Source organism: Schistocerca piceifrons, chromosome 6 (genome assembly GCF_021461385.2).
Source record: "Schistocerca piceifrons isolate TAMUIC-IGC-003096 chromosome 6, iqSchPice1.1, whole genome shotgun sequence".
In the NCBI taxonomy this organism is placed as follows: domain Eukaryota; kingdom Metazoa; phylum Arthropoda; class Insecta; order Orthoptera; family Acrididae; genus Schistocerca; species Schistocerca piceifrons.
This window is the reverse complement of record NC_060143.1, coordinates 596,051,545-596,195,723: the sequence shown is the minus strand read 5'-3', so window position 1 is coordinate 596,195,723 and position 144,179 is coordinate 596,051,545.

Sequence of the window (144,179 nt, the reverse complement as noted above, 5' to 3'; positions counted from 1 at the left end):
TCCATTGGTGCATCACAATCTAATACTGGTCTCCCAGGAAACGCTCAAAGCAAACCACAAACAATGGGAAGAGTCAGTCGTCTTGTACTTGAGACGCCATTGTGCCATTTGAATTACATCCCGACGCAATATCTGTGTTTCATCATCAATGTGAAGGTTCATCAGACACAGTAAAGCTGCATTGGTGAATCTGAATCTAAAACTGGTCTCCCAGGAAACGCTCAAAGCAAACCACAAACAATGACAAGAGTCAGCCTTCTTGTACATAAGTCGGCATTGTGCCATTTGAATTAAAAGCCGACGTAATTTCTGTGATTCATCGTCAATGTGCAGGGCCATCGGATACAGTAAAGCTGCATTGGTGCATCGGAATCTAATACTGGTCTCTCAGGAAACGCTCAATGCAAACCACAAACAGTAAGAAGAGTCAGTCTACTTGTACCTTGTCGGCATTGTGCCATTTGAATTAAATCCAGACGCAAAATCTATGTTTCTTCGTGAATGTGAATGTCCATCGGATACAGTAAATCTGCTTTGGTGCGTCGAATCTAATACTGGTCTCCCAGGAAACGCTCAAAGCAAAAAACAAACAATGAGAAGAGTCAGTCTTCTTGTACCTTGTCGGCATTGTGCCATTTGAAGTAAATCCCGACGCAATTTCTGTGTATCACCGTCAATGTGGAGGGCCATCGGTTACAGTAAAGCTGCATTGGTGCATCGGAATCTAATACTGGTCTCTCAGGAAACGCTCGTTGCAAACCACAAACAGTAAGAAGAGTCAGTCTTCTTGTACCTTGTCGGGATTGTGCCATATGAATTAAATCCCAGCGCAATTTCTGTGTTTCGTCGTCAATGTGAAAGTCCATCAGATACAGTAAAGCTCCATTGGTGCATCGGAATCTAATACTGGTCACCGCGAAACGCTCAAAGCAAACCACAGACAATGAGAAGAGTCAGTCGTCTTCTACTTAAGACGGCAATGTGCCATTTGATTTACTTCCCGATGAATTTCGGTGTTTCATCGTCATTGTGAAGGTCCATCGGACACAGTACGGCTGCATTGGTGCGTCGAAATCTAATACTGGTCTCCCAGGAACCGACCAAAGCAAACCACAAACAGTGAGGAGTGTCAGTCTACTTGTACTTGAGACGCCATTGTGCCATTTGAATTACATCCCGTTGCAATCTCTGTGTTTCAACGTCAATGTGAAGGTTCATCGGATACAGTAAAGCTGCATTGGTACATCGGAATCAAATACTGGTCTCCCAGGGAACGCTCTAAGCAAACCACAAACAATGAGAAGAGTCAGTCTTCTTGTACTTAAGTCGGCATTATGCCATTTGAATTAAATCCCGATGCAATTTCTGTGTTTCATCGTCAATGTGAAGGTCTATCGGATACAGTAAAGCTGCATTGGTGCAACGGAATCTAATCATGGTCTCCCTGGAAACGGTCAAAGCAAACCACAAACAAATAGATGAGTCCGTCATCTTGTACTTAAGTTTGCATTGTGCCATCTGACTTAAATCCCGACGCAATTTCTGTGTTTCATCGTTAACGTGAAGGTCCATCGTATACAGTAGCGCTGCATTGGTGCATGGGAATCTAATACTGGTCTCCCAGGAAACGCTCAAAGCAAACCACAAGCAAAGAGAAAAGTCACTCTTCTTGTACTTAAGTCGGCATTGTGCCATTTGAACTAAATCCCGACGCAATTTCAGTGTATCATCATTATTGTGAATGTCCATCGGATATAGTAAAGCTGCATTGGAGCATCGGAATCCAATACTGGTCTCCCAGGAGACGCTCAAAGCAAACCTAATACAATAATATGAGTCAGTCTTCTTGTACTTAAGTCTTCAATTTGCCATTTGAATTAAATCCCGACGCATTCTCCGTGTTTCATCGCCAATGAGAAGGCCCAACGAATTCAGTAAAGCTGCATTGGTGCACTGGAATCTAATACTCGTCTCAAAGGAAACGCTTAAAGCAACCCACAAACAACGAGAAGAGTCAGTCTTCTGGTATCTTGTCGTCATTGTGCCATTTGAATTAAATCACGACCCAATTTCTGTGTTTTATCGTTAATGTGAAAGTCCATCGGATACAGTAATGCTGCATTGGAGCATCGGTATCGAATACTGGTCTCCCAGAAAAAGCTCAAAGCAAACCACAAGCAATGAGGAGAGTCAGTCTTCTTGTACTTAAGTCGGCATTGTGACATTTGATTTAATTCCCGACGCAGTTTCTGTGTTTCATCGTCAATGTGAATGTCCATCGGATATAGTAAAGCTGCATTGGAGTATCAGAATCCAATACTGGTCTCCCAGGAAACGCTCAAAGCAAACCTAAAACAATAATAAGAGTCAGCCTTCCTGTACCTTGTCGGCATTGTGCAATTTGAATTAAACACCGACGCAATTTCTGTGTTTCATCGTTAATGTGAAAGTCCATCGGATACAGTGTAGCGGCATTGGTGATTCTGAATCTAATACTGGTCTCCCAGGAAACGTTCAAAGCAAACCGCAAACAAAGAGAAGAGTCAGTCTTCTTGTACCTTGTCGGCATTGTGCCACTTGTGTTAAATCACGACGCAATTTCTGTGTTTCATTGACAATGGGTAGGTCCATCGGATTCAGTAAAGCTGCATTGGTGCATCGGAATCTAATACTGGCCTCCCAGGAAACGCTCAAAGCAAACCACAAACAATGAGAAGAGTCAGTCTTCTTGTACATAAGTCGGCATTGTGCTATTTGAATGAAATCCCGACGCAATTGCTGTGTTTCATCGTCAATGTGAAGGTCCATCGGATACAGTAAAGCTGCATTGGTGCATCGGGATCTAATATTGGTCTCCCAGGAAACGCTCAAAGCAAACCTCAAGCAATGACTAGAGTCAGTCTTATTGTACTTATGACGGCATAGTGCCATTTGAATTAATTCCCGACGCTAATTCTGTGTTTCAACGTCAATGTGAAGGTCCATCGGTTACAGTAAGGCTGCATTGGTGCCATGGAATCTAATACTGGTCTCCCAGGAAACGCTCAAAGCAAACCACAAACTATGAGATGAGTCAGTCTTCTTGTACTTAACTCGGCATTGTGCAATTTTAATTAAATCCTGACTCAATTTCTGTGTATCAACGTCAATGTGAGGGTCCATCGGATACTGTAAAGCTGAATTGGTGCATTCGTATCAAATACTGGTCTCCCAGGAAACGCCCAAAGCAAACCACAAACAGTGAGAAGTGTCAGTCTTCTTGTACTTAAGTCGGTATTGTGCCATTTGAATTAAATCCGGACGCAATTTCTGTGTTTCATGGTCAATGTGAAGGGCCATCGGATACAGTAAAGCTGCATTGGTGCATCGGAATCTAATACTGGTCTCCGAGGAAACGCTCAAAGCAAACCACAAACAATGAGAAGAGTCAGTCTTCTCGTACTGAAGTCAGCATTGAGCCATTTAAAATAAATCCCGACGCAATTTCTGAGTTTCATCGTCAATGTGAAGGTCCATCGGGTAGAGTATAGCTGCATTGGTGCATCGGAATCGAATACTGGTCTCGCAGGAAACGCTCAAAGCAAACTACAAACAATCAGAAGAGTCAGTCTTCTTGTACCTTGTCGGCATTGTGCCATTTGAAGTAAATCCGGACGCAATTTCTGTGTTTCATCGTCAATGTGAAAGTCCATCAGATCCAGTAAAGCTCCGTTGGTGCATCGGAATCTAATACTGGTCAGCGAAGAAACGCTCAAAGCAAACCACAAACAATGAGAAGAGTCAGTCGTCTTCCACTTAAGACGGCAATGTGCCATTTGATTTACTTCCCGAAGCAATTTCGGTGTTTCATCGTCATTGTGAAGGTCCATCGGACACAGTACGGCTGCATTGGTGTGTCGATATCTAATACTGGTCTCCCAGGAAACGATCAAAGCAAACCACAAACAATGAGGGGAGTCAGTCTACTTGTACTTGAGACGCCATTGTGCCATTTGAATTACATCCCGTTGCAATCTCTGTGTTTCAACGTCAATGTGCAGGGCCATCGGATACAGTAAAGCTGCATTGGTAGATCGGAATCAAATACTGGACTCCCAGGGAACGCTCTAAGCAAACCACAAACAATGAGAAGAGTCAGTCTTCTTGTACTTAAGTCGGCATTATGCCATTGGAATTAAATCCCGATGCAATTTCTGTGTTTCATCGTCAATGTGAAGGTCTATCGGATACAGTAAAGCTGCATTGGTGCAACGGAATCTAATCATGGTCTCCCTGGAAACGGTCAAAGCAAACCACAAACAATTAGATGAGTCCGTCATCTTGTACTTAAGTTTGCATTGTGCCATCTGAATTAAATCCCGACGCAATTTCTGTGTTTCATCGTTAACGTGAAGGTCCATCGTATACAGTAGCGCTGCATTGGTGCATGGGAATCTAATACTGGTCTCCCAGGAAACGCTCAAAGCAAACCACAAGCAAAGAGAAAAGTCACTCTTCTTGTACTTAAGTCGGCATTGTGCCATTTGAACTAAATCCCGACGTAATTTCAGTGTATCATCATTATTGTGAATGTCCATCGGATGTAGTAAAGCTGCATTGGAGCATCGTAATCCAATACTGGTCTCCCAGGAGACGCTCAAAGCAAACCTAATACAATAATATGAGTCAGTCTTCTTGTACTTAAGTCTTCAATTTGCCATTTGAATTAAATCCCGACGCATTCTCCGTGTTTCATCGTCAATGAGAAGTCCCATCGGATTCAGTAAAGCTGCATTGGTGCACTGGCATCTAATACTGGTCTCAAAGGAAACGCTTCAAGGAACCCACAAAAACGAGAAGAGTCAGTCTTCTGGTATCTTGTCGTCATTGTGCAATTTGAATTAAATCCCGCCGCAATTTCTGTGTTTCATCGTCAGTGTGAGGGTCCATCGGATACAGTAAAGCTGCATTGGTGCATCGAAATCTAATTTTGGTCTCCCAGGAAATGCTCAAAGCCAACAACAAACAATGAGAAGAGTCAGTCTTCTTGTTCTTAAGTCGGCATTGTGACATTTGATTTAATTCCCGACGCAATTTCTGTGTTTCATCGTCAATGTGAATGTACATCGGATATAGTAAAGCTGCATTGGAGCATCGGAATCCAATACTGGTCTCCCACGAAACGCTCAAAGCAAACCTAAAACAATAATAAGAGTCAGTCTTCTTGTACTTAAGTCGGCAATGTGCCATTTGAATTAAATCCCGACGCATTCTCCGTGTTTCATCGTCACTGAGAAGGCTCATCGGATACAGTAAAGCTGCATTGGTGCACTGGAATATAATACTGGTCTCCCAGGAAACGCTTAAAGCAACCAACAAACAATGAGAAGAGTCAGCCTTCCTGTACCTTGTCGGCATTGTGCAATTTGAATTAAACCCCGACGCAATTTCTGTGTTTCATCGTTAATGTGAAAGTCCATCGGATACAGTATAGCGGCATTGGTGATTCTGAATCTAATACTGGTCTCCCAGGAAACGCTCAAAGCAAACCGCAAACAAAGAGAAGAGTCAGTCTTCTTCTACCTTGTCGGCATTCTGCCACTTGAATTAAATCACGACGCAATTTCTGTGTTTCATTGACAATGGGTAGTTCCATCGGATACAGTAAAGCTGCATTGGTGCATCGGAATCTAATACTGGTCTCCGAGGAAACCCACAAAGCAAACCACAAACAATGAGAAGAGTCAGTCCTCTCGTACTGAAGTCAGCATTGAGCCATTTAAAATAAATCCCGACGCAATTTCTGAGTTTCATCATCAATGTGAAGGTCCATCGGATAGAGTATAGCTGCATTGGTGCATCGGAATCGAATACTGGTCTCGCAGGAAACGCTCAAAGCAAACTACAAACAATGAGAAGAGTCAGTCTTCTTGTACCTTGTCGGCATTGTGCCATTTGAAGTAAATCCGGACGCAATTTCTGTGTTTCATCGTCAATGTGAAAGTCCATCAGATCCAGTAAAGCTCCGTTGGTGCATCGGAATCTAATACTGGTCACCGAAGAAACGCTCAAAGCAAACCACAAACAATGAGAAGAGTCAGTCGTCTTCCACTTAAGACGGCAATGTGCCATTTGATTTACTTCCCGAAGCAATTTCGGTGTTTCATCGTCATTGTGAAGGTCCATCGGACACAGTACGGCTGCATTGGTGTGTCGATATCTAATACTGGTCTCCCAGGAAACGATCAAAGCAAACCACAAACAATGACTGGTGTCAGTCTACTTGTACTTGAGACGCCATTGTGCCATTTGAATTACATCCCGTTGCTATCTCTGTGTTTCAACGTCAATGTGCAGGGCCATCGGATACAGTAAAGCTGATTTGGTGCATCGGAATCTAATACTGGTCTCTCAGGAAACGCTCAATGCAAACCACAAACAATGAGAAGAGTCAGTCTTCTTGTACCTTGTCGGCATTGTGCCATTTGAATTAAATCCAGACGCAAATTCTATGTTTCTTCGTGAATGTGAATGTCCATCGGATACAGTAAATCTGCTTTGTTGCGTCGGATCTAATACTGGTCTCCCAGGAAACGCTCAAAGCAAAAAAAAAACAATGAGAAGAGTCAGTCTTCTTGTACCTTGTCGGCATTGTGCCATTTGAAGTAAATCCCGACGCAATTTCTGTGTCTCGTCGTCAATATGAAGGTGCATCGGACGTGGTAAAGCTGCATTAGTGCGGCGGAATCTGATACTGGCCTCCCAGGAAACGCTCAAAGGAATCCACAAACAATGAGAAGAGTCAGTCTTCTCGTACTGAAGTCAGCATTGAGCAATTTGAATTAAATCCCGGCGCAATTTCTGTGTTTCATCGTCAATGTGAAAGTCCTTCAGATACAGTAAAGCTACATTGGTGCATCGGAATTTAATACTGGTCACCGACGAAACGCTCAAAGCAAACCACAGACAATGAGAAGAGTCAGTCGTCTTCTACTTAAGACGCAATGTGCCATTTGATTTACTTCCCGATGAATTTCGGTGTTTCATCGTCATTGTGAAGGTCCATCGGACAGAGTACGGCTGCATTGGTGGGTCGAAATCTAATACTGGTCTCCCAGGAAACGATCAAAGCAAACCACAAACAATGAGGAGTGTAAGTCTACTTGTACTTGAGACGCCATTGTGCCGTTTGAATTACATCCCGTTGCAATCTCTGTGTTTCAACATCAATGTGAAGGTCCATCGTATACAGTAGCGCTGCATTGGTGCATGGGAATCTAATACTGGTCTCCCAGGAAACGCTCAAAGCAAACCACAAGCAAAGAGAAAAGTCACTCTTCTTGTACTTAAGTCGGCATTGCGCCATTTGATTTAAATCCCGACGCATTATCTGTGTTTCATCGTCAATGTGAAGGTCCATCGGATACAGTAAAACCGCATCGGTGCATCGGAATCTAATACTGGTCTCCCAGGAACGCTCTATGCCTACCACAAACAATGAGAAGAGTCAGTCTTCTTGTACTTAAGTCGGCATTGTGCTATTTGAATTAAATCCCGACGCAACTTCTTTGTTTCTTCGTCAATGGGAAGGTATATCGGATTCAGTATAGCTGCGTTGGTGCATCGGAATCTAATACTGGTCTCCCAGGAAACGCTCAAAGCAAACCACAAACAATGAGAAGAGTCAGTCTTCTTGTACTTATGTCGGCATTGTGCTATATGAATTAAATCCCGACGCAACTGCTGGGTATCATCGTCAATGTGAAGGTCCATCAGATAAAGTAAACCTGCATTGGTGTATCGGAATCTAATATTGGTCTCCCAGGAAACGCTCAAAGCAAACCTCAAGCAATGACTAGAGTCAGTCGTCTTGTACTTAAGACGGCATAGTGTCATTTGAATTAAATCCCGACGCAAATTCTGTGTTTCAACCTCAATGTGAAGGTCCATCGGTTACAGTAATGCTGCATTGGTGCTTCGGAATCTAATACTGGTCTCCCAGGAAACCCTCAAAGCAAACCACAAACTATGAGAAGGGTCAGTCTTCTTGTACTTAATTCGGCATTCTGCCATTTGAATTAAATCCCGACGCAATTTCTGTGTTTCATCGTCAAACTGAAAGTCCATCGGATACAGTGAAGCTGCATTGGTGCATCGGAATGTAATACTGATCTCCCAGGAAACGCTCAAAGCAAACCACAAACAATGAGAAGTGTCAGTCTTCTTGTACGTAAGACGGCATTGTGCCATTTGAATTAAATCCCGACGCAAATTCTGTGTTTCATCGTCAACGTGAAGGTCCATCAGATACAGTGAAGCTGCATTGGTGTATCGGAATGTAATACTGGTGTCCCAGGAAACGCTCAAAGCAAACCACAAACTATGAGAAGGGTCAGTCTTCTTGTACTTAATTCGGCATTGTGCCATTTGAATTAAATCCCGGCGCAATTTCTATGTTTCGTCGTCAAACTGAAAGTCCATCGGATACAGTGAAGCTGCATTGGTGCATCGGAATGTAATACTGATCTCCCACGAAACGCTCAAAGCAAACCCCAAACAATGAGAAGAGTCAGTCTTCTCGTACTGAAGTCAGCATTGAGCCATTTGAATTAAATCCCGGCGCAATATCTGTGTTTCATCGTCAATGTGAAAGTCCATCAGGTACAGTAAAGCTCCATTGGAGCATCGGAATCTATTACTGGTCACCAACGAAACGCTCAAAGCAAACCATAAACAATGAGAAGAGTCAGTAGTCTTCTACTTCAGACGGCAATGCGCCATTTGATTTACTTCCCGATGCAATTTCTGTGTTTCATCGTCAATGTGAAGGTCCGTCGGATAAAGTAAAGCTGCATTGGTTTTTCGGAATCTAATACTGGTCTCCCAGGAAACGCTCAAAGCAAACCACAAACAATGAGAAGCGTCAGTCTTCTCGTACTTAAGTCGGCATTGTGCCATTTGAATTAAATCCCGACGCAATATCTGTGTTTCATCGTCAATGTGAAGGTCCATCGGATACAGTAAAGCTGCATTGGTTTTTCGGAATCTAATACTGGTCTCCCAGGAAACGCTCAAAGCAAACCACAAACTATGAGAAGAGTCACTCTTCTTGTACTTAAGTCGGCATTGTGCCATTTGATTTAAATCTTGACGCAATATCTGTGTTTCATCGTCAATGTGAAGGTCCATCGGACACAGTACGGCTGCATTGGTGCGTCGAAATCTAATACTGGTCTCCCAGGAAACGATCAAAGCAAACCACAAACAATGAGAACTGTCAATCTACTTGTACTTGAGACGCCATTGTGCCATTTGAATTACATCCCGACGCAATCTCTGTGTTTCATCGTCAATGAGAAGGTTCGTAGGATACAGTAAAGCTGCATTGGTGCATCGGAAACAAATACTGGTCTCCCAGGGAACGCTCTAAGCAAACCACACACAATGAGAAGAGTCAGTCTTCTTGTGCTTAAGTCGGCATTATGCCATTTGAATTAAATCCCGATGCAATTTCTGTGTTTCATCGTCAATGTGAAGGTTCATCGGATACAGTTAAGCTGCATTGGTGCATCGGAATCTAATCATGGTCTAACTGGAAACGGTCAAAACAAACCACAAACAATGAGCAGAGTCAGTCTTCTTGTACCTTGTCGGCATTGTGCCATCTGAATTAAATCCCGCCGCCATTTCTGTGTTTCATCGTCAATGTGAAGGTCCATCGGATACTGTAAACATGCATTGGTGCATCGGAATATAATACCGGTCTCCAGGAAACCCTCAAAGCAAACCACAAACAATGAGAAGAGTAAGTCTTCTAGTACTTATGTCGGCATTGTGTCACTTGGATTAAATCCCGACGCTATTTCTGTGTTTCGAAGTCAATGTGAAGGTGCATCGGACGCGATAACGCTGCATTGGTGCGTCGGAATCCAATACTGGTCTCCCAGGAGACAATCAAAGCAAACCACAAACAATGAGAGGAGTCAGTCATCTTGTACTTAAGTATGCATTGTGCCATTTGAATTACGTCCCGACGCAATTTCTTTGTTTCATCGTCAATGTGAAGGTCCATCGGATACAGTAATGCTGCATAGGTGCATCGGAATCTAATACTGGTCTCCCAGGAAACGCTCAAAGCAAACTACAAACATTGAGAAGAGTCACTCTTCTTGTACTTAAGTCGGCATTGTGCCATGTGAATTAAATCCCAAGGCAATCTCTGTGTTTCATCGTCAATGCGAAGGTCCATCGGATACAGTAATGCTGCATTGGTGCATCGGAATCAAATCCTGGGCTCCCAGGAAACGCTCAAAGCAAACCACAAACAATGAGAAGCGTGGGTCTTCTTGTACCTTGTCGACATTATGCCATTTGAATTAAATACCAACGCAACACAATTTCTGAGTTTCATCGTCAATGTGAAGGTCATTCGGATACAGTAATGCTGCATTTATGCATCGGAATCTAATACTGGTCTCCCAGGAAACGCTCAAAGCAAACCACAAACAATGAGAAGAGTCAGTCTTCTTGTACTTAAGTTGGCATTGTGCCATTTGAATTAAATCCCGACCCAATTTCTGTGTTTCATCGTTAATGTGAAGGTCCATCGGATACAGTAAAGCTGCATTGGAGCATCGGTATCAAATACTGGTCTCCCAGAAAAAGCTCAAAGGAAAACACAAGCATTGAGGAGAGTCAGTCTTCTTGTACTTAAGTCGCCATTGTGCCATTTGAATTAAATCCCGATGCAATTTCTGTGTTCCATCGTCAATGCAAAGCTCCATCGGATATAGTAAAGCTGCATTGGTGCATCGGAATCTAATACTGGTCTTCCAGGAAACGCTCAAAGCAAACCACAAACAATGAGAAGCGTCAGTCTTCTTGTAGCTTGTCGGCATTGTGCCACTTTAATTAAATCCCGACGCAATTTCTGTGTTTCATTGTCAATGTGAACGTCCATCGGATACAGTATAGCGACATTGGTGCATCGGAATCTAATACTGGTCTCCCAGTAAACGCTCAAAGCAAACCACAAACAATGAGATGAGTCAGTCCTCTTGTACTTAAGTCGGCATTGTGACCTTTGATTTAAACTCCGACGAAATCCTGTGTTTCATCGTCAATGTGAATGTCCATCGGATATAGTAAAGCTGTATTGGATCATCGGAATCCAATACTGGGCTCCCAGGAAACGCTCAAAGCAAACCTAAAACAATAATAAGGGTCAGTCATCTTGTACCTAAGTCGGCAATGTACCATTTGAATTAAATCCCGACGCATTCTCCGTGTTTCATCGTCACTGAGAAGGCCCATCGGATACAGTAAAGCTGCATTGGTGCACTGGAATCTAAAACTGGTCTCCCAGGAAACGTTTAAAGCAACCCACAAACAATGAAAAGATTCAGTCTTCTTGTACCTTGTCGGCATTGTGCCATTTGAATTAAATCCCGACGCAATTTCTGTGTCTCATCGTTAATGTGAAAGTCCATCGGATAGAGTATAGTGGCATAGGTGAATCTGAATCTAATACTGGTCTCCTAGGAAACGCTCAAAGCAAACCACAAACAATGAGAAGAGTCAGTCTTCTTGTACCTTGTCGGCATTGTGCCATTTGAATTAAATCCCGCCGCAATTTCAGTGTTTCATCGTCAATGTGAAGGTCCATCGGATACAGTTAAACTGCATTGGTGCATCGGAATGTAATACTGGTCTCCCAGGAAACGCTCAAAGCAAACCACAAACAATGGGAAGAGTCAGTCTTCTTGTACTGAAGTCGGCATAGTGCTTTTTGAATTAAATCCCGACGCAATATCTGTGTTTCATCGTCAATGTGAAGGTCCATCGGATACAGTAAAGCTGCACTGGTTTTTCGGAATCTAATACTGGTCTCCCAGGAAACGCTCAAAGCAAACCACAAACAATGAGAAGAGTCACTCTTCTTGTACTTAAGTCGGCATTGTGCCATTTGATTTAAATCCCGACGCAATATCTGTGTTTCATCGTCAATGTGAAGGTCCATCGGATACAGTAGAGCTGCATTGGTGCATCGGAATCTAATACTGGTCTCCCAGGAAACGCTCAAAGCAAACCACAAACAATGAGAAGAGTCAGTCTTCTTGTACTGAAGTCGGCATAGTGCTTTTTGAATTAAATCCCGACGCAATTTCTGTGTTTCATTGTCAATGGGGAGGTCCATCGGATTCAGTAAAGCTTCATTGGTGCATCGGAATCTAATACTGGTCTCCCAGGAAACGCTCAAAGCAAACCAAAAACAATGGGAAGAGGCAGTCTTCTTGTACTTAAGTCGGCATTGTGCTATTTGAATTAAATCCCGACGCAATTGCTGTGTTTCATCGTCAATGTGAAGGTCCATCGGATACAGTGAAGCTGCATTGGTGCATCGGAATCTAGTATTGGTCTCCCAGGAAACGCTCAAAGCAAACCTCAAGCAATGACTAGAGTCAGTCTTCTTGTACTTAAGACGGCATAGTGCCATTTGAATTAAAACCCGACGGAAATTCTGTGTGTCATCGTCAAACTGAAAGTCCATCGGATGCAGTGAAGCTGCATTGGTTGTAGCGTTGTTCTTGGGGGACGAAAATAAAAAGAACTGTTACTTTGTTTTTCAATGTCGAAAAAGTGAATAATTTTGGTGGGCCACTTGGCAACAGGATCAGGGATTTATTACGCTATTATAATAACATACGTTGACCATTAAATACCTGAATAAGAGCAGCATATTGATATATATATATATATATATATATATATATATATATATATATATATATATATATTTGAGATCGCTCGGAAGAAACATTATCATTTCCGTGCATTTTTATAGTCGCGATGTAGTCATACCCGGATCAACACTAAGGGACCAGAAGAATTATAGACTTTAAAAGAAATGCAACACTACACGAAAAAGTTGGTTCAGAAAAAATAGGAAAACGATAATGTTCCTTCTGCCTCGTGGTGCGTTCGGCCCATCAGCGTGATCGTCATTTCTGATGAAGTAACACAAAAATAATTATCATTCAGTTAAATCAGGAGATGGAATCATCAAGGTTAATTTGCGAAAATAAGCACACTTATCTTCAACACACGTTTTTTTTAATGCTACGTACCTTTGCATATTAAATTACAATAGATGACCATTGTGGTTAAATACTTTATACATAACAGTCAAAATGTCCTCTTGATGCTGTCTGTTCGATATCAGTTACAAGAAACTACATCTTTTCTGATTAAAAAAAAATAACAATTAGCATATTCACTCAATATTTTCACATCAAATATGAAATACATTTGTGGAACGCAGCAAGTCCGCGTCCGCCTCTCATGGAATACAAACAGTAAAAGGTGAGGCGCCAAAAGCCTCATTTGTCTTGAAACAACAGAATTCTTTTTTACACCATTAATCGATACATGTACATAGAGATTTACTGGCCCCACGCAAGAACGGTAAAGATAAAGAATAATAGTTTCTGTCGATGCTATGCGATGGTTCATTTCTTTTACTTTACAATTGTTCGATAACTTTAGGCCATCAGGCGTTTACTATTGAGCGTATATTAATGTTTGTGAGGCGAAAATTACTAATATTACACTGCCTCCCATGCGGAGGGAAGGAATACCGAAGGTATTACTTTCATCCTCATGTCTATTGAAATATTTGTAATTTTGGGGTGTAACACACAGGTTATTAAAAGTTTCATTTCATATTCATTCCATAATAAAAGAATTAACGTTTCAATTTGTAATTACTGACGGTGGATCATTGTGAATTTGTTCTGTGTTTCTATCAGTGTTTGTATGGATTCAGTCTATCTTGATGATTCTTAAAATTAAGGCTATAAGTACACATATTTACAAGATTTATAAGGAAATAGAGTCACACTTCATTTTTCATCGTTGCAAAAGTAATTTGACTATCACAACTGGTACACAACTTTCTGTTTTGACAGTATTCATTGTATCGTCATCGTCTTGTCGATTGACTGCCTTGTCCGTCGTCGCATTTAATTATACATTTATTTTCGTCGCACATACACTATTTATGATACACTTGGCTGTAGAGCGGCCACTGGTGATGGCTTCGACAAGGAAGTCCATATCTTTCACTGTCAGGGCTCGAGTGTGGCTCTCCGAATTATTTCACATATGAAACAGATAAAATATCTTATATTAGAATAGCTTACAAAACTAATTTTATATACATGTGGGATGGGATATAGGAAGGATCGGATCCTTTGACGTATTTTCGTGTGCTTATTTTCATTCGTATCGTGACCTCTCGTCAAAGTTTAGATTTCAACAGTATTCAGAGGTGACCTTGTGACTTGTCTCTGTGTACAATCAGTCATTATACTAATTACGTTAACTTCTCTATCTTAGAGTCTCTCGGAAGGTTTATGATACATACAAAATGTTTTCAGTACTGGGTGTGAATGTTTTTACTACAGAATGTAGCGCACAGCAACTGTGTTGGCGGTTGAACGTTTACATTATTTCGTCACGTGGTGGCTGTCCGCCTCCACTGTTGCGAGCAATCTTGAAATTCAGTCTGTGCGCGCGCACGTGACCGGAGGTTTCTTGCAGAGCGTTGATTTCGCGCTTGAGGTGCCGTGCGTCGCTTTTGTTCGGTGGATCGTGGCTTTGTGCTTTTTTAGATTGCTGGAGGGAGCTTCTGCCACCGAAACTGCCTCACATCACTTCCTGTCCACTATCCAGTTACGGATTCACAGGTAAGTGGTAGCTACCGCTGCAACTGCATGTGTGGAATGACACTGATTATTACACACTGCACACATCAACGAAATTTTCACACATATGGTGCAGTAGAATACTGCCACTGAAAATCGTCGAACTTTAAAACTTCACTTGCACTGTGGTGAGCGTCTGCGTGAACGGTGTATTAAAAGAAATTCTCGCGTCATAACATCACACGGTGTTTACAAGTTGATTTACATACTAATATTTACAAGAGTTCATTTAAATCGATAAATAATCTAACTGACCACTTTGAATCAAAACAATTGTTTCTTAATTAGTCTTTTTTTTTTTATTTATGCCTACGGTCACAGGTAGGCTGTTATAAGCACTTTTTCTTTGACCAAATCCATTCCAATCTCCTTTACAAATTAATTTCATTCATAGTAATCTTTATCACGCTTGCTTATTCATTTTGTAGGACCAATACCTTTTTTTTTTTTTTTTTTTTTTTTGTGCTCGTCTTATTTAGTGTCAAAAGTTTTTCTCGTATGTGCTTGTCTTTAAAGAAAGTTCGAGGACAGATTTGAAAATAGCAATTCCGCCTCTGAATTTCGTGTAGAAATACAAACAGTCGAAAAAAAAATGGGAAAAGCGGGTCTACTCGCTGATCGTCGACAGAATTTAAATTACTCCTCAACCAGGTCGAAAATTTAATTTACCTTGCGCATTACAAAAGCAATATGCGCGTCGCGAACCTACTCATTTTTATATGTAGTGCCTCACTTCCTAAGCACACGTGCATCTTTACAAGTTGATCCTGAGGAGTGGATAGGATCAAGGATCTTAAAGGATTTGCACTTAGGAAAGGGATTCAATAATCACATAATCACAGAGAAAACAATAAATATTGCAGTGCACACTTAAAATAAAATCTATCACTTCAAGCATGTATATCTAATATGTATCTTGCTGCAGCTTGCTTACTACTCTTTGCTCATTTCTTAGACTAAGTCAAATTTATGCATTACGCATTTAGGTATTAATTATCATTTGTATATATAAGCCTCTCACTAGAGTGTTGTTGTTTGCTGCTGCCGCTACCTGTGAAGCTTGGGCGAGATCCTTATTATATGTGCTGCTAGCTTGTGAATTTGCAGTATCGCTAATGCTCAATAGTACCGTGAAGTTGCCATAATAAACCATGTTACTCATATCTTATTTTATTCAGCTTGTTTATAGTCTGGACTCATCTTACTTTGCGTTATACAATAAACTTCCTTTTTATTCCATCACGCTTTTACTTAAGGTTAACGTCAGGCCTTTTTAGAACAATTGCACTGCGTCATCAATCTGTTCATGCTTAATCCTAGGTATCTGTTCACTTCAAAGAGATGTTATTTTATCGCTGGCACAGCACTGTGCTGGAATTTACAAGTTAAATCTACCGACTGTTTTACGCTAACAGGTGGTGCCTTATTTACGTCACCTTTGAAAATAGAAAATAACCTCATGGAATCGAATCTTTCACACAACTTTCCTCTTTTGTCTGGACGTTTAAGTATTTCCTTTTAAAACAGGTCATTAATTTGTCCTCGATTAAATTTCACTTACTAGTACTAAGCACATATAATCATAATTTTCATATTACTATTTAGTGAGAGAAGTGCATTATTCGCTCCTTCCTGCTCACCCTCAAATTACTATTTAGCGAGAGAAGTGCATTATAAGCTCCTTCCTCTTTCCTCATTTTAGTACCTCAGGGCTAATTAATACCTCTCGAGTACATCATTTTCCTTACATACTAACTTATAACTAAAATTGAAAATCGCCTCTAGGACATGTCCTCCTGTTTACATAAAGATTATTCATGTAAATACTTGTCTACAACTTATTCTGTATTTTATTTTCCAGACACGTTGTTTTGATACATTAGGTTTCCTTTTAGCACCGGCTAACGTCCGTAGTCAGTTCAGTTCCGTTCTTGTTACTCATTGGTTAATCCTGATCTCCAATACCTTAGAATTTTCTTACAGCTTAAATTAACTTAATTCCTGGCGTTATAAAATTTTCTTAAATCTTGATGGTGGAACAATCCTTTGATTTTATTCGTGGCAGGGTCAGATAACAAATAGCTACCAATGTGTGGTTTCCTCATTATCACAAAGGGACCTTCATAAATGTGTTGCCACTTACGATTCTTCTTTAACATCAGGGATGGTTTAAAGTGAGTCCTGACTAATAACTAACTCCAAGAAACTTCTGCAGATGCTCTTCAAGAGCCTCTGGTCTCGTTCGGGGGGTACTATAATTTTATTGATTAATCTTGCCTTACGCTACCATCTGATTTTAGCACAGACAATAAAGGACTCGAATAAGGTGAATGAGATACCTCTATCACATTCCAGCGTAACATTTTCTTGATCTCGCTCTTGACAGCTTCGCGTCTCGCATATGGAATGGAATAGCTTGTTCTACAGTAGGTTGAATGGGGCAGGACATCCATTCGATATTCAAAGCCTTTTATTAGTCCAGGTTTCTTAGAAAATACTTGAACGTAATCTCTTAACAAATTGTAAAGCTCATTCTTCTGTTGTTTGGATAATTCAATGGACTCACTAGCTTTACCGTATAATTCATTCTGACCGGGAATTAGGTCTTTATACTCATCGTCATTAACACTTTCAAGATCTGTCATGTCTTCTGTCTGACTGTACTGTTCTCTTTTAGTCCATGGCCGTACTGCTGTTTGAAGCACCCCAAAGTTTGTCTTCACCTTACTTCTTAACAAATTTACAGTTACTTGTTGCTGGCTCGCTACTAGAGTACAGATTCCACACTCGATGTCAATTTTAGCTTTCGTCTGCCTCAAGAATTCCATACTCAGGATACATGGCACTGATAGGTTTTTAACAATAAGAAAAATGCACGTTACTGAAATAGACTCTATCTGGATTTGAAGCTGAGTCTGAAGATTTACACGTTGTGTTAGTGGACCAATTGCTCCCGATACGGTGCAACCTTGAATTGGAAGTGATAAAACTTTGCATACAGAGGATATTTGCTTAAATAAACATAAAGATAAGACATTTATATTAGCTCCTGTATCTATAATGGCTGTTACTGGTATGTTGGCAATTGATACCCTTATGGAAGCTTGAACTTGTTCGTCCCATACGTCATCATTGTCTTTCGTCTCAGTGTCTGCTACTAGATCATCCCGTAAGTTTGTCTCTTTGTCATACCTAAGTGCTTTAATTTCGTGTGGACTAAGGGACAGGGTGCCCCCATCCAAACTTGCAGCATCGTCTAGGAGGCTCAAAGGTGCTGCTTTTAATTTTCCGCTCGACCCTTACTTTCCTGCTGATTTATATTTCTTAATGATTCTTCCGTCTGGAACTGGTGTTGGTTTTGTGGTACGAACTCGGTTGGAAACGGATCTTGTTGTCCTGGCGTATTCGCTTGCGCATAATAGATTTGCGTATTATGCGGGCGTTTAGGCTTCAGAGTTCCCGAAGGTCCGTTCGCTTGTGGCTGAAAAGTATTTTGCTGTGGCTTGTGTTGATTGTAACCGTTAGTGAAATGTGTACATTGGTCTCCACCTTGATTATGCCATTTATTTCTTTTCCACTGTCGATTTGAATCGTAAGACTGATCGTTTTGATAATTCCCGTTGATCGGTTGCGTGTTTCCATATTGCTGGGGCTGTGTGTTATAATGTGCATTTTCGTACTGAGGTGGTGACGAATTATATATTGGATTGTATCTCTGGCCGTTATTGTACTTATTTTTGTATTTGCTGTTGGAGTACGTAGTGTGTTTATTTTTGAAACCGTTGTGGGGTTGGTACTGGTTGTCGCTGTGACGCGTTTTCGCTCGGCCACCATTGTTGCCTACGTATTCTGTATTGTGCTGGCCGCCTGCACTGAAGTGGGCGTTGCCAACATCAACTCTAGCGTCCTCGTAAATCAGATCTAACGAGTCTAACACTGATAGGAAAGTGTCCGTATCGTCCTCAGACACGTTTACTAACTTTTCTCTGATCGCAATCGGTAGCTTAGTTTTTAGAATCATAATAACGTCTTTGGCGGTGATCGGCGAATCCCAGAACTTGATTTTCGCTAAATACTTTTCAAAATATCTTCTCAAACTACCGCGCTTACTGTTAAACACTTCGGCGTTGTAAACCTCTTTTCTCAGGTGCTGCTGCACACCAGAACTCCAGAATTTAGCTAAAAACATCTGTTCAAACTCTTTGTAACTTTTACAAGAGTCGACCATTTCGGTTCCCCATAAGGCAGCATCGCCTACGATAAATCCACTAACGAATTGAATTCGCTGGCGGTCACTCCAGCTATTCGGGAAAATTCCTGAAAAATTTCGGAGGAACACTATAGGATGAATTTCTCTTTTCTGTGGGTGAAAGGTCGGAAAAATACGATGTTTGATCACGCTTTCCTCCTGCATCAAACTGACAAAAGTGGCTGGGCTGGTAGTCTGGTTAACTTGTGCTTCTATAGAACTATGAATTTGAGCGTTATCAAATTGTGAACGGTAATGTACCTGCTGTTGTTCATTACTTCGTGGTGAATTATTCCAGTTTCCTGACACGAGAGGTGGGGAATTTTCAACTTGACATTTTAGTGTACGAACTTCATCAACTATCTGTTGACGCCATTCAGGTAAATCTTGAGCTAACGTTCGTCTTATCTGGCCTAATTCTGACATCACCGTGTCTCCTGTTTTTCCAGGGGCTGCCAATATTTCAAAGGTCACGTTTTTGACAGTTTCCCTGAGTTCGTTCTTGACTTTGTTTTCTATGAATCCGTCTTTGTTTTTAATCCACTCTTGGTAGTGATCAGACAATGCTTCAGCATGTGCCTTAACAGTATTCTTTATTTGATCCTCTACATTAAGAGTCTCAATCTGTTTCGAAAGATCATCAACAACATTCTCGATCGTGTCTACTGCGGTTTTAACTCCTTTGACCTCATCAGAGATTGCAGTATAATCTTCTTTTAAGGTCGCAGCTTGTTTTTGATATTCTATCACTTTTGAATTTATCTCTCCCTTGGCTGCTTCGATTTTTTCATCTAACCGTTTGAAATATCCTCTATTTTTGACTCTACTTGTGTGTCAATTTCTAGCCTCATGATCGTGATCTGACTGCTGATTTGGCTTTGGACATTACCCAACAGGGTATTTAAATCAGCTGTTATGTCTGCCTTTAGTTCGGCCTTTACCGAATTTAACCGTATATTTAGGTCATTTATCTCCGTTTGCAGATCTGTTTTTACTGAACTTATGTCTGTTTTTACTGAATTTATGTCTCTTTTTACCGAATTTATTTCTGTTTTTACTGAATTTATTTCTGTTTTTACTGAATTTATGTCTTCTTTTACTGAGTTGCACAGATTTGTAAGGACCTGATTTTTATTATGCCGTCTTTCGGCCTTCTCATTTTCTTCGCGGACCTTTTCATCTAATCTTTCCCGTTTTTGGCTTTCGAACTTGTGTTCCATTATTGCTTCGATCATTGCAGCCAAGTCATTTTTTTCAAAAGCGAGAATAGTTTGCACACTAGGACCAGCTTCTAAAACTTCGGTCGAGGCTGCTTCTGCCTCCGTTCGTGTACCTATCGCGCGTGATCGTAATGGATAGTGAGGTCCATTCGCATCACCGCTGTCGTCTGGTTTTGTTTGTGTCTGCTGTTTACCGTCAGCCATGTTCATGAATTATTTGTCAAACGTCAAAATGCTACAGATATTGTTTGTCACTGCCGTCAGTCGTTTGTCTGTGACGTAGTGCTATGGCTTACTGGGACCTAAGATAAAATTTTAACTCTGGGTAACAACTGACGTTCATTTACGCCAAGAAGACAAGATGGTTCCTACTAATTACAAACAAATGAAATATCACACGTTTTACCAGTTTTGAGCGTAGTTATCCGCCATATCGTAATTTTTTTATGCACTGACAACAATGGTACACTTTCACTTAGTTTAACTACATTTGAATGGACTATGGACAAATTGAAATAAAGCTGTTTCAAGGCAAGGAAAGACAGGTTTACGTTCTGATCAACTCGAAAGATGCTACGTCACTACGAAAGCTTGGCTACTGCGTATAAAAATTTGACTTATTATGGCTGTCTTGATAATGATACAGCTGGATACTCGCGTTTTTTGGTAATTTCATCAATTGTTCTTCTGAATTAATTAAAAGGTTTTCCCACTTCTCTTTCTCGGTTGAATTGCATCCACACGAAAAAATGAAACAGTTATTAGAACAAGCAAAGAAAATTATTTAAACACATACATGAAATGATTTTTTGATCAAGTCCCTGTTCGGGCGCCAAGTGTAGCGTTGTTCTTGGGCGACGACAATAAAAAGAACTGTTACTTTGTTTTTCAATGTCGAAACAGTGAATAATTTTGGTGGGCCACTTGGCAACAGGATCAGGGATTTATTACGCTATTATAATAACATACGTTGACCATTAAATACCTGAATAAGAGCAGCATATTGATATATATATATATATATATATATTTGAGATTGCTCGGAAGAAACATTATCATTTCTGTGCATTTTTATAGTCGCGATGTAGTCATACCCGGATCAACACTAAGGGACCAGAAGATTTATAGACATTAAAAGAAATGCAACACTACACGAAAAAGTTGGTTCAGAAATAATAGGAAAACGATAATGTACCTTCTGCCTCATGCTGCGTTCGGCCAATCAGCGTGATCGTAATTACTGATGAAGTAACACAAAAATAATTATCGTTCAGTTAAATCAGGAGATGGAATCATCAAGGTTAAATTACGAAAATAAGCACAATTATCTTTAACACACGTTTTTTTTTATGCTGCGTACCTTTTCATATTAAATTACAATAGATGACCATTGTGGTTAAATACTTTATACATAACAGTCAAAATGTCCTCTTGATGCTGTCTGTTCGATATCAGTTACAAGAAACTACATATTTTCTGATTAAAAAAAAATAACAATTAGCATATTCACTCAATATTTTCACATCAAATATAAAATACATTTGTGGAACGCAGCAAGTCCGCGTCCACCTCATATGGAATACAAACAGTAAAAGGTGAGGCGCCAAAAGCCTCATTTGTCTTGAAACAACAGAATTCTTTTTTACACCATTAATCGATACATGTACATAGAGATTTACTGGCACCGCGCAAGAACGGTAAAGATAAAGAATAATAGTTTCTGTCGATGCTATGCGATGGTTCATTTCCTTTACTTACCAATTATTCGATAACTTTAGGCCATCAGGCGTTTACTATTGAGCGTCTATCAATGTTTGTGAGGCGAAAATTACTAATATTACATGGTGCATCGGAATGTAATACTGATCTCCCAGGAAACGCTCAAAGAAAACCACAAACAATGAGAAGTGTCAGTCTTCTTGTACTTAAGACGGCATTGTGCCACTTGAATTAAAACCCGACGCAAATTCTGTGTTTCATCGTCAATGTGAAGGTCCATCAGATACAGTAAGGCTGCATTGGTGCATCGGAATCTAATACTGGTCTCCCAGGAAACGATCAAAGCAAACCACAAACATTGAGAAGAGTCAGTCTACTTGTACTTTAGTCGGCATTGTGCCATTTGAATTAAAGCCTGACGTAATATCTGTAATTCATCGTCAATGTGAAGCTCCATCGGATAGAGTAAAGCTGCATTGGTGCATCGGAATCTAATACTGGTCTCCCAGGAAACGCTCAAAGCAAACCACAAACAATGAGAAGAGTCAGTCTTCTTGTACATAAGTCGGCATTGTGACATTTGAATTAAATCCCGACGCAATTTCTGTGTTTCATCGGCAGTGTAAAGGTCCATCGGATACAGTAAAGCTGCATTGGTGCAGCGGAATCTAAAACTGGTCTCTCAGTAAACGCTCAATGCAAACCACAAACAATGAGAAGAGTCAGTCTTCTTGTACCTTGTCGGCATTGTGCCACTTTAATTCACTCCCGACGCAATTTCTGTGTTTCATCGTCAATGTGAACGTCCATCGTATACAGTAAAGCTGCAGTGGTGCATCGGAATCTAACACTGGTCTCCCAGTAAACGCTCAAAGCAAACAACAAACAATGAGAAGAGTCAGTCTTCTTGTACGTAAGTCGGCATTGTGCCATTTGATTTAAATCGCGACGCATTCTCCGTGTTTCATCGTCAATGAGAAGGCCCAATGGATACAGTAAAGCTGCATTGCTGCATTGGAATCTAATACTGGTCTCCCAGGAACCGCTCAAAGCAAACCACAAACAATGAGAAGAGTCAGTCCTCTTGTACTTAAGTCGGCATTGTGCCATTTGAATTAATTCCCGACGCAATTTCTGTGTTTCATCGTCAATGTCAAGCTCCATCGGATATAGTAAAGCTGCATTGGCGCATTGAAATCTAATACTGGTCTCTCAGGAAACGCTCAATGCAAACCACAAGCAATGAGAAGGGTCAGTCGTCTTGAACCTTGTTGGCATTGTGCCATTTGATTTAATTCCCCCCCGCAACTTCTGTGTTTCATCGTGAATGTGAAGGTCCATGGGATACAGTAAAGCTGGTTTGGTGCGTCGGAAACTAATACTGGTCTCCCAGGAATTGCTCAAAGCAAACCACTAACAATGAGGAGAGACAGTCTTCTTGTACTTAAGTAGGCATTGTGCCATTTGAATTAAAACCGGACGCAATTTCTGTGTTTCATCGACAATGTGAAGGCCCATCGGATACAGTAAAGCTGTATTGGTGCATCGGTATCAAATACTGTCACCCAGGAATCGCTCAAAGGAAACCACAAACATTGAGAAGAGTCAGGCTTCTTGTACCTAAGTCGGCATTGTGCCATTTTAATTAAATCCCGACGCAATTTCTGTGTTTCATCGTCAATGTGAACGTCCATCGGATACAGTATAGCGGCATTGGTGCTTCGGAATCTAATACTGGTCTCCCAGTAAACACACAAAGCAAACCACAAACAATGATAAGAGTCAGTCTTCTTGTACTTAAGTCGGTATTGTGCCATTTGATTTTATTCCCGACGCAATTTCTGTGTTTCATCGTCAATGTGAATGTCCATCGGATACAGTAAAGCTGCATTGGTGCATCGGAATCTCATACTGGTCTCCCAGGAAACGCTCAAAGCAAACCACAAACAATGAGAAGAGTCAGTCTTCTTGTACCTTGTCGGCATTGTGCCATTTGAAGTAAATCCCGACGCAATTACTGTGTATCATCGTCAATGTAAAGGTCCATCAGATACAGTAAGGCTGCATTGGTGCATCGGAATCTAATACTGGTCTCCCTGGAAACGCTCAAAGCAAACCACAAACAATGAGAAGAGTCAGTCGTCTTGTACTTAAGACGGCATTGTGCCATTTGAATTAAATCCCGACGCAAATTCAGTGTTTCATCGTCAATTGAAGGTCCATCAGATACAGTAAGGCTGCATTGGTGCATCGGTATCTAATACTGGTCTCAAAGGAAACGCTCAAAGCAAACCACGAACAAAGGGGAAAGTCAGTCTTCTTGTACTTAAGTCGGCATTGTGCCATTTGAATTAAATCCCGACGCAATTTCTGTGAATCATCGCGAATGTGAAGTTCCATTGGATACAGTAAAGCAGCATTGGCGCAGCGGAATCTAATACTGGTCTCCCAGGAAACGCTCAAAGCAAACCACAAACAATGTGAAGAGTCAGTCTTCTTGTTCCATGTCGGCATTGTGCCATTTGAATTAAATCCCGACGCAATTTCTGTGTTTCGTCGTCAATGTGAAGGTGCATCGGACGCGGTAAATCTGCATTAGTGCGGTGGAATCATATACTGGTCTCCCATGAAACGCTCAAAGCAAACCACAAACAACGAGAAGAGTCAGTCTTCTTGTACTTAAGTCGGCATTGTGCTATTTGAATTAAATCCCGACGCAATCTCTGTGTTTCATCGTCAATGTGAAGGTCCATCGGACACAGTAAAGCTGCATTGGTGCATCGGAATCTAATACTGGTCTCCCAGCAAACGCTCAAAGCAAACCTCAAGCAATTACTAGGGTCAGTCTGCTTGTACTTAAGACGGCATTGTGCCATTTGAATTACAAGCCGACGCAAATTCTGTCTTTCATCGTCAAAGTGAAGGTCCATCGGTTACAGTAAGGCTGCATTGGTGCAACGGAATGTTATACTGGTCTCCCAGGAAACGGTCAAAGCAACCCAAAAACAATGGGAAGAGTCACTCTTCTTGAACCTTGTCGGCTATGTAGCATTTGAATTAAATCCCGACGCATTTTCTGTGTTTCATCGTCAAAGTGAAAGTCCATCAGATACAGTGAAGCTGCATTGGTGCATCGGAATGTAATACTGATCTCCCAGGAAATGCTCAAAGCAAACCACAAACAATGGGAAGTGTCAGTCTTCTTGTACTTAAAACGGCATGGTGCCATTTGAATTAAATCCCGACGCAAATTCTGTGTTTCATCGTCAATGTGAAGTTCCATTAGATACAGTAATTCTGCATTGGTGCATCGGAAACTAATACTGGTCTCAAAGGAAACGCTCAAAGCAAACCACAAACAATGAGAAGAGTCAGTCTTCTAGTACTTAAGTCGGCATTGTGCCATTTGAATTGAAGCCTGACGTAATTCCTGTCTTTCCTCGTCAATGTGAAGCTCCATCGGATAGAGTAAAGCTGCATTGGTGCATCGGAAACTAATACTGGTCTCCCAGGCAACGTTCACAGCAAACCACAAACAATGAGAAGGGTCAGTCTTCTCGTACTGAAGTCAGCATTGAGCCATTTGAATTAAATCCCGGCGAATTGTCTGTGTTTCATCGTCAATGTGAAAGTCCAACAGATACAGTAAAGCTCCATTAGTGCATCGGAATTTAATACTGGTTCCCGACGAAACGCTCAAAGCAAACCACAAACAATGAGGAGAGTCAGTCTTCTTCTACTTAAGACGGCAATGTGCTATTTGATTTACTTCCCGATGCAATTTCGGTGTTTCATCGTCATTGTGAAGGTCAATCGGACACAGTACGGCCTCATTGGTGCGTCGAAATCTAATACTGGTCTCCCAGGAAACGAACAAAGCAAAAGACAAACAATGTGGAGTGTCAGTCTCCTTGTACATATGTCGGCATTGTGCCATTTGAATTAAAGGCCGACGTAATTTCTGTGATTCATCGTCATTCTGATGGGCCATCGGATACAGTAAAGCTGCTTTGGTGCATCGGAATCTAATACTGGTCTCTCAGGAAACGCTCAATGCAAACCACAAACAAAGAGTAGAGTCAGTCTTTTTGAACCTTGTCGGCATTGTGCCATTTGAATTAAAGCCTGACGTAATTTCTGTGTTTCATCCTCAATGTGAATATCCCACGGATAGAGGGAAGCTGCATTGGTGCATCGGAATCTAATACTAGGCTCCCAGGAAACGCTCAAAGCAAACCACAAACAATGAGAAGAGTCAGTCTTCTTGTACCTTGTCGGCATTGTGCCATTTGAAGTAAATCCCGACGCAATATCTGTGTATCATCGTCAATGTGAAGATCCATCGGATACAGTAAAGCTGCATTGGTGCATCGATATCTAATACTGGTCTAACAGGAAACGCTCAAAGCAAACCTAAAACAATGATAAGAGTCAATCTTCTTGTACTTAAGTCGACAATGTGCCATTTGAATTAAATCCCGACGCATTCTCCGTGTTTCATCGTCAATGAGAAGGCCCATCGGATACAATAAAGCTGCATTGGAGCATTGGAATCTAATGCTGGTCTCCCAGGAAAAGGTCAAAGCAACCCACAAACAATGAGAAGTGTCAGTCTTCTAGTACCTTGTCGGCATTGTGCCATTTGAATTGAATCCCGACGCAATTTCTGTGTTTCATCTTTAATGTGAAAGTCCATCGGATACAGTATAGCGGCACTGGTGAATCTCAATTTAATAGTGGTCTCCCAGGAAAAGCTCATTGCATACCAAAAACAATTAGAAGAGGCAGTTTTCTTGAACCTTGTCGGCATTGCGCCATTTGAATTAAATCCCGCCGCATTTTCTGTGTTCCATCGGTAATGTGAAGGTCCATCGGATACAATAAAGCTGCATTGGCACACCGGAATCTAATACTGGTCTCCCAAGAAACGCTCAAAGCAAAAAACAAACAATGAGGAGAGTCACTCTTCTTGTCCTGAAGTCGGAATTGTGCCTTTTGAATTAAATTCCGACGCAATCTCTGTGTTTCATCCTCAATGTGAACGTCCACCGGATACAGTAAAGCTGCATTGATGCATCAGAATCTAATACTGGTCTCCCAGGAAACGCTCAAAGCAAACCACAAACAATGATAAGAGTCAGTCCTCTTGTACTTAAGTCGGCTTTGTGCCATTAGAATTAAATCCCGACGCAATCTCTGTGTTTCATCGTCATTGCGAGGGTCTATCGGATACAGTAAAGCAGCATTGGTGCATCTGAATCTAATACTGGTCTCCCAGGAAACGCTCAAAGCAAACCACAAACAATGTGAAGAGTCAGTCTTCTTGTACCATGTCGGCATTGTGCCATTTGAATTAAATCCCGACGCAATTTCTGTGTTTCGTCGTCAATGTGAAGGTGCATCGGACGCGGTAAAGCTGCATTAGTGCGGCGGAATCTTATACTGCTCTCCCAGGAAACGCTCAAAGCAAACCACAAACAACGAGAAGAGTCAGTCTTCTTGTACCTAAGTCGGCATTTTGCTATTTGAATTAAATCCCGACGCAATTTCTGTGTTTCATCGTCAATGTGAAGGTCCATCTTATACAGTAAAGCTGCAGTGGTGCATCGGAATCTAATACTGGTCTCCCAGGAAACGCTCAAAGCAAACATCAAGCAATGACTAGGGTCAGTCTTCTCGTACTTAAGACGGCATTGTGCCATTTGAATTACATCCCGACGCAAATTCTATGTTTCATCGTCAATGTGAAGGTCCATCGGTTACAGTAAGGCTGCATTGGTGCATCGGAATCTTATACTGGTCTCCCAGGAAACGGTCAATGCAACCCAAAAACAATGGGTAGAGTCAGTCTTCTTGTACCTTATCGACATTGTGCAATTTCAATTAAAACCCGACGCAATTTCTGTGTTTCATCGTCAAAGTGAAAGTCCATCGGATACAGTGAAGCTGCATTGGTGCATCGGAATGTAATACTGATCTCCCAGGAAACGCTCAATGCAAACCTCAAACAATGAGAAGAGTCAGTCTTCTCGTACTTAAGTCAGCATTGAGCCATTTGAATTAAATCCCGGCGCAATTTCTATGTTTCATCGTCAATGTGAAGATCCATCGGACACAGTAAGGCTGCATTTTTGCGTCGAAATCTAATACTGGTCTCCCAGGAAACGATCAAAGCAAACCACAAACAATGAGGAGTGTCAGTCTACTTGTACTTAAAACGGCATTGTGCCATTTGCATTAAATCCCGACGCAATTTCTGTGTGTCATCGTCAATGTGAAGGTCCATCGGATAGAGTAAAGCCCCATTGGCGCATCGTAATCTAATACTGGTCTTCCAGGAAACACTCAAAGCAAACCACAAACACTGAGAAGTGTCGGTCTTCTTGTACTTAAGTTGGCATTCTGCCATTTTAATTAAATCCCGACACAATATCTGTGTTTCATCAGCAAAGAGAAACTCCATCAGATACAGTGAAGCTGCATTGGTGCATCGGAATCTAATACATGTCATCCAGGGAACGCTCAATGCAAACCAGAAACAATTAGAAAAGTCCGTCTTCTTGTACTTAAGTCTGCATTGTGCCATTTGAATTAAATCCCGACGCAATTTCTGTGTTTTATCGTCAATGTGAAGGTCCATCAGATACAGTGAAGCTGCATTGGGGCATGCGAATCTGATACTGATCTCCAAGGAAACGCTCAAAACAAACCACAAACAATGAGAGGAGTCAGTCTTCTTGTACTTAAGTCCGCAATGTGCCATTTGAATTATTTCCCGACGCAATTTCGGTGTTTCATCTTCTATGTGAAGGTCCATCAAACACAGTAAGGCTGCATTGGTGCTTCGGATACTAATACTGGTCTCCCAGGAGCCGCTCAAAGCAAACCACAAACAATGTGATGAGTCAATCTTCTTGTACCTTGTCGGCATTGTGCCATTTGAAATAAATCTCGCCGCACCATCTGTGTTTCATCGTCAATATGAAGGTCCATCGGATATAGTAAAGCTGCATTGGTGAATCGGAATCAAATACTTGTTTCCAGGGAAACCCTCAAAGCGAACCACAAACAATGAGAAGAGTCAGTCTACTTGCGGCTAAGTCGGCATTGTGCCATATGTATTAAATCCCGACGCAATTTTTGCGTTTCATCGTCAACGTGAAGGTCCATAGGATACAGCAAAGCTACATTGGTGCGTCGGAATCTAATACTGGTCTCCCAGGAAACGATCAAAGCAAACCACAAACAATGGGAAGTGTCAGTCCTCTTATACTTAAGTCGGCATTGTGCCATTTGAATTAAATCCCGACGCAATCTCTGTGTTTCACCGTCAATGTGAAGGTCCATCGGATACATAAAGCTGCATTGGTTTACCGGAATCTAATACTGGTCTCCCAGGAAACTCTCAAAGCAAACCACAGACAATGAGAGGGGTCAGGCTCCTCGTACATATGTCGTCATTATGCCATATGAATTAAATCCCGACGCAATTTCTGTGATTTATCGTCAACGTGAAAGTCCGTCGGATACAGTAAAGCTGCATTGGTGCATCGGAATCAAATACTGGTCTCCCAGAAACGCTCAAAGCAAACCACAAACAATTAGAAGAGTCAGTCCTATTATACTTAAGTCGGCATTGTGCCATTTGAAATAAATCCCGACTCAATTTCTGTGTTTCATCGTTACTGTGAAGGACCATCGGATACAGTAAAGCTGCATTGGTGCATCGGAATCTAATACTGGTCTCCCAGGAAACGCTGAAAGCACACCACAAACAATGCGAAGGGTCAGTCTTCTTATACGTAAGATGGCATTGTGCCATTTGAATTAAATCCCGACGCAAATTCTGTGTTTCATCGTTAATGTGAAGGTCCATCAGATACAGTAAGGCTGCATTGGTGCATCGGAATATAATACTGGTCTCCCAGGAAACGCTCAAAGCAAATCACAAACAATGAGGAAAGTCAGTCTTTCTTTACTTAAGTCGGCATTGTGCCATTTGAATTAAAGCCCGACGTAATATCTGTGTTTCATCGGCAATGTGAAGTTCCATCGGATACAGTAAAGCTGCATTGGTGCATCGGAATCTAATACTGGTCTCCCAGGAAACGCTGAAAGCAAACCACAAACAATGCGAGGGGTCCGTCTTCTTGTACTTTAGACGGCATTGTGTCATTTGAATTAAATCCCGACTTAAATTCTGTGTTTCATCGTCAATGTAAAGGTCCATCAGAAGCAGTAAGGCTGCATTGGTGCATCGGAATCGAATACTGGTCTCCCAGGAAGCGGTCAAAGCAAACCACAAACAATGAGAAAAGTCAGTCTTCCTGTACGTAAGTCGGCATTGTGCCATTTGAATTAAATGCTGAAGCAATTTCTGTGATTCATCGTCAATGTGAAGGTCCATCAGATACGGTAGAGCTGCATTGGTGCTTCGGATTCTAATACTTTTCTCTTAGGAAACGCTCAATGCAAACCACAGACAATGAGAAGAGTCAGTCTTCTTGTACCTTGTCGACATTGTGTCATTTGAATTAAATCCCGACGAAATTTCTGTGTTTCATAGTCAATGTGAAGGTCCATCGGATACAGTAAAGCTGCATTGGTGAATCGGAATCAAATACTGGTCTCCCAGGAAACGCTCAAAGGAAACCACAAACAATGAGAAGAGTCAATCTTCTTGTACCTAAGACGGTATTGTGCCATTTGAATAAAATCCCTACGCAATTTCTGTGGTACATCGTCAATGTGAAGGTCCATCGGATACAGTAAAGCTGCATTGGTGCATCGGAATCTAATACTTGTCTCCCAGGAAACGCTCAAAGCAAACCACAAACAATGGGAAGAGTCAGTCTTCTTATACTTAAGTCGGCATTGTGCCATTTGAATTAAAGCCCGACGTAATATCTGTGTTTCATCGTCAAGGCGAAGTTCCATCAGATACAGTAAAGCCGCAATGGTGCATCGGTATCTAATACTGATCTCCCAGGAGATGCTCGAAGCAAAACACAAACAATAGGTAGAGTCAGTCTTCTTGTACTTAAGTCGGCATTGTGCAATTTGAATTAACTGCCGGCGCAATTTCTGTGATTCATCGTCAATGTGAAGGTCCATCGGATACAGTAAAGCTGCATTGGTGCATCGGAATCTAATACTGGTCACTCAGGAAACTCTCAATGCAAACCACAAACAATGAGAAGAGTCGGTCTTCCTGTACATAAGTCGGCATTGTGCCATTTGAATTAAATCCCGACGCAGTTTCTGTGTTTCATCCTCAAAGTGAAAGTCCATCGGATACAGTGAAGCTGCATGGGTGCAGCTGAATCTAATACTGGTCTCCCAGGAAACGTTAAATCAAACCAAAGCAATGAGAAGAGTCGGTCTTCTTGCACCTTGTCGGCAATGGGCCATTTGAATTAAAACGTCAATGTGAAGGTTCATGGGATACAGTAAAGCAGCATTGGTGCATCGGAATCTAATACTGGTCTCCCAGAAAACGCTCAAACAAACCACAAACAGTGAGAAGATTCACTCCTCTTGTACTTAAGTCGGCTCTGCGCCATTCGAATTAAATCCCGACGCAATCTCTGTGTTTCATCTTCAATGTGAAGGTCCATCGGATACAGTAAAGCTGCATTGGTGCATAGGAATCTATTACTGGTCTCACAGGAATCGCTCGAAGCAAACCACAAACAATGAGAAGAGTCAGTGTTCTTGTACTTGAGTCGGCATTGTGCCATTTGAATTAAATGACGACCCAATTTCTGTGATTCATCGTCAATGTGAAGGCCCATCGGATACAGTAAAGCTGCATTGGTGCATCGGAATCTCAAACTGGTCTCTCAGGAAACGCTCAATGCAAACCACAAACAATGAGAAGAGTCAGTCGTCTTGTACCTTGTCGGCAATGTGCCATTTGAATTAAATCCCTCCGCAACATCTGTGTTTCTTCGTCAATATGATGGTCCATCGGTTAAAGTAAAGCTGCATTGGTGCATCGGAACATAATACTGGTCTCCCAGGAAACGCTCAAAGCAAACCACAAACAGTGAGAAGAGACAGTCTTCTTGTACCTTGTCGGCATTGTGCCATTTGAATTAAATCCCGACGCAATATCTGTGTGTCATCATCTATGCGAAGGTCCATCGGATAGAGTAAATTTGCATTGGTGAATCTGAATCAAATACTGGTCTCCCAGGAAACGCTCAAAGGAAACCACAAACAATGAGAGGAGTCAGTCTTCTTGTACCTAAGTCGGTATTGTGCCTTTTGAATAAAATCTCGACGCAATTTCTGTGTTTCATCGTCAATGTGAAGGTCCATCAGAAACAGTAAGGCTGCATTGGTGCATCGGAATCTAATACTGGTCTCCCAGGAAACGGCCTAAGCAAACCATAAACAATGAGAAAAGTCAGTCTTCTTGTACTTAAGTCGCCATTGTGCCATTTGAATTAAAGCCCGACGTAATATCTGTGTTTCATCGTCAATGCGAAGGTCCATCGGATACAGTGGAGCTGCAGTGGGGAATCGGAATCTAATACTGGTCTCCCAGGATACGCTCAGAGCAAACCAAAAACAATGAGAAGAGTCAGTAATATTGTACTTAAGTCGGCTTTGCGCCATTTGAATTAAATCCCGACGCAATCTCTGTGTTTCATCTTCAATGTGAAGGTCCATCGGATACAGTAAAGCTGCATTGGTGCATAGGAATCTAATACTGGTCTCTCAGGAATCGCTCAAAGCAAGCCAGAAACAAAGAGAAGAGTCAGTCTTTTTGTACCTTGTCGGCATTGTGCCATTTGAATTAAATCCCGACGCAATTTCTGTGTTTCATCGTTAATTTGAAGGTCCATCGGATTCAGGGAAGTTGCATTGGTGCATCGGAATCTAATACTTGTCTCCCAGGAACGCTCAGTGCAAACCACAAACAATGAGAAGAGTCAGTTTTCTTGTACTTAAGTCTGCATTGTGCCATTTGTGATAAATCCCACCGCAATATCTGTGTTTCATCGTCAATGTGGAGGTCCATCGGATACAGTAATGCTGCACTGGTGCATCGGAATCAAATACTAGTCTCTCAGGAAACGCTCAAAGCAAACCACAAACAATGAGAGGAGTCAATCTTCTTGTACTTATGTCACCATTGTGCCATTTGAATTTAATCCCGACGCAATTTCTGTGTTTCATCGTTAATGTGAAGGTCCATCGGATAGAGTAAAGCTGCAATGGTGCATGGGAATTTGATACTGATCTCCCAGGATACGCTCAAAGCAATCCACAAACAGTGATAAGAGTCAGTCATCTTGTACTTAAGTCGGCATTGTGCCATTTGAGTTTAATCCCGACGCAATTTCTGTGATTCATCGTCAATGTGAAGGTCCATCAGATACAGTAAAGCTGCATTGGTGCATCGGAATCTAATTGTGGTCTCTCAGGGAACGCTCAAAGCAAACCACAAACAATGAGAAGAGTCAGTCTTATTTTACTTAAGTCGGCATCGTGCCATTTGTATTAAATCCCGACGTAATTTCTGTGTTTCATCGTCAATGTGAACGTCCATCGGATACAGTAAAGCTGCATTGGTGCATCGGAATTGTGGTGTTACCGCCGGACACCACACTTGCTAGGTGGTAGCTTTAAATCGGCCGCGGTCCATTTAATACATGTCGGACCCTCGTGTCGCCACTGTGTGATTGCAGACCGAGCGCCACCACAAGGCAGGTCTCGAGATACGGAATAGCACTCGCCCCAGTTGTACGGACGACATTGCTAGCGACTACACGGACGAAGCATCGCTCATCAGCCGAGCAGGTAGTTAGAATAGCCCAGCTGTTCGACGACTTTGCTAGCGACTACACTGACGAAGCCTTTCTCTCATTTGCCGAGAGACAGTTGGAATAGCCTTTAGCTAAGTCAATGGCTACGACATAGCAAGGCGCCATTAACAATTTTAAGATAAGAGTCTCACTTGTTACATCAAGGAGTGCTGTCTACAAATGATGGATTAAAAGTTAAGTATTATGGCAGCTACGTACTTTTCTTGCTACCATTCATTACGTATCCTGTGTCAGACCTCTCTCTAGCCTACATAAGATTAACGCGGGCCCTTCGGCTACTTCAGTGTGGCGTAGCTGTCTTGTTATGCCACAACAGTTGGCGACGAGTCAACGGAAAGGTCTTGTTCTTCCTAATTGCAAGAGACATGGACTGGGTGGTCACGCCAGTTTGGATTGCATCTCGCGGCCTACAGAATTCCAGGTAACGAGAGGCAGCCTCATTTATTGTCGTGTGTAGGGGTGCAAACGTACCGTGTGATAGTGACATTATTTCCCCAACGCGACGTAGCAACTCTGTCCTACGAGGAAATTTTGTCTGCTTTAGATGCCTATTTCAAGGAAACAGTTAATGTAGTTGCAAAACGGTATACTTCCTTTCGTACTAAACGTACGGCCGGTCAGACTAATAGGGAGTGGGTTGCAACATTGCAAGGCCTTACAAGGGATTGTGCTTTTGAGTGTGAATGTGGACTCCCTTATTCAGATACTATGGTACGTGATGCAATTGCACAGAACGTTTCTGATGTTCGTATACGGGAGCAAATTTTGAAACTAGTTAATCCCTCCCTTCAGCAAGTGATAGACATATTGGATAGACAGTACACGCTTGACTTTGCTCAGGACTCATTTGCAACTTCGCCAGCCGTGTGTAACATTACCTGGCCAGCCAGGCGCGCTGCACGGCCCGGTAAACTGCCCTCGCACACGTCCGCGCAGCTGCCGCCACGCTCTAAACCAGGTGTGCCGCGCCAGCATACAAATGCAGTGAAATCATGCCCGCGGTGTGCTACTAGACATTCGCGTGAAAATTGCCCGTCACGCCAAGCTATTTGTTTTTTCTGTAAGAAGAAAGGACATGTTCAAAGTGTTTGCCAGAGAAAGCTCAGATCAGACACTCTTAATCATTCCAGGCCCTTTGCTTCGCGCCGGAATCGAACCAAGGATACTCAGGCTCGTGAACCTTCGCCCATGGACATTCGTGTAGTTAATTCCACCCCGCCCAGTGCCACTTTCTCCAACAGTGACGGTGTTCGTCCCACACAAAGAGTGCGTCGACGTCGCCGGAAATCACGTCTATTAGCAAGTGATGCTGTACCTGTATCAGTTCAAATTGCACGAGACAGTCGCTCTTGTCGTCAGCAGGACAATAAACTTTTTGTAGATTTGGACTTTAATGGCAAGGTCATACCATTCCAGCTCGATACCGGAGCTGCAGTTTCATTGCTCAATCACGACACGTACAAACAACTGGGCAAACCTCCATTGCGTGCCACAACTGTTAAGCTCACTACATATTCACGACAGCAGATCCCTGTGTTAGGACAGTGCACTCTTCTTGCAACATACAAGGGACAAACAAAACTTGTGTCATTTTACATTCTTCGTTCTTCTACAGCAGTGAACTTGTTTGGTTTAGATTTATTTCAATTGTTTAACATGTCTATAGTAAATCAGGTCCTATCAGTGAATCAGACTGTGCCTTCCGACAGTGTTTCTCGGCTATGTGAAGAATTTGCAGACATTTTTGCACCGGGCCTTGGTTGCGCTAAGAACTATGAAGCACATTTGGAACTGAAAGTCAACGCGCAACCGAAATTTTTCAGAGCGCGCAATGTTCCTCACGCATTGCGTGATGAAGTCGCATGAACATTACATGATTTGGAATCACAAGGTGTGAGTGAATGTGCGCAATGCCTCTTCCATTTCAGCTCCGCTTCATAGCTTACGCCGTAAGGATGTTCCGTTCGTCTGGACGACGGAATGCGAACGCGCCTTTCGCCAGTTGAAATCGGCGTTGCTTTCTAATACTTGCCTTACGCCATTCGATCCCCAGAAACCCCTTTTGTTGATGGTACATGCATCGGATTTCGGGATCGGTGCTGTGCTTGCGCACAAAGATGGATCGCATGATCGCCCTATTGCCTTTGCGTCAAAATTGCTCTCGTCTGCGCAAATAAATTATTCACAGATAGAGAAAGAAGCTTTGGCTCTCGTGTTTGGTGTTACTAAGTTCCACGATTTCTTGTATGGTCGTCACTTTACCGTCATCACAGTCCACAAACCTTTGACGTCGCTTTTTCATCCGAACAAGCCTGTACCTCCGCGTACAGCGCAGAAATTCATTCGCTGGTCTGTATTCCTCTCGCAGTACCGCTACGATATCTTGTATCGGTCCACTACTAAGCACGGAAACGCCGATGCGTTGTCCCGTTTGCCTGTTGCTGAGGATAGAGCATTCGAATCTTCCGAACTTGCGTGCATGTTCATTGATTCGGAGACCGATGAAGTGGTCGAATCGTTTCCGATTGATTTTCGTCGTGTAGCTACAGCCACAGCTGCTGACCCTGTCCTTGCTACCGTTTTGCGTTTTGTTGCTACGCAATGGCCTTTGTCAAAGTCTCGGATCGAGGATCCGTTGGTTCGCCGATTTTTTGCTCATAAGGAGAGACTTTTCGTTCGACGTGGTGTTTTGTTGTTGCGTTCTGATAATGATCAGTCCAGAGTCGTGGTCCCACGTGCGTTACAGTCCTCTGTTTTACGGCTTCTTCACCAAGGACATTGGGGTATAGTGCGACCGAAACAACTTGCTCGTCAGCACTGTACTTGGTTCGGAATCGATGCTGCGATTACGAATATGTGTTCTTCATGCTTGGCGTGTGCCGAACAACAATCCGCACCGCTGCGGAAAGTCTTTGCATGGCCAAAAGCCACTTCCCCTTGGCAGCGCTTGCACATCGATTTTGCTGGTCCATTCTGGAATGCTCGATGGTTGGTTCTGGTAGATGCCTTCAGTAATTTTCCTTTTGTTGTCCGGATGTCTTCCACGACGTCAACTGCTACCATTCAAGCGTTGTCTGCTATCTTTTGCATTGAAGGTCTTCCGCAGACTATTGTTTCCGACAATTGCCCACAATTCATGTCCGCAGAATTTCAGTCATTCTGCCAGGCCAATGGTATTCAACATCTGACATCCGCGCCGTTTTCGCCTCAGTCAAACGGTGCCGCTGAACGATTGGTCCAGACATTCAAGTCACAGATGTTGAAGTTGAAAGAGTCGCATTCTCGGGAGGACGCGTTGTTGCTCTTTTTGTCATCGTATCGCTCTCAGCCCCGAGATGGTCGCTCGGCGGCTGAGTTGCTCCACGGTCATCCTCATCGAACCTTGATGTCTTTTCTGCACCCGCCGCATCAGGTTCCTGTGCAGCGGCAGACTCCTGCTTTTCCTCCCGGCGACGTTGTATTCTACCGCAACTATCGAGGTTCAAGGCGTTGGCTCGCAGGGCGCATTCTTCGCTGCCTCGGCCGCGTGATGTATTTGGTTTTTGGGGCCTCTGGTGAGGTGCGTCGGCATCTCAATCAGCTGCGCCTCTGTCGTCGCACGGGTTCTGCCGCTCCCCGCTGCTTTCAGCGACGGTGTCAACCAGTCAGCGCCCTGGGGACCCATCTACTGGCTCGCCTCATCCCCAGGTGTTACCGACGATGCCTTCCATTTTGCCCCATGGCGACGGGCCGCCGCAGCCGCCGCAGCCGCCGCCGCCGCCTGTTCTCCCGCCGGCGCCGCCCGTATTTGACGCTTCGCTGCAGCCGCCAAGCGCCTCCCTGGGTCACGCGCCGCCGATCGCTTCCCGTGACCAGCTGTCCTCCGCCATGGACCTCTTGCCCGCTCCAGACCACATGGCGTCTTCTCGCGTCGGGTACCCCGACGCAATGGAGGTCGACCCTTCGGCCTCTTCTGTCTCTTTACGGGCGCATACACCGCATGTTGACGCGCACCCTGGACTAGGTTTTCAGGCGTTTCCTAGCTCCCCTCGGACCGAATGGCCGGGTGCGGGTGGCACAGCCTCGCCTGTTGTTAGGCTCCCCACCTCATCGCATACGTCAACATGGGGTCCTCCTCACGGCGGGCGGAAGCCTTATCACACGACAGTTCGCCTATTTGCGGGGGAGGAATGTGGTGTCACCGCCGGACACCACACTTGCTAGGTGGTAGCTTTAAATCGGCCGCGGTCCATTTAGTACATGTCTGACCCGCGTGTCGCCACTGTGTGATCGCAGACCGAGCGCCACCACAAGGCAGGTCTCGAGATACGGAATAGCACTCGCCCCAGTTGTACGGACGACATTGCTAGCGACTACACATACAAAGCATCGCTCATTAGCCAAGCAGATAGTTAGAATAGCCCAGTTGTACGACGACTTTGCTAGCGACTACACTGACGAAGCCTTTCTCTCATTTGCCGAGAGACAGTTAGAATAGCCTTAAGGTAAGTCAATGGCTACGACCTAGCAAGGCGCCATTAACCATTTTTAGATAGAGTCTCACTTGTATCATCAAGGAATGCTGTCTACAAATGATGGATTAAAAGTTAAGTATCATGGCAGCTACGTACTTTTCATGCTACCATTCATTACATATTCTGTTTCAGACCTCTCTCTAGCCTAAGTGAGATTAACGCGTGCCCTTCGGCTCCATCAGTGTGGCGTAGCTGTCTTGTTACGCCACAATAGGAATCTAGTACCGGTCTCCCAGGAAACGCTCAAATCAAACCACAAACAATGAGAAGAGTCAGTCTTCTTGTACTTAAGTCGGCATTGTGCCATTTGAATTAAAACCCGACGCAATCTCTGTGTTACATCGTCAATGTGAAGGTCCGTCGGATACACTAAAGCTGCATCGGTGCATCGGAATCTAATACTGGTCTCCCAAGAATCGCTCAACGCAAACCACAAACAATGAGAAGAGGCAGTCTTCTTCTACCTTGTCGGCAATGTGCCATTTGAATTAAATCCCGACGCAATTTCTGTATTTCATCGTCAATGTGAAGGTCTATCAGATACAGTAAAGCTGCGTTGGTGCATCGGAATCTAATACTGGTCTCCCAGGAAACGCTCAACGCAAACCACAAATGAAGAGAAAAGTCAGTCTTCTTGTACTTCAGTCGGCATTGTGCCATTTGAATTAAATCCCGACTCAATTTCTGTGTTTCATCGTCAATGTAAAGGTCCATCGGATACACTAAAGTTGCATTGGTGCACCGGAATCCAATACTGATCTCCCAGGAAACGCTCAAAGCAAACCACAAACAATGAGAAGAGTCAGTCTTCTTGTACTTAAGTCGACATTGTGCCATTTGAATTTAATCCCGACGCAGTTTCTGTGTTTCATTGTCAGGTGAAGTTCTATCGGATACAGTAAAGATGCGTTGGTGCGTCGGAATCTAATACTGGTCTCCCAGGAAACGCTCAATGTAAACCACAAACAATGAGAGGAGTCAGTCTCCTTGTTCTGAAGTCGGCATTGTGCCATTTGAATTAAATCACGCCGAAATTTCTGTGTTTCATCGTCAATGTGAAGGTCCATCGGATACATTAAAACTGCATTGGTGCATCACAATCAAATACTGGTCTCCCAGGAAACACTCAAAACAAACCACAAACTATGAGAAGAGTCAGTCTTCTGGTACTTAAGTTGGCATTGTCCAATTTTAATTAAATCCCGACGCAATTTCTGTGTTTAATCGTCAATGTGAAGGTCCATCGGATGCAGTAAAGCTGAATTGGTGCATCGGAATCAAATACTGGTTTCCCAGGAAACGCTCAAAGCAAACCACAAACCATGAGAAGAGTCAGTCTTATGGTACTTAAGTCGGCATTGTGCCATTTGATTTAAATCCCGACGCATTTTCTGCGTATCATCGTCAATGTGAAAGTCCATCGGATACAGTAAAGCTGCATTGGTGCATCGGAATCTAATACTGGTCTCCCAGGAAACGGTCAAAGCAAACCACAAGCAATGAGAAGAGTCAGCCTTCTTGTACTTTAGTCGGTTATGTGCCACTTGAATTAAATCCCGACGCATTTTCAGTGTATCATCGTCAATGTGAAGGTCCATCGGATACAGTAAAGCTGCATTGGTGCATCACAATCAAATACTGGTCTCCCAGGAAACACTCTAAACAAACCACAAACTATGAGAAGAGTCAGTCTTCTGGTACTTAAGTTGGCATTGTCCCATTTGAACTAAATCACAACTCAATATCTGTGTTTCATCGTCAATGTGAAGCTCCATCGGATACAGTAAAGCTGCATTGGTGCATCGGAATCTAATACTGGTCTCCCAGGAAACGCTCAAAGCAAAACACAAACAATAAGAAGAGTCAGTCTTCTTGTACTTAAGTCGGCATTGTGCCATTTGAATTAAATCCCGACGCAATTTCTGTGTTTCATTGTCAATGTGCAGGTCCATCGGATACAGTAAAGCTTCATTGGAGCGTCGGAGTCTAATACTGGTCTCCCAGGACACGCTCAAAGCAAACCACATACAATGACAAGAGTCAGTCCTCTGGTACCTTGTCGGCATTGTGCCATTTGAATTAAATCCCGACGCTGTTTCTGAGTTTCATCGTCAATGTGAAGGTCCATCGGATACAGTAAAGCTGCAATGGTACATCGGAATCAAATACTGGCCTGTCAGGAAACGCTCAAAGCAAAGCACAAACAATGAGGAGAGTCAGTCTTCTTGTACTTAAGACGGCATTGTGCCATTTGAATTAAATCCCGACGAAAATTCTGTGTATCATCGTCAAATGTGAAAGTCCATCGGATACAGTAATGCTGCATTGGTGCACCTGAATCTAATACTGGTCTCCCAGGAAATGCTCAAAGCAAACCACAAACAATGAGATGAGTCAGTCTACCTGTACCCTGCCGGCATTGTGCCATTTGAATTAAATCCCGACGCAATTTCTGTGTTTCATCGTCCATGTGAAGGTCCATCTGATACAGTAAAGCTGCATTGGTGCAATGGAATCTAATACAGGTCTCCCATGATACGCCCAAAGGAAACCACAAACAATGAGATGTGTGAGTCTGCCTGTACCCTGTCGACATTGTGCCATTTGAATTCAATCCCGACGCTATTTCTGTGTTTCATCGCCAATGTGAAGGTCAATCGGACACAGTAAAGCTGATTTGGTGCATCTGAATCTAATACTGGTCTCCCAGGAAACGCTCAAAGCAAACCACAAACAATGAGAAGAGTGACTGTTCTTGTACTTAAGTCGGCATCGTGCCATTTGAATTAAATCTGGACGCAATTTCTATGTTTCATCGTCAATGTGAAGGTCCATCGGAAACAGTAAAGCTGCATTGGTGCATCGGGATCTAATACTGGTCTCCCAGGAAATGCTCCAAGCAAACCACAAACAATGAGAAGAGTTAGTCTTCTTGTACTTAAGTCGGCATTGTGCCATTTGAGTTAAATCCCCACGCAATTTCTGTGTTTCATCGTCCATGTGAAGGTCCATCTGATACAGTAAAGCTGCATTGGTGCATCGAAATCTAATACTGGTCTCCCAGGAAACACTCAAAGTAACTCACAAACAATGAGATGAGTCAGTCTTCTCGTACTTAAGTCGGCATTATGCGATTTGAATTACATCTCGTCGCAATCTCTGTGTTTCATCGTCAATGTGTAGGTCAATCGGATACAGTAAAGCTGCATTGTTGCATCGGAATCCAATACTGGTCTCCCAGGAAACACTCAAAGCAAACCACAAACAATGAGAAGTGTTAGTCTTCTTGTACTTAAGTCGGCATTGTGGCACTTGAATTAAATCCCGACGCAATTTCTGTGTATCATCGTCAATGTGAAGGTCCATCGAATAAAGTAATGCTGCATTGGTGCATCTGAATCTAATACTGGTCTGCCAGGAAACGCTCAAAGCAAACCACAAACAATGAGATGAGTCAGTGTACCTGTACCCTGTCGGCATTGTGCCATTTGAATTAAATCCCGCCGCTATTTCTGTGATTCATCGTCAATGTGAAAGTCCATCGGAAACAGTAAAGCTGTATTGGTGCACCGGAATCTAATACTGGTCTCCCAGGAAACGCTCAAAGCAAACCACAAACAATGAGAAGAGTTAGTCTTCTTGTACTTAAGTCGGCATTGTGCCATTTCAGATAAATCGCGACGCAATTACTGTGTTTCATCATCAATGTGAAAGTCCACTGGATACAGTAAAGCTGCATTGGTGCATCTGAATCTAATACTGGTCTCCCAGGAAACGCTCAAAACAAACAACAAACAATGAGATGAGTCAGTCTTCCTGTACCCTGTCGGCATTGTGCATTTTGAATTAAATCCCGACGCTATTTATGTGTTTCATCGTCAATGTGAAGGTCAATCGGACACAGGAAAGCTGATTTCGTGCATCGGAATCTAATACTGGTCTCCCAGGAAACACTCAAAGCAAACCACAATCTATTAGAAGGGTCAGTCTTCTCCAACTAAAGTCGGCATTGTGCCATTTGGATTAAATCCCGACGCTATTTCTGTGTTTCATCGTCAATGTGAAGGTCAATCAAACACAGTAAAGCTGAATTGGTGCATCGGAATCTAATATTGGTCTCCCAAGAAACGCTCAAAGCAAACCACAATCCATGAGAAGGGTCAGTCTTCTCGAACTTAAGTCGGCATTGTGCCATGTGAATTACATCCCGACGCAATTTCTGTGTTTCATCGTCAATGTGAAAGTCCTTCGGCAACAGAAAAGCTTCATTGGTGCACCGGACACTAATACTGGTCTCCCAGGAAACACTCAAAGAAACTCACAAACAATGAGATGAGTCAGTCTTCTCGTACTTAAGTCGGCATTGTGCGATTTGAATTACATCACGTCGCAATCTCTGTGTTTCATCGTCAATGTGTAGGTCCATCGGATACAGTTAAGCTGCATTGTTGCATCGGAATCTAATACTGGTCTCCCAGGAAACACTCAAAGCAAACCACAAACAATGAGAAGAGTCAGTCTTCTTGTACTTAAGTCGGCATTGTGCCATTTGAATTAAATCCCGACGCAATTTCTGTGTTTCATCGTCCATGTGAATGTCCATCTGATACAGTAAAGCTGCATTGGTGCATCGGAATCTAATACAGGTCTCCCGGGATACGCCCAAAGCAAACCACAATCTATGAGAAGGGTAGTCTTCTCGACGTTAAGTCGGCATTGTACCATGTGATTTACATCCCGACGCAGTTTCTGTGTTTTATCGTTATTGTGAAAGTCCGTCGGAAACAGAAAAGCTGCATTGGTGCACCGGAATCTAATACCGGTCTCCCAGGAAACGCTCAAAGCAGACCACAAACAATGAGATGAGTCAGTCATCCCGTACTTAAGTCGGCATTGTGCCATTTGAATTAACTCCCGACGCAATCTCTGTGTTTCATCGTTAATGTGAAGGTCCATCGGATAAAGTAAAGCTGTATTGGTGCTTCGGAATCTATACTGGTCTGCCAGCAAACGCTCAAAGCAATCCACAAACAATGAGAAGTGTCAGTCTTCTTGTACTTAAGTCGGCATTGTGCCATTTGAGATAAATCCCGACGCAATTTCTGTGTATCTTCGTCAATATGAAGGTGCATCTGACACAGTAAAGATGCATTGGTTAGTCGGAATCTTACACTGGTCTCCCAGGAAACGCTCAAAGCAAACCACAAAGAATGAGAAGAGTCAGTCTTCTTGTACTTAAGTCGGCATTGTGCCATTTGATTTAATTCCCGACGCAATTTCTGTGTTTCATTGTTAACGTTAAGGTCCATCGGATACAGTAAAGCTGTATTGGTGCATCGGAATCTAATACTGGTCACCCAGGAAACGCTCAAAGCAAACCACGAACGATGAGAAGAGTCAGTCTTTTTGTACTTAAGTCGGCATTGTGCCATTTGAGATAAATCCCGACGCAATTACTGTGTTTCATCATCAATGTGAAGTGCACTGGATACAGTAAAGCTGCATTGGTGCATCGGAATCTAATACTCGTCTCCCAGGAAACGCTCAAAGCAAACCACAAACAATGAGAAGAGTGGGTCTTCTTGTACTTAAATTGGCATTGTTCCATTTGAATTAAATCTCAACGCAATTTCTGTGTTTCCTCGTCATTGTGCAGGTCCATCGGATACAGTTATGCTGCGTTGGTGTATCGGTATCTAATACTGTTCTCCCAGGAAACATTCGAAGCAAACCACAAACAATGAGAAGAGTCAGTCTTCTTGTACTTAAGTCGGCATTGTGCCATTTGAATTATATCCCGACGCAATTTCTGTGTTAAATCGTCTATGTGTAGGTCCATCTGATACAGTAAAGCTGCATTGGTGCATCGGAGTCTAATACTGTATAAAGGCACATTTGCATGCCGTGCGTGAGTTTCCTCGGAAACGCGAAATCTTAATTAAATAATTAATCTGTGAGAAATAAATAAAGCCTATGGCACAGAACTGCAGCGCTGTGTCGCTGATAAAACAAAAACACAATTACGATACTCTTATGTTTGATTAAGGAGAGGGAGGTCTTGGATAAGTGGTGCGGGAAGCACGTATATTTCATTGACTGGCACACCGCCATATTTAATGTTATATAAGATCACTGCGAGTTTAATCTTACTAGGCACTCGAATCTGTAAAGAATTTATATTTATGAAAGTAAGTAGAATTACTTAACTGTAGGCTTATTCGTTGAATATATCTGATTTAACTAACTGTGTAAACTTTTTATGTTTAGCAGACAGTCACCTCTGTACGACGTATTGACATGGCTGGCAAATTATTCTAATATTGAGATTTAGATTTGAGTCCGCACCTACCGCAGCAGTCTTTGGAAACGATTTAAATACGAAGTCCGATTATATGAGTCTTATATCACGGTCAACTACGAATAACATTACATTTACGAAAAAGCCATTGTCAAGCGTCTGATACCGAATAATTAAACGTCACGGAAATATTAAGTACAACCAATCACTATCATACAATAATACATAATTAATATTTTATTTTATTTTATTTTATTTATTTTAGATTGGCGACTGCGTGTCGGACCTGTTATTTTGTCATTTGTTACATTGTTCTCTTTGTTTCATGTGAAAAATCAACTTTCTGGACCTGGACGTGAATGTATGAGAAATAACAAAGATCTGAAGATATTTTCCAATTCTAAAATTTTGCGGGAAGACGCAATGAAGCTTCCAGCAAAATAAGGTAAGACGCAGCATCTTTGCATTGGCAGGCTTGACCAGACGCATAATTCAGTGTATTAGCTTTTCAGTAGATTCTGTAGTATTTCTTTCGCGCACAGTAGTTTTCAGTGATAAATTTCATTCTCAGTACTTTTCCTTAAACAATAACTTCTGCAACAATACCAATACACGAGTGTACAATATGGCCGACTTCTGTACGATACGTTGTAACATGGACAGCAGCCATTAACAATAATCCCATATTCAGTTTACATTTTTAAATTAACGAACAGCCATTGTTGCTACGAGCGATTCATGCTCAACTGCATTTTATTTTAAAACCAGTGTCAAACATTAATTTCTTGAAATATATATCACGTGTGGCATGGTTATAACTAGAAAACAATACGCAAAGATGGAACAGCAAAGACATACTATTCAGACGCAATCCGACTCGGACGAGAGACAAGTGTTAGAAAATGACTTTACGACAGCAACCGGTAGTGCCGATTCATCAAATATTGACGCAAGTGTTAACGGAAGTTTTGACAATAGGCCGTCCACCACAAAAATTTCAAAGTCTCAGTCAGAGCCCATGTTAATACATGACGTCACGTCTAATGACGCGGCGGGGGCAGAGACCTTGCAAACAGTAAACATTGCCAACATGTTACAAGTGCTAATGAAACAGAACGCGGAAAACATGGCAACCTTAAAGACACAAAATGACGAAATTAAATCTGACCTCATAGCAATCAAGGCATGTAATGACACTTTGTGTAAACGTGTGGAACTTATAGACGCCACACTGACCAAACAGATGACTGAACTCAGTACGAAATTTTCCAAGCTTAATACGAGACAAGAAAAGACTACAAATGACGTAGCACTTTTACAGACACAATTAAAAAACCTTAATGTCACGTGTGAAGCTCTTACTGAACAAATTCAAACATATCTTTCAGTACACGACAACCTTGAAAAACGAATTACTGACGTGCAGTATAAATTCGACGATCTTGAACAACACCTGACTGACATCTTACAATCTGATGCCACAGCTCATTTTCAAAATATTAATAAAGAATTTCATGACTGGGTAGAGAACAAAGACAAACATTTTGATAGATGCATACGTGAAAATTTACCAACAATTGTGCACGACTCCGTAGCGGAATACATCACTAATAACAAACAGCTGATTAGTGATGCAGTACAATCCGTCACTGCACCCATGAGACATTTCACCGATCAACCACAGTCTGAATGTAACGAAAATATCAGTCAAAATGTACAGTTCAGAAACCAATATACATACGAGTGTGACGCACACATACCGCACACAACATACACACAAGAACAAAACACACCACGACAACAACACATACCACAACGTGCAAACACAAACACAAGCTATTATCATGGTAAACTACAGCAACATTATCGTAATTACTCGCCAGCTGAGCATTGCAGTAATTACAGTGGAACAAATCCATAATGCAAAGGAAGAAGAAAGCTTAATAAAACACAGGCGATTTCAGGCTTTTATCCCAGAAAAACGAACCATTCATCCGGTGATTTTTCTTAAATCTTTTAGTAACGCATTTCCACGCACTTGGAGTGACCGGAAAAAGATTTCATATATTGTCGGTTACATCCAAGGCGATGCAGCTGTCTGGGCATACAGTCAAGCTGACGTATGTACCACGTACAGTGAGTTTGAGCGTGCTTTTCTGAACAAATTCTGGTCGCAATCCGTCCAGGAGCGACTCAGAAGACAAATTTTAGAACCTGAAACTTTTAACAGTAAAAATGGTAACTTACGCAGATATTTTGAAAAATACTTGAACATGGGACATTTTTTAGACGAACCAGTCGCAACGCGTGATATACTCCGAGCATTGAAGGCCAAATTGCCATTCAACATTAAGGAAAAACTTCTACATATCCCGGATGACGATTCAGATTATTTTTTAACAGCTTTAGATTCGGTTGACATGTTACTTGAAGATCAGCGCTTCGCGCGGCAAAACAGCAGCCACAATGTTTACACTAGTGGTATGCAAAACATGCAGGCTTGCCAACACAATTCTGGCGCGCCCACAGTTGGATACGCGGTACAGCAAAAACAGCAAACTCACATGCCGTCTCAATACGGAAATCAAAATCAACACGCGTATTCCAATACAAACAACAATTACAACAGTAATAACACTTCATGCGGCAATCCATACAAAAGGCACCGCGGTAATAACAACAACGGTAACAACGGATACAAATGTAACAACAAAAACACAAACAGAAATAGAGATCATAATAACTACGAGCCAAGACAGCATCAAGGCTGGACTCGTAGCGATCAATACTATCATTCAAATACTGCTTTACCACAGCAGCCACCAGGACAAAATTGGAGCATACCTTACGACCGACAGGTAAGTTATAATGCGCAACAGCAACAACAACCGCAAAAGTTTGGAGATCATAATAGGCAATATCCGAATGTGAATATAATAGAAATGACACCTGATGCACAACCCCAATCTGTGTCAGTACCTAGTACAAATGATAATCCAACAAACTAGAAACAGTCACTACTTTGCCCCAGGTCGTGGCTGAAGAATTCTTGGGGGGCGACTTCAATGTTAATCAGTTATTTGACACCACAATTGAACAACAAAATATTGATGTGCCTAATAATTCTAAACAAAAGCTACCTGTTTTATTTATAGGATACAACCACAATGACAATATATCAGATGAACTTTTACAAGACAGTACACAATGTCGTTTAAACACAAATGAAATTGTTTTAGCATCTACTACTGGTGTAGTAGGTGGGATTCCAACTACTATTATCTTAGATACAGGTGCAGCTGTGAGCGTTTTGTCTTTTAATTTCTATAAAAAGATGTGTGAATTGGAGCCTGTGCCTGAGTTTCCTGCCCAAAACTGTAAAATAACTACCGCTCTAGGTAATAAGTCATGTAGGGTTACAAAGCAAGTTTTTGTAAACGTTAAAATAGGTAATGGAACCGTACAATGGCCATTCCTGGTTGTACAAAACCTTGTGACAAATTGCATATTAGGAATAGATATTATGAGCGAGAAGGACTGCATTATAGACTTCTCCAAAGGTAAATGTATTTTAAATGATAAAGGCAGTGTAATTATTATTGATTTGGACAGGAGAACTCTAAAGCATGACAAACACTGTACAGGGTACAAGGTTCAGTTAGTACTTGACAAAGACATTCAAGACATGCAAACACACTCATCTGACACAGAGCTAATGGACTTGAAAACATTGCTTGATCATAAGATAAGTGAAGCTACAGCTCTCAGTGTACATGAACGTATAAAACTACAGGAAGTGTTATCCAAATATTTACAAGTTTTTACCAAACGTTTAGGTGTTATCAACACGTATGTGTACAAGATTGAAGTTAAGCCTCACAAGATCTTCTACCATAAGACATATAACGTACCGTTATCTCAACGACCTGCTGTGTGGCAAGAATTAAAACAAATGTTAGACTGGAAGGTCATTGAACCATCCACCTCACCTTATTGTAGTCCTCTACTTGTTGTCAAAAAATCAAATGGAAGCATTAGGTTAGTGTTAGATGCACGAGCTATTAATGAAATAATTTTACCGGTTCACACAAAACCTGAAAATTTAGAAGAGCAATTACAGAAATTTCTAGATGCAAAATATTTTTCCACAATAGATCTCGCTAATTCGTTTTGGCAGGTGGGTATCACTCCTGATTCTCGGAAATATACTGCATTTATGTTCGGGGGGCGAACCTATCAGTTTTGTGTTCTACCCTTCGGACTGAATGTCAGCTCTGGGGTATTCATTACAGCCCTGGATACCGTGCTTGGCGACGATTTAGTTGAGACAGTCACACACTATGTAGATGATATACTGATAGCTACACAATCTTGGAATGAACACGTTGACACTCTTCAAAGAATTTTAAAAAAAATTTGCACAAGCTGGAGTCACAGCCAACCTAAGAAAATCAAAATTTGGTTGCAGTGAGATAAAGTATTTAGGACATATCATTAATTCACAGGGCATACGTCCGGATCCCAGTAAATTAGATGCTATCAGAAACTTTCCTAGCCCTCGAACTAAAAAGCAGTTAAAATCATTCCTTGGGCTATGTTCATTTTTCAGACGTTTTTTGCCACAACCACTTTTGAACAGTAAACATCTGCTAAATCTACTCAGAAAGAATCAAGTTTGGATCTGGTTGGAACAGTGCCAGAATGACTTTAATACAATTAAACATGCTTTAGTGAATGCTAACATATTGAGCCATCCTGATTTCAATTTAGATTTTTGTATGACTTGTGACGCTTCACGTACTGGCTTGGGCTGTTGCTTATTTCAAGTTGTAAAGAATAAAGAGGAGGAACAGATAAGAATTATTGGGTTTGCGAGTCGCACTCTAACTGAATGTGAGCGTACATACTCCACTACTGAGTTAGAAACACTTTCCATAGTATGGGCATTCAAGAAATTCAATTATTATTTATTTGGAAAACATACGGTAATTTACACCGATCACCAGGCCCTGACATTTTTGTTAACTTGTAAACTTGTACATCCTAGACTATCACGATGGGCAGTTACACTTCAGAACTACTGTTTTGAAATTAAGTACATAAGAGGTAAGGACAACACCATTGCAGACACTTTGTCTAGACTTCCACAAGGTATGAATGACACCAACAGTGACTTAGAAAATATAAATGACTACAGGATTCTCTTAATGCAAGACAAGCAGTATCACCAATATTATATTGATATGTGCAGAAACATGGCTGAATTACAAAAATCTGATCCTCACTGGTATAAGATAATAACATTACTGGTAGAAAAACACAACCATCCTTTGACTAAGTATTACAAGTTACACAATGATGTGTTATTTTACCGCCGACATCCAAATGCTACTAACTGGTGTGTATGCATTCCCAAACAGTCTGAACGTAATCTAATTTGGCACACACAGTTTGGGGTCATTATGGGACGAAAAAGTGTTTGGCAAAGCTCAGTACATACTGTTATTTTAGCAATATGAGAAGAAAAATTTATAGGGAACTAAAAACATGTGTCATATGTCAAAAATCAAAACCTCAGAATTTATCCACAAAAACAGATTTACATTCTATTTTACCTAGTAAACCCCTGGAAATTCTGTGTACTGACATCAATGGACCGCATCCAGCAAGCTCTGGAGGCGTCAAATATATCTTAGCTTTTTACGATATATTTTCTAAACATGTAAAACTTTATGCTTTAAAATCCGCCTCTGCAAATGCTATAATACGAAGATTCTCAAGTGATTACCTGACGCACGTGGGAAAACCTAAAGCAATTCTGTCAGATAATGCAGCATACTACTCTGGGTACAAATGGAGAAATTTCTTGAAGGACAATAACATTAAAAGTATATTTATTTCAAAGTTTAGTCCACAATGTAACGCGACTGAGAGACTTTTCCGAGAACTAAATCGATTCATGAGGACCTATATTTCATCAAAACATACTAATTCGGTGTCCTACCTAAGTCTTTTCGAAGACGTACACAATAACTTAAATATTTACGATACGAATTACACACCTAACGAGATCATGTTCAATTGTAAACAGAACGATCAGTGGATAGAACCATTACCTAAGTTGTCAGACAAGGAAACCACACCTGAACAGAAAATAAAAGAAGTATTGACTACATTGACACATCACGCACAGATACGAAACAAACATCACACAAACATAATAAAAAGAAAACAGAAATTAAAGGTAGGAATGCTTGTACTACTTCGTACTCATCATAAATCTGTAGCACTCAAACGACGCAACGCTAAGTGGCGTCTGCTATATGAAGGACCTTATATAATTGTTAACATACCGCATCCTGGTGCGTATCTGTTACAACATCCTAGAACTAACAAAATTATTGGGCTATACGCACACCGAGATCTTAGAGCATTTCATGCCAAATAATGTCAAAGTCATACCCATGAAAACATTGCTAAGCAACTCGCAAAACTCTGTTTGCTACAACAAAGAAATTTTCATTTCAGCGGTTCCAGTGACGCAGTTGAAGACAGAAGAACTTTTCTTTCAACGCCGCGGCACCACCGAGAAGACTGAATATTAAAGTAAAATTTATGATTACGTAGCAGTGAATGATATATAAATTTTTCACGGAACATTTGTGACTGTAGGTACCACTGACTTGATATGACACCTGACGAACCGACAGACGTCATCTGTGAAGCGATCTTTTACTTCGAGAAATAGATTAGACCCACATCTCTCAGCAAGAAAAGCATCTACCAGTAGCCAAGACCACACAGACACTATACACACACGCACAAAACGCGAGGAATCTAACAGCTTTCCGTCTCTTATTATTTTGAATATTTATTGAGTAGTGAAAACGCCTGGTCTTGCCTACTGATGTAATGAATGTCGTGTCTAACCTATCTTAATTTCAGATGACATCACAAAAAACATCGATAAAATCCCAGCAAAACCGTTAAAGAGGACGTAAATATCTGCAATCCATGTAATCAAATGTGACACAATGTAATAATTTATAGCTATGTAATAATGTTGAAAACATGTTTATGTGTAACTGTATTATGTTTATGCTAAGAAAATATGTGACGTGTATATGTATGATTACTTATGTTTTTTTTTAACTGATGTATAATGTAACTGTTACTGTGTGAAAATTTGAACGATAACGAGTGCCAAAATGTGAAAAACTTTTTAAAAAAAAAAATGCGTAGTGAACCACTGTTCACGGACATTAACGTACATTACTAAGTCTGCAACTACGCAGAAACCTATGTGAATGAAACTGTTAATGACATTCATGATGCATCGTACATTTGTAAACGCGAAAACGATTTCTTCGATGAGTAACTACGAACATTTAGGTGAGCTATATTTAAAAAAAAAAAAAAAAAAAAACTGAATATGTGAAGTGCATAATTCGTGCATCGTCTAGTGACATTACTACAGTACCCAACTTCAAGATGTTAACTGGATTAAATGGACACAAAGTGCCTGTCCAGAAAACAACACGACGGGTGGAAGAATTCTGGTTGGAACTTCAGGGAACGAAATGTTCTCGAAATGTGACGGACACTCTTACCTGGACTGTCCAAGGATCGACGCCAGCTATGTGCCGTCCGAGGTTCTGCAACCAAGCTTCCACGGAATATCGAAAACGAACTGCATATGGACTAATTACTCGACGGGTCACGTCTGATCTGTAATAAACAATGCTTTTTGTCACAACGAACTGCATCACAACGACTATAATGGAAATAGGAAATGGACATGCTTATGTATCAATCACGTTGTTATACAGCGATGTTACTGTGATCAAAAAACTTTACCACGACGACACTAACCTGTGAAACAGTACTGTGCAGTAGATGAATATAAACTGTAATAACGACACGATGTGTATAGGTCAACGCACCTGAAACAACAGAACATTTTTCGTTGAATCATTTCATTGCAATGCTATGTAACTAAGAACATTCAACAATCTAAAGTTGTATTGTATTATAACAAATATTGTAATTTTAAAACTAAGTTACCTGTCATAGAATGTAGTCTTCATATGTAATCTTGGTGGAATATTTTCTTTGTGCAACGACTAAGAAATGCGCGCGCACACGAACAATATGAACTGCAATACTGTGCCGCGTGACCTAAATTTACGAAATAACGGCAGTGCCGTAGTTACACAGACGCTTCTGCGCATGCGCGCACTCTGTTTTGCCAACATAAGAACTTTTTCGGCGAAAGCGCGTCATTCAAATTTTGTATATAATATACAGTATAATGTAAGTCATGTAAATAGTTGTAGATAACTTAGATTTTCTTGTGCTTTTAGGTGAATTGCTCGCCTGCAGGTGTGTCCTTTCGCCTCGCAATTCAGGGGGCAATATAAAGGCACATTTGCATGCCGTGCGTGAGTTTCCTCGGAAACGCGAAATCTTAATTAAATAATTAATCTGTGAGAAATAAATAAAGCCTATGGCACAGAACTGCAGCGCTGTGTCGCTGATAAAACAAAAACACAATTACGATACTCTTATGTTTGATTAAGGAGAGGGAGGTCTTGGATAAGTGGTGCGGGAAGCACGTATATTTCATTGACTGGCACACCGCCATATTTAATGTTATATAAGATCACTGCGAGTTGCAATCTTACTAGGCACTCGAATCTGTAAAGAATTTATATTTATGAAAGTAAGTAGAATTATTTAACTGTAGGCTTATTCGTTGAGTATATCTGATTTAACTAACTGTGTAAACTTTTTATGTTTAGTAGACAGTCACCTCTGTACGACGTATTGACATGGCTGGCAAATTATTCTAATATTGAGATTTAGATTTGAGTCCGCACCTACCGCAGCAGTCTTTGGAAACGATTTAAATACGAAGTCCGATTATATGAGTCTTATTTCACGGTCAACTACGAATAACATTACATTTACGAAAAAGCCATTGTCAAGCGTCTGATACCGAATAATTAAACGTCACGGAAATATTAAGTACAACCAATCACTATCATACAATAATACATAATTAATATTTTATTTTATTTTATTTTATTTATTTTATAACTGGTCTCCGAGGATACGGCCAAGGGAATACACAGACAAAAGGAAGAGTCAGTCTTCTTGTACCTTGTGGGCATTATGCCATTTGAATTAATTCATGACGCAATTTCCGTGTTTCATCGTCAATGTGAAGGTCCATCGGATACAGTAAAGCTGCATTGGAGCATCGCAATCCAATACTGGTCTCCCAGGAAATGCTCAAAGCAAACCACAAACAATGAGAAGAGTCAGTCCTCTTGTACCTTGTCGACATTGTGCCATTTGAATTAGAATCCCGACGCAATTACTGTGTATCATCGTCAATGTGAAGGTCCTTCGGACACAGTAAAGCTGCATTGGTGCATCGGAATCTCATACTGGTCTCCCAGGAAATGCTCAAAGTAAACCACAAACAATGAGATGAGTCAGTCTTCCTCTACCCTGTCGGCATTCTGCCATTTGAATTAAATCCCGACGCTATTTCTGTGTTTCATCGTCAATGTGAAGGTCAATCGGACACAGTACAGCTGAATTGGTGCATCGGAATCTAATACTGGTCTCCCAGGAAACGCTCAAGGCAAACCACAATCTAAGAGAAAGGTCAGTCTTCTAGAAATGAAGCCATCATTGTGCCATTTGAATTAAATCCCGACGCAATTTCTGTGTATCATCGTCAATGTGAAAGTCAAACGGAAACAGTAAAGCTGCATTGGTGCACCGGAATTTAATCCAATACTGGTCTTCCATGAAACGCTCAAATCAAACCACAAACAAAGAGATGAGTCAGTCTTCTCGTTTTTAAGTCGGCATAGTGCCATTTGAATTACATCACGACGCAATCCCTGTGTTATATCGTCAATGTGTAGGTCCATCGGATACAGTAAAGCTGCTTTGGTGCATCGGAATCTAATACTCGTCTCCCAGGATACGCCCAAAGCCAACCCCAAACAATTATATGAGTCAGTTTTCCTGTACCCTGTCCGCAATGTGCCATTTGAATTAATTCCCGACGCCATTTCTGTGTTTCATCGTCAATGTGAAGGTCCATCGGAAACAGTAAAGCTGCATTGGTGCACCGGAATCTAATACTGGTCTGTCAGGAAACTCTCAAAGCAAACCTCAAACAATGAGGTAAGCCAGTCTTCTCGTACTTAAGCCGGCATTGTGCCATATGAATTACATCACAACGCAATGTCTGTGTTTCTTCGTCAATGTGAAGGTCTATCGGATACAGTAAAGCTGCGTAGGTGCTTCGGAATCTAATACTGGTCTCCCAGGAAACGCTCAAAGCAAACCACAAACAATGAGAAGAGTCAGTCTTCTTGTACTTAAGTCTTCATTGTCCCATTTGAATTAAATCCCGACGCAATTTCTGTGTCTCATCGTCAATCTGAAGGTCAATTGGATACTGTTAAGCTGCATTAGTGCATCGGAATCTAATACAGATCTCCCAGGAAACTCTCAAAGCAATCCACAAACAATGAGAATAGTCAGTCTTATTTTACTTAAGTCGGCATCGTGCCATTCGAATTAATTGCCGACCCAATTTCTTTGTTTCATCATCAATGTGAAGGTCCATCTTATACTGTACAGCTGCTTTGGTTTTTCGGAATCTAATACTGGTCTCCCAGGAAAAGCTCAAAGCAAACCACAAACACGGTAAAGAGTCAGTCTTCTTGTACTTAGGTCGGCATTGTACGATTTGAATTAAATCCCGACGCAATTTCTGTGTTTCATCGTCTATGTCAAGGTGCATCCGACACAGTAAAGCTGCATTGGTGGGTCGGAATCTAATACTGGTCTCCCAGGTAACGCTCAAAGCAAACCACAACCAATGAGAAGGGTCAGTCGTCTTGTACTTAAGTCGGCATTGTGGCAAGTTAATTAAATGCTGACGCAGTTTCTGTGTTTCATTGTCAATGTGAAGGTCCATCGGATACTGTAAAGCTGCATTGGTGCTTCGGAATGTAATATTGGTGTCCCAGGAAACGCTCAAAGCAAACAACAAACAATGAGAGCAGTCGGTCTTTTTGTACTTAAGTCAGCATTGCGCATTTTGAATTAAATCCCGACGCAATTTCTGTGTTTCATCGTCAATGTGAAGATCCATCGGATACAGTAAAGCTGCATTGGAGCATCGCAATCCGAAACTGGTCTCACAGGAAACGCTCAAAGCAAAACACAAACAATGAGAAGAGCCAGTCTTCTGTAACCTGTCGGCATTGTGCCATGTGAATTAAATCCCGACGCAATTTTTGTGTTTCCTCGTCAATGTAAAGGTCCATCGGATACAGTTAAGCTGCATTGGTTTTTCGGAATCTAATACTGGCCTCAAAGGAAACTTTCAAAGCCAACCACAAACAATGAGAAGAGTCAGTCTTCTTGTACTTAAGTCGGCATTGTGCCATTTGAATTACATCACGACGCAATTTCTGTGTTTCATCGTTGACGTGAAGGTCCATCGGATTCAGTAAAGCTGTATTGGTGCATCGCAATCTAATTCTGGTCTCCCAGGAAACGCTCAAAGCAAACCACAAACAATGAGAAGAGTGACTCTTCTTGTACTTAAGTCGGCATTGTGCCATTTGAATTAAATCCGGTCGCAATTTCTGTGCTTCATCATCAATGTGAAAGTCCACTGGATACAGTAAAGCTGCATTGGTGCATCGGAATCTAATACTGGTCTCCCAGGAAACGCTCAAAGCAAACCACAAACAATGAGATGAGTCAGTCTTCTCGTACTTGAGTCGGCATTGTGCCATTTGAATTACATCAGGACGCAATCTCTGTGTTTTATCGTCAATGTGTAGGTCCATCGGATACAGTAAAGCTGCATTGGTGCATCGGAATCTAATTCTGTTCTCCCACGAAACGCTTAAAGCAAACCACAAACAATGAGAAGAGTTAGTCTTCTTGTACTTAAGTCGGCATTGTGCCACTTGAATTAAATCCCGACGCAATTTCAGTGTTTCATCGTCAATGTGAAGGTGGATCGAACACAGTAATGCTGCATTGGTTCGTCGGAATCTATTACTGGTCTCCCAGGAAACGCTCAAAGCAAACCACAATCAATGAGAAGAGTCAGTCTTCTTGTACTTAAGTCGGCATTGTGCCATTTGAGATAAATCCCGACGCAATTACTGTGATTCATCATGAATGTTAAGTCCAGTGGATACAGTAAGGCTGCATTGGTGCATCGGAATCTAATACTGGTATCCCAGGATACGCTCAAAGCAAACCACAAAAAATGAGAAGAGTGAGTCTCCTTGTACTTAAGTTTGCATTGTGCCATTTGAATTAAATCCCAACGCAATTTCTGTGTTTACTCGTCATTGTGAAGGTCCATCGGATACAGTTAAGCTGCGTTAATGTATCAGTATCTAATACTGTTCTCCTAGGAAACACTCAGACCAAACCACAAACAATGAGAAGAGTCAGTCTTCTTGTACTTAAGTCGGCATTGTGCCATTTGAATTATATCCCGACGCAATTTCTGTGTTAAATCGTCCATGCGTAGGTCCATCTGATACAGTGAAGCTGCATTGGTGCATCAAAGTCTAATACTGGTCTCCGAGAATACGCCCAAAGCAAATTACAGACAATAAGAAGAGTCAGTCTTCTTGTACCTTGTGGGCATTATGCCATTTGAATTAAAACATGACGCAATCTCTGTGTTTCACCGTCAATGTGAAGGTCCATCGGATACAGTAAAGCTGCATTTGTGCATCGGAATCTAATACTGGTCCCCCAGTAAACGCTCAAGGCAAACCACAAACAATACGAAGAGTCAGTCTTCTTGTACCTTGTCGGCATTTTGCCACTTTAATTAAATCCCGACGCAATTTTTATGTTTCATTGTCATTGTAAAGGTCCATGGGAAACAGAATAGCTGCATTGGTGCATCGGAATCTAATACTGGTCTCCAAAGAAATGCTCAAAGCAAACCACAAACAATGAGATGAGTCAGTCTTCCTGTACCCTGTCGGCATTGTGCCATTTGAATTAAATCCCGACGCTTTTTTTGTGTTTCCTCGTCGATGTAAAGGTCCATCGGATACAGTTAAGCTGAATTGGTTTTCCGGAATCTAATACTGGTCTCCCAGGAAACACTCAAAGCAAACCACAAACAATGAGAAGAGTCAGTCTTCTTGTACTTAAATCGGCATTGTGCCATTTGAATTAAATCCCGACGCAATTTCTGTGTTTCATCGTCCATGTGAAGGTCCATCTGATACAGTAAAGCGGCATTGGTGCATCGGAATCTAATGCAGGTCTCCAAGGATACGCCCAAAGCAAACCACAAACAATGAAATGAGATTGTCTTCCTGTACCCTGTCGGCATTGTTTGCTTTGAATTAAATCCCGACGCAGTATCTTAGTTTCATCGGCAATGTAAAGGTCAATCGGACACAGTAAAGCTGAATTGTTGCATCGAAATCTAATACTGGTCTCCCAGGAAACGCTCAAAGCAAACCACATTCTACGAGAAGGGTCAGTCTTCTTGAACTGAAGTCGGCATTGTGCCATTTGAATTAAATCCCGACGCAATTTCTGTGTTTCATCGTCAATGTGAGAGTCAATCAGAAACAGTAAAGCTGCATTGGTGCACCGGAATCTAATACTGGTCTCCCATGAAACGCTCAAATCAAACCACAAACCACAAACCACAAACAATGAGAAGAGTCAGTCTTCTTGTACTTAAGTCGGCATTGTGCCATATGAATTATATCCCGACGCAATTTCTGTGTTAAATCGTTCATGGGTAGGTCCATCTGATACAGTAAAGCTGCATTGGTTCATCGGAGTCTAATACTGGTCTCCGAGGATACGCCCAAAGCAAACCACAGACAATAAGAAGAGTCAGTCTTCTTGTACCTTGTGGGCATTATGCCATTTGATGTAATTCATGACGCGATCTCTGTGTTTCATCGTCATTGTGAAGGTCCATCTGATACAGTAAAGCTGCATTGGAGCATCGCAATCCAACACTGGTCTCCCAGGAAACGCTCAAAGCAAACCACAAACAATGAGAGGAGTCAGTCTTCTTGTACCTTGTCGACATTGTGCCATTTGAATTACAATCCCGACGCAATTACTGTGTATCATCGTCAATGTGAAGGTCCATCGGACACAGTAAAGCTGCATTGGTGCATCGGAATCTAATACTGGTCTCCCAGGATACGCTCAAAGCAAACCACAAACAATGAGAAGAGTCAGTCTTCTTGTACCTTGTCGGCATTTTGCCACTTTAATTAAATCCCGACGTAATTTCTATGTTTCATTGTCATTGTGAAGGTCCATGGGAAACAGAAAAGCTGCATTGGTGCATCGGAATCTAATACTGGTCTCCAAAGAAATGCTCAAAGCAAACCACAAACAATGAGATGAGTCAGTCTTCCTGTACCCTGTTGGCATTGTGCCATTTGAAATAAATCCCGACGCTGTTTTTGTGTTTCCTCGTCGATGTAAAGGTCCATCGGATACAGTTAAGCTGAATTGGTTTTCCGGAATCTAATACTGGTCTCCCAGGAAACACTCAAAGCAAACCACAAACAATGAGAAGAGTCAGTCTTCTTGTACTTAAGTCGGCATTGTGCCATTTGAATTAAATCCCGACGCAATTTCTGTGTTTCATCGTCCATGTGAAGCTCCATCTGATACAGTAAAGCGGCATTGGTGCATCGGAATCTAATACAGGTCTCCAAGGATACGCCCAAAGCAAACCACAAACAATGAAATGAGACTGTCTTCCTGTACCCTGTCGGCATTGTTTGCTTTGAATTAAATCCCGACGCTATATCTTTGTTTTATCGGCAATGTGAAGGTCAATCGGACACAGTAAAGCTGAATTGTTGCATCGAAACCTAATACTGGTCTCCCAGGAAACGCTCAAAGCAAACCACATTCTATGAGAAGGGTCAGTCTTCTTGAACTGAAGTCGGCATTGTGCCATTTGAATTAAATCCCGACGCAATTTCTGTGTTTCATCGTCAATGTGAGAGTCAATCGGAAACAGTAAAGCTGCATTGGTGCACCGGAATCTAATACTGGTCTCCCATGAAACGCTCAAATCAAACCACAAACCACAAACCACAAACAATGAGAAGAGTCAGTCTTCTTGTACTTAAGTCGGCATTGTGCCATATGAATTATATCCCGACGCTATTTCTGTGTTAAATCGTTCATGGGTAGGTCCATCTGATACAGTAAAGCTGCATTGGTACATCGGAGTCTAATACTGGTCTCCGAGGATACGCCCAAAGCAAACCACAGACAATAAGAAGAGTCAGTCTTCTTGTACCTTGTGGGCATTATGCCATTTGATGTAATTCATGACGCGATCTCTGTGTTTCATCGTCATTGTGAAGGTCCATCTGATACAGTAAAGCTGCATTGGAGCATCGCAATCCAATACTGGTCTCCCAGGAAACGCTCAAAGCAAACCACAAACAATGAGAGGAGTCAGTCTTCTTGTACCTTGTCGACATTGTGCCATTTGAGTTACAATCCCGACGCAATTACTGTGTATCATCGTCAATGTGAAGGTCCATCGGACACAGTAAAGCTGCATTGGAGCATCGCAATCCAATACTGGTCTCCCAGGAAACGCTCAAAGCAAACCACAAACAATGAGAAGAGTCAGTCTTCTTGTACCTTGTCGGCATTTTGCCACTTTAATTAAATCCCGACGTAATTTCTATGTTTCATTGTCATTGTGAAGGCCCATGGGAAACAGAAAAGCTGCATTGGTGCATCGGAATCTAATACTGGTCTCCAAAGAAATGCTCAAAGCAAACCACAAACAATGAGATGAGTCAGTCTTCCTGTACCCTGTCGGCATTGTGCCATTTGAATTAAATCCCGACGCAATTTCTGTGTTTCATCGTCCATGTGAAGGTCCATCTGATACAGTAAAGCGGCATTGGTGCATCGGAATCTAATACAGGTCTCCAAGGATACGCCCAAAGCAAACCACAAACAATGAAATGAGACTGTCTTCCTGTACCCTGTCGGCATTGTTTGCTTTGAATTAAATCCCGACGCTATATCTTTGTTTCATCGGCAATGTGAAGGTCAATCGGACACAGTAAAGCTGAATTGTTGCATCGAAATCTAATACTGGTCTCCCAGGAAACGCTCAAAGCAAACCACATTCTATGAGAAGGGTCAGTCTTCTTGAACTGAAGCCGGCATTGTGCCATTTGAATTAAATCCCGACGCATTTTCTGTGTTTCATCGTCAATGTGAGAGTCAATCGGAAACAGTAAGGCTGCATTGGTGCACCGGAATCTAATACTGGTCTCCCATGAAACGCTCAAATCAAACCACAAACAATTAGATGAGTCAGTCTTCTCGTTTACAAGTCGGCATTGTGCCATTTGTATTACATCACGACGCAATCCCTGTGTTTTATCGTCAATGTGTAGGTCCATCGGATACAGTAAAGCTGCTTTGGTGCATCGGAATCTAATACTGGTCTCCCAGGATACGCCCAAAGCAAACCACAAACAATTATATGAGTCAGTCTTCCTGTACCCTGTCGGCGCAGTGCCATTTGAATTTAATCCTGACGCCATTTCTGTGTTTCATCGTCAATGTGAAGGTCCATCGGAAACAGTAAAGCTGCATTGGTGCACCGGAATCTGATACTGGTCTCCCAAGAAACGCTCAAAGCAAACCTCAAACAATGAGAAGAGTCAGTCTTCTTGAACTTAAGTCGGCATTGTGCCACTTGAATTAAATCCCGACGCAATTTCTGTGTTTCATCGTCAATATGAAGGTGCATCTGACACAGTTAAGCTGCAGTGATTCGCCGGAATCTATTACTGGTCTCCCAGGAAACGCTCAAAGCAAGCCACAAACAATGAGAAGAGTCAGTCTTCCTTTACTTAAGTCGGCATCGAGCCATTTGAGATAAATCCAGACGCAATTTCTGTATTTCATCGTCGATATGAAGGTCCATCAGATACAGTAAAGCTGCAATTGTGCAACGGAATCTAATACTGGTCTCCCAGGGAATGCTCAAAGCAGACGTCAAACAATGAAAAGAGACATTCTTCTTGTACTTAAGTCGGCATTGTGCCATTTGAATTAAATACCGACGCATTTCTGTGTTTCTTCGTGAATGCGAAGGTGCGACGGAATCAGTAAGGCTGCATTGGTACATCGAAATAAAATACTGGTCTCCCAGGAAACGCTCAAAGCAAACCACAAACAATGAGAAGAGTCAGTCTACTTGTACTTAAGTCGGCATTGAGCCATTTGTATTAAATCCCGACGCAATTTCTATGTTTCATCGTCAATGTGAAATTCCATCGGATACAGTAAAGCTGCATAGGTGCTTCGGAATCAAATACTGGTCTCCCAGGAAACGCTCAAAGAAAACCACAAACAATGAGAAGAGTCAGTCTTGTCGTACTTAAGTCGACATTGTGCGATTTGATTTAAATCCCGACGCAATTTCTGTGTTCAACGTCAATGTGATGGTCCATCGGATACAATAAAGCTGCATTGTTGCATCGGAATCTAATACTGGTCTCCCTGCAAACGCTCAAAGCTAACCGCAAACAATGAGAAGGGTTAGTCTTCTTCTACTTAAGTAGGGATTGTGCCATTTGAATTCAATCCCGATACAATTTCTGTGTTTCATCGTCAATGTGCAGGTCCATCGGATACAGTAAAGCTTCATTTGTGCATCGGAATCAAATACTGGTCAGTCAGGAAACGCTCAAAGCAAACCACAAACAATGAGAAGAGTCTGTCTTCTTGTATTTAAGTCGGCATTGTGCCATTTGAATTAAATCCCGAAAAATTTCTGTGTTTCATCGTTAATGTGAAAGACCATCGGATACAGTAAAGCTGCATTGGTGCATCGGAATCTAATACTGGTCTCCGAGGAAACGGTCAAAGCAAACCACAACCAATGAGAAGAGTCAGTCGTCTTGTACTTAAGTCGCCATTGTGCCATTTTAATTAAATCCCGACGCAAATTCTGTGTTTCATCGCCAATGTGAAGGTCCATCGTATACAGTTAAGCTGCATTGGTGCATCTGAATCAAATACTGGTCTCCCAGGAAACGCTCAAATCAAACCACAAACGTTGAGAAGAGTCAGTCTTCTTGTACTTAAGTCGGCATTGTGCCATTTGAATTAAATGCCGACGCAATTTCTGTGTTTCATCGTCTATGTGAAGGTCCATCGGATACTGTAAACCTGCATTGGTGCTTCGGAATGTAACACTGGTCTCCCGGGAAACGCTCAAAGCAAACCACAAACAATGAGAAAAGTCAGTCTTCTCGTACTTAAGTCGGCATTGTGCCATTTTAATTATATCCCGACGCTATTTCTGAATTTCATCGTCAATGTGAAGGCCATCGGATACAGTAAAGCTACATTGGTGCATCGGAATCTAATAATGGTCTAGCAGGAAACGCTCAAAGCAAACCTCAAACAATGAGAAGAGTCAGTCTTCTTGTACTTATGACGACATTGTGCCATTTGAATTAAATCCCGACGCAATTTCTGTGTTTCATCGTTAATGTGAAATTCCATCGGTTACAGTTAAGCTGCATTGGTTTTTCGGAATCTAGTACTGCTCTCCCAGGAAACACTCAAGGCAAACCACAAACAATGAGAAGAGTCACTCTTCTTGTACTTAAGTCGGCGTTGCGCAATTTTAATTCAATCCCGACGCAATGTCTGTGTCTCATCGTCAATGTAAAGTTCCATCGGATACAGTCATTCCGCAATGATGCATCCGAATCTAATACTGGTTTCCCAGGAAACGCTCTTAGCAAACCACAGCAATAAGGAGAGTCAGTCTTCTTGTACCTTGTCGGCATTATGCCAGTTGAATTAATACACGACGCAATTTCTGTGTTTCATCGTCTATGTGAACGTCCATCGGATACAGTAAAGCTGCATTGGAGCATCGCAATCAAATACTGGTCTCGCAGGAAACGCTCAAAGCTATCCGCAAACATTGAGAAGGGTTAATCTTCTTCTACTTAAGTAGGGATTGTGCCATTTGAATTCAATCCCGACTCAATTTCTGTGTTTTATCGTCAATGTGCAGGTCCATCGGATACATTAAAGCTTCATTTGTGCATCGGAATCAAATACTGGTCAGTCAGGAAACGCTCAAAGCAAACCACAAACATTGAGAAGAGTCTGTCTTCTTGTATTTAAGTCGGCATTGTGCCATTTGAATTAAATCCCGAAAAATTTCTGTGTTTCATCGTTAATGTGAAAGACCATCGGATACAGTAAAGCGGCATTGGTGAATCGGAATCTAATACTGGTCTCTCAGGAAACACTCAATGCAAACCACAAACAATGAGAAGAGTCAGTTTTCTTGTACTTACGTCGGCATTGTGCCATTTGAGATAAATCCCGACGCAATTACTGTGTTTCGTCAACAATGAGGGAGTCCACCGGATACAGTAAAGCTGCATTGGTGCATCGGAATGTAATACTGGTCTCCCAGGAAACGCTCAAAGCAAACCACAAAAAATGAGAAGAACCAGTCTTCATGTACTTAAGTCGGCATTGTGCCATTGGAATTAAATCCTGACGGAAATTCTGTGTTTCCTCGTCATTGTGGAGGTCCATCGGATACAGTTAAGCTGCATTGGTGTATCGGAATCTAATACTGTTCTCCCAATAAACACTCAAAGCAATCCACAAACAATGAGAAGAGTCAGTCTTCTTGTCCTTAAGTTGGCATTGTGCCATTTGAATTAAATCCCGACACAATTTCTATGTTTCATCGTCAATGTGAAGGTCCATCGGATACAGTAAAGCTGCATTGGTGCATTGGAATCTAATACTGGTCTCCCAGGATACGTCCAAAGCAAACCACAAACAATTATATGAGTCCGTCTTCCTGCACCCATTCGGCGTTGTGCCATTTGAATTAAATATCGACGCTATTTCTCTGTTTCATCGTCAATGTGATGGTCAATCGCACACAGTAAAGCTGAATTGGTGCATCGGAATCTAATACTGGTCTCGCAGGAAACGCTCAAAGCAAACCACAAACAATGAGAAGAGTCAGTCTTCTTGTACTTAAGTCGGCATTGAGCCATTTGAGATAAATCCAGACGCAATTTCTGTGTTTCATCGTCAATATGAAGGTCCATCGGATACAGTAAAGCTGCAATTGTGCAACGGAATCTATTACTGGTCTCCCAGGCAACGCTCAAAGCAACCCGCAAACAATGAGAAGAGACAGTCTTCTTGTACTTAAATCGGCATTGTGCCATATGAATTAAATACCGACGCAATTTCTGTGTTTCTTAGTGAATGTGAAGGTTCATCGGAATCAGTAAAGCTGCATTGGTGCATCGAAATAAAATACTGGTCTCCCAGGAAACGCTCAAAGCAAACCACAAACAATGAGAAGAGTCAGTCTTCTTGTACTTAAGTCGGCATTGTGCCATTGGAATTAAAAACCGACACAATTTCTGTGTTTCATCGTCAATGTGAAGGTCCATCGGATACAGAAAAGCTGCATTGATTCATCGGAATCTTTTACTGGTCTCCCAGGAAACGCTCAAAGCAAACCACAAACAATGAGAAGAGTCAGTCTTCTTGAACTTAAGACGGCATTGTCCGATTTGAATCAAATTCCGACGCAATTTGTGTGTCTCATCGACAATCTGAAGGACAATCGGATACAGTAAAACTGCATTGGTGCATCGGAATCTAATACTGGTCTCCCAGGAAACGCTCAAAGCAAAACACAAACAATGAGAAGAGTCAGACTTACTTTCCTTAACTCGGCATCGTGCCATTTGAATTAAATTCCGACCAAATTTCTGTGTTTCATCGTCAATGTGACGGTAAACCTTATCCAGTAAGGATGCATTGGTGCATCGGATTCTAATACTGGTCTCCCAGGAAACGCTCAAAGCAAACCACAAACAATGTAAAGAGTCAGTCTTCTTGTACTTAAGTCGACATTGTCCGTTTTGAATTAAATCCCGACGCAATTTCTGTGTTTCATCGTAAATGTGGATTTCCATCGGATACAGTAATGCTGCATTGGTGCATCGGAATCTAATACTGGTTTCCCAGGAAACGCTTAAAGCAAACCACAAACAATGAGAGGAGACAGTTTTCTTGTACTTAAGTCGGCATTGTCCCATTTGAATTAAATCCCGACGCAACTTCTGTGTCTCATCGTCAATCTGAAGGTCAATCGGATACAGTAAAGCTGCATTGGTGCGACGGAATTTAATACTGGTCTCCCGGGAAACGCTCAAAGTAAACCACAAACAATGAGAAGAGTCAGTCTTATTTTACTTAAGTCGGCATTGTGTCATTTGAAATAAATACCGACTCAATTTGTGTGTTTCGTCGTCAATGTAAAGGTCCATCGGATACACTTAAGCAGCATTGTTGTATCGGAATCGAATAATGGCCTCCCAGCAAACGCTCAAAGCAAACCGCAAACAATGAGAAGAGTCAGTCTTCTTGTACTTAAGTCGGCATTGTGCCAATTGAATTAAATCCCTACGCAATTTCTATGTTTCATCGTCACTGTGAAGTTCAATCGGATGCAGTAAAGGTGCATTGGGGCATCGGAATCAAATACTGGCGTTCCAGGAAACGCTTAAAGCAAACCACAAACAATGACAAGAGTCAGTGTTCTTGTACATAAGTCGGCACTGAGCTACTTGAATTAAATCCCGACGCAATTTCTGTGTTTCATTGTATATGTGAAGGTCCATCGGATACCGTAAAGCTGCATTGGTGCTTCGGAATCTAATACTGGTCTCCCAGGAAACGGTCAAAGCAAACCACAAACAATGAGAAGAGTCAGTCTTCCCGTACTAAAGTCGGCATTGTGCCATGTGAATCAAATCCCGACGCTATTTCTGCGCTGCATCGGCAATGTGAAGGTCCATCGGATACAGTAAAGCTGCATTGGTGCATCGGAATCTACTAATGGTCTCCCAGGAAACGCTCGAAGCAAACCACAAACATTGAGAAGATACAGTCTTCACGTACTTAAGTCGGCATTGAGCAATTTGATGTAAATCCCGACGCAATTTCTGTGCTTCATCGTCAATGAGAAGGTCCATCGGAAACAGTAAAGCTTCATTGGTGCGCCGGAATCTAATACAGGTCTCCCAGAAAACACACAAAGCAATCCACAAACAATGAGAAGAGTTTGTCTTCTTGTACTTATGTGGGCATTGTGCCATTTGAATTAAATCCCGACGCTATTTCTGTGTTTCATTGTCATTGTGAAGGTGCATCGGATACATTGAAGCTGCTTTGGTTCGTCGGAATCTATTACTGGTCTCCCAGGAAACTCTCAAAGCAAACCACAAGCAATGAGAAGAGTCAGTCTTCTCGTACTTAAGTCGGCATTGTGCCATTTGAATTAAATCCAGACGCATTTTCTGTATTCCATCGTCAATGTGAAGGTCCATCGGATACGGTAAAGCTACATTGGTGCATCGGAATCAAATGCTGGTATCCGAGGAAACGCTCAAGGCAAACCACAAACAAGGTGAAAAGTCAGTCTTCTCGTACTTAAGTCGGCCTTGTGCGATTTGAATCAAATACTGACGCAATTTCTGTGTTTCATCGTAAATGTGAATTTCTATCGGATACAGTAAAGCTGCATTGGTGCATCGGAATCTAATACTGGTTTCCCAGGAAAAGCTTAAAGCAAACCACAAACCATGAGAGGAGACAGTCTTCCTGTACTTAAGTCGGCAATGTCCCCTTTGAATTAAATCCCGACGCAATTTCTGTGTCTCATTGTCAATCTGAAGGTCAATCGGATACAGTAAAGCTGCATTGGTGCGTCGGAATCTAGTACTGGTCTCCCAGGAAACGTTCAAAGTAAACCTTAAACAATGAGAAAAGTCAGTCTTGTTTTACTTAAGTCGGCATTGTGCCATTTGGAATAAATCCCGACTCAATTTCTGTGTTTCATCGACAACGTAAAGGTCCACTGGATACACTAAAGCTGCATTGTTGCATCGGAATCTAATAATGGTCTCCCAGGAAACGCTCTAAGCAAATCACAAACAACGATAAGAGTCAGTCTTCTTGTACTTAAGTCGGCATTGTGCCATTTCAATTAAATCACGACGCAATTTCTGTGTTTCATCGTCGACGTGAAGGTCCATCGGATACAGTAAAGCTGCATTTGTGCATCGGAATCTAATACTGGCTTCCCAGGTAACGCTCAAAGCAAACCACAAGCTCTGAGAAGAGTCAGTCTTCTTATACTTAAGTCGGCATTGTGCCATTTGAATTAATCCCCGACGCAATTTCTGTGTTCCATCGTCAATGTGAAAGTCCATCAGATACAGTAAAGCTGCATTGTTGCATCGGAATCTAATACTGGTCTCCCAGGAAACGCTCAAAGCAAACCGCAAACAATGATAAGGGTCAGTCTTCTTCTACTTAAGTAGGGATTGTGCCATTTGAATTCAATCACGACGCAACTTCTGTGTTTCATCGTCAATGTGCAGGTCCATCGGATACAGTAAAGCTTCATTGGTGCATCGGAATCAAATATTGGTCCGTCAGGAAAAGCTCAAAGCAAACCAAAAACAATGAGAAGTGTCAGTCTTCTTGTACTTAAGTCGGCATTGTGCCATTTGAAATAAATCCCGACGCCATTTCTGTGTATCATCGTTAATGTGAATGACCATCGGATACAGTAAAGCTGCATTGGTGCATCGGAATAAAATACTGGTAACCTAGGAAACGCTCAAGGCAAACCACAAACAATGAGAACAGTCAGTCTTCTTGTACTTAAGTCGGCATTGTGCCAATTGAATTAAATACCGACGCAATTTCTATGTTTCATCGTCAATGTGTAGGTCCATCGGATACAGTAAAGCTGCATAGTTGCATCGGAATCAAATACTGGTCTCCCAGGAAACGCTCAAAGCAAACCACAAACAATAAGAAGAGTCAGTCTTGTCGTACTTAAGTCGGCATTATGCGATTTGAATTAAATCCCGACTCAATATCTGTGTTTCACCGTCAATGTGAAGGTCCATCTTATACAGTACAGCTGCACTGGTGCATCTGAATCTAATACTCGTCTCCCTGGAAACGTTCTAAGCAAACAACAAACAGGGTGAAGAGTCAGTCTTCTTGCACTTTGGTCGGCATTGTGCGATTTGAATTAAATCCCGATGCAATTTCGTTGTTTCATTGTAAATGTGAAGGTCCATCGGATACAGTAAAGGTGCATTGGGGCATCGGAATCTAATACTGGTGTTCCAGGAAAAGCTTAAAGCAAACCACAAACAATGACAAGAGTCAGTGTTCTTGTACATAAGTCGGCATTGTGCTTTTTGAATTAAATCCCGACGCAATTTCTGTGTGTCATCGTATATGTGAAGGTCCATCGGATACTGTAAAGCTGCATTGGTGCTTCGGAATCTAATACTGGTCTCCCAAGAAACGCCCAAAGCAAACCACAAACAATGAGAACAGTCAGTCTTCTCGTACTTAAGTCGGAATTGTGCCATTTTAATTAAATCCCGACGCTGTTTCTGTGTTGCATCGTGAATGTGAAGGTCCATCGAGTACAGTAAAGCTGCATTTGTGCATCGGAATCTAATGATGGTCTCCCAGGAAACGCTCAAAGCAAACTTCAAACGATGAGAAGATTCAGTCTTCTTGTACTTAAGACGGCATTGTGCCATTTGAATTAAATCCCGAGGCAATTTCTGTGTTTCATCGTAAATGTGAAGTTCCATCGGATACAGTAAAGCTGCATTGGTGCATCGGAATCTAATGCTTGTCTCCCAGGAAACGATCATAGCAAACCACAAACAATGAGAAGAGTCAGTCTTCTTGTACCTTGTCGGCATTGTGCCATTTGAATTAAAATCCCGACGCAATTTCAGTGTTTCATCCTCAATGTGAAGGTCCATCGGACACAGTAAAGCTGAATTGGTGCATAGGAATCTAATACTGGTCTCCCAGGAAACGTTCAAAGCAAATTACAAACAATGAGAAGCGTCAGTCTTCTTGTACGTTGTCAGCAATTTGCCACATTAATTAAATCCCGACGCTATTTCTACGTTTCATCGTCAATGTGAAGGTCCATCGGAAACAGTAAAGCTGCATTGGTGCATCGGAATCTTATACTGGTCTGCCAGGAGATGCTCAAAGCAAACCACAAACAATGAGATGTGTCAGTCTTCCGGTACCCTGTCGGCATTGTGCCATTTGAATTAAATCCCGACGCTATTTCTGTGTTTCATCGTTAACGATAAGGTCCATCGGATACAGTTAAGCTGTATTGGTGCATCGGAGTCTAATACTGGTCTCCCAGGAAACGCTTAAAGCAAACCACAAACTATGAGAAGAGACAGTTTTCTTGTACTTAAGTCGGCATTGTGCCATTTGAGATAAATCCCGACGCAATTACTGTGTTTCATCATTAATGTGGGAGTCCACCGGATACAGTAAAACTGCATTGGTGCATCGCAATCTAATACTGGTCTACCTGGAAACGCTCAAAGCAAACCACAACTAATGAGAAGAGTGAGTCTTCTTGTACTTAAGTCGGCATTGTGCCATTTGAATTAAATCCCGACGCAAATTCTGTGTTTCATTGTCATTGTGAAGGTGCATCGGATACAGTAAAGCTGCATTGGTGCATCGTATACAGTAAAGCTGCATTGGTGCATCGGAATCTAATACTGGTCTCCCAGGAAACGCTCAAAGCAAACCACAAACATTGAGAAGAGTCAGTCTTCTTGTACTTAAGTCGGCATTGTGCCATTTGAATTAAATCCCGACGCAATTTCTGTGTTCCATCGTCAATGTGAAGGTCCATCGGATACAGTAAAGCTGCATTGTAGGATCGGAATCTAATACTGGTCTCCCAGGAAACGCTCAAAGCAAACCACAAACAATGAGATGAGTCAGTCTTCCTGTACCCTGTCGGCATTGTGCCGTTTGAATTAAATCCCGACGCTATTTCTGTGTTTCATCGTTAACGTGAAGGTCCATCGGATACAGTTAAGCTGTATTGGTGCATCGGAATCAAATACTGGTCTCCCAGGAAACACTCGAAGCAAACCACAAACAATGAGAAGAGTCAGTCTTCTCGTACTTAAGTCGGCATTGAGCAATTTGAAGAAAATCCCGACCCAATTTCTGTGTTTCATCGTTAATGTGAAGGTAATCTTATACAGTACAGCTGCACTGGTGCAACTGAATCTAATACTGGTCTCCCAGGAAATGCTCAAAGCAAAACACAAACATGGTGAAGAGTCAGTCTTCTTGTACTTAAGTCGGCCTTGTGCGATTTGAATCAAATCCTGACGCAATTTCGGTGTTTCATCGTAAGTGTGAAGGTCCATTGGATACAGTAAAGCTGCATTGGGGCATCGGAATCTAACACCGGTGTTCCAGGAACCGCTTAAAGCAAACCACAAACAATGACAAGAGTTTCTCTTCTTGTACTTATGTCGGCATTGGGCCATTAGAAATAAATCCTGAAGCAATTTCTGTGTTTCATGGTCTATGTGAAGGTGCATCTGACACAGTAAAGCTGCATTAGTGGGTCGGAATCTATTACTGATCTCCCAGGTAACGCTCAAAGCAAACCATCAAACAATGAGAAGAGTCAGTCTTCTTGTACTTAAGTCGGAATTGTGGCAATTTAATTAAATGCTGACGCCATTTCTGTGTTTCATCGTCAATGTGAAGGTCCATCGGATACTGTAAAGCTGCATTGGTGCTTCGGAATATAATGCAGGTCTCCCAGAAAACGCACAAAACAATCCACAAACAATGAGAAGAGTCAGTCTTCTCGTACTTAAGTCGGCATTGAGCCATTTGAAGTAAATACCACGCAATTTCTGTGTTTCATCGTCAATGAGAAGGTCCAACGGAAACAGTCAAGCTGCATTGGTGCGTCGGAATCTAATACAGGTCTCCCAGAAAACGCATAAAACAAACCACAAACAATGAGAACAGTAAGTCTTCTTGTACTTAAGTCGGCTTTGTGCCATTTGAATTAAATCCCGACGCAATTTCTGTGATTCTTCGTCAAAGTGAAGGTGCATCTGACACGGTAAAGCTGCATTGGTTCATCGGAATCTATTACTGGTCTCCCAGGAAACGCTCAAAGCATATCTCAAACAATGAGGAGAGTCAGTCTTCTCGTACTTAAGTCGGCTTTGTGCCATTTGAATTAAATCCCGACGCAATTTCTGTGTTTCATCGTCAATGGGAAGGTCCATCAGATACAGTAAAGCTGCATTGGTGCAGCGGAATCTAATACTGGTCTCCCAGCAAACGCTCAAAGCCAACCGCAAACGATGAGAAGGGTCAGTCTTCTTCTACTTAAGTAGGGATTGTGCCATTTGAATTCAATCACGACGCAATTTCAGTGTTTCATCGTCAATGTGCAGGTCCATCGGATACAGTAAAGCTTCATTGGTGCATCGGAATCAAATACTGGTCTGTCAGGAAACGCTCAAAGCAAACCACAAACAACGAGAAGAGTCAGTCTTCTTGTACTTAAGTCGGCATTGTGCCAATTGAATTAAATCCCGACGCAATTTCTATGTTTCATCGTCAATGTGAAGGTCCATCGGATACAGTAAAGCTGCATAGTTGAATCGGAATCAAACACTGGTCTCCCAGGAAACGCTCAAAGCAAACCACAAACAATGAGAAGAGTCAGTCTTGTCGTACTTAAGTCGGCATTATGCGATTTTAATTAAATCCCGACGCAATTTCTGTGTTTCATCGTCAATGTGAAGGTACATCGGACACAATAAAGCTGAATTGGTACACCGGAATCTAATACTGGTCTCCCAGGAAACGCTCTAAGCAAACCACAAACTATGAGAAGAGACAGTCTTCTTGTACGTAAGTCAGCATTGTGCCACTTGAATTAAATCCCGACGCAATTTCTGAGTTCCATCGTCAGTGTGAAGGTCCATCGGATACAGTAAAGCTTTATTGGTGCATCGGAATCAAATACTGGTCTGTCAGGAAACGCTCAAAGTAAACCACAAACAATGAGGAGACTCGGTCTTCTTGTACTTAAGTCGGCATTGTGCCATTTGAATTAAATCCCGACGCAATTTCTGTGTTTCATGGTTAATGTGAAGGACCATCGGATACAGTAAAACTGCATTGGTGCATCGGAATCTAATACTGGTCTCCGAGGAAACGCTCAGGGCAAACCACAAACAATGAGAAGAGTCAGTCTTCTTGAACTTAAGTCGGCATTGTGCCAATTGAATTAAATCCCGACGCAATTACTATGTTTCATCGTCAATGTGAAGGTCCATCGGATACAGTGAAGCTGCATAGTTGCATCGGATTCAAATACTGGTCGCCCAGGAAACGCTCAAAGCAAACCACATACAAGGTAAAGGGTCAGTCTTCTTGTACTTAAGTCGGCATTGTGCGATTTGAATCAAATCCCGACGCAATTTCGGTGTTTCATCGTAAATGTGAAGGTCCTTCGGATACAGTAAAGCTGCATTGGGGCATCGGAATATAACACAGGTGATCCAGGAAACGCTTAAAGCAAACCACAGACAATGACATAAGTCAGTCTTCTTGTACTTAAGTCGGCATTGTGCCATTTGAATTAAATCCTGACGCAATATCTGTGTTTCATCGTGTATGTGAAGGTGCATCTGACACAGTTAAGCTGCATTAGTGGGTCGGAATCTAATACCGGTCTCTCAGGTAACGTTCAAAGCAAACCACAAACATGAAGAGTCAGTCTTCTTGTACTTAAGTCGGCATTGTGGCAATTTAATTAAATGCTGACGCAATTTCTGTGTTTCATCCTCAATGTGAAGGTCCATCGGATACAGTAAAGCTGCACTGGTTCATCGGAATCTAATACCGGTGTCGCAGGAAACGCTCAAAGGAATCCGTAAACAATGAGAATAGTCAGTCTTCTTGTACTTAAGTCGGCATTGTGCCATTGGAATTAATACCCGACGCAATTTTTGTGTTTCCTCGTCAATGTGAATTTCCAACGGAAACAGTAAAGCTGCATTGGTGCATCGGAATCTAATACTGGTTTCCCAGGAAACGCTTAAAGCAAACCACAAACCATGAGAAGAGACAGTCTTCTTCTACTTAAGTCGACATTGTCCCATTTGAATTAAATCCCGACGCAATTTCTGTGTCTCATCGTCAATCTGAAGGTCAATCGGATACAGTAAAGCTGCATTGGTGCGTCGGAATCTAATACTGGTCTCCCAGAAAACGCTCAAACAAAACCACAAACAATGAGAAGAGTCAGTCTTGTATTACTTAAATCAGCATTGTGCCATTTGAAATAAATCCCGACTCAATTTCTGTGTTTCATCGTCAATGTAAATGTCCATCGGATACACTAAAGCTGCATTGTTGCATCTGAATCTAATAATGGTCTCCCAGGAAACGCTCTAAGCAAACCACGAACAACGATAAGAGTCAGTCTTTTTGTACTTAAGTCGGCATTGTGCCATTTCAATTAAATCACGACGCAATTTCTGTGTTTCATCGTCGACGTGAAGGTCCATCGGATAGAGTAAAGCTGCATTTGTGCATCGGAATCTAATACTAGTCTCCCAGGAAACGCTCAAAAGCAAACCACAAGCACTGAGAAGAGTCAGTCGTCTTGTACTTAAGTCGGCATTGTTCCATTTGAATTAAATCCCGACGCAATTTCTGTGTTCCATCGTCAATGTGAAGGTCCATCAGATATAGTAAAGCTGCATTGTTGCATCGGAATCTAATACTGGTCTCCCAGCAAACGCTCAAAGCAAACCGCAAACAATGAGAAGGATCAGTCCTCTTCTACTTAAGTAGGGATTGTGCCATTTGAATTCAATCACAACGCAATTTCTGTGTTTCATCGTCAATGTGCAGGTCCATCGGATACAGTAAAGCTTCATTGGTGCATCGGAATCAAATACTGGTCTGTCAAGAAACGCTCAAAGCAAACCACAAACAATGAGAAGGGTCAGACTTCTTGTACTTAAGTCGGCATTGTGCCATTTGAAATAAATCCCGCGCCATTTCTGTGTATCATCGTTAATGTGAAGGACCATCGGATACAGTAAAGCTGCATTGGTGCATCGGAATCTGATACTGGTCTGCGAGGAAACGGTCAAAGCAAACCACAACCAATGAGAAGAGTCAGTCGTCTTGTACTGAGGTCGACATTGTGCCATTTTAATTAAATCCCACGGAAATTCAGTGTTTCATCATCAATGTGAAGGTCCATCGGATACAGTTAAGCTGCATCGGTACTTCTGAATCGAATACTGGTCTCCCAGGAAACGCTCAAATCAAACCACAAACATTGAGATGAGTCAGCCTTCTTGTACGTAAGTCGGCATTGTTCCATTTGAATTAAATCCCGACGCAATTTCTGTGTTCCATCGTCAATGTGAAGGTGCATCAGATACAGTAAAGCTGCATTGTTGCATCGGAATCTAATACTGGTCTCCCAGCAAACGCTCAAAGCAAACCGCAAACAATGAGATGGGTCAGTCCTCTTCTACTTAAGTAGGGATTGTGCCATTTGAATTCAATCACAACGCAATTTCTGTGTTTCATCGTCAATGTGCAGGTCCATCGGATACAGTAAAGCTTTATTGGTGCATCGGAATCAAGTACTGGTCTGTCAGGAAACGCTCAAAGCAAACCTCAAACAATGAGAAGACTCGGTCTTCTTGTACTTAAGTCGGCATTGTGCCATTTGAATTAAATACCGACGCAATTTCTGTGTTTCATGGTTAATGTGCAGGACCATCGGATACAGTAAAACTGCATTAGTGCATCGGAATCTAATACTGGTCTCCGAGGAAACGCTGAAGGCAAACCACAAACAAAAGAGAAGAGTCAGGCTTCTTGGACTTAAGTCGGCACTGTGCCAATTGAATTAAATCCCGACGCAATTACTATGTTTCATCGTCTATGTGAAGGTCCATCGGATACAGTGAAGCTGCATAGTTGCATCGGAATCAAATAATCGTCTCCCAGGAAACGCTCAAAGCAAACCACAAACAAGGTATAGGGTCAGTCTTCTTGTACTTAAGTCGGCATTGTGCGATTTGAATCAAATCCCGACGCAATTTCGGTGTTTCATCGTAAATGTGAAGGTCCATCGGATACAGTAAAGCTGCATTGGATCATCGGAATATAACTCAGGTGTTCCAGGAAACGCCTAAAGCAAACCACAAACAATGACATAAGTCAGTCTTCTTGTACTTAAGTCGGCATTGTGCCATTTGAATTAAATCCTGACGCAATATCTGTGTTTCATCGTGTATGTGAAGGTGCATCTGACACAGTTAAGCTGCATTAGTGGGTCGGAATCTAATTCCGGTCTCTCAGGAAACGCTCAAAGCAAACCACAAACAATGAGAAGAGTCAGTCTTGTCGTACTTAAGTCTGCATTATGCGATTTGATTAAATCCCGACGCAATTTCTGTGTTTCATCGTATATCTGAAGGTCCATCGGCTACTGTAAAGCTGCATTGGTGCTTCGGAATCTAATACTGGTCTCCCAGGAAACGTTCAAAGCAAATTACAAACAATGAGAAGAGTCAGTCTTCTCGTGCTTATGTCGGCATTGTGCCCTTTGAATTAAATCCCGACACTATTTCTGTGTTGCATCGTCAATGTGAAGGTCCATCGGATACAGTAAAGCTGCATTGGTGCATCGGAATCTAATAATGGTCTCTCAGGAAACGCTCTAAGCAAACCTCAAAAAATGAGAAGATTCAGTCTTCTTGTACTTAAGACGGCATTGTGCCATTTGAATTAAATCCCGAGGCAATATCTGTGTTTCATCGTTAATGTGAAGGTCCATCGGATACAGTAAAGCTGCATTGGTGCATCGGAATCTAATACTGGTGTCCCAGGAAACGCTCAAAGCAAACCACCAACAATGAGAAGAGTCAGTCTTCTTGTACTTAAGTCGGCATTGAGCCATTGGAATTAAATCCCGACGCAATCTTTTTGTTTCCTCGTCAATGTAAAGGTCCATCGGATACAGTTAAGCTCCATTGGTTTTTCGGAATCTAATACTGGTCTCCCAAGAAACACTCAAAGCAAGCCACAAACAATGAGAAGAGTCGCTCTTCTTGTACTTAAGTCGGCGTTGCGCAATTTGAATTCAATCCCGACGCAATTTCTGTGTTTCATCGTCAATTTAATGATCCATCGGATACAGTGAAGCCGCAATGATGCATCGGTATCTAGTACTGGTTTCCCAGGAAACGCTCAAAGCAAACCGCAAACAATGAGAAGAGTCACTCTTCTTGTACGTTGTCGACATTGTGCCATTTGAATTAAAATCCCGACGCAATTTCAGTGATTCATCGTCCATGTGAAGGTCCATCGGAAACAGTAAAACTGCATTGGCGCATCGGAATCTAATACTGGTCTCCCAGGAAATGCTCAAAGCAAACCACAAACAATGAGATGAGTCAGTCTTCCTGTACACTGTCGGCATTGTGCCATTTGAATTAAATCCCGACGCTATTTCTGTGTTTCATCGTTAACGTGAAGGTCCATCGGATACAGTTAAGCTGTATTGGTGCATCGGAATCTAATACTGGTCTCCCAGGAAACGCTCAAAGAAAACCACAAACAATGAGAAGAGTCAGTTTTCTTGTACCTAAGTCGGCATTGTGCCATTTGAGATAAATCCCGACGCAATTACTGTGTTTCATCGTCAATGTGGGAGTCCACCGGATACAGTAAAGCTGCATTGCTGCATCGGAATCTAATACTGATCTCCCAGGATACACCCAAAGCAAACCACAAACAATGAGGTGAGTCATTCTTCCTGTACCCTGTCGGCATTGTGCCATTTGAATTAAATCCCGACGCTATTTCTGTGTTTCTTCGTCAATGTGAAGGTCAATCGGACACAAAAAGCCGAATTGGTGCAACGGAATCTAATACTGGTCTCCCAGGAAACGCTCGAAGCAAACCACAAACAATGAGAAGAGTCAGTCTTCTCGTACTTAAGTCGGCATTGAGCAATTTGAAATAAATCCCGACGCAATTTCTGTGTTTCATCGTCAATGAGAAGGTCCATCGGAAACAGTAAAGCTGCATTGGTGCGCCGGAATTTAATACAGGTATCCCAGAAAACGCACAAAGCAATCCACAAACAATGAGAAGAGTTAGTCTTCTTGTACTTAAGTCGGCATTGTGCCAATTGAATTAACTCCCGACGCAATTTCTATGTTTCATCGTCAATGTGAAGGTCCATCGGATACAGTAAAGCTCCATTGGTTTTTCGGAATCTAATACTGGTCTCCCAAGAAACACTCAAAGCAAACCACAACCAACGAGAAGAGTCGCTCTTCTAGTACTTAAGTCGGCGTTGCGCAATTTGAATTCAATCCCGACGCAATTTCTGTGTTTCATCGTCAATGTAATGATCCATCGGATACAGTGAAGCTGCAATGATGCATCGGAATCTAGTACTGGTTTCCCAGGAAACGCTCAAAGCAAACCGCAAACAATGAGAAGAGTCAGTCTTCATGTACCTTGTCGACATTGTGCCATTTAATTTAAAATCCCGACGCAATTTCAGTGTTTCATCGTCCATGTGAAGGTCCATCGGAAACAGTGAAGCTGCATTGGTGCATCGGAATCTAATACTGGTCTCCCAGGAAATGCTCAAAGCAAACCACAAACAATGAGATGAATCAGTCTTCCTGTACACTGTCGGCATTGTGCCATTTGAATTAAATCCCGACGCTATTTCTGTGTTTCATCGTCAATGAGAAGGTCCATCGGAAACAGTAAAGCTGCATTGGTGCGCCGGAATTTAATACAGGTATCCCAGAAAACGCACAAAGCAATCCACAAACAATGAGAAGAGTTAGTCTTCTTGTACTTAAGTCGGCATTGTGCCAATTGAATTAACTCCCGACGCAATTTATATGTTTCATCGTCAATGTGAAGGTCCATCGGATACAGTAAAGCTCCATTGGTTTTTCGGAATCTAATACTGGTCTCCCAAGAAACACTCAAAGCAAGCCACAAACAATGAGAAGATTCAGTCTTCTTGCACTTAAGACGGCATTGTGCCATTTGAATTAAATCCCGAGGCAATTTCTGTGTTTCATCGTTAATGTGATGGTCCATCGGATACAGTAGAGCTGCATTGGTGCTTGGGAATCTAATAATGGTCTCCCAGGAAACGCTCTAAGCAAACCTCAAACAATGAGAAGATTCAGTCTTCTTGTACTTAAGACGGCATTGTGCCATTTTAATTAAATCCCGAGGCAATTTCAGTGTTTCTTCGTTAATGTGAAGGTCCATCGGAAACAGTAAAGCTGCATTGGTGCATCGGAATCTAATACTGGTGTCCCAGGAAACGCTCAAAGCAAGCCACAAACAATGAGACGAGTCAGTCTTCTTGTACTTAAGTCGGCATTGAGCCATTGGAATTAAATTCCGACGCAATCTTTTTGTTTTCTCGTCAATGTAAAGGTCCATCGGATACAGTTAAGCTGCATTGGTTTTTCGGAATCTAATACTGGTCTCCCAAGAAACACTCAAAGCAAACCACAAACAATGAGAAGAGTCGCTCTTCTTGTACTTAAGTCGGCGTTGCGCAATTTGAATTCAATCCCGACGCAATTACTGTGTCTCATCGTCAATGTAATGGTCCATCGGATACAGTGAAGCCGCAATGATGCATCGGAATCTAGTACTGGTTTCCCAGGAAACGCTCAAAGCAAACCGCAAACAATGAGAAGAGTCAGTCTTCATGTACCTTGTCGACATTGTGCCATTTAATTTAAAATCCCGACGCAATTTCAGTGTTTCATCGTCCATGTGAAGGTCCATCGGAAACAGTAAAGCTGCATTGGTGCATCGGAATCTAATACTGGTCTCCCAGGAAATGCTCAAAGCAAACCACAAACAATGAGATGAGTCAGTCTTCCTGTACACTGTCGGCATTGTGCCATTTGAATTAAATCCCGACGCTATTTCTGTGTTTCATCGTCAATGAGAAGGTCCATCGGAAACAGTAAAGCTGCATTGGTGCGCCGGAATTTAATACAGGTATCCCAGAAAACGCACAAAGCAATCCACAAACAATGAGAAGAGTTAGTCTTCTTGTACTTAAGTCGGCATTGTGCCAATTGAATTAACTCCCAACGCAATTTCTATGTTTCATCGTCAATGTGAAGGTCCATCGGATACAGTAAAGCTGCATAGTTACATCGGAATCAAATACTGGTCTCCCAGGAAACGCTCAAAGCAAACCACAAACAATGGGAAGAGTCAGTCTTGTCGTACTTAAGTCGGCATTATGCGATTTGAATTAAATCAAGACCCAATTTCGGTGTTTCATCGTCAATGAGAAGGTCAATCTTATACAGTACAGCTGAACTGGTGCATCTGAATATAATACTGGTCTCCAAGGAAACGATGAAAGCAAAACAGAAACAAGGTGAAGAGTCAGTCATCTTGCTCTTAAGTCGGCCTTGTGCGATTTGAATCTAATCCTGACGCAATTTCGGTGTTTCATCGTAAATGTGAAGGTCCTTTGGATACAGGAAAGCTGCATTGGGGCATCGGAATCTAACACCGGTGTTCCAGGAAAAGCTTAAAGCAAACCACAAACAATGACAAGAGTCAGTCTTCTTGTACTTAAGTGGGCATTGTGCCATTTGAATTAAATTCCGACGCAATTTCTGTGTTTAATTGTCATTGTGAAGGTGCATCGGATACAGTAAAGCTGCATTGGTGCATCGGAATCTAATACTGCTCTCCCAGGAAACGCTGAAAGCAAACCACAAACATTGAGAGGAGTCAGTCTTCTTGTACTTAAGGCGGCATTGTGCCACTTGAATTAAATCCCGACGCAATTTCTGTGATTCTTCGTCAAAGTGAAGGTGCATCTGACACAGTAAAGCTGCATTGGTTCGTCGGAGTCTATTACTGGTCTCCCAGGAAACGCTCAAAGCAAACCACAAACAATGAGAAGAGTCAGTCTCCTCCTACTTAAGTCGGCTTTGTGCCATTTGAATTAAATCCCGACGCAATTTCTGTGTTTCATCGTCAATGTGAAGGTCCATCAGATACAGTAAAGCTGCATTGTAGCATCGGAATCTAATACTGGTCTCCCAGCAAACGCTCAAAGCAAACCGCAAACAATGTGAAGGGTCAGTCTTCTTCTACTTAAGTAGGGATTGTGCCATTTGAATTAAATCCCGACGCAATTTCTGTGTTTCATCGTCAATGTGAAGGTCCGTCAGATACAGTTAAGCTGCATTGTAGCATCGGAATCTAATACTGGTCTCCCAACAAACGCTCAAAGCAAACCGCAAACAATGAGAAGGGTCAGTCTTCTCCTACTTAAGTAGGCATTGTGCCATTTTAATTAAATCCCGACGCAAATTCAGTGTTTCATCGTCAATGTGAAGGTCCATCGGATACAGTTAAGCTGCATTGGTGCATCTGAATCTAATACTGGTCTCCCAGGAAACGCTCAGATCAAACCACAAACATTGCGAAGAGTCAGTCTTCTTGTACGTAAGTCGGCATTGTACCATTTGAATTAAATCCCGACGCAATTACTATGTTTCATCGTTAATGTGAAGGTCCATCGGATACAGGATAGCTTCATTGGTGGATCGGAATCGAATACTGGTCTGTCAGGAAACGCTCAAAGCAAACCACAAACAATGAGTAGAGTCAGTCTTCTTGTACTTAAGTCGGCATTGTGCCATTTGAATTAAATCCCGACGCAATTTCTATGTTTCATCGTCAATGTGATGGTCCATGGGATACAGTAAAGCTGCATAGTTGCATCGGAATCAAATACTGGTCTCCCAGGACACGCTCAAAGCAAACCACAAACAATGAGAAGAGTCAGTCTTGTCGTACTTAAGTCGGCATTATGCGATTTGAATTAAATCCTGACGCAATTTCTGTGTTTCGTCGTCAATGTGAAAGTACATCGGACACTTTAAAGCAGCATACTTGCATCTGAATCTAATACTGGTCTATCAGGAAGCTCTCAAAGCAAACCTCAAACAATGGGAAGAGTCAGTCTTTCTGTACCCAGTCGGCATTGTGCCATTTGAATTAAATACCGACGCAATTTCTGTGTTTCATGGTTAATGTGCAGGACCATCGGATACAGTAAAACTGCATTAGTGCATCGGAATCTAATACTGGTCTCCGAGGAAACGCTCAAGGCAAACCACAAACAAAAGAGAAGAGTCAGGCTTCTTGGACTTAAGTCGGCACTGTGCCAATTGAATTAAATCCCGACGCAATTACTATGTTTCATCGTCTATGTGAAGGTCTATCGGATACAGTGAAGCTGCATAGTTGCATCGGAATCAAATAATCGTCTCCCAGGAAACGCTCAAAGCAAACCACAAACAAGGTATAGGGTCAGTCTTCTTGTACTTAAGTCGGCATTGTGCGATTTGAATCAAATCCCGACGCAATTTCGGTGTTTCATCGTAAATGTGAAGGTCCATCGGATACAGTAAAGCTGCATTGGATTATCGGAATATAACTCAGGTGTTCCAGGAAACGCCTAAAGCAAACCACAAACAATGACATAAGTCAGTCTTCTTGTACTAAAGTCGGCATTGTGCCATTTGAATTAAATCCTGACGCAATATCTGTGTTTCATCGTGTATGTGAAGGTGCATCTGACACAGTTAAGCTGCATTAGTGGGTCGGAATCTAATTCCGGTCTCTCAGGAAACGCTCAAAGCAAACCACAAACAATGAGAAGAGTCAGTCTTGTCGTACTTAAGTCTGCATTATGCGATTTGATTAAATCCCGACGCAATTTCTGTGTTTCATCGTATATCTGAAGGTCCATCGGCTACTGTAAAGCTGCATTGGTGCTTCGGAATCTAATACTGGTCTCCCAGGAAACGTTCAAAGCAAATTACAAACAATGAGAAGAGTCAGTCTTCTCGTGCTTATGTCGGCATTGTGCCCTTTGAATTAAATCCCGACACTATTTCTGTGTTGCATCGTCAATGTGAAGGTCCATCGGATACAGTAAAGCTGCATTGGTGCATCGGAATCTAATAATGGTCTCTCAGGAAACGCTCTAAGCAAACCTCAAAAAATGAGAAGATTCAGTCTTCTTGTACTTAAGACGGCATTGTGCCATTTGAATTAAATCCCGAGGCAATTTCTGTGTTTCATCGTTAATGTGAAGGTCCATCGGATACAGTAAAGCTGCATTGGTGCATCGGAATCTAATACTGGTGTCCCAGGAAACGCTCAAAGCAAACCACCAACAATGAGAAGAGTCAGTCTTCTTGTACTTAAGTCGGCATTGAGCCATTGGAATTAAATCCCGACGCAATCTTTTTGTTTCCTCGTCAATGTAAAGGTCCATCGGATACAGTTAAGCTCCATTGGTTTCTCGGAATCTAATACTGGTCTCCCAAGAAACACTCAAAGCAAGCCACAAACAATGAGAAGAGTCGCTCTTCTTGTACTTAAGTCGGCGTTGCGCAATTTGAATTCAATCCCGACGCAATTTCTGTGTTTCATCGTCAATTTAATGATCCATCGGATACAGTGAAGCCGCAATGATGCATCGGTATCTAGTACTGGTTTCCCAGGAAACGCTCAAAGCAAACCGCAAACAATGAGAAGAGTCACTCTTCTTGTACCTTGTCGACATTGTGCCATTTGAATTAAAATCCCGACGCAATTTCAGTGTTTCATCGTCCATGTGAAGGTCCATCAGAAACAGTAAAACTGCATTGGTGCATCGGAATCTAATACTGGTCTCCCAGGAAATGCTCAAAGCAAACCACAAACAATGAGATGAGTCAGTCTTCCTGTACACTGTCGGCATTGTGCCATTTGAATTAAATCCCGACGCTATTTCTGTGTTTCATCGTTAACGTGAAGGTCCATCGGATACAGTTAAGCTGTATTGGTGCATCGGAATCTAATACTGGTCTCCCAGGAAACGCTCAAAGAAAACCACAAACAATGAGAAGAGTCAGTTTTCTTGTACCTAAGTCGGCATTGTGCCATTTGAGATAAATCCCGACGCAATTACTGTGTTTCATCGTCAATGTGGGAGTCCACCGGATACAGTAAAGCTGCATTGCTGCATCGGAATCTAATACTGGTCTCCCAGGATACACCCAAAGCAAACCACAAACAATGAGGTGAGTCATTCTTCCTGTACCCTGTCGGCATTGTGCCATTTGAATTAAATCCCGACGCTATTTCTGTGTTTCTTCGTCAATGTGAAGGTCAATCGGACACAAAAAGCCGAATTGGTGCAACGGAATCTAATACTGGTCTCCCAGGAAACGCTCGAAGCAAACCACAAACAATGAGAAGAGTCAGTCTTCTCGTACTTAAGTCGGCATTGAGCAATTTGAAATAAATCCCGACGCAATTTCTGTGTTTCATCGTCAATGAGAAGGTCCATCGGAAACAGTAAAGCTGCATTGGTGCGCCGGAATTTAATACAGGTATCCCAGAAAACGCACAAAGCAATCCACAAACAATGAGAAGAGTTAGTCTTCTTGTACTTAAGTCGGCATTGTGCCAATTGAATTAACTCCCGACGCAATTTCTATGTTTCATCGTCAATGTGAAGGTCCATCGGATACAGTAAAGCTCCATTGGTTTTTCGGAATCTAATACTGGTCTCCCAAGAAACACTCAAAGCAAACCACAAACAATGAGAAGAGTCGCTCTTCTAGTACTTAAGTCGGCGTTGCGCAATTTGAATTCAATCCCGACGCAATTTCTGTGTTTCATCGTCAATGTAATGATCCATCGGATACAGTGAAGCTGCAATGATGCATCGGAATCTAGTACTGGTTTCCCAGGAAACGCTCAAAGCAAACCGCAAACAATGAGAAGAGTCAGTCTTCATGTACCTTGTCGACATTGTGCCATTTAATTTAAAATCCCGACGCAATTTCAGTGTTTCATCGTCCATGTGAAGGTCCATCGGAAACAGTAAAGCTGCATTGGTGCATCGGAATCTAATACTGGTCTCCCAGGAAATGCTCAAAGCAAACCACAAACAATGAGATGAGTCAGTCTTCCTGTACACTGTCGGCATTGTGCCATTTGAATTAAATCCCGACGCTATTTCTGTGTTTCATCGTCAATGAGAAGGTCCATCGGAAACAGTAAAGCTGCATTGGTGCGCCGGAATTTAATACAGGCATCCCAGAAAACGCACAAAGCAATCCACAAACAATGAGAAGAGTTAGTCTTCTTGTACTTAAGTCGGCATTGTGCCAATTGAATTAACTCCCGACGCAATTTATATGTTTCATCGTCAATGTGAAGGTCTATCGGATACAGTAAAGCTCCATTGGTTTTTCGGAATCTAATACTGGTCTCCCAAGAAACACTCAAAGCAAGCCACAAACAATGAGAAGATTCAGTCTTCTTGTACTTAAGACGGCATTGTGCCATTTGAATTAAATCCCGAGGCAATTTCTGTGTTTCATCGTTAATGTGAAGGTCCATCGGATACAGTAGAGCTGCATTGGTGCTTGGGAATCTAATAATGGTCTCCCAGGAAACGCTCTAAGCAAACCTCAAACAATGAGAAGATTCAGTCTTCTTGTACTTAAGACGGCATTGTGCCATTTTAATTAAATCCCGAGGCAATTTCTGTGTTTCATCGTTAATGTGAAGGTCCATCGGAAACAGTAAAGCTGCATTGGTGCATCGGAATCTAATACTGGTGTCCCAGGAAACGCTCAAAGCAAACCACAAACAATGAGACGAGTCAGTCTTCTTGTACTTAAGTCGGCATTGAGCCATTGGAATTAAATTCCGACGCAATCTTTTTGTTTCCTCGTCAATGTAAAGGTCCATCGGATACAGTTAAGCTGCATTGGTTTTTCGGAATCTAATACTGGTCTCCCAAGAAACACTCAAAGCAAACCACAAACAATGAGAAGAGTCGCTCTTCTTGTACTTAAGTCGGCGTTGCGCAATTTGAATTCAATCCCGACGCAATTACTGTGTCTCATCGTCAATGTAATGGTCCATCGGATACAGTGAAGCCGCAATGATGCATCGGAATCTAGTACTGGTTTCCCAGGAAACGCTCAAAGCAAACCGCAAACAATGAGAAGAGTCAGTCTTCATGTACCTTGTCGACATTGTGCCATTTAATTTAAAATCCCGACGCAATTTCAGTGTTTCATCGTCCATGTGAAGGTCCATCGGAAACAGTAAAGCTGCATTGGTGCATCGGAATCTAATACTGGTCTCCCAGGAAATGCTCAAAGCAAACCACAAACAATGAGATGAGTCAGTCTTCCTGTACACTGTCGGCATTGTGCCATTTGAATTAAATCCCGACGCTATTTCTGTGTTTCATCGTCAATGAGAAGGTCCATCGGAAACAGTAAAGCTGCATTGGTGCGCCGGAATTTAATACAGGTATCCCAGAAAACGCACAAAGCAATCCACAAACAATGAGAAGAGTTAGTCTTCCTGTACTTAAGTCGGCATTATGCGATTTGAATTAAATCAAGACCCAATTTCGGTGTTTCATCGTCAATGAGAAGGTCAATCTTATACAGTACAGCTGAACTGGTGCATCTGAATATAATACTGGTCTCCAAGGAAACGATGAAAGCAAAACAGAAACAAGGTGAAGAGTCAGTCATCTTGCACTTAAGTCGGCCTTGTGCGATTTGAATCTAATCCTGACGCAATTTCGGTGTTTCATCGTAAATGTGAAGGTCCTTTGGATACAGGAAAGCTGCATTGGGGCATCGGAATCTAACACCGGTGTTCCAGGAAAAGCTTAAAGCAAACCACAAACAATGACAAGAGTCAGTCTTCTTGTACTTAAGTGGGCATTGAGCCATTGGAATTAAATTCCGACGCAATCTTTTTGTTTCCTCGTCAATGTAAAGGTCCATCGGATACAGTTAAGCTGCATTGGTTTTTCGGAATCTAATACTGGTCTCCCAAGAAACACTCAAAGCAAACCACAAACTATGAGAAGAGTCGCTCTTCTTGTACTTAAGTCGGCGTTGCGCAATTTGAATTCAATCCCGACGCAATTACTGTGTCTCATCGTCAATGTAATGGTCCATCGGATACAGTGAAGCCGCAATGATGCATCGGAATCTAGTACTGGTTTCCCAGGAAACGCTCAAAGCAAACCGCAAACAATGAGAAGAGTCAGTCTTCATGTACCTTGTCGACATTGTGCCATTTAATTTAAAATCCCGACACAATTTCAGTGTTTCATCGTCCATGTGAAGGTCCATCGGAAACAGTAAAGCTGCATTGGTGCATCGGAATCTAATACTGGTTTCCCAGGAAATGCTCAAAGCAAACCACAAACAATGAGATGAGTCAGTCTTCCTGTACACTGTCGGCATTGTGCCATTTGAATTAAATCCCGACGCTATTTCTGTGTTTCATCGTCAATGAGAAGGTCCATCGGAAACAGTAAAGCTGCATTGGTGCGCCGGAATTTAATACAGGTATCCCAGAAAACGCACAAAGCAATCCACAAACAATGAGAAGAGTTAGTCTTCTTGTACTTAAGTCGGCATTGTGCCAATTGAATTAACTCCCGACGCAATTTCTATGTTTCATCGTCAATGTGAAGGTCCATCGGATACAGTAAAGCTCCATTGGTTTTTCGGAATCTAATACTGGTCTCCCAAGAAACACTCAAAGCAAGCCACAAACAATGAGAAGATTCAGTCTTCTTGTACTTAAGACGGCATTGTGCCATTTGAATTAAATCCCGAGGCAATTTCTGTGTTTCATCGTTAATGTGAAGGTCCATCGGATACAGTAGAGCTGCATTGGTGCTTGGGAATCTAATAATGGTCTCCCAGGAAACGCTCTAAGCAAACCTCAAACAATGAGAAGATTCAGTCTTCTTGTACTTAAGACGGCATTGTGCCATTTTAATTAAATCCCGAGGCAATTTCTGTGTTTCATCGTTAATGTGAAGGTCCATCGGAAACAGTAAAGCTGCATTGGTGCATCGGAATCTAATACTGGTGTCCCAGGAAACGCTCAAAGCAAACCACAAACAATGAGACGAGTCAGTCTTCTTGTACTTAAGTCGGCATTGAGCCATTGGAATTAAATTCCGACGCAATCTTTTTGTTTCCTCGTCAATGTAAAGGTCCATCGGATACAGTTAAGCTGCATTGGTTTTTCGGAATCTAATACTGGTCTCCCAAGAAACACTCAAAGCAAACCACAAACAATGAGAAGAGTCGCTCTTCTTGTACTTAAGTCGGCGTTGCGCAATTTGAATTCAATCCCGACGCAATTACTGTGTCTCATCGTCAATGTAATGGTCCATCGGATACAGTGAAGCCGCAATGATGCATCGGAATCTAGTACTGGTTTCCCAGGAAACGCTCAAAGGAAACCGCAAACAATGAGAAGAGTCAGTCTTCATGTACCTTGTCGACATTATGCCATTTAATTTAAAATCCCGACGCAATTTCAGTGTTTCATCGTCCATGTGAAGGTCCATCGGAAACAGTAAAGCTGCATTGGTGCATCGGAATCTAATACTGGTCTCCCAGGAAATGCTCAAAGCAAACCACAAACAATGAGATGAGTCAGTCTTCCTGTACACTGTCGGCATTGTGCCATTTGAATTAAATCCCGACGCTATTTCTGTGTTTCATCGTCAATGAGAAGGTCCATCGGAAACAGTAAAGCTGCATTGGTGCGCCGGAATTTAATACAGGTATCCCAGAAAACGCACAAAGCAATCCACAAACAATGAGAAGAGTTAGTCTTCTTGTACTTAAGTCGGCATTGTGCCAATTGAATTAACTCCCGACGCAATTTCTATGTTTCATCGTCAATGTGAAGGTCCATCGGATACAGTAAAGCTGCATAGTTGCATCGGAATCAAATACTGGTCTCCCAGGAAACGCTCAAAGCAAACCACAAACAATGGGAAGAGTCAGTCTTGTCGTACTTAAGTCGGCATTATGCGATTTGAATTAAATCAAGACCCAATTTCGGTGTTTCATCGTCAATGAGAAGGTCAATCTTATACAGTACAGCTGAACTGGTGCATCTGAATATAATACTGGTCTCCAAGGAAACGATGAAAGCAAAACAGAAACAAGGTGAAGAGTCAGTCATCTTGCACTTAAGTCGGCCTTGTGCGATTTGAATCTAATCCTGACGCAATTTCGGTGTTTCATCGTAAATGTGAAGGTCCTTTGGATACAGGAAAGCTGCATTGGGGCATCGGAATCTAACACCGGTGTTCCAGGAAAAGCTTAAAGCAAACCACAAACAATGACAAGAGTCAGTCTTCTCCTACTTAAGTAGGCATTGTGCCATTTTAATTAAATCCCGACGCAAATTCAGTGTTTCATCGTCAATGTGAAGGTCCATCGGATACAGTTAAGCTGCATTGGTGCATCTGAATCTAATACTGGTCTCCCAGGAAACGCTCAGATCAAACCACAAACATTGCGAAGAGTCAGTCTTCTTGTACGTAAGTCGGCATTGTACCATTTGAATTAAATCCCGACGCAATTACTATGTTTCATCGTTAATGTGAAGGTCCATCGGATACAGGATAGCTTCATTGGTGGATCGGAATCGAATACTGGTCTGTCAGGAAACGCTCAAAGCAAACCACAAACAATGAGTAGAGTCAGTCTTCTTGTACTTTAGTCGGCATTGTGCCATTTGAATTAAATCCCGACGCAATTTCTATGTTTCATCGTCAATGTGATGGTCCATGGGATACAGTAAAGCTGCATTGTTGCATCGGAATCAAATACTGGTCTCCCAGGAAACGCTCAAAGCAAACCACAAACAATGAGAACAGTCAGTCTTCTTGTACCTTGTCGACATTGTGCCATTTGAATTAAAATCCCGACACAATATCTGTGTTTCATCGTCAATGTGAAGGTCCATCGCACACAGGAAAGCTGCATTGGTGCATCGGAATCTAATACTGGTCTCCCAGGAAACGCTCAAAACAAATCACAAACAATGAGAAGAGTGAGTCTTCTTGTACTTAAGGCGGCATTGTGCCATTTGAATTAAATCCCGACGCAATATCTGTGTTTCATCGTTAATGTGAGGGTCCATCAGATACAGTAAAGCTGTATTGGTGCTTCGGAACCCAATACTGGTCTCCCAGGAAACGCTCAAAGCAAACCACAAACAATAAGAAGAGTCAGTCTTCTTGAACTTAAGTCGGCATTGTTCCACTTGAATAAAATCCCAACGCAATTTCTGTGTTTCATCGTTAATGTGATGGTCCATCGGATACAGTAATAATGTATTGGTGCCTCGGAATCTAATATTGGTCTCCCAGGAAACGCTCAAAGCAAGCCACAAACAATGAGACGAGTCAGTCTTCTTGTACTTTAGTCGGCATTGTGCCATTTGAGATAAATCCCGATGCAATTACTGTGTTTCGTCGTCAATGTGAAGCTGCATTGGTGAATCGGAATCTAATACTGGTCTCCCAGGAAACACTCAAAGCAAACCACAAAAATGACAAGAGTCAGTCCTCTTGTACTTAAGTCGGCATTGTGCCATTTGAATTAAATCCAGACGCAATTTCTGTGTTTTATCGTCAATGTGATGGTCCATTGGATACAGTGTAGCTGCATTGGATTGTCGGAATCTAATACTGGTCTCCCAGGAAACGCTCAAAGCAAACCACGAACAGTGAGAAGAGTCAGTCTTCTTGTACTTAAGTCGACATTGTTCCATTTGAATTACATCCCGACGCAATTTCTGTGTTTCATCGTTAATGTGAGGTACCATCCGATACAGTAAAGCTGTATTGGTGCATCGGAATCTAATACTGGTCTCCCACGAAACGCTCAAAGCAAACCACAAACATTGAGAGGAGTCGGTCTTCTTGTACTTAAGTCGGCATTGTGCCATTTGAATTACATCCCGACGCAATTTCTGTGTTTCATTGTTAATGTGAAGGTCCATCGGATACAGTAAAGCTGCATTCGTGCATCGGAATCTAATACAGGTCTCCCAGGAAACGCTCAAAGCAAACCACAATTAATGTGAAGAGTCAGTCTTCTTGTACTGATGTCGGCATTGTGCCATTTGAATTAAATCCCGACGCAATTTCTGTGTTTCATTGAGAATGTGAAGGTCCATCGGATACAGTAAAGCTGCATTCGTGCTTTGGATTCTAATACTGGTCTCCCAGGAAACGCTCAAAACAAACCAGAAACAATGAGAAGAGTCAGTCTTCTTGTACTTAAGTCTGCACTGTGCCATTTGAATAAAACCCCGACGCAATTTCTGTGTTTCATCGTTAATGTGAGGGTCCATCAGATACAGTAAAGCTGTATTGGTGCTTCGGAATCTCAATACTGGTCTCCCAGGAAACGCTCAAAGCATTCCACAAACAATGAGAAGAGTCAGTCTTCTTGTTCTAAAGTCGGCATTGTGCCATTTGAATTAAATCCCGTCGCAATTTCTGTGTTTTATCGTCAATGTGAAGGTCCATCGGCTACAGTAAAAATGTATTTGCGCTCGGAATCTAATACTGGTGTCCCAGGAAACGCTCAAAGCAAGCCACAAACAATAAGACGAGTCAGTCTTCTTGTACTTTAGTCGGCATTGTGCCATTTGAGATAAACCCCGATGCAATTACTGTGTTTCGTCGTCAATGTGAAAGTCCACCGGATACAGTTAGGCTGCATTGGTGTATGGGAATCTAATACTGGTCTCCCAGGAAACGCTCAAAGCATTCCACAAACAATGAGAAGAGTCAGTCTTCTTGAACTTAAGTCGGCATTGTTCCACTTTAAATAAATGCCGACGCAATTTCTGTGTTTCATCGTCAATGTGAAGGTCCATCCGATACAGTAAAGCTGTATAGGTGCATCGGAATCTAATACTGGACTCCCAGGAAACGCTCAAAGCAAACCACAAACATTGAGAGGAGTCGGTCGTCTTGTACTTAAGTCGGCATTGTGCCATTTGAAGTAAATCCCGATGCAATTTCTGTTTTATCGTCAATGTGAAGGTCCATCGGATACAGTAAAGCTGCATTGGAGCATCGGAATCTAAAACAGGTCTCCCAGGAAACGCTCATAGCAAACCACTAACAATGAGACGAGTGAGTCTTCTTGTACTTAAGTCGGCATTGTGCCATTTGAATTAAATCCCGACGCAATTTCTGTGTTTCATCGTCAATGTGAAGGTCCATCGGATACAGTAAAGCTGCATTGGTGCACTGGAATCTAATACTGGTCTCACAGGAAACGCTCAAACCAAACCACAAACAATGAGATGAGTCAGTCTTCTCGTACATAAGTCGGCATTGTGCCATTTGAATTAAATCACGACGCAATCTCTGTGCTCATCGTCAATGTTAAAGTCCATCGGATACAGTAATGCTGCATTTGTGCATCGGAATCTAGTACTGGTCTCCCAGGAACCGCTTAATGCAAACCAAAACAATAAGAAGAGTCAGTCTTCTTGAACTTAAGTCGGCATTGTTCCACTTGAATTAAATCCCGACGCAATTTCTGTGTTTCATTGTTAATGTGATGGTCCATCGGATACAGTAAAAATGTATGGGTGCCTCGAAATGTAATACTGGTCTCCCAGGAAACGCTCAAAGCAAGCCACATACAATGAGACGAGTCAGTCTTCTTGTACTTTAGTCGGCATTGTGCCATTTGAGATAAATCCCGATGCAATTACTGTGTTTCGTCGTCAATGTGAAAGTCCACCGGATACAGTTAAGCTGCATTGGTGTATTGGAATCTAATACTGGTCTCCCAGGAAACACTCAAAGCAAACCACAAACAATGAGAAGAGTCAGTCCTCTTGTACTTAAGTCGGCATTGTGCCATTTGAATTAAATCCAGACGCAATTTCTGTGTTTTATCGTCAATTTGATGGTCCATCGGATACAGTATAGCTGCATTGGATTGTCGGAATCTAATACTTGTCTCCCAGGAAACGCTCAAAGCAAACCACCAACATTGAGAAGAGTGAGTCTTCTTGTACTAAAGTCGACACTGTGCCATTTGAATTACATCCCGACGCACTTTCTGTGTTTCATCGTTAATGTGAAGGACCATCCGATACAGTAAAGCTGTATTGGTGCATCGGAATCTAATACTGGTCTCCCACGAAACGCTCAAAGCAAACCACAAACATTGAGAGGAGTCGGTCTTCTTGTACTTAAGTCGGCATTGTGCCATTTGAATTAAATCCCGGCTCAATTTCTGTGTTTCATTGACAATGTGAAGGTCCATCGGATACAGTAAAGCTGCATCCGTGCTTCGGATTCTAACACTGGTCTCCCAGGAAACGCTCAAAGCAAACCACAAACAATGAGAAGAGTCAGTCTTCTTGTACTTAAGTCTGCACTGTGCCATTTGAATAAATGCCCGACGCAATTTCTGTGTTTCATCATTAATGTGAGGGTCCATCAGATACAGTAAAGCTGTATTGGTGCTTCGGAATCTCAATACTGGTCTCCCAGGGAACGCTCAAAGCATTCCACAAACAATGAGAAGAGTCAGTCTTCTTGTTCTAAAGTCGGCATTGTGCCATTTGAATTAAATCCTGACGCAATTTCTGTGTTTTATCGTCAATGTGAAGGTCCATCGGATACAGTAAAGCTGCATTGGAGCATCGGAATCTAAAACAGGTCTCCCAGGAAACGCTCAAAGGAAACCACTAACAATGAGATGAGTCAGTCTTCCCGTACCCAGTCGGCATTGTGCCATTTGAATTCAATCCCGACGCTATATCTGTGATTCATCGTCCTTGTGAAGGACTATTGGACACAGTAAAGCTAAATTGATGCATCGGAATCTAATACTGGTCTCCCAGGAAACGCTGAAAGCAAACAACAATTAATGAGAAGAGTGAAACTTCTTGTACTTAAGTCGGCATTGTGCCATTTGAATTAAATCCCGACGCAATTTCTTTGTTTCATCGTCAATGTGAAGGTCCATCGGATACAGTAAAGCAGCATTGGTGAACTGGAATCTAATACTGGTCTCCCAGGATACGCTCAAAACAAACCACAAACAATGAGATGTGTCAGTCTTCTCGTACTTAACTCGGCTTAATGCCATTTGAATTAAATCACGACGTAATCTCTGTGTTTCATCGTCAATGTGAAGGACCATCGGATACAGTAATGCTGCATTGGTGCATCGGAATCTAATACTGGTCTCCCAGGAACCGCTTAAAGCAAACCACAAACAATGAGAAGAGTCAGTCTTCTTGAACTTAAGTCGGCATTGTTCCACTTGAATTAAATGCCGACGCAATTTCTGTGTTTCATCGTTAATGTGAAGGTCCATCCGATACAGTAATGCTGTATTGGTGCATCGGAATCTATTACTGGTCTCCCAGGATACGCTCAAAGCAAACCACTAACATTGAGAGGAGTCGGTCTTCTTGTACTTAAGTCGCCATTGTGCCATTTGAGATAAATCCCGACGCAACAGGTGTGTTCCATCTTCAATGTGGAAGTCCACCTGATACAGTAAAGCTGCATTGGTGCATTGGAATCTAATACTGGTCTCCCAGGAAACGCTCAAAGCAAACCACCAACAGTGGGAAGAGTCAGTCCTCTTGTACTTAAGTCGACATTGTGCCATTTGAATTACATCCCGACCCAATTTCTGTGTTTCATCGTCAATGTGAAGGTCCATCCGATACAGTAAAGCTGTATTGGTGCATCTGTCTCTAATACTGGTCTCCCAGGAAACGCTCAAAGCAAACCACAAACATTGACAGGAGTCGGTCTTCTTGTACTTAAGTCGGCATTGTGCCATTTGAGATAAGTCCCGAGGCAACAGATGTGTTCCATCGTCAATTTGAAAGTCCATCTGATACAGTAAAGTTGCATTGGTGCATTGGAATCTAATACTGGTCTCCCAGGAAACGCTCAAAACAAACCACAAACAATGAGAAGCGTGAGGCGTCTTGTACGTAAGTCGGCATGGTGCAATTTGAATTAAATCCCGACGCAATTTCTGTGTTTCCTCGTCATTGTGAAGGTCCATCGGATACAGTTAAGCTGGATTGGTGTATCGGAATCTAATACTGGTCTCCCAGAAAACACCCAAAGCAAACCACAAACAATGAGAAGAGTCAGTCTTCTTGTAATTAAGTCGGCATTGTGCAATTTGATTTAATTCCCGACACAAATTCAGTGATTCATCGTCAATGTAAAGGTCTATCGGATACCGTAAAGCTGCATAGACGCTTCGGAATCTAATACTGCTTTCCCAGGATACGCTCAAAGCAAACCACAAACAATGAGAAGCGTCAGTCTCCCTGTACCCTGTCGGCATTGTGCCATTTGTAATAAATCCGGACGCTATTTCTGTGTTTCATCCTCAATGTGAAGGTCAATCGGACACAGACAAGCTGAATTGATGCAGCGGAATCAAATACTGGTCTCCCAGGAAACGCTCAAAGCAAACCACAAACTATGAGAAGAGCCAGTCTTCTTGTACTTAAGTCGGTATTGTACCACTTGAATTAAATCCCGACGCAATTTCTGTGTTTCTTCGTCAATGTGAAGGTGCATCGGACACAGTAAAGCTGCATTGGTGCATTGCAATCTAATCCCGGTCTCCCAAGAAACGCTCAAAGAAAGCCCTAAACAAATAGAAGAGTCAGTCCTCTTGTACCCTGTCGGCATTGTGCCATTAGAAATAAATCCCGACGCATTTCTGTATTTCATCGTCAATGTCAAGGTACATCGGATACAGGAATGCTGCATTGGTGCATCGGAATCTAATACTGGTCTCCCAGGAAACGCTCAAAGCAAACCACCATCAATGAGAAGAGTCAGTCATCTCGTACTTAAGTCTGCATTGTGCCTTTTGAATTAAATCCCGTCACAATTTCTGTGTTTGTTCGTCAATGTGAAGGTGCATCGGACAAAGTAAAGCCGCATTGGTGCATTGGAATCTAATACTGGTCTCCCAGGAAACGCTCAAAGCAAACCACAAACAATGAGAGGAGTCATTCGCTTTGTACGTTGTCAGCAATGTGCTAGTTGAATTAAATCCCTTCGCAATTTCTATGTTTCATCGTCATTGTGAAGGTCCATTGCATACAGTAAAGCTGCATTCGTGCATCAGTATCAAATACTGGTCCCCTAGGCAAGCCACAAAACAAACCACAAACAATGAGAAGAGTCAGAATTCTTGTTCTTAAGTCGGCATTGTGCCATTTGAATGAAATCCAGACGCAATTTCTGTGTTTCATCCTCAATGTGAAGGTCCATCGGACACACTAAAGCTGCATTGGTGCATCGGAATCCAAAACTGGTCTCCCAGGAAACGCTCAAAGCAAACCACAAACAATGAGGAGAGTGAGTCTTCTTGTACTTAAGTCGGTATTGTACTACTTGAATTAAATCCCGACGCAATTTCCTTGTTTCTTCCACAATGTAAAGGTGCATCAGACAAAGTAAAGCTGCATTGCTGCGTCGGAATCTAATACTGTCTCCCAGGAAACGCTTATAGTAAACCGCAAAAAATGAGAAGAGTCAGTCTTTTTGTACTTAAGTCGGCATTGTGCCACTTGAATTAAATCTCGAAGCAATTTCTGTGTTTCATCGTTAATGAGATGGTCCATCTGATACAGTAAAGCTGCATTGATGCATCGGAATCCAATACCGGTCACCCAGGAAACACTCAAAGCAAACCACAAACAATGAGAAGAATCAGTGTTCTTGTACTTAATTCGGCATTGTGGCATTTGACTTAAATTCCGACGCAATATCTGCGTTTCATCGTCTATGAGAAGGCCCATCGGATACGGTTAAGCTCAATAGGTGCATCGGAATCTAATACTGGTCTCCCAGGAAACGCTCAAAGCAAACCACAAACTATGAGAAGAGTTAGTCTTCCTGTACTTAAGTCGGCATTGTGCCATTTGAAATAAATCCCGACGCAATTTCTGTATTTCATCGTCAATGTGAAGGTCCATCGGATACAGCAATGCTGCATTGGTGCATCGGAATCAAATATTGGTCTCCCAGGAACCGCTCAAAGCAAACCACAAACAATGAGGAGAGTCAGTCAACTTGTACTTAAGGCGGTATTGTACCACTTGAATTAAATTCCGACGCAATTTCTGTGTTTCATCGTCAATGCGAAGGTGCATCGGAAACAGTAAAGCTGCATTTTTGCGCAGGAAACTAATAGTGGTCTCCCAGGAAACGCTCAAAGCAAACCACAAACAATGAGAAGAGTCAGTCTTCTTGTACTTTAGTCGGCATTGTGCCATTTGAGATAAATCCCGACGCAATTTCTGTGTTTTCTCGTCATTGTGAAGGTCCATCGGATACAGTTAAGCTGCGTTGGTGTATCGGAATCTAATACTGGTCCCCCAGGAAACGCTCAAAGCAAACCACAAACAGTGAGAAGAGTCAGTCTTCTTGTACGTAAGTCGGCATTGCACTACTTGAATTAAATCCCGACGCAATTTCTGTGCTTTATCGTCAATGTGAAGGTCCATCGGATACAGTAAAGCTGCATTGGAGCATCAGAATCTAGTACAGGTCTCGTAGGAAACGCTCAAAGCAAACCACTAACAATGGGAAGAGTCAGTCTTCCCGTACCCTGTCGGCATTGTGCCATTTGAATTGAATCCCGACGCTATATCTGTGTTTCTTCGTGAATGTGAAGGTCAATCGGACACAGTAAAGCCGAAATTTTGCATTGGAATCTAATACAGGTCTCCCAGGAAACGCTTGAAGCAAACCACAAACGATGAGAAGAGTCAGTCTTCTTGTACTGAAGTCGGCATTGTGCCACTTGAATTAAATCCCGACGCAGTTTCTGTGTTTCGTCGTCAATATGAAGGTGCATCCGACACAGTAAAGCTGCATTGGTTCGTCGGAATCTAATACTGGTCTCCCAGGAAACGCTCAAAGCAAGTCACAAACAATGAGAAGAGTCAGTCTTCTTGTACTTAAGTCGGCATTGTGCCATTTGAATTAAATCCCGACGCAATTTCTGGGTTTCATCGTCAAAGTGAAGGTCCATCGGATACAGTAGAAGTGCATTGGTGCATCGGAATCTAGTACTGGTCTCCCAGGAATCGCTTAAAGCAAACAACAAACAATGAAAAGAATCCTTGTCCTTAAGTCGGCACTGTGCCATTTGAATTAAATCCCGACGCAATTTCTGTGTTTCATCGTCAATGTGAAGGTCCATCGGATACGGTGAAGCTGCATTGGTGCATCGGAATCCATTACTGGTCTCCCAGGTACCGCTCAAAGCAAAACACAAACAATGAGAAGAGTCAGTTTTCTTGTACGTAAGTCGGTATTGTACCACTTGAATTAAATCCCGACGCAATTTCTGTTTTTCTTCGTCAATGTGAAGGTGCATCTTACACAGTAAAGCTGCATTGGTGCATCGGAATCTAATACTATTCTCCCAGGAAATGCTCAAAGCAAACCACAAACAATGAGAAGTTTCATTCTCTTTGTACGTTTGTCGGCAATGTGTCAGTTGAATTAAATCCCGACGCAATTTCTGTGTTTCATCGTCAATGCGAAGGTCCATCGCATAGACTAAAGCTGCATTGGTACATCGGAATCTAATACTGGTCTCCCAGGAAACGCTCAAAGCAAACCACAAACAATGAGAAGAGTCAGTCTTCTTGTACTTAAGTCATCATTGTGCCATTTGAAATGAATCCCGACGCAATTTCTTTGTTTCAACGTCAATGTGAAGGTGCATCAGATATAGTTAAGCTGCATCGGTTCATCGGAATCTAATACTGATCTCCCAGGAAACGCTCAAAGCAAACCACAAACAATGAGGCGAGTGAGCCTTCTTGTACTTAAGTCTGCATTGAGCCATTTGAATTAAATCCCGTCGCATTTTCTGTGTTTCCTCGTCATTGTGAAGGTCCATCGGATACAGTTAATCTGCATTGGTGTATCGGAATCTAATACTGGTCTCCCAGGAAACGCTCAAAGCAAACCACAAACAATGAGAAGAGTCAGTCTTCTTGTACTTCAGTCGGCATTGTACTACTTGAATTAAATCCCGACGCAATTTCTGTGCTCTATCGTCAATGTGAAGGTCCATCGGATACAGTAAATCTGCAATGGAGCATCGGAATCTAGTACAGGTCTCCCAGGAAACGCTCAAAGCAAACCATTAACCATGGGAAGCATCAGTCTTCCCGAACCCTGTCAGCATTGTGCCATTTGAGTTAAATCCCGACGCTATATCTGTGTTTCTTCGTCAATGTAAAGGTCTATCAGACACAGTAAAGCTGAATTGGTGCATCGGAATCTAATACTGCTCTCCCAGGTAACGCTCAAAGCAAACCACAAACAATGAGAAGAGTCAGTCTTCTTGTACAGAAGTCGGCATTGTGCCACTTGAATTAAATCCCGACGCAATTTCTGTGTTTCATCGTTAATGTGAAGGTCCATCGGATACAGTAAAGCTGTATTGCTGCATCGGAATCCAATACTGGTCTCCCAGGAAACGCGCAAAGCAAACCCCAAACAATGATAAGACTCAGTCTTCTTGTACTTAAGTTGGCAATCTGCTATTTGAGATAAATCCCTACGCAACTTCTGTGTTTCATCGTCAATGTGAAGGTCCATCGGATACAGTAAAGCCAAATTTTTGCATCGGAATCTATTACAGGTCTCCAAGGAACGCTCAAAGAAGACCACAAACGATGAGAAGAGTCAGTCTTCTTGTACATAAGTCGGCATTGTGCCAATTGAATCACATCCCGACGCAATTTCTGTGTTTCATCGTCAATGTGAAGGTCCATCGGATACAGTAAAGCTGCATTGGTACATCGGAATCTAATAATGGTCTCCCAGGAAACGCGCAAAGCAAACCACAAACAATGAGAAGAGTCAGTCTTCTTGTACTTAAGTCATCATTGTGCCATTTGAAATGAATCCCGACACAATTTCTTTGTTTCAACGTCAATGTGAAGGTGCATCAGATATAGTTAAGCTGCATCGGTTCATCGGAATCTAATACTGATCTCCCAGGAAACGCTCAAAGCAAACCACAAACAATGAGGCGAGTGAGCCTTCTTGTACTTAAGTCTGCATTGTGCCATTTGAATTAAATCCCGTCACATTTTCTGTGTTTCCCCGTCATTGTGAAGGTCCATCGGATACAGTTAATCTGCATTGGTGTATCGGAATCTAATACTGGTCTCCCAGGAAACGCTCAAAGCAAACCACAAACAATGAGAAGAGTCAGTCTTCTTGTACTTCAGTCGGCATTGTTCTACTTGAATTAAATCCCGACGCAATTTCTGTGCTCTATCGTCAATGTGAAGGTCCATCGGATACAGTAAATCTGCAATGGAGCATCGGAATCTAGTACAGGTCTCCCAGGAAACGCTCAAAGCAAACCATTAACAATGGGAAGCATCAGTCTTCCCGAACCCTGTCGGCATTGTGCCGTTTGAGTTAAATCCCGACGCTATATCTGTGTTTCTTCGTCAATGTCAAGGTCTATCAGACACAGTAAAGCTGAATTGGTGCATCGGAATCTAATACTGCTCTCCCAGGTAACGCTCAAAGCAAACCACAAACAATGAGAAGAGTCAGTCTTCTTGTACAGAAGTCGGCATTGTGCCACTTGAATTAAATCCCGACGCAATTTCTGTGTTTCATCGTTAATGTGAAGGTCCATCGGATACAGTAAAGCTGTATTGCTGCATCGGAATCTAATACTGGTCTCCCAGGAAACGCGCAAAGCAAACCCCAAACAATGATAAGAGTCAGTCTTCTTGTACTTAAGTTGGCAATCTGCCATTTGAGATAAATCCCTACGCAACTTCTGTGTTTCATCGTCAATGTGAAGGTCCTTCGGATACAGTAAAGCCAAATTTTTGCATCGGAATCTAATACAGGTCTCCAAGGAAACGCTCAAAGCAGACCACAAACGATGAGAAGAGTCAGTCTTCTTGTACATAAGTCGGCATTGTGCCAATTGAATCACATCCCGACGCAATATCTGTGTTTCATCGTCAATGTGAAGGTCCATCGGATACAGTAAAGCTGCATTGGTGCATCGGAATCTAATACTGGTCTCCCAGGAGACGCTCAAAGCAAACCAGAAGCAATGGGAAGAGTCAGTCATCTTGTACTTAAGTCGGCATTGTGCCTTTTGAATTAAATCCCGACGCAATTTCTGTATTTCATCGTCAATGTGAAGTGCATCGGATACAGTAAAGCTGTATTGGTGCATTGGAATCTAATACTGGTCTCCCAGGAAACGCGCAAAGCAAACCACAAACATAGAGAAGAGTCAGTCATCTTGTACTTAAGTCGACATTGTGCCATTTGAGATAAATCCCGACGCAAATTCTGTGTTTCATCGTCCATGCGAAGGTCAATCGGATACAGGAAAGCTGCATTGGTGCACCGGAATCTAATAGTGGTCTCCCAGGAACCGCTCAAAGCAAAACTTAAACAATGAGAAGAGTCAGTCGTCTTGTTCTTTAGTCGGTATTGTACCACTTGAATTAAATCCCGTCGAAATTTCTGTGTTTCTTCGGCAATGTGAAGGTGCATCGGACACAATAAAGTGGCATTGGTTCATCGGAATCTAATGCTGGTCTCCCAGGAAACGCTCAAAGCAAACCACAAACAATGATAAGAGTCAGTCTTCTTGTACCTTGTTGGCATTGTGCCATTTGAAATAAATCCCGACGCAATTTCTGTATTTCATCGTCAATGTGAAGGTCCATCGGATACAGTAATGCTGCATTGGTGCTTCGCATTCTAATACTTTTCTCCCAGGAACCACTGAAAGCAAACCACAAACAATGAAGAGAGACAGTGTTCTTGTACTTAGGTCTGTATTGTACCACTTGAATTAAATCCCGACGCAATTTCTGAGTTTCATCGTCAATGTGAAGGTGCATCGGACAAAGTAAAGCTGCATTGGTGCGTCGGAATCTAATCCTGGTCTCCCAGGAAACGCTCAAACCAAACCACAAACAATGAGAAGAGTCAGTTTTCTTGTACTTAAGTTGGCATTTTGCCATTCGAGATAAAACCCAACGCAATTACTATGTTTCATCGTCAATGTGAAAGTCCACCGGATGCAGTAAAGCTGTTTTGGTGCATCGGAATCTAATACTGGTCTCCCAGGAAACGCTGAAAGCAAACAACAAACAATGAGAAGAGTGAGTCTTCTTGTACTTAAGTCGGCATTGTGCCATTTAAATTAAATCCCAACGCAATTTCTGTGTTTCCTCGTCATTGTGATGGTCCATCGGATACAGTTAAGCTGCATTGGTGTATCGGAATCTAATAATGGTCTCCCAGAAACACTCAAAGCAAACCACAAACGATGAGAAGAGTCAGTCTTCTAGTACGTAAGTCGGCATTGTGCCAGTTGAATTAATTCACGACGCAATCTCTGTGTTACATCGTCAATGTGAAGGTTCATCGGATACAGTACCGCTGCATTGTTGCATTGGAATATAATACTGGTCTCCCAGGTAACGCTCAAAGAAAAACCCAAACAATGAGAAGAGTCAGTCGTCTTGTACTTAAGTCGGCATTGTGCAATTTGAATTATATCCCAACGCAAACTCTGTGTTTCATCGTCAATGTCAAGGTCCATCAGATACGGTAAGGCTGCATTGTTGCCCTGGAATATAATAGTGGTCTACAAGGAAACGCTCAAAGCAAACGCCAAACAATGAGAAGAGTGAGTCTTCTTGTACCTTGTCAGCATTGTGCCATTTGAAATAAATCCCAACGCAATTTCTGTATTACATCGTCAATGTGAAGGTCCATCGGATACAATGATGCTGCATTATAAAATCGGAATCTAATACTGGTCTCCCAGGAACCGATCAAAACAAACTATAAACAATGAGGAGAGTCGGACGTCTTCTACTTAAGTCGGCTTTGTGCCATCTGAATTAAATCCCGACGCAATTTCTATGTTTCATCGTCAAAGTGAAGGTCCATCGGATACAGTAAAACTGCATTTGTGCATCGGAATCTAATACTGGTCCCCCAGGAAACGCCTAAAGCAAACCACAAACAATGAGAAGAGTCAGTCGTCTTGTACTTAAGTCGGCATTGTGCCATTTGAATTAAATCCCGACGATATTTCTGTGTTTCATCGTCAATGTGAAGGTTACTCGGAGATTGAGAAGAGTCAGTCTTCTTGTACTTAAGTCGGCATTGTGCCATTTGAGGTAAATCGTGACGCAACTTCTGTGTTTCATCGTCAATGTGAAAGTCCACCGGATACAGTAAAGCTGCATTGGTGCATTGCAATCTAATACTGGTCTCCCAGGAAACGCTAAAAAAGCAAACCATAAACAATGAAAAGAGTGAGTCCTCTTGTAATTAAGTCGGCAATGTGCCATTTAAATTAAAGCCCGACGCAATTTCTGTGTTTCATCGTCAAAGTTAAGGTCCATGGGATACAGTAAAGCTTCATTGGTGCATCGGAATCAAATACTGGTCTCCCTGGCAACGCACAAAGCAAACCACAAACAATGAGGAGAGTGAGCTTTCTTGTACTTAAGTCGGCATTGTGCCATTTGAATTAAATCCATACGCAATTTCTGTGTTTCATCGTCAATGTGAACGTCCATCGGATGCATTGGTGATCGTAATCTAATACTGGTCCCCCAGGAAACGTTCAAAGCAAACAACAAACAATGAGAAGAGTCAGTCTTCTTGTACTTAAGGCGGCATTGTGCCATTTGAAACAAATCCCGACGCAATTTCTGTGTTACAACGTCAATCCGAAGGTGCATCGGATACAGTTGAGCTGCATTGGAGCATCGGAATCCAATACTGGTCTCCCAGGAAACGCTCAAAGCAAACAACATACAAAGAGAAGACTCAGTCTTCTTGTACTTAAATCGGCAATGTGAAATTTGAATTAAAGCCCGACTTAATTTCTGTGTTTCATCGTTAATGTGAAGGTCCATCGGAAACAGTATAGCAGCATTGGAGCATCGGAATCTAGTACACGTCTCCCAGGAAACGCTCAAAGCAAACCACTAACAATGGGAAGAGTCAGTCTTCCCGTACCCAGTCGGCATTGTGTCATTGGAATTAAATCCCGACGCAACTTCTGTGTTTCATCGTCAATGTGAAAGTCCACCGGATACAGTAAAGCTGCGTTGGTGCATTGGTATCTAATACTGGTCTCCCAGGAAACGCTCAAAGCAAACCACAAACAATGAGAATAGTGAGTCTTCTTGTACTTAAGTCGGCAATGTGCCATTTGAATTAAAGCCCGACGCAATTTCTGTGTTTCATCGTCAAAGTTAAGGTCCATGGGATACAGTAAAGCTTCATTGGTGCATCGGAATCAAATACTGGTCTCCCAGGCAACGCACAAAGCAAACGACAAACAATGAGGAGAGTCAGCTTGCATGTACTTAAGTCGGCATTGTGCCATTTGAATTAAATCCAGACGCAATCTCTGTGCTTCATCGTCAATGTGAAGGTCCATCGGATACACTAAGGCTGCATTGGTGATCGGAATCTAATACTGGTCTCCCAAGAAACGCTCAAAGCAACCCACAAACAATGAGCAGAGTCAGTCTTCTTGTACTTAATTCGGCATTGTGGCATTTGATTTAAATCCCGACGCAATTTCTGCGTTTCATGTGAAGGTCCATCGGATACAGTTAAGCTGCGTTAGTGCATCGGAAACTAATACTGGTCTCCCAGGAAACGCTCAAAGCAAACAACCAACAATGAGAAGAGTCAGTGTTCTTGTACTTAAGTTTGCATTGTGCCATTTGAATTAAATCCCGACGCAATTTCTGTGTTTCATCGTCAATGTGAAGGCCCATCGGATACAGTAAAGCTGCATTGGTGCATCGGAGTCTATTACTGTTCTCCCAGGAAACGCTTAAAGCAAACCACAAACAATGAGAAGTGTCAGTCTTCTTGTTCTGAAGTCGGCATTGTGCCATTTCAGATAAATCCCAACGCTATTTCTGTGTTTCAACGTCAATATGAAGCTGCATCAGACACAGTAGAGCTGCATTGGTTCGTCGGAATCTAATACTGGTCTCCCAGGAAACGCTCAAAGCAAACCACTAACAATGAGAAGAGTCAGTCTTCTTGTACTTAAGTCTGCATTGTGCCATTTGAATTAAATCCAGACGCAATTTCTGTGTTTCATCGTTAATGTGAAGGTCCATCGTATACAGGAAAGCTGCATTGGTGCGTCGGAATCTAATTCTGGTCTCCCAGGAAACGCTCAAAGCAAACCACAAACAATGCGAAGAGTCATTCTCTTTGTACGTTTGTCGGCAATGTGCCATTTGAATTAAATCCCGACGCAATTTCTGAGTTTCATCGTCAATGTGAAGATCCATCGCATACAGTAAAGCTGCATTGATGCATCGGAATCAAATACTGGTCTCCCTGTCAACGCACAACGCAAACCACAAACAATGAGAAGAGTCGCCTACTTGGTCTTAATTCGGCTTTGTGCCATTTCAATTAAATCCAGACGCAATTTTTGTATTTCATCGTCAATGTGAAGGTCCATCGGATACACTAAGGCTGCATCGGTGCATTGGAATCTAATACTGGTCTTCCAGGAAACGCTCAAAGCAAACCACAAACAATGAGAAGAGTCAGTCTTCTTGTACCTAAGTCGGCATTGTGCCATTTGAAATTAATCCCGACGTAATTTCTGTGTTTCAACTTCAATGTGAAGGTACATCGGATACAGTTAAGGTGCATTGGTGCATCTGAATCTAATACTGGTCTCCCAGGAAACGCCCAAAGCAAACCACAGACATTGAGAACAGTCAGTCTTCTTCTACATTAGTCGGCATTGTGCCATCTGAATTACATCCCGACGCAATTTCTGTGTTACATCGTCAATGAGAAGGTCCATCGGAGACAGAAAGTTGCATTGGTGCATCGGAATCCAATACTGGTCACCCAGGAAACGCTCAAAGCAAACCACAAACAATGAGAAGAGTCAGCTTTCTGGTACTTAATTCGGCATTGTGGCATTTGATTTAAATCCCGACGCAATTTCTGCGTTTCATCGACAATGAGATGGTCCATCGGATTCAGTAAAGCTGAATTGGTGAATCGGAATCTAATACTGGTCTCCCAGGAAACGCTCAAAGCAAACCACAAACATTGCGTAGAGTCAGTCTTCTTGTACTTAAGTCGGCATTGTGCCGTTTGAATTAAATCCCGACGCAATTTCTGTGTTTCATCGTCAAAACAAAGTTCCATCGGATACAGTAAAGCTGTATTGACGCATCGGAATCTAATACTGGTCTCCCAGGAAACGCTCAAAGCAAACCACAAACAATGAGAAGTCAGTCTTCTTGTACTTAAGTCGGCATTGTGCCATTTGTGATAAATCCCGACGCAATTACTGTGTCTCCTCGTCATGGTGAAGGTCCATCGGATACAGTTAAGCTGCATTGGTGTATCGGAATCTAATACTGGTCTCCCAGGAAGCACTCAAAGCAAACTACAATCAATGAGAAGAGTCAGTCTTATTGTACTTAAGTCGGCATTGTGCCAGTTGAATTAATTCACGACGCAATCTCTGTGCTTCATCGTTAATGTGGAGGTCCATTGGATACAGTAAAGCTGCATTGTTGCATCGGAATCTAATACTTGTCTCATAGGAAACGCTCAAAGCAAATAACAAACAATGAGAAGAGTCAGTCTTCTTGTACTTAAGTCGGCATTGTGCTATTTGAATTAAATCCCGACGCAATTTCTGGGTTTTTCGTCAATGTGAAGGACCATCGCATACAGTAAAGCAGCATTGGAGCATCGGAATCTAGTACAGGTCTCCCAGGAAACGCTCAAAGCAAACCACAAGCATTGAGAAGAGTCAGTCTTCTTGTACTTAAGTCGGCATTGTGCCATTTGAGATAAATCCCGACGCAACTTCTGTGTTTCATCGTGAATGTGAAAGTCCACCGGATACAGTATAGCTGCATTGATGCATTGGAATCTAATCCTGGTCTTCCAGGAAACGCTCAAAGCAAACCACAAACAATGAGAAGAGTGAGTCTTCTTGTAATTACGTCGGCAATGTGCCATTTGAATTAAAGCCCGACGCAATTTCTGTGTTTCATCGTCAAAGTTAAGGTCCTTGGGATACAGTAAAGCTTCATTGGTGCATCGGAATCAAATACTGGTCTCCCAGGCAACGCACAAAGCAAATCACAAACAATGAGGAGAGTCAGCTTTCTTGTACTTAAGTCGGCATTGTGGCATTTGAATTAAATCCAGACGCAATTTCTGTGTCTCTTCGTCAATGTGAAGGTCCATCGGATACACTAAACCTGCATTGGTGAACGGAATCTAATACTGGTCCCACAGGAAACGCTCAAAGGAAACGACAAACAATGAGCAGAGTCAGTCTTCTTGTACTTAATTCGGCATTGTGGCATTTGATTGAAATCCCGACGCAATTTCTGCGTTTCATCGTCAATGAGAAGGTCCATCGGATACAGTAAAGCTGAATTAGTGCATCGGAATCTAATACTGGTCCCCCAGGAAACGCTCAAAGCAAACCACAAACAACGAGAAGAGTCAGTCTTCCTGTACTTAAGTCGGCAATGTTCCATTTGAATTAAATCCCGACACAATTTCTGTATTTCATCGTCAATGTGAATGTCCATCGTATACTGTAAAGCTGCATTTGTGTATAGGAATATAATACTGGTCTCCCAGGAAACGCTCAATGCAAACCTCAAACAATGAGAAGAGTCCGTCTTCATATACTTAAGTCGGCATTGTGCCATTTGAATTATATCGCAACGCAATCCCTGTGTTTCATCATCAATGTGTAGGTCCATCGGATGCAGTAAAGCTGCATTGGTGCATCGGAATCTAATACTGTTCTCCCAGGAAACGCTTGAAGCAAACCACAAACATTTAGAAGAGTCAGTCTTCTTGTACTTAAGTCGGCATTTTGCCATTTGATTTAAATCCCGACGCAATTACTGTGTTTCATCGTCAATGTGAAAGTCCACCGGATACAGTAAAGCTGCAGTGGTGCATCGGAATCTAAAACTGGTCTCCCAGGAGACGCTGAAAGCAAACAACATAAAATGAGAAGAGGGAGTGTTCTTGTACTTAAGTCGGCATTTTGCCATTTAAATTAAATCCCGATGCAATTTCTTTGTTTCCTAGTCATTGTGAAGGTCCATCGGATACAGTTAAGCTGCATTGGTGTATCGGATTCTAATACTGGTCTCCCAGGAAACACTCAAAGCAAACCACAAACAATGTGATGAGTCAGTCTTATAGTACATAAGTCGCATTGTGCCAGTTGAATTAATTCGTGACGCAATCTCTGTGTTTCATCGTCAATGTGGAGGTCCATTGGATACAGTAAAGCTAAATTGTTGATCGGAACCTAATACTAGTCTCCCAGGAAACGCTCAAAGCAAACCACAAACAATGTGAAGTGTCAGTCTTCTTGTACTTATGTCGGCATTGTGCCATTTGAATTAAAATCCGACGTAATTTCTGTGTTTTATCGTCAATGTTAAGGTCCATCGGATACAGTAAAGCTGCATTGGAGCATCGGAATCTAGTACAGGTGTGCCAGGAAACGCTCAAAGCAAACCACTAACAATGGGAAGAGTCAGTCTTCTTGTACTTAAGTCGGCATTGTGCCATTTAAATTAAATCCCAACGCAATATCAGTGTTTCATCGTCAATGTGAAGGTCCATCGGATACAGTTAAGCTGCGTTAGTGCATCGGAAACTAATACTGGTCTCCCAGGAAACGCTCAAAGCAAACAACCAACAATGAGAAGAGTCAGTGTTCTTGTACTTAAGTTTGCATTTTGCCATTTGAATTAAATCCCGACGCAATTTCTGTGTTTCAACGTCAATATGAAGGTGCATCAGACACAGTAGAGCCGCATTGGTTCGTCGGAATCTAATACTGGTCTCCCAGGAAACGCTCAAAGCAAACCACTAACAATGAGAAGAGTCTGTCTTCTTGCACTTAAGTCGGCATTTTGCCATTTGAATTAAATCGCAACTCAATCTCTGTGTTTCATCATCAATGTGAAGGTCCATCGTATACAGTAAAGCTGCATTGGTGCATCGGAATCTAATACTGGTCTCCCAGGAAACGCTCAAAGCAAACCACAAACAATGAGAAGTGTCAGTCTTCTTGTACTTATGTCGGCATTGTGCCATTTGAATTCAAATCCGACGTAATTTCTGTGTTTTATCGTCGATGTGAAGGACCATCGGATACAGTAAAGCTGCATTGGAGCATCGGAATCTAGTACAGGTGTCCCAGGAAACGCTCAAAGCAAACCACTAACAATGGGAAGAGTCAGTCTTCTTGTACTTAAGTCGGCATTGTGCCATTAAAATTAAATCCCAACGCAATCCCACTGTTTCATCGTCAATGTAAAGGTCCATCGGATTCAGTAAAGCTGCATTAGTGCATCGGAAACTAATACTGGTCTCCCGGGAAACGCTAAAAGCAAACCACCAACAATGAGAAGAGTCAGTCTTCTTGTACTTAAGTCTGCATTGTGCCATTTGAATTAAATCCCGACGCAATTTCTGTGTTTCATCATCAAAACAAAGTTCCATCGGATACAGTAAAGCTGTATTGACGCATCGGAATCTAATACTGGTCTCCCAGGAAACGCTCAAAGCAAACCACAAACAATGAGAAGTCAGTCTTCTTGTACTTAAGTCGGCATTGTGCCATTTGAGATAAATCCCGACGCAATTACTATGTTTCCTCGTCATTGTGAAGGTCCATCGGATACAGTTAAGCTGCATTGGTGTATCGGAATCTAATACTGATCTCCCAGGAAACACTCAAAGCAAACCACAATCAATGAGAAGAGCAGGTCTTATTGTACTTAAGTCGGCATTGTGCCAGTTCAATTAATTCACGACGCAATTTCTGTGTTTCATCGTGAATGTGAAAGTCCACCGGATACAGTATAGCTGCATTGGTACATTGGAATCTAATACTGGTCTCCCAGGAAACGCTCAAAGCAAACCACAAACAATGAGAAGAGTGAGTCTTCTTGTAATTAAGTCGGCAATGTGCCATTTGAATTAAAGCCCGACGCAATTTCTGTGTTTCATCGTCAAAGTTAAGGTCCATGGGATACAGTAAAGCTTCATTGGTGCATCGGAATCAAATACTGGTCTCCTAGGCAACGCACAAAGCAAACCACAAACAATGAGGAGAGTCAGCTTTCTTGTACTTAAGTCGGCATTGTGGCCTTTGAATTAAATCCAGACGCAATTTCTGTGTTTCATCATCGATGTGAAGGTCCATCGGATACACTAAACCTGCATTGGTGAACGGAATCTAATACTGGTCCCACAGGAAACGCTCAAAGGAAACCACAAACAATGAGCAGAGTATGTCTTCTTGTACTTAATTCGGCATTGTGGCATTTGATTGAAATCCCGACGCAATTTCTGCGTTTCATCGACAATGAAAGGGCCATCGGATACAGTAAAGCTGAATTGGTGCATCGGAATCTAATACTGGTCCCCCAGGAAACGCTCAAAGCAAACCACAAACAATGAGAGGAGTCATTCTTCCTGTACTTAAGTCGGCCATGTGCCATTTGAATTATATCGCAACGCAATCTCTGTGATTCATCATCAATGTGAAGGTCCATCGGATGCAGTAAAGCTGCATTGGTGCATCGGAATCTAATACTGTTCTCCTAGGAAACACTTGAAGCAAAACACAAACAATGAGAAGAATCAGTCTTCTTGTTCTTAAGTCGGCATTGTGCCATTTCAGATAAATCCCAACGCAATTTCTGTGTTTCAACGTCATTATGAATATGCATCAGACACAGTAGAGCTGCATTGGTTTGTCGGAATCAAATACTGGTCTCCCAGGAAACGCTCAAAGCAAACCACTAACAATGAGAAGAGTCAGTCTTCTTGTTCTTATGTCGGCATTGTGCCATTTGAATTAAAATCCGACGTAATTTCGGTTTTTTATCGTCAATGTTAAGGTCCATCGGATACAGTAAAGCTGCATTGGAGCATCGGAATCTAGTACAGGTGTGCCAGGAAACGCTCAAAGCAAACCACTAACAATGGGAAGAGTCAGTCTTCTTGTACTTAAGTCGGCATTGTGCCATTTAAATTAAATCCCGATGCAATTTCTGTGTTTCCTCGTCATTGTGAAGGTCCATCGGATACAGTTAAGCTGCATTGGTGTATCGGAATCTAATACTGGTCTCCCAGGAAACACTCAAAGCAAACCACAAACAATGTGATGAGTCAGTGTTGTAGTACATAAGTCGCATTGTGCCAGTTGAATTAATTCATGACGCAATCTCTGTGTTTCATCGTCAATGTGGAGGTCCATAGGATACAGTAAAGCTAAATTGTTGATCGGAACCTAATACTAGTCTCCCAGGAAACGTTCAAAGCAAACCACAAACAATGAGAAGTGTCAGTCTTCTTGTTCTTATGTCGGCATTGTGCCATTTGAATTAAAATCCGACGTAATTTCGGTTTTTTATCGTCAATGTTAAGGTCCATCGGATACAGTAAAGCTGCATTGGAGCTTCGGAATCTAGTACAGGTGTGCCAGGAAACGCTCAAAGCAAACCACTAACAATGGGAAGAATCAGTCTTCTTGTACTTAAGTCGGCATTGTGCCATTTAAATTAAATCCCAAAGCAATCTCAGTGTTTCATCGTCAATGTGAAGGTCCATCGGATACAGTTAAGCTGCGTTAGTGCATCGGAAACTAATACTGGTCTCCCAGGAAACGCTCAAAGCAAACAACCATCAATGAGAAGAGTCAGTGTTCTTGTACTTAAGTTTGCATTGTGCCATTTGAATTAAAGCCCGACGCAATTTCTGTGTTTCATCGTTAATGTGAAGGTCCATCGTATACAAGAAAGCTGCATTGGTGCGTCGGAATCTAATTCTGGTCTCCCAGGAAGCGCTTAAAGCAAACCACAAACAATGCAAAGAGTCATTCTCTTTGTACGTTTGTCGGCAATGTGCCATTTGAATTGAATCCCGACGCAATTTCTGAATGTCATCGTCAATGTGAAGATCCATCGCATACACTAAAGTTGTATTGATGCATCGGAGTCAAATACTGGTCTCCCTGTCAACGCACAATGAGAAGAGTCAGCCTATTTGGTCTTAAGTCGGCATTGTGCCATATGAATTAAATCCAGACGCAATTTCTGTATTTCATCGTCAATGTGAAGGTCCATCGGATACACTAAAGCTGCATCGGTGCATCGGAATCTAATACTGGTGTTCCAGGAAACGCTCAAAGCAAACCACAAACAATGAGAAGAGTCAGTCTTCTTATACTTAAGGCGTCATTGTGCCATTTGAATTAAAGCCCGACGTAAAATCTGTGTTTCATCGTCAATATGAAGGGCCATCGGATACGGTTAAGCTGCATTGGTGCATCGGAATCCAATAATGGTCACCCAGGATACGCTCAAAGCAAACCACAAACAATGAGAAGGGTCAGTCTTCTTGTACTTAATTCGGCATTGTGGCATTTGATTTAAATCCCGACGCAATATCTGCGTTTCATCGTCAATGAGAAGGTCCATCGGATACAGTAAATCTGAATTGGTGAATCGGAATCTAATGCTGGTCGCCCAGGAAACGCTCAAAGCAAACCACAGACATTGCGAAGAGTCAGTCGTCTTGTACATAAGCCGGCATTGTGCCATTTGAATTACATCCCGACGCAATTTCTGTGTTTCATCGTCAATGAGGAGGTCCATCGGAGACAGTAAAGCTGCATTGGTGCATCGGAATCCAATAATGGTCACCCAGGAAACGCTCAAAGCAAACCACAAACAATGAGAAGGGTCAGTCTTCTTGTACTTAATTCGGCATTGTGGCATTTGATTTAATTCCCGACGCAATTTCTGCGTTTCATCGTCAATGAGAAGGTCCATCGGATACAGTAAAGCTGAATTGGTGAATCGGAATCTAATACAGGTCGCCCAGGAAACGCTCAAAGCAAACCACAAACATTGCGTAGAGTCAGTCTTCTTGTACTTAAGTCGGCATTGTGCCATTTGAATTACATCCCGACGCAATTTCTGTGTTTCATCGTTAATGTGATGCTCCATCGGATACAGTAAAGCTGTGTTGGTGCAACGGAATCTAATACTGGTCTCCCAGGAAACGCTCAAAGCAAACCACAAACATTGAGAAGAGTCAGTCTCCTTGTACTTATGTCGGCATTGTGCCATTTGAGATAAATCCCGACGCAGCTTCCGTGTTTCATCGTCAATGTGAAAGTCCACCGGATACAGTAAAGCTGCATTGGTGCATTGGAATCTAATACTGGTCTCCCAGGAAACGCTCAAAGCAAACCACAAACAATGAGAAGAGTGAGTCTTCTTGTACTTAAGTCGGCATTGTGCCATTTGAATTAAATCCCGACGCAATTTCTGTGTTTCCTCGTCATTGTGATGGTCCATCGTATACAGTTAGGCTGCATTGGTGTATCGGAATCTAATACTGGTCTCCCAGGAAACACTCAAAGCAAACCACAAACAATGAGAAGAGTCAGTCTTCTTGTAATTAAGTCGGCAATGTGCCATTTGAATTAAATCCCGACGCAATTTCTGTGTTTCATCGTCAATGTGAAGCTCCATCGGATACACTAAATCTGCATTGGTGTATCGGAATCTAATACTGGTCTCCCAGGAAACACTCAAAGCAAACAACAAACAATGAGAAGAGTCAGTCTACTTGTACTAAAGTCGGCATTGTGCCATTTCAAATAAATCCCGACGCAATTTCTGCGTTTCATCGACAATGAGAAGGGCCATCGGATACAGTAAAGCTGAATTGGTGCATCGAGATCTAATACTGGTCCCCCAGGAAACGCTGAAAGCAAACCACAAACAATGAGAAGAGTCGGTCTTCCTGTACTTGAGTCGGCATTGTGAAAATTGAATTACATCCCGACGCAATTTCTGTGTTTCATCGTCAATGTGAAGGTCCATCGGATACAGTAAACCTGCATTGGTGCATCGGAATCTAATACTGGTATCCCAGGAAACGCTCAAAACAAACCACAAACAATGAGAAGAGTCAGTCATCTTGTTCTTAAGTCGGCATTGTACCATTTGAGATAAATCCCGACGCAAATTCTGTGTTTCAACGTCAATATGAATGTGCATCAGACACAGCAGAGCTGCATTGGTTTGACGGATTCTAAGACTGGTCTCCCAGGAAACGCTCAAAGCAAACCACAAACAATGAGAAGAGTGAGTCTTCTTGTACTTAAGTCGGCATTGTGCCATTTGAATTAAATCAGGACGCAATTACTGTGTCTCATCGTTAATGTGAAGGGCTATCGGATACAGTAAACCTGTATTGGTGCATCGGAATCTAATACTTGTCTCCCAGGAAACGCTCATAGCAAACCACAAACAATGAGAAGAGTCAGTCTTCCTGTACTTAGGTCGGCATTGTGCCATTTGAGATAAATCTCGTAGCAATTACTGTGTTTCATCGTCAATGTGGAAGTCCATCGGATACAGTTAAGCTGCATTGGTGTATCGGATTCTAATGCTGGTCTCCCAGGAAACACTGAAAGCAAACCACAAACAATGAGAAGAGTCAGTCTTCTAGTACATAAGTCGGCATTGTGCGAGTTGAATTAATTCACGACGCAATTTCTGTGTTTCATCGTCAACGTGGAGGTCCATTGGAAACAGTAAAGCTGAATTGTTGCATCATAATCAAATACTGGTCTCCCAGGAAACGCTCAAAGCAAACCACAAACAATGAGAAGAGTCAGTCGTCTTGTACTTATGTCGGCATTGTGCCACTTGAATTACATCCCGACGCAATTTCTGTGTTTCATCGTCAATGAGAAGATCCATCGGATACAGTAAAGCTGCATTGGTGGATCGAAATCCAATACTGGTGACCCAGGAAACGCGCAAAGCAAACCACAAACAATGATAAGAGTCAGTCTTCTTGTACTTAATTCGGCATTGTGGCATTCGATTTAAATCCCGACGCAATTTATGTGTTTCATCGTCAATGAGAAGGTCCATCGGATACAGTAAAGCTGAATTGGTGCATCGGAATCTAATACAGGTCTCGCAGGAAACGCTCAAAGCAAACCACAAACAATGAGAAGAGTCAGTCTTCTTGTACCTTGTCGGCATTGTGACATTTGAATTAAATCCCGACGCAATTTCTGTTTTTCATCGCCAATGTGAAGGTCCACCGAATACAGTAAAGCTGCATTGGTGCATCGGAATCAAATACTGTTCTCCCAGGAAACGCTCAAAGCCAACCACAAACAATGAGAAGAGTCAGTCTTCTTGAACTTAAGTCGACATTGTGCCATTTAAATTAAATCCCGACGCAATATCTGTGTTTCATCGTCAATCTGAAGGACCATTTGATACAGTAAAGCTACATTGGTACATCGGAATCTAATACTGCTCTCCCAGGAAACGCTCGAAGCAAACCACAAACAATGAGAAGAGTCAGTGTTCTTGTACTTAAGTCAGCATTGTGCCATTTGAGATAATTCCCGACGCAATATCTGTGTTTCAACGTCAATATGAAGGTGCATCAGTCACAGTAGAGCTGCATTGGTTCGACGGATTCTAATACTGGTCTTCCAGGAAACGCTCAAGTCAAACCAGAAACAATGAGAAGAGTCAGTCTTCTTGTACTTAAGTCGGCATTGTGCCATTTGAATTAAATCCCGACGCAATATCTGTGTTTCATCGTTAATGTGAAGGTTCATCGTATACAGTAAAGCTGTATTGGTGCATCGGAATCTAATACGGGTCTCCCAGGAAACGCTCATAGCAAACCACAAACAATGAGAAGAGTCAGTCTTCTTGTACTTAGGTCGGCATTGTGCCATTTGAGGTAAATCCCGTCGCAATTACTGTGTTTCATCGTCAATGTGGAAGTCCATCGGATACAGTAAAGCTGCATTGGTGCATCGGAATCTAATACTGGTCTCCCAGCAAACGCTGAAAGCAAACATCAAACAATGAGAAGAGGGAGTCTTCTTGTACTTAAGTCGGCATGGTGCCATTTAAATTAAATCCCGAAGCAATTTCTGTGTTTCATCGTCAATGTGAAGGTGCATCAGACACAGTAAAGCTGCTTTGGTGCGTCGCAATCTAATACTGGTCTCACAGGGAACACTCAAAGCAAACCACAAACAATAAGAAGAGTCAGTCTTCCTTTACCTTGTCGGCATTGTGCCGTTTGAATTACATCCCGACGCAATGTCTGTGTTTCAACGTCAAGTGAAGGGCCATCGGATACAGTAAAGCTGCATTGGTGCATCGTAATCTAATACTGGTCTCCCTGGAAACGCTCAAAGCAAATCACAAACAATGAGAAGAGTCAGTCCTCTTGTACCTTGTCGGCATTGTGCCATTTGAATTACATCCCGACGCAATTTCTGTGTTTCATCGTCAATGTGAAGGGCCATCGGATACAGTAAAGCTGCATTGGTGCACCGGAATCTAATATTGGTCTCCCAGCAAACGCTCAAAGCAAACCACAAACAATAAGAAGAGTCAGTCTTCCTTTACCTTGTCGGCATTGTGCCGTTTGAATTACATCCCGACGCAATGTCTGTGTTTCAACGTCAAGTGAAGGGCCATCGGATACAGTAAAGCTGCATTGGTGCATCGTAATCTAATACTGGTCTCCCTGGAAACGCTCAAAGCAAATCACAAACAATGAGAAGAGTCAGTCTCCTTGTACTTAAGTCGGCACTGTGCCATTTAAATTAAATCCCGACGCAATATCTGTGTTTCATCGTCAATGTGAAGGTCCATCGGATACAGTAAAGCTGCAATGGTGCATCGGAATTTAATACTGGTCTCCCAGGCAACGCTCAAGTCAAAACGCAAACAATGAGAAGAGTCAGTCAGCTTTACTTAAGTCGGCATTGTGCCATTTGAAATAAATCGCGACGCATTTTCAGTGTCTCATCGTCAATGTGACGGTCCATCGGATACAGTAAAGCTGCATTTGTGCATCGGAATCTAATACTGGTCTCCCAGAAAACGCTCAAAGAAAACCACAAACAATGAGATGTGTCATTCTCTTTGTACGTTTGTCATCAATGTGCCATTTGAATTAAATCCCGACGCAATATCTGTGTTTCATCTTAAATCTGAAGGACCCTCAGATACAGTAAAGCTAAATTGGTACATCGGAATCTAATACTGGTCTCCCAAGAAAAGCTTAAAGGAAACCACAAACATTGAGAAAATTCAGTCTTCTTGTACCTTGACGGCATTGTGCCACTTTAATTAAATCCCAACGCAAATTCTGTGTTTCATCGTCATTGTGTCGGTCCATCGGATACAGTATAGCTGCTTTGGTGCATCGGAATCTGATACTGTACTCCCAGGAAACGCTCAAAGTGAACCACAAACAATGAGAAGAGGCAGTCTTCATTGACTTAAGTCGGCATCTTGCCATTTGAATTAAATCCCGAAGCAATTTCTGTGTTTCATCCTCAATGTGAAGGTCCATCGGATACAGTTAAGCTCCATTGGTGCCACGGAATCTAATACTGGTCTCCCGGGGAACGTTCAAAGCAAACCGAAAACAATGAGAAGAGTCAGTCTTATTGTACCTTGTCTTCATTGTGCCATTTGAATTAAATCCCGACGCAGTATCTGTGTTTCATCGTCAATATTAAGGTCCATCGGATACATTAAAGCTGCATTGGTGCATCGGAATATAGTACTGGTCTCCCAGGAAACACTCAAAGCAAAGCACAAACAATGAGAAGAGTCAGTCTTCTTGTAAATAAGTCCTCATTATGCCATTTGAATTCCATCCCGACGCAATTTCTGTGTTTCATCGTCAATTTGAAGGACCATCGCATACAGTATAGCTGCATTGGTGCATCGGAATCAGATACTGGACTCCCAGGAAACACTCCAAGCTGACCTCAAACAATGAGAAGAGTCAGTCTTCTTGTACTTAAGTCGGCATTGAACCATTTGAAATAAATCCCGACGAAATTTCTGTGTTTCATCGTCAACGTGAAGGTCCTTCGGATACCGTAAAGCTGTATTCGTGCATCGTAATCAAATGCTGGTCTCCCAGGAAACGCTAAGAGTCAACCACAAACATTGAGAAGAGTCAGTCTTCTTGTAGTTAAGTCGGCATTGTGCCATTTGAATTAAACCCGACGTAAATTCTGTGTTTCATCGTCATTCTAAAGGTCTATCGGATACAGTAAAGTTGCATTGCTGCATCGGAATCGGATACTGGTCACCCAGGAAACGCTCAAATCAAAGCACAAACAATGAGAAGAGTCAGTCTTCTTGTACCTTGTAGCCATTGTGAACACTTTAATTAAATCCCGACGCAATTTCTGTGTTTCATAAAACGATGTGAAGGTCCATCGGACACAGTAAATCTGCTTTGGTGCATCGGAATCTAATACTGGTCTCCCAGGCAACGTTCAAAGCAAACCACAAACAATTAAAAGAGTCAGTCTTCTTGTACTTAAGACGGCATTGTGCCATTTGAAATTAATCCCGACGCAATTTCTGTGTCTCAGCGTCAAAGTGAAGGTCCATCGGATACAGTAAGGCTGCATTGGTGTATCGGAATCTAATACTGGTCTGCCAAGAAACGCTCAAAGCAAACCACAAACAATGAGAAGAGTCAGTCTTCTTGTACTTAAGACGGCACTGTGCCATTTGAATTTAATCCCGACGCAATATCTGTGTTTCATCGTCAATGTGAAGGTCCATCGGATACAGTAAAGCTGCATTGGTGCATCGGAATTTAATACTGGTCTCCCAGGCAACGCTCAAGGCAAACCACAAACAATGAGAAGAGTCAGCCATATTGTACTTAAGTCGGCATTGTGCCATTTGAAATAAATCCCGACGCAATTTCTGGGTTTCATCGTCAATGTGAATGTCCATCAAATACAGTAAAGCTGCATTGGTGTATCGGAATCTAATACTGGTCTCCCAAAAAAATCTCAAAGCAAACCACAAACAATGAGATGAGTCAGTCTTCAGGTACCTTGTCGGCATTGTGCCATGTCAATTAAAACCGACGCAATTTTTGTGTTTCATCGTCAATGTGACGGTCCATCGGATGCAGTAAAGCTACATATGTGCGTCGGAATCTAATACTCGTCTCCCAGGAAACACTCAAAGCAAACCACAATCAATGAGAAGAGTCAGTCCTCTCGTACTTAAGTCGGAATTGTGCCATTTGAATTAAAACACGACGAAATTTATGTGTTTCATCGTCAATGTGAAGGTCCATCGGTTACACTAAGGCTGCTTTGGTGCATCGGATTCTAATACTGGTGTCCCAGGAAACGCTCAACGCAACCCACAAACAATGAGAAGAGTCAGTCTTCATTTATTTAAGTCGTTATTTTACCATTTGAAATAAATCCCGACGCATTATGTGTGTTTCATCGTCAATGTGTAGGGCAATGGGATACAGTAAAGCTGCGTTGGTGCATCGGAATCTAATACTGGTCTCCCAGGAAATGCACAAAGCAAACCACAGACAATGGGATGGGGCAGTTCTCTTGTACATAAGTCGGCATTGTGCCATTTGAGTTACATTCCGAAGCAATTTCTGTGTTTCATCGTCAATGTGATGGTCCATCGGATACAGTAAAGCTGGATTGGTACACCGGAATCTAATACTGGTCTCCCAGGAAACGCTCAAAGCAAACCGCAAACAATGACAGGAGTCAGTCTTCTTGTACCTTGTCGGCATTGTGTCATTTGACTTAAATCCCGACGCAATTTCTGTGTTTCATGGTTAATGTGAAGGTCCATCGGATACAGTAAAGCTGCATTAGTGCATCGGAAACTAATACTGATCTCCCAGGAAACGCTCAAAGCAAACCACAGACAATGAGAAGGGTCAGTCATCTTGTACATAAGTCGGCATATTGCCTTTTCAATTACATCCCGACGCAGTATCTGTGTTTCATCGTCAATGTGAAGGTCCATCGAATGCAGTAAAGTTGCATTGGTGCACAGGAATCAGATACTGGTCTCCCAGGAAACGCTCAAAGCAAACCACAAACATTGAGAAGAGTCAGTCTTCTTGTACCTTGTCGGCATTGTGCCATTTGAAATAAATCCCGGCGCAATTTCTGTGTTTCATCGTCAATGTGAAAGTGCATCGGACACAGTAAAGCTGCTTTGGTGCGTCGCAATCTAATACTGGTCTCACAGGGAACACTCAAAGCAAACCACAAACAATGAGAAGAGTCAGTCCTCTTGTACCTTGTCGGCATTGTGGCATTTGAATTACATCCCGACGCAATTTCTGTGTTTCATCGTCAATGTGAAGGGCCATCGGATACAGAAAAGCTGCATTGGTGCACCGGAATCTAATACTGGTCTCCCAGGAAACGCTCAAAGCAAACCACAAACAACATGAAGAGTCAGTCTTCCTTTACCTTGTCGGCATTGTGCCGTTTGAATTACATCCCGTCGCAAGTTCGGTGTTTCATCGTCAATGTGAAGGTGCATTGGACACAGTAATGCCCCAATGGTGCATCGGAATCTAATACTGGTCTCCAGGAAACGCTTAAAGATAACCACAAACAATGAGTAGAGTCAGTCTTCTTGTACTTAAGTCGGCACTGTGCCATTTGAATTAAATACCGACGCAATTTCTGTCTTTAATCGTCAATGTGAAGTTCCGTCAGATACAGTAAAGCTGCATTGGTGCATCGGAATCTAATACTGGTCTCCCAGGAAACGCTCAAAGCAAACCACAAACAATGAGAAGGTTCAGTGTTCTTGGACTTAAGTCGGCATTGAGCCATCTGATTTAAATCCCGACGCAATTTCTGTGTTTCATCGTCAATGTGAAGATAAATCGGGTACAGTAAAGCTGAATAGGTGCATCGAAATTTAATACTGGTCTCCCAGAAAACGATCAAAGCGAACCACATACAATGACAAGAGTCGGTCTTCTTGTACCTTGCCGGCATTGTGCGATTTGAATTAAATCCCGACGCAATTGCTGTGTTACATCGTCAATGTGAAGGTGCATCGGATACAGTAAAGCTACATTGGTGCATCTGAATATAATACTGCTCTCCCAGGAAACGCTCAAGGAAATCCACAAACAATGAGAAGAGTCAGACTTCTTGTACTTAAGTCGGCATTGTGCCATTTGAATTACATCACGACGCCATTTCTGAGTCTCATCGTCAATGTCAAGATACAGCGGAATCTAATACTCAAAGCAAACCACAAACAATGAGAAGAATCAGTCTTCCTGTACTTAATTCGGCATTGTGCCATTTGAATTAAATCGCGACGCAATATCTACGTTTCATCGGCAATGTGAAGGTCCATGGGATACAGTAAAGCTGAAATGGTGCATCGGAATCTAATACTGGTCTCCCAGGAGACGCTCAAAGCAACCCACAAACAATGAGAAGAGTCAGTCTACTTGTACCTTGTCCACATTGTGCCATTTGAATTAAATCCCGACGCAATATCTGTGTTTAATCGTCAATGTGAAGGTCCATCGGATCCAGTAAAGATGCATTGCTGCATCGGAATCTAATACTGGTCTCCCAGATAACGCTCAAAGCAAACCACAAACAATGAGTGGAGCCTGTCTCCTTGTACTTTGTCAGCAATGTGCCAATTTAATTAAATCCCGACGCAATTTCTGTGCTTCATCGTGAATGTTAGGGTCCATTGGAAACAGTAAAGCTGCAATGGTGCATCGGAATCTAATACTGGTGTCCCAGGAAACGCTCAAAGCAAACCACAAACAATGAGAAGAGTCAGTCTTCTTGTACTTAAGTCGGCATTGTGCCATTTGCATTAAATCCCGACGCAATTTCTGTTTTTCATCGGCAATGTGAAGGTCCATCGGATACAGTAAAGCTGGTTTGGTGCATCGGAATCTAGTACTGGTCTCAAAGGAATAGCTCAAAGCAAACCACAAACAATGAAAAGATTCAGTCTTCTTGTACTTAAGTCAGCACTGTGCCATTTGAATTAAATCCCGACGCTATTTCCGTGTTTCATCGTCAATGTGAGAGTCCATCGGATACAGTAAAGCTCCATTGGCGCATCGGAATCTAATACTGGACTCCCATTAAACGCTCAAACCAAACCAAAAACAATGAGAAGTCAGTCTTCTGGTACCTTGTAGGCATTGTGCCATTTGAATTAAATCCCGACGAAATTTCTGTGTTACATCGTCAATGTGAAAGTCCATCAGATACAGTGAAGCTGCATTAGAGCATCGGAATCTAATACTGGACTCCCAGGTAACGCTCAAAGCAAACCACAAACAATGAGTGGAGCCTGTCTCCTTGTACTTTGTCAGCAATGTGCCAATTTAATTAAATCCCGACGCAATTTCTGTGCTTCATCGTCAATCGGAAACAGTAAAGCTGCAATGGTGCATCGGAATCTAATACTGGTGTCCCAGGAAACGCTCAAAGCAAACCACAAACAATGTAAAAAGTCAGTCTCCTCGTACTTAAGTCGGCATTGTGCCATTTGAATTAAATCCCGACGCAATATCGGTGTTTCATCGTCAATGAGAAGGTGCATCGTACACAGTAAAGCCCCATTGGTGTATCGGAATCTAACACTGGTCTCCAGGAAACGCTTAAAGATAACCACAAACAATGAGAAGAGTCAGTCTTCTTGTACTTAAGTCGGCATTGTTCCATTTGAATTAAATCCCGACGCAATTTTGTGTTTCATCGTCAATGTGAAGTTCGATCGGATACAGTAAAGCTGCATTGGTGCATCGGCATCTAATACTGGTCTCCCAGGAAACGCTAAAAGGAAACCACAACAATGGGAAGAGTCAGTCTTCTTGTACCCTGTCAGCATTGTACCATTTGAATTAAATCCCGACGCAAGTGCTGTGTTTCATCGTCAAAGTGAAGGTCCATCAGATACACTAATGCTGCATTGGTGCATCGGAATCTATTTCTGGTCTCATAGGAAACGTTCAAATCAAACCACAAACAATGAGAAGAGTCAGTCTTCTTGTACCTAAGTCGGCATTATGCCATTTGAATTAAATCCCGACACAATTTCTATGTTTTGTCGTCAATGTGAAGGTGCGTCGGATACAGTAGCGCTGCATTGGTGCATCGGAATCTAATACTGGTCTCCCGGGAAACGACCAAAACAAACCACAAACAATGAGTAGAGTCAGTCGTCTTGTTCCTATGTAGGCATTGTGACATTTAAATTAAATCCTGACGCAATTGCTGTGTTTCATCGTCAATGTGAAGGTGCATCGGATACAGTAAAGCTGCATACGTGCATCGGAATCAAATTCTGGTCTCCCAGGAAACGCTCAAAACGAACCACAAACAATGAGAAGAGTCAGTCTTCTTGTACACATGTCGGCATTGTGCCATTTGAATTAAATCCCGACGCAATATTTGTGTGTCATCGTCAATGTGAAGGTACATCGTATCCAGTAAAGCTGCATTGGTGCATCGGAATCTAATACTGGTCTCCCAGGAAACGCTCAAAGCAAACCACAAACAATGAAAAGAGTCAGTCTTCTTATACTTAAGTCGGCATTGTGCCACTTGAATTAAATCCCGACGCAATTTCTGTTTTTCATCGTCAATATGAAGGTCCATCAGTACAGTAAAGCTGCATTGCTGCATCGGAATCTAATACTGGTCTCCCAGGAAACGCTCAAAGAAAATCCACAAATAATGAGAAGACTAAGTCTTCTTGTACTTAAGTCGGCATTATGCTACTTGAATTAAATGCCGACGCAATTTCTCTGTCTCATCGTCAATGTGGAGGTGCATCGGACACAGTTAAGCTGTATTGGAGCATCGGAATGTAATACAGGTCTCCAGGTAACGCTTAAGCAAACCACAAAGAACGAGAAGAGTCAGTCCTCTTGTACTTAAGTCGGCATTGTGCCATCTGCATTAATTCCCGACGCAATTTCTGTGTTTCGTCGTCAATGTGAAGGTCCATCGGATACAGTGAAGCTGCATTGGTGCATCGATATCCAATACTGGTATCCCAGGAAACGCTCAAAACAAACCACAAACAATGCGAAGAGTCAGTCATCTTGTACCTAAGTAGGCTTTCTGCAATTTGATTTAAATCCGGACGCAATTTCGGTGTTTCATTGTCAATGTACAGGTCCATCGGATACAGTACAGCTGCATAGGTGTGTCGGAGTCTAATACTGGTCTCCCAGGAATCGCTCAATGCAAACCACAAACAATGACATGAGTCAGTCCCCTTGTTCCTTGCCGTCATTGTGCGTTTTGAATTAAATCCCGACGCAATTGCTGTGTTACATCGTCTATGTGAAGGTGCATCGGATACAGTAAGGCTACATTGGTGCATCTGAATCTAATACTGCTCTCCCAGGAAACGCTCAAGGCAAACCACAAACAATGAGAAGAGTCAGACTTCTTGTACTTAAGTCGGCATTGTGCCATTTGAATTACATCCCGACGACATTTCTGAGTCTCATCGTCAATGTGAAGATACATCGGATACAGAAAAAAGCTGCATTGGTGCATCGGAATCTAATACTGGTCTCCCAGGACACGCTCAAAGCAAACCACAAACAATGTAAAAAGTCAGTCTCCTTGTACTTAAGTCGGCATTGTGCCATTTGAATTAAATCCCGACGCAATATCGGTGTTTCATCGTCAATGTGAAGGTACATCGGCCACAGTAAATCCCCAATGGTGCATCGGAATCTAATACTGGTCTCCAGGAAACGCTTAAAGATAACCACAAACAATGAGAGGAGTCAGTCTTCTTGTACTTAAGTCGGCATTGTTGCATTTGAATTAAATCCCGACGCAATTTCTGTGTTTCATTGTCAATGTGAAGTTCGATCATATACAGTAAAGCTGCATTGGTGCATCGGCATCTAATACTGGTCTCCCAGGAAACGCTCAAAGGAAACCACAACAATGGGAAGAGACAGTCTTCCTGTACCCTGTCGGCATTGTACCATTTGAATTAACTCCCGACTCTATTTCCGTTTTTCATCGTCAATGTGAGAGTCCATCGGATACAGTAAATCTGCGTTGGCGCATCGGAATCTAATACTGGTCTCCCAGGAAACACTCAAACCAAACCAAAAACAATGAGAAGTCAGTCTTCTGGTACCTTGTAGGCATAGTGCCATTTGAATTAAATCCCAACGAAATTTCTGTGTTGCATCGTCAATGTGAAGGTCCATCGGATACAGTAAAGCTGCATTGGTGCATCGCTATCTAACACTGGTCTCCCAGCAATCGCTCAAAGCAAACCACAAACAATGTAAAGAGTCAGTCTCCTTGTACTTAAGTCGGCGTTGCGCCATTTGAATTAAATCCCGACGCAATATCGGTGTTTCATCGTCGATGTGAAGGTGCATCGGACACAGTAAAGGCCTATTGGTGCATTGGAATCTAATACTGGTCTCCAGGAAACGCTTAAAGATAACCACAAACAATGAGAAGAGTCAGTCTTCTTGTACTTAAGTCTGCATTGTTCCATTTGTATTAAATCCCGACGCAATTTCTGTGTTTCATCGTCAATGTGAAGATACAGCGGAATCTAGTACTGGTCTCCCAGGACACGCTCAAAGCAAACCACAAACAATGAGAAGAATCAGTCTTCCTGTACTTAATTCGGCATTGTGCCATTTGAATTAAATCGCGACGCAATATCTATGTTTCATCGGCAATGTGAAGGACCATCGGATACACTAACGCTGCATTGGTGCATCGGATTCAAATACTGGTCTCCCAGGCAACGCTCAAAGCAAACCACAAAGATTGAGAAGAGTCAGTCTTCTTGTACTTAAGTCGGCATTGTGCCATTTGAATTAAATCCCGACGCAATTTCTGTGTTTTGTCGTCAATGTGAAGGTGCGTTGAATACAGTATCGCTGCATTGGTGCATCGGAATCTAATACTGGTCTCCCGGGAAACGCCCAAAACAAACCACAAACAATGAGAAGAGTCAGTCGCCTTGTACCAAAGTAGGCATTGTGACATTTGAATTAAATCCCGACGCAATTGCTGTGCTTCACCGTCAATGTGAAGGTGCATCGGATACAGTAAAGCTGAATTGGTGCATCGGAATCTAATACTGGTCTCTCAAGAAACGCTCAAAGCAAACCACAAACAATGAGAAGAGTCAGTCTTCTTGTACTTAAGTCGGCATTGAGCCATCTGAATTAAATCCCGATGCAATTTCTGTGTTTCATCGTCAATGTGAAGGTAAATCGGGTACAGTAATGCTGAATAGGTGCATCGAAATCTAATACTGGTCTCCCAGGAAACGTTCAAATAAAACCACAAACAAAGAGAAGAGTCAGTCTTCTTGTACTTAAGTCGGCATTGTGCCATTTGAATTAAATCCCGACGCAATTCCTCTTTTTCATCGTCAATTTGAAGATCCATCGGATACAGTAAAGCTGCATTGGTGCATCGGAGTCTAATACTGGTCTCCCAGGAAACGCTCAAAGCAAACCACAAACAATTAGAAGAGTCAGTCTTCTTGTACCTAAGTCGGCATTGTGCCATTTGAATTAAATCCCGACTTAATATTTGTGTGTCATCGTCAATGTGAAGTTCCATCGTGTCCAGTAAAGCTGCATTGGTGCATCCGAATGTAATACTGGTCTCCCAGGATATGCTCAAAGCTAACCACAGACAATGAGGAGCGTTCTGTCGTCTTGTACTTTCGTCGGCATTTTGCCATCTGCATTAAATCCCGACGCAATTTCTGTGTTTCATCGTCAATGTGAAGGTCCATCGGATACAGTAAAGCTGCATTGATGCATCGGAATCAAATACTGGTCTCCCAGGAAACGCTCAAATAAAATCCACAAATAATGAGAAGAGTAAGTCTTCTTGTACTAAGTCGGCATTGTGCTACTTGAATTAAATCCCGACGCAATTTCTGTGTTTCATCGTCAATGTGTAGCTCCATCGGATACAGTAAAGCTGCATTGGTGCATCGGAATCAAATACTGGTTCCCCAGGAAACGCTCAAAGGAAACCACAAAGATTGTGAAGAGTCAGTCTTCTCGTACTTAAGTCGGCATTGTGCCATTTGAATTAAATCCCGATGCAATATCTTTGTTTCATCGTCAATATGAAGGTCCATCGGATACAGTGAAGCTGCATTGGTGCATCGATATCCAATACTGGTGTCCCAGGAAACGCTTAAAACAAACCACAATCAATGAGAAGAGTCAGTCATCTTGTACCTAAGTAGGCTTTCTGGAATTTGAATTAAATCCGGAAGCAATTTCTGTGTTTCATTGTCAATGTGCAGGTCCATCGGATACAGCAAAGCTGCATAGGAGCGTCGGAGAATAATACTGGTCTCCCAGGATTCGCTCAAAGCAAACCACAAACAATGACAAGAGTCAGTCTTCTTGCACCTTGCCGGCATTGTGCGATCTGAATTAAATCCCGACGCAATTGCTGTGTTACATCGTCAATGTGAAGGTGCATCAGATACAGTAAAGCTACATTGGTGCATCTGAATCTAATACTGCTCTCCCAGGAAACGCTCAAGGCAAACCACAAACAATGAGAAGACTCAGACTTCTTTCACTTAAGTCCGCATTGTGCCATTTGAATTACATCCCGACGCCATTTCTGTGTCTCATCGTCAATGTGAAGGTACATTGGATACAGTAAAGCTGCATTGGTGCATCGGAATCTAATACTGGTCTCCCGGGACACGCTCAAAGCAGACCACAAGCAATGAGAAGAATCAGTATTCTTGTACTTAATTCGGCATTGTGCCATTTGAATTAAATCCCGACGCAATATCTATGTTTCATCGTCAATGTGAAGTTCCATCGGATACAGTAAAGCTGAAATGGTGCATCGGATTCTTATACTGGTCTTCCAGGAAACGCTCAAAGCAAACCACAAACAAAGTAAAAAGTCAGTCTTCTTGTACTTAAGTCGGAATTGTGCCATTTGAATTAAATACCGACGCAATATCGGTGTTTCATCGTCACTGTGAAGGTACATCGGACACAGTAAAGCCCCATTGGTGCATCGGAATCTAATACTGGTCTCCAGGTAACGCTTAAAGATAACCACAAACAAAGAGAAGAGTCAGACTTCTTGTACTTAAGTCGGCATTGTGCCATTTGAATTAAATCCCGACGCAATTTCTGTGTTTCATCGTCAATGTGAAGTTCGATCAGATACAGTAAAGCTGCATTGGTGCATCGGCATCTAATACTGGTCTCCCAGGAAACGCTCAAAGGAAACCACAACAATGGGAAGAGTCAGTCTTCTTGTACCCTGTCAGCATTGTACCATTTGAATTAAATCCCGACTCATTTTCTGTGTTTCATCGTCAATGTGAAGGTCCATCGGATACAGTAACGCTGCATTGGTGCATTGGAATCTAATACTGGTCGCCCGGGAAACGATCAAAGCGAACCACAAACAATGAGAAGAGTCGGTCTACTTGTACTTAAGTCGGAATTGTGCCATTTGTATTAAATCCCGACGCAATCTCTGTGTTCCATCGTCAATGTGAAGGTCCATCGGATACAGTAAAGCTGCATTGTGCATCGGAATCTAATACTGGTCTCCCAGGAAACGCTCAAAGCAAACCACAAACAATGAAAAGAGTCAGTCTTCTTGTACTTATGTCAGCATTGTTTCATTTGAATTAAATCCCGAGGCAATATTTGTGTGTCATCGTCAATGTGAAGGTCAATCGTATCCAGTAAAGCTGCATTGGTGCATCGGAATGTTGTACTGGTCTCCCAGGAAACGCTCAAAGCTAACCACAAACAATGTAATATGTCAGTCTTCCTGTACTTAAGTCGGCATTGAGCCATTTGAATTAATTCCCGACGCAATTTTCGGGTTTCATCGTCAATGTGAAGGTCCATCGGATACAGTAAGGCAGCATTGGTGCATCGGAATCTAATACTGCTCTCCCAGGAAACGCTTAAAACAAACCACAAACAATGAGAAGAGTCAGTTTCTCTGTACTTAAGTCGGCATTGTGCCATTAGAATTAAATCCCGACGCAAATTCTGTGTTTCATCGTCAATGTGAATGTCCATCAGATACAGTAAAGCTGCATTTGTGCATCGCAATCAAATACTGGTCTTCCAGAAAACGCTCAAAGCATACCACAAACAATGAGAAGAGTCAGTCTTCTTGTACCTCGTCGGCATTGTGCCATTTGAAATAAATTCCGACTCAATTTCTGTGTTTCATCGTCAATGTGATGGTCCATCGGATACAGTAAAGGAGCATTGGTGCATCGGAATCTAATACTGGTCTCCCAGGAAACGCTCATAGCAAACCACAAACAATGGGAAGAGGCAGTCTTCTTTTACTTAAGTCGGCATTGTGCAATTTGAATTAAATCCCGACGCAATTACTGAAATTCGTCCTCAATGTGGAGGTCCATCGGATATGGTAGAGCTGCATTGGTTCATCGGAATCCAATACTGGTCTCCCAGGAAACGCTCAAACCTAACCACAAACAATGAAAAGAGTCAGTCTTCTTGTACTTAAGTCGGCATTGTGCCATCAGAATTAAATCCCGACGCAATTTCTGTTTCTCATCGTCAATATGAAGGGCCATCGGATACAGTAAAGCTGCACTGCTGCATCGGAATCTAATACTTGTCACCCAGGAAACGCTCAAAGCAAACCACAAACAATGGAAAGAGTTCAGTCTTCTTGTACTTATGTCGGCATTGTACCATCTGCATTAAATCCTGACGCAATTTCTGTGTTTCGTCGTTAATATGAAGGTCCATCGGATACAGTAAAGCTGCATTGGTGCATCGGAATCAAATACTGGTCCCCCAGGGAACGCTCAAGGCAAACCACAAAGAATGTGAAGAGTCAGTCTTCTCGCACTTAAGTCGGCATTGTGCCATTCGAATGAAATCCCGACGCAATATCTGTGTTTCATCGTCAATGTGAAGTTCCATCGGATACAGTATAGCTGCATTGGTGCATCGGAATCTAATACTGGTGTCCCAGGAAACGCTCAAAACAAACCACAAACAATGAGAAGGGTCAGTCATCTTGTACCTAAGTGGGCTTTCTGCAATTTGAATTAAATCCGGACGCAATTTCTGTGTTTCATTGTCAATGTGCAGGTCCATCGGATACAGTAAAGCTGCATAGGTGCGTCGGAGTCTAATACTGGTCTCCCAGGAATGGCTCATAGGAAACCACAAACAATGACAAGAGTCAGTCTTCTTGTACCTTGCCGGCATTGTGCGATTTGAATTAAAACCCGACGCAATTGCTGTGTTACATCGTCAATGTGAAGGTGCATCGGATACAGTAAAGCTACATTGGTGCATCTGAATCTAATACTGCTCTCCCACTAAACGCACAAGGCGAACCACAAACAATGAGAAGAGTCAGACTTCTTGTACTTAAGTCGGCATTGTGCCATTTGAATTACATCCCGACGCCATTCCTGTGTCTCATCGTCAATGTAAAGGTACATTGGATACAGTAAAGCTGCATTGGTGCATCGGAATCTAATACTGGTCTCCCAGGACACGCTCAAAGCAAACCACAAACAATGAGAAGAATCAGTCTTCTTGTACTTAATTCGGCATTGTGCCATTTGAATTAAATCCCGACGCAATATCTCTGTTTCATCGTCAATGTGAAGGTCCGTCGGATACAGTAAAGCTGAAATAATGCATCGGAATCTAATACTGGTCTCCCAGGAAACGCTCAAAGCAAACCACAAACAATGAGAAGAGTCAGTATTCTTGTACTTAAGTCGGAATTGTTCCATTTGAATTAAATCCCGACGCAATCTCTGTGTTTCATCGTCAATGTAAAGGTCCATCAGATACAGCAAAGCGTCATTGGTGCATCGGAATCTACTACTGGTCTCCCAGGAAACGCTCAAAGCAAACCACAAACAATGAGAAGAGTCAGTCTTCCTGTACCTTGTCCGCATTGTGCCATTTGAATTAAATTCCGACGCAATTTCTGTGTTTCATCGCCAATGTGAAGGTCAATCGGATACAGTAAAGCTTCATTGGTGCATCGTATTCTAATACTGGTCTCGCAGGAAACGCTCAAAGCAAACCACAAACAATGGAAAGAGTCAGTCTTCGTGTACTTAAGTCGGCATTGTGCCATTTGCATTAAATCCCGACGCAATTTCAGTTTTCCATCGGCAATGGGAAGGTCCATCGGATACAGTAAAACTACATTGGTGCATCGGATTCTAATACTGGTCTCCCAGGAAACGCTCAAAGCAAACCACAAACAATGTAAAATGTCAGTCTTCCTGTACTTAAGTCGGCATTGAGCCATTTGAATTAATTCCCGACGCAATTTTCGGGTTTCATCGTCAATCTGAAGGTCCATCGGATACAATAAGGGAGCATTGGTGCATCGGAATCTAATACTGCTCTCCCAGGAAACGCTTAAAACAAACCACAAACAATGAGCAGAGTCAGTCTCTCTGTACTTAAGTCGGCATTGTGCCATTAGAACTAAATCCCGACGGAAATTCTGTGTTTCATCGTCAATGTGAATGTCCATCAGATACAGTAAAGCTGCATTTGTGCATCGCAATCAAATACTGGTCTTCCAGAAAACGCTCAAAGCATACCACAAACAATGAGAAGAGTCAGTCTTCTTGTACCTCGTCGGCATTGTGCCATTTGAAATAAATTCCGACTCAATTTCTGTGTTTCATCGTCAATGTGATGGTCCATCGGATACAGTAAAGGAGCATTGGTGCATCGGAATCTAATACTGGTCTCCCAGGAAACACTCATAGCAAACCACAAACAATGGGAAGAGGCAGTCTTCTTTTACTTGAGTCGGCATTGTGCAATTTGAATTAAATCCCGACGCAATTACTGAAATTCGTCCTCAATGTGAAGGTCCATCGTATACGGTAGAGCTGCATTGGTTCATCGGAATCCAATACTGGTCTCCCAGGAAACGCTCAAAGCTAACCACAAACAATGAAAAGAGTCAGTCTTCTTGTACTTAAGTCGGCATTGTGCCATCAGAATTAAATCCCGACGCAATTTCTGTTTTTCATCGTCAATATGAAGGTCCAACGGATACAGTAAAGCTGCATTGCTGCATCAGAATCTAATACTTGCCACCTAGGAAACGCTCAAAGCAAACCGCAAACAATGACAAGAGTCAGTCTTCTTGTAACTTGCCGGCATTGTGCTATTTTAAATAAATCCAGAGGCAATTGCTGTGTTACATCGTCAATGTGAAGGTGCATCGGATACAGTGAAGCTACATTGGTGCATCTGAATCTAATACTGCTCTCCGAGGAAACGCTCAAGGCAAACCACAAACAATGAGAAGAGTCAGACTTCTTGTACTTAAGTCGGCATTGTGCCGTTTGAATTACATCACGACGCCATTTCTGTATTTCATCGTCAATGTGAAGGTCCATCGGATACAGTAAAGCTCCATTGGTGCATCGGAATCTAATACTGGTCTCCCAGAAAACACTCAAAGCAAACCACAAACAATGAAAAGAGTCAGTCTTCTTGTACATAAGTCGGCACTGTGCCATTTGCATTAAATCCCGACGATTTTTCTGTTACTCATCGGCAATATGATGGTCCATCGGATACAGTAAAAGTGCATTGGTGCATGGGAATCTAATACAGGTCTCCCGGGAAACGCTGAAAGCAACCAAATACAATTAGAAGAGTCAGTCTTCTTCTAGTTAATTCGGCATTGTGCCATTTGAATTAAATCCCGACGTAAATTCTGTGTTTCATCGTCAATGTGAAGATCCATCAGATACAGTAAAGCTCCATTGGTGCATCGGAATCTAATACTGGTCTCCCAGAAAACACTCAAAGCAAACCACAAACATTGAGAAGAGTCGGTCTTCTTCTACTTAAGTGGGCATTGTGCCATTTGTATTAATTCCCGACGCAATTTCTGTGTATCATCGAAAAGTGAAGGTCCATCAGATACAGTGAAGCTACATTGGTGCATCGGAATCTAACACTGGTCTCCGGGAAACACTTAACACAAACCACAAACAATGAGAAGGGTCAGTCCTCTTGTACTTAAGTAGGCATTGTGCCATTTGAATTAAATCCTGAAGCAATTTCTCATTTTCATCATCAACGTGCAGGTCCATCGGATACTGTAAAGCTGCATTGGTGCGTTGGAGTCTAAAACTGGTCTCCCAGGAAACGCTCAAAGCAAACCACAAACTATGGGAAGAGGCAGTATTCTTGAACTTAAGTCGGCATTGTGCAATATGAATTAAATCCCGACGCAATTTCTGAAATTCATCGTCAATGTGAAGGTCCATCGGATACGGTAGATCTGCATTGGTTCATCGGAATCTAACACTGGTCTCCCAGAAAACGCTCAAAGCTAACCACAAACAATGAAAAGAGTCAGTCGTCTTGTACTTAAGTCGGCATTGTGCCATTTGAATTAAATCCCGACGCAATTTCTGTTTTTCATTTTAAAATGTGAAGGTCCATCGGATACAGTAACGCTGCATTGGTGCATCGGAATCAAATACTGGTCTCCCAGGAAACGCTCAATGAAAATCCACAAATATTGAGAAGAGTAACTGTTCTTGTACTTAACTCGGCATTGTGCTGCTTGAATTAAATCCCGACGAGATTTCTGTGTTTCATCGTCAATGTGAAGGTGAATCGGACACACTAAAGTTGCATTGGTGCATCAGAATCTAATACTGGTCTCCAGGATACGCTTAAAGCAAACCACAAAGAATGAGAAGAGTAAGTCTTCTTGTACATAAGTCGCCATTGTGCAATTAGAATTAATTCCCGACGCAATTTCTGTGTTTAATCGTCAATGTGAAGGTCCATCGGATACAGTAAAGCTGCATTGGTGCATCGGAATCAAATACTGGTCCCCTGGGAAACGCTCATAGCAATTCGCAAGGAATGTGAAGGGTCAGTCTTCTCGTACTTAAGTCAGCATTGTGCCACCTGAATTAAATCCCGACGCAATATCAGTGTTTCATTGTCAATGTGAAGGTCCATCGGATACAGTAAAGATGCATTGGTGCATCGGAATCTTCTACTGGTCTCCCAGGAAACGCTCAAAGCAAACCACAAACAATGAGAAGAGTCAGTCGTCTTGTACCTTGTCCGCATTGTGCCATTTGAATTAAATCCCGACGCAATTTATATGTTTCATCGCCAATGTGATGGTCCATCGGATACAGTAAATCTGCATTGCTGAATCGGAATCTAATACTGGTCTCCCAGAAAACGCTCAATGCAAACCACAAACAATGAAAAGAGTCAGTCTTCTTGTACTTAAGTCGGCATTGTGCCATTTGCATTAAATCCCGACGCAATTTCTGTTTCTCATCGGCAATGTGAAGGTCCATCAGATACAGTAAAGCTGCGTTGGTGAATCGGAATCTGATTCTGGTCTCCCAGGAAACGCTCAAAGCAAACCACAAACATTGAGAAGAGTCGGTCTTCTTGTACTTAAGTCGACCATGTGCCATTTGAATTAAATCCCGACGCAAATTCTGTGTTTCGTCGTCAATTTGAAGGTCCATCGGATACAGTGAAGCTGCATTGGTGCATCGGAATCTAATACTGGTCTCCGAGGAAACGCTCAAAGCTAACCACAAACAAAGAAAAGAGTCAATCGTCTTGTACCTTGTCCGCATTGGGCAATTTGAATTAAATCCCGAAACAATTTCTGTGTTTCATCGTCAATGTGAAGGTGCATCGGATACAGTAAAGCTGCATTGTTGCATCGTAACCTAACACTGGTCTCCAGGAAACGCTTCAAACAAACCACAAACAAGAGAAGAGTCAGTCTTCCTGTACTTTAGTCGGCATTGTGCCATTTGAATTATATCCCGAAGCAATTTCACTGTTTCATAGTCAACGTGCAGGTCCATCGGATACAGTAAAGCTGCATTGGTGCGTTGGAGTCTAATACTGGTCTCCCAGCAAACTTTTTAAAGCAATCCGCAAACAATCACAAGAGTCAGTGTTCTTGTACCTAGCCGGAATTTGTGCCATTTGAATTAAATCCCGACGCAATTTCTGTGTTTCATCGTCAATGTGAAGGTCCATCGGATACAGTAAAGCTGCATTGGTTCATCGCAATCTAATACTGGTCTCCCATGAGACGCTCAAGATAAACCACAAACAATGAGAAGAGTGAGACATCTTGTACTTAAGTCAGCATTGTGCCAGTTGAATTAAATCCTGACGCAACTTCTGTGTTTCGTCGTCATTGTGAAGGTCCATCGGATACAGTAAAACTGCATTGGTGCATCGCAATCAAATACTGGTCTTCCAGGAAACGCTCGAAGCATACCACAAACAATGAGAAGAGTTAGTCTTCTTGTACCTCGTCGGCATTTTGCCATTTGAAATAAATCCCGACTCAATTTCTGTGTTTCATCGTCAATGTGATGGTCCATCGGATACAGTAAAGGAGCTTTGGTGCATCGGAATCTAATACTGGTCTCCCAGGAAACGCTCAAAGCAAACCACAAACAATGGGAAGAGGCAGTCTTCTTGTACTTAAGTCGGCATTGTGCAATTTGAATTAAATCCCGACGCAATTTCTGAAATTCATCGTCAATGTGAAGGTCCATCGGATACGGTAGAGCTTCATTGGTTCATTGGAATCTAATACTTGTCTCCCAGGATACACTCAAAGCTAACTACAAACAATGAAAAGAGTCAGTCTTCTTGTACTTAAGTCGGAATTGTGCCATTAGAATTAAATCCCGACGCATTTTCTGTGTTTCATCGTCAATGTGAAGGTCCATCGGATACAGTGAAGCTGCATTGGTGCATCGGAATCTGATACTGGTATCTTAGGATACACTCAACACAGACCACAGACAATGAGCAGAGTCAATCCTCTTGTACTTAAGTAGCATTGTGCAATTTGAATTAGATCCCGAAGCTATTTCTCTGTTTCATCGTCAACGTGCAGGTCCATCGGATACAGTAAAGCTGCACTGGTGTGTTGCAGTCCAATACTGGTCTCCCAGGAAACGCTCAAAGCAAACCGCAAACAATCACAAGAGTCAGTCTTCTTGTACCTAGCCGGCATTGTGCCATTTGAATTAAATCCCGACGCAATTTCTGTGTTTCATCGTCAATGTGAAGGTCCATCGGATACAGAAAAGCTGCATTGGTTCACCGGAATCTAATGCTGGTCTCCCAGGAAACGCTCAAAGCAAACCACAAACAATGAGAAGAGTGAGTCTTGTTGTACCGAAGTCAGCGTTCTGCCATTTGAATAAAATACCGACGCAACTTCTGTGTTTCGTCGTCAATGTGAAGGTCCATCGGATACGGTAGAGCTGCATTGGTTCATCGGAATCTAATACTGTCCTCCCAGGAAACGCTCAAAGCTAACCACAAACAATGAAATGAGTCAGTCTTCGTGTACTTAAGTCGGCATTGTGCCATTTGAATTAAACCACTACGCAATTTCTGTTTTTCATCGTCAATAAGCAGGTACATCGGATACAGTAAAGCTGCGTTGGTGCATCGGAATCTAATTCTGGTCTCCCAGGAAACGCTCAAAGCAAACCACAAACATTAAGAAGAGTCGCTCGTCTTGTACTTAAGTCGGCATTGTGCCATTTGAATTAAATCCCGACGCAAATTCTGTGTTTCTTCGTCAATGTGAAGGTCCATCGGATACAGTGAAGCTGCATTGGTGCATCGGAATCTAAGACTGGTCTCCCAGGAAACGCTCAAACCAAACCACAAACAATGAGAATAGTCAGTCTTCCTGTACTTAAGTCGGCATTGTGCCATTTGCATTAAATCCCGACGAATTTTCTGTTACTCATCGGCAATGTGAAGGTCCATCGGATACAGTAAAACTGCATTAGAGCATCGGAATCTAATACTGGTCTCCCAGGAAACGCTCAAAAGAAACCACAAACAATGCGAAGAGTCAGTCTTCTTGTACCTTGTCCGCATTGTGCCATTTGAATTAAATCCGACGCAATTTCTGTGTTCAATCGCCAATGTGAAGGTCCATCGGATACAGTAAAGCAGCATTGGTGCATCGGAATCTAATACTGGTCTCCCAGGAAACGTTCAAAGCAAACCACAAACAATGAAAAGAGTCAGTCTTCTTGTACATAAGTCGGCACTGTGCCATTTGCATTAAATCCCGACGAATTTTCTGTTACTCATCGGCAATGTGAAGGTCCATCGGATACAGTAAAACTGCATTAGTGCATCGGAATCTAATACTGGTCTCCCAGGAAACGCTCAAAGCAAACCACAAACAATGTAAAAAGTCAGTCTTCTTGTAGTTAAGTCGGCATTGTGCCATTTGAATTAAATCCCGACGTAAATTCTGTGTTTCATCGTCAATGTGAAGATCCATCAGATACAGTAAAGCTCCATTGGTGCATCGGAATCTAATACTGGTCTCCCAGAAAACACTCAAAGCAAACCACAAACAATGAAAAGAGTCAGTCTTCTTGTACATAAGTCGGCACTGTGCCATTTGCATTAAATCCCGACGATTTTTCTGTTACTCATCGGCAATGTGATGGTCCATCGGATACAGTAAAAGTGCATTGGTGCATGGGAATCTAATACAGGTCTCCCGGGAAACGCTGAAAGCAACCAAATACAATTAGAAGAGTCAGTCTTCTTCTAGTTAATTCGGCATTGTGCCATTTGTATTAAATCCCGACGTAAATTCTGTGTTTCATCGTCAATGTGAAGACCCATCAGATACAGTAAAGCTCCATTGGTGCAACGGAATCTAATACTGGTCTCCCAGAAAACACTCAAAGCAAACCACAAACATTGAGAAGAGTCGGTCTTCTTCTACGTAAGTCGGCATTGTGCCATTTGTATTAATTCCCGACGCAATTTCTGTGTATCATCGAAAAGTGAAGGTCCATCAGATACAGTGAAGCTGCATTGGTGCATCGGAATCTAACACTGGTCTCCAGGAAACACTTAACACAAACCACAAACAATGAGAAGGGTCAGTCCTCTTGTACTTAAGTAGGCATTGTGCCATTTGAATTAAATCCTGAAGCAATTTCTCATTTTCATCATCAACGTGCAGGTCCATCGGATACTGTAAAGCTGCATTGGTGCGTTGGAGTCTAAAACTGGTCTCCCAGGAAACGCTCAAAGCAAACCGCAAACAATCACAAGAGTCAGTCTTCTTGTACCTTGCCGGCATTGTGCCATTTGAAATAAATCCCGACTCAATTTATGTGTTTCACCGTCTATGTGATGGTCCATCGGATTCAGTAAAGGAGCATTGGTGCATCGGAATCTAATACTGGTCTCCCAGGAAACGCTCAAAGCAAACCACAAACTATGGGAAGAGGCAGTATTCTTGAACTTAAGTCGGCATTGTTCAATATGAATTAAATCCCGACGCAATTTCTGAAATTCATCGTCAATGTGAAGGTCCATCGGATACGGTAGATCTGCATTGGTTCAACGGAATCTAACACTGGTCTCCCAGAAAACGCTCAAAGCTAACCACAAACAATGAAAAGAGTCAGTCGTCTTGTACTTAAGTCGGCATTGTGCCATTTGAATTAAATCCCGACGCAATTTCTGTGTTTTATTTTAAAATGTGAAGGTCCATCGGATACAGTAACGCTGCATTGGTGCATCGGAATCAAATACTGGTCTCCCAGGAAACGCTCAATGAAAATCCACAAATATTGAGAAGAGTAACTGTTCTTGTACTTAACTCGGCATTGTGCTGCTTGAATTAAATCCCGACGAGATTTCTGTGTTTCATCGTCAATGTGAAGGTGAATCGGACACACTAAAGCTGCATTGGTGCATCAGAATCTAATACTGGTCTCCAGGATACGCTTAAAGCAAACCACAAAGAATGAGAAGAGTAAGTCTTCTTGTACATAAGTCGCCATTGTGCAATTAGAATTAATTCCCGACGCAATTTCTGTGTTTAATCGTCAATGTGAAGGTCCATCGGATACAGTAAAGCTGCATTGGTGCATCGGAATCAAATACTGGTCCCCTGGGAAACGCTCATAGCAATTCGCAAGGAATGTGAAGGGTCAGTCTTCTCGTACTTAAGTCAGCATTGTGCCACCTGAATTAAATCCCGACGCAATATCAGTGTTTCATTGTCAATGTGAAGGTCCATCGTATACAGTAAAGCTGCATTGGTGCATCGGAATCTTCTACTGGTCTCCCAGGAAACGCCCAAAGCAAACCACAAACAATGAGAAGAGTCAGTCGTCTTGTACCTTGTCCGCATTGTGCCATTTGAATTAAATCCCGACGCAATTTATATGTTTCATCGCCAATGTGATGGTCCATCGGATACAGTAAATCTGCATTGCTGAATCGGAATCTAATACTGGTCTCCCAGAAAAGGCTCAATGCAAACCACAAACAATGAAAAGAGTCAGTCTTCTTGTACTTAAGTCGGCATTGTGCCATTTGCATTAAATCCCGACGCAATTTCTGTTTCTCATCGGCAATGCGAAGGTCCATCAGATACAGTAAAGCTGCGTTGGTGAATCGGAATCTGATTCTGGTCTCCCAGGAAACGCTCAAAGCAAACCACAAACATTGAGAAGAGTCGGTCTTCTTGTACTTAAGTCGACCATGTGCCATTTGAATTAAATCCCGACGCAAATTCTGTGTTTCGTCGTCAATTTGAAGGTCCATCGGATACAGTGAAGCTGCATTGGTGCATCGGAATCTAATACAGGTCTCCGAGGAAACGCTCAAAGCTAACCACAAACAAAGAAAAGAGTCAATCGTCTTGTACCTTGTCCGCATTGTGCAATTTGAATTAAATCCCGACACAATTTCTGTGTTTCATCGTCAATGTGAAGGTGCATCGGATACAGTAAAGCTGCATTGTTGCATCGGAACCTAACACTGGTCTCCAGGAAACGCTTCAAACAAACCACAAACAAGAGAAGAGTCAGTCTTCCTGTACTTTAGTCGGCATTGTGCCATTTGAATTAAATCCCGAAGCAATTTCACTGTTTCATAGTCAACGTGCAGGTCCATCGGATACAGTAAAGCTGCATTGGTGAGTTGGAGTCTAATACTGGTCTCCCAGCAAACTCTTAAAGCAATCCGCAAACAATCACAAGAGTCAGTGTTCTTGTACCTAGCCGGAATTTGTGCCATTTGAATTAAATCCCGACGCAATTTCTGTGTTTCATCGTCAATGTGAAGGTCCTTCGGATACAGTAAAGCTGCATTGGTTCATCGCAATCTAATACTGGTCTCCCATGAGACGCTCAAGATAAACCACAAACAATGAGAAGAGTGAGACATCTTGTACTTAAGTCAGCATTGTGCCAGTTGAATTAAATCCTGACGCAACTTCTGTGTTTCGTCGTCATTGTGAAGGTCCATCAGATACAGTAAAACTGCATTGGTGCATCGCAATCAAATACTGGTCTTCCAGGAAACGCTCGAAGCATACCACAAACAATGGGAAGAGGCAGTCTTCTTGTACTTAAGTCGGCATTGTGCAATTTGAATTAAATCCCGACGCAATTTCTGAAATTCATCGTCAATGTGAAGGTCCATCGGATACGGTAGAGCTTCATTGGTTCATTGGAATCTAATACTTGTCTCCCAGGATACACTCAAAGCTAACCACAAACAATGAAAAGAGTCAGTCTTCTTGTACTTAAGTCGGAATTGTGCCATTAGAATTAAATCCCGACACATTTTCTGTGTTTCATCGTCAATGTGAAGGTCCATCGGATACAGTGAAGCTGCATTGGTGCATCGGAATCTGATACTGGTATCTTAGGATACGCTCAAAACAGACCACAGACAATGAGCAGAGTCAATCCTCTTGTACTTAAGTAGCATTGTGCAATTTGAATTAGATCCCGAAGCTATTTCTCTGTTTCATCGTCAACGTGCAGGTCCATCGGATACAGTAAAGCTGCACTGGTGTGTTGCAGTCCAATACTGGTCTCCCAGGAAACGCTCAAAGCAAACCGCAAACAATCACAAGAGTCAGTCTTCTTGTACCTAGCCGGCATTGTGCCATTTGAATTAAATCCCGACGCAATTTCTGTGTTTCATCGTCAATGTGAAGGTCCATCGGATACAGAAAAGCTGCATTGGTTCATCGGAATCTAATGCTGGTCTCCCAGGAAACGCTCAAAGCAAACCACAAACAATGAGAAGAGTGAGTCTTGTTGTACCGAAGTCAGCGTTCTGCCATTTGAATAAAATACCGACGCAACTTCTGTGTTTCGTCGTCAATGTGAAGGTCCATCGGATACGGTAGAGCTGCATTGGTTCATCGGAATCTAATACTGTCCTCCCAGGAAACGCTCAAAGCTAACCACAAACAATGAAATGAGTCAGTCTTCGTGTACTTAAGTCGGCATTGTGCCATTTGAATTAAACCACTACGCAATTTCTGTTTTTCATCGTCAATAAGCAGGTACATCGGATACAGTAAAGCTGCGTTGGTGCATCGGAATCTAATTCTGGTCTCCCAGGAAACGCTCAAAGCAAACCACAAACATTAAGAAGAGTCGCTCGTCTTGTACTTAAGTCGGCATTGTGCCATTTGAATTAAATCCCGACGCAAATTCTGTGTTTCTTCGTCAATGTGAAGGTCCATCGGATACAGTGAAGCTGCATTGGTGCATCGGAATCTCAGACTGGTCTCCCAGGAAACGCTCAAACCAAACCACAAAAAATGAGAATAGTCAGTCTTCCTGTACTTAAGTCGGCATTGTGCCATTTGAATTAAATCCCGACGCAATTTCTGTGTTTCATCGTCAGTGTGAAGGTCCATCGGATACCGGAAAGCTGCATTGGTGCATCGGAGTCAAATAGTGGCCTCCAAGGAAACGCTCAAAGAAAAACCACAAACAATGAGACGAGTCAGTCTTCTTGTACTTACGCTGGCATTGAGCCACTTGAATTAAATCCCGTCGCAATTTCTGTGTCTCATGGTCAATGTGAAGGTGCATCGGACACAGTAAAGCTGCATTGTTGCATCGGAACCTAACACTGGTCTCCAGGAAACGCTTCAAACAAATCACAAACAAGAGAGGAGACAGTCTTCCTGTACTTAAGTCGGCATTTTGCCATTTGAATTAAATCCCGAAGCAATTTCTCTGTTTCATCGTCAACGTGCAGGTCCATCGGATACAGTAAAGCTGCATTGGTGCGTTGGAGTCCAATACTGGTCTCCCAGCAAACGCTCAAAGCAAACCGCAAACAATCACAAGAGTCAGTGTTTTTGTACCTAGCCGGCATTGTGAAATTTCAATTAAATCCCGACGCAATTTCTGTGTTTCATCGTCAACGTGAAGGTCCATCGGATACAGTAAAGCTGCATTGGTTCATCGGAATCTAATACTGGTCTCCCATGAAACGCTCAGAACAAAACACAAACAATGAGAAGAGTGAGTCTTCTTGTACTTATGTCAGCATTGTGCCATTTGAATTAAATCCCGACGCAACTTCTGTGTTTCGTCGTCATTGTGAAGGTCCATCGGATACAGTAAATCTGCATTGGTGCATCGCAATCAAATACTGGTCTTCCAGGATACGCTCAAAGCATACCACAAACAATGAGAAGAGTTAGTCTTCTTGTACCTCGTCTGCATTGTGCCATTTGAAATAAGTCCCGACTCAATTTCTGTGTTTCATCGTCAATGTGATGGTCCATCAGATACAGTAAAGGAGCGTTTGTGCATCGGAATCTAATACTGGTCTCCCAGGAACCGCTCAAAGCAAACCACAAACAATGCGAAGAGGCACTCTTATTGTACTTAAGTCGGCATTGTGCAATTTGAATTAAATCCCGCCGCAATTTCTGAAATTCATCGTCAATGTGAAGGTCCATCGGATACAGTGAAGCTGCATTGGTGGATCGGAGTCTGATATTGGTATCTTAGGATACGCTCAAAACAGACCACAACAATGAGCAGAGTCAGTCCTCTTGTACTTAAGTAGCATTGTGCAATTTGAATTAAATCCTGAAGCTATTTCTCTGTTTCATCGTCTACCTGCAGATCCATCGGATACAGTAAAGCTGCATTGGTGCGTTGGAGTCCAATACTGGTCTCCCAGGAAACGCTCAAAGCAAACCGCAAACAATCACAAGAGTCAGTCTTCTTGTACCTAGCAGGCATTGTGCCATTTGAATTAAATCCTGACGCAACTTCTGTGTTTCGTCGTCATTGTGAAGGTCCATCGGATACAGTAAAACTGCATTGGTGCATCGCAATCAAATACTGGTCTTCTAGGTAACGCTCAAAGCATACCACAAACAATGAGAAGAGTTAGTCTTCTTGTACCTCGTCGGCATTGTGCCATTTGAAATAAATCCCGACTCAATTTCTGTGTTTCATCGTCAATGTGATGGTCCATCGGATAAAGTAAAGGAGCTTTGGTGCATCGGAATCTAATACTGGTCTCCCTGGAAACGTTCAAAGCAAACCACAAATAATGGGAAGAGGCAGTCTTCTTGTACTTAAGTCGGCATTGTGCAATTTGAATTAAATCCCGACGCAATTTGTGAAATTCATCGTCAATGTGAAGGTCCATCGGATACGGTACAGCTGCATTGGTTAATCGGAATCTAATACTTGTCTCCCAGGATACACTCAAAGCTAACCACTAACAATGAAAAGTGTCAGTCTTCTTGTACTTAAGTCGGAATTGAGCCATTAGAATTAAATCCCGACGCAATTTCCGTGTTTCATCGTCAATGTGAAGGTCCATCGGATACAGTGAAGCTGCGTTGGTGCATCGGAATCTGATACTGGTATCTTAAGATACGCTTAAAACAGACCACAAACAATGAGCAGAGTCAGTCCTCTTGTACTTAAGTGGCATTGTGCAATTTGAATTAAATCCCGAAGCTATGTCTCTGTTTCATCGTCAACGTGCAGGTCCATCGGATACAGTAAAGCTGCATTGGTTTGTTGGAGTCCACTACTGGTCTCCCAGGAAACGCTCAAAGCAAACCGCAAACAATCACAAGAGTCAGTCTTCTTGTACCTAGCCGGCATTGTGCCATTTGAATTAAATCCCGACGCAATTTCTGTGTTTCATCGTCAATGTGAATTTCCATCGGATACAGAAAAGCTCCATTGGTTCATCGGAATCTAATGCTGGTCTCCCAGGAAACGCTCAAAGCAAACCACAAACAATGAGAAGAGTGAGTCTTGTTGTACCTATGTAAGCATTGTGCCATTTGAATTAAATACCGACGCAACTTCTGTGTTTGTCGTCAATGTGAAGGTCCATCGGATACGGTAGAGCTGCATTGGTTCATCGGAATCTAATACTGTCCTCCCAGGAAACGCTCAAAGCTAACCACAAACAATGAAAAGAGTCAGTCTTCGTGTACTTAAGTAGGCATTGTGCCATTTGAATTAAACCACTACGCAATTTCTGTTTTTCATCGTGAATATGCAGGTCCAGCAGATACAGTAAAGCTGCGTTGGTGCATCGGAATCTAATTCTGGTCTC